Source organism: Podarcis liolepis (genome assembly GCF_965112155.1).
Source record: "Podarcis liolepis genome assembly, chromosome: 14".
Taxonomy (NCBI): Eukaryota; Metazoa; Chordata; class Lepidosauria; order Squamata; family Lacertidae; genus Podarcis; species Podarcis liolepis.
The window spans coordinates 47,338,740-47,460,635 of record NC_139569.1 but is presented as its reverse complement, the minus strand read 5'-3'; the positions used below and the strand labels follow the sequence as shown (position 1 = coordinate 47,460,635).

At 47.0% G+C, this 121,896-nt stretch overlaps 2 protein-coding genes across 2 annotated transcripts; both read left to right on the top strand.

The window, feature by feature from the left end:
- Positions 1 to 7,538: 7,538 nt before the first annotated feature.
- Positions 7,539 to 73,973, top strand: WDR72 (WD repeat domain 72; the record flags this gene model as incomplete). Its single annotated transcript, XM_083475648.1, has 19 exons — positions 7,539 to 7,694; positions 8,867 to 8,973; positions 11,860 to 11,938; positions 13,289 to 13,463; positions 13,865 to 13,941; positions 15,349 to 15,468; positions 16,355 to 16,500; positions 17,089 to 17,185; positions 19,963 to 20,104; positions 20,908 to 21,153; positions 22,431 to 22,651; positions 25,113 to 25,311; positions 30,502 to 30,716; positions 41,054 to 41,865; positions 44,258 to 44,343; positions 47,300 to 47,382; positions 48,479 to 48,635; positions 65,126 to 65,221; positions 73,461 to 73,973. 19 exons carry the CDS (start codon positions 7,539 to 7,541, stop codon positions 73,514 to 73,516), a joined length of 3,270 nt encoding a protein of 1,089 aa, XP_083331774.1. The 3' UTR covers positions 73,517 to 73,973.
- Positions 73,974 to 100,550: 26,577 nt separating this feature from the next.
- Positions 100,551 to 100,934, top strand: LOC310692809 (large ribosomal subunit protein eL39-like). The gene has a single exon (XM_083474094.1). It carries the CDS (start codon positions 100,596 to 100,598, stop codon positions 100,749 to 100,751), a length of 156 nt encoding a protein of 51 aa, XP_083330220.1. The 5' UTR covers positions 100,551 to 100,595; the 3' UTR covers positions 100,752 to 100,934.
- The last annotated feature ends 20,962 nt before the right edge of the window (positions 100,935 to 121,896 follow it).

The following is a 121,896-nucleotide window of genomic DNA, read 5'->3' as shown; positions in this document are numbered from 1 at the left end:
ACATTCTGCAAAAGATGACACAATAAATCCTTTGCCCTTGACACGTCTTCCCTGAAGGAATCTGAGCTGTTTTGTTTTTCAGTGGTGTTGACATCTGTCAACAAGGTTGTTAACCACTAATTAGCCGTCTGCAGCCCAAGAAGCTACCCCCCCCCCGCCCAACTTGTGGGTGAGGCAAAAGTGAGCCAGCAAGGGAACCTTTAGTAGAGACTCTCAAGGTTTGACAAAGAGCGCTGGGCAAAGTCATACCCCCTCAGCCCTCCACAAATTGCCCAGTGTTCAAATATGGAGCTCATCACCAGTGGCGTAGCGTGGGTTGTCAGCACCCGGGGCAAGGCAAGTAATTTGCGCTCCCTAACCCGTGGATTTGCGGCCCCTAACCCTAACCCCCAGATGTTGCGCCCGGTGCGGCCAGCACCCCCTGCACCCCCCACGCTACGCCACTGCTCATCACAAAACTGACCTCCTTTTCAGACACTTGGAAAGTAGAGAAGGCTGCTTCATTTGAAAAAGTTCCAGGATACACAAATGTAGCAGGAACAGCCAAAGCAGATGCAGGGGAACATATCCCTTTGCACAAGAGGCCCAACAGCTGATTTTAAGAGGTTTATGAAAGGTTTAAACAGGCAATAAAGCAAAGGCACATGAAATAAATAAATAGCTCAGTTCTATCTGTCCTGACACAGCTACTTCACAAAGAGACTTCCGATCTCCTCGTGAATTGTATGTTCAGAAAGACATTGAGGGGAGACAGGGAGCTGGCAACATGTCAGCTTTGAAGGGCCCCTGACCCTGTCAAGCTCTGACTGACAGGTGGATTGCTCTAGCCAGTAGAATGAAGGCCAAGGAAGGTGCTGTCAGTCTGTCAGTGGTCCATTAAGGCAAACGTGTGCTGCCCCACCAACCTTAGCCTGCCCTCAGCCAGCCCCCAACTGTGTGCCTTCTTGCTTGTGCCTAGTCCAGGGGATGGTCCTGGTTGCCAGCTTCCTCCTCCTCCTCCCTGTAAAACTCAGAGGATGAGGGCAAAATGAAAGCCACTTGGCTCTGTCCACCATTGGCTCTGCCTCCATCAACTGTTGGTCTCCCTACCTTCTGCCCACCAGTCACTGCTGGGTGCTGTCAGCCCCTGGGGAAGTGGAAACTGAGGCTGTTGAAGTATTCCTGCCTGCTGGATTTCCTCCCCTCCTGAAGGGCAAAGTTCCCACAGACTGACTACTGGAAACTTGGTGGGACTCCATGGCCTGTCTCCTCTGGGAAGCTGAGGGACTTGGAGGTGTTTAACTGCAGGTGTCTCAGGCTGGAAGGTAGCTGAGAACGAGAGGTGGCCCAGGATACAATATACTGTGAGACATTTGAGCAGCCCTTCAAATATTGCTGGTGGCCAGCATGGCCAATGGTCAGGGACGATGGTGGTGGTGGGCCTATGGTGGTAGGCCCCATGGTATCTAGAGGGAACCCAGTTGGGAGGGGAGCATGCGGCAGGGGCAGAAGGCCACCAGCTGGGTGAGAAGAATATGACTTCCCCCTGTGATCTAATAGATGATAGGTCTGGTCATTGGCCGGGGGTTTGCCACCATTCCAACTAAACGTCACCTTTTCCAGAATCTGCTTCTCTTTACCCTAGTTTGGAACTGAACTGGCTGAAAAAAGGAAGGCACCTCCATGCTGCTTCATTTGTCAGAATTAAATGCACCAGTCCTGAAGCCCTGTCTTTCATCTTAGGAAAGAGAGAGTGTGCACAGTCATCTTGTGGTAGTGGGGGCCAAGATGCACCCACCTTCCTGGCAGTGCCAAGTCTCCCCCAAAGCAGGCTCGGCTATTCCACTGCAGCTGCAGGGAGAAGCTCAGGGCTGGGAGAGGCAAGGTGGGGAGGAGAAGGCTGGGTGAGCCAAGCCCAGTTCCGGCCAGCTGGGACTGCTGGCCCAGAAGGTGCCCAACCCTCAGCCAAGGTCAGTCTCTGTCAGAGCAGGCAAGGGGGGGAGGGAGCGTCTTCTGGGCTCAGCCAGCAGCAGCAGGTGGAGACCCAGGGAAAGCTCCTCCTCCTGTGAACTGAGAAGAGCTCTAAGAACAGCAGGCTCCCCACAGGCAGGCTGGACCCATTTCCCAGTACCTGACTGAGGAGAGGGAAGAGACTGGATAGGAGCACACGTCCCCAGCCCCGTGAAGAGCCTTGATGCTGGTGAGTTGGGGTTGCAGAACCCAGTCCTGGGAAAGAGCCAGGATCCCCCCTCTCCCTCTGTGTCCCCCTGCCCCACAAAGCCTCCCTGACTCTGGGTCAGCATCAGCCCAGGGGAGTCAACAGAAAGGGGGTCCCATCTGGGTACTGAGGGACTCACAGCCCACCTGATGCCAACTGCCATGAGCTCTCCTCTCTTTCGCTCCCAGTGGCTGGCAAGGAGGCTGTGCTAGTGTTGGGGCAGGGGGAGCCCAGTGTGGCTTCAGTGGGGGGATTTGTACAGGCCCCTAACTGACCCCTGACCCCTGGGCCCTCCCCTCCCTGGATCTTTGGGGTGGGCAGGCTCTGGATTGAGGGCCAAATTCAAGTTTGCCTTTCCTTGGAAATTTAGTGCCAGAAACCTGACACACCCCCCCATCTCAGTTTCTGGCACTATTCTAATATTCATCTAATGTTTATTGGATGGATTTTCCCCCTAAATAGATTTTTGAATTCTGAATTTATTGTTATTCACGTTTTATACTGTATTTTATGCTGTTTTTTGTTGTATCAATTAAGTGTTTTAAATTTGTTATTAGCCACCCTGAGCCCAGTCTTCTGAACCGGGAAGGGCGGGGTATAAATAAAATTCTTCTTCTTCTTCTTCTTCTTCTTCTTCTTCTTCTTCTTCTTCTTCTTCTTCTTCTTCACCTGATTACAGAGGAGGTTGTGTAGCTGCATCCTTTGTTTCGGGAGGGGTCTGCAGATGCTCTATCTGTCAGTGCCCACCTGGGCATAAATAAAAAGGCTTGGATCTCTGGGTCCTCCTTCTAATTCCATGCTGGTATCATGGAGGGGCTGTGTTGGCAAGAGGTGGCAGGCAGGCATTTTCATTTTGGGATTCCCTTCTAAAAAAAGGAGAGGTTCTGAGGCTTGGACCTGCCTGCAAGCCCCATCCATCCCTCAGTCCCAGACAGAAAAAGCACTCTGCATGTGTAAAGAGGCACTCTGTTCTCTGTTAAATCTCTGGCTTTCAAACTGTTCTTTGGGGGTGGGGAGGCAGGGAGGTTGTGGGCTTGTAGGGTGTGGTTCAAATGACATTCCAGCCCTTTCCCCCTCTTTCCTCCCTGCAGGCAGCAGCCCTGCATCAAGATGCCTTGCAAAGCCCATTAGTCATCCTTGCTGTGTGTTTACCCTAAACAGTGGCTGCCTAACAGGAAGAAGGAAGAGGGGGGGGGGGTAAGAGAGAATGCAGCTCAGTCCCAAATGGAGAAGAATAAGGAGCAGGCAGAAAACCTGGGCCATGAGAATTGCCAGGTCAAAACAGTTGAGTTCTGATGATCTGGGGATTCAATTTCCCCTCCCTGCTGTTGGACAGAGCCACAAGGTTGTGTGTGTGTGTGTGTGTGTGTGTGTGTGTGTGTGTGTGTGTACACACATTTCAGAAGTGTGGCCCAGGCTTTGCTTCCTGCTCTCCCTTCCTGATGGACCATAAATGCTGCTCTTGTGTACTGTTTCAACATGACCGGATGCTTCTGAGGAGCAGGAACCAAAACATGGCCTGTAAGATCTGCTTGGCAGGGTTGAGTTGAAAGACATTTCAAGGTCACAGGAAAGCTCCTGCTGGCACCGCTGCTTGACAACTGGGAGCATTTGGGGTCTTCTCACTTGGTTGACTTGCTTCAGACCCCTTTGCTTTGATTAAAGCCCATTTGTCCATTTGGGGTGCAGATATTGCTGAACTCCAGCTCTCCTCAGCAAGCAGCATGGCCAGTGGTCAGGGAAGGATTCCAACAACCTCTGATCAGTCCCAGGATCCCTAAACTTCTGTACTGTTGAAGCCTGTGGAAATTCGAGGTGCCATCTGATAGCATTTGAGAGACCATTATTTTTCCTTTATGGCCTTTGCAATGGTTCTAGGGGTTGCTTGTGCGTAAGCCGGTGCAAACACCCGGCTGGGTTGCCTGAGTGAACCTTTCCTGTCCGGACAGCCACTCACCCGTGGCAGAATCCATCAGTGGGCGTTTCTTAAACTTCTTCCAGCAAAGAAGCTCTTTGACGCCTAGTCTCCTCCTACTCTCCCTGTGCGGAAGCCTTCTGCGCAAGGAGGGCATAGGCAGCGGAGGACCTCTACTCTCCCCGCTGGTCCCCGGCAAGGAGTCATGGCACCGCCTCGCCGCTTCCCCCATCTGCCCCCCTTCTCCACTGGTGCTACGCTGATTCTCTTCCCCAGAAGATGGGCTGCCTCTCCCACTCCCGGGACGCTCTCCAGAATCCCTCTGGATTTTGCTCTCTCCCTCCGGCAGTGATGGCAGTTCCCTGACAGCCTTTTTCTTTAAAAGTTCAACATTTATGAATCACCATGGGGGAAGCACTGTTAAACAGCTGAACCCCTTTGAATAATTTGCAGGAATTCATCATGTTCAACCTGAGGCATAGCTCAGTTGGTAGAGGATGAGACTCTTAATCTCAGGGTCTGGGGTTTGATCCCCATGTTGGGTGAAAGATTCCTGCATTGCAGGGGGTTGGACTAGATGATCAAACTCTATGATTCTATGATCTTCCACCTTTTTCTAAAGCATTTTGTGTGCAAAGAGGTCTTGTAACAATTGCAAAACTTTGCATGTAGCCACGTGTGGGCTGTATGTATCAGCCACAGTTGAATTATATGGCGAGAGAGAGCCTGATGTGTGGGTGTGTGGGTGTGTGTGGGTGTGTGTGTGTGTGTGAGAGAGAGAGAGGGATTTTGGTAGTGCCTTCCTGCAGGCTTGTAGAAGATGTGTTCAGAGATTCTTCTTCTCTTTTCACTGCCCTGTTCCCCAGTTTAGAAGCAACATAAACTATTTTAATTAATATTGTGTCACCAAAAGGGCTTGAGATGGCCAATTGAATTCTACCAAGATATAGTATTTTGATGAAAACATATCTTTATTGATTGTTGAAGATGAAAATCATTCTTAAAATGCAATCCAGAGAAAAACCATATCCCCCCGAGAAAATTCCTGAGTGGCAGGCCAAGATTAACATCATAAAATTGAATTTGTGCTTCAAACCTTTGATGTAATCAGCAGCTGGAGGATGGTCTTGCCCTCGCGGTGCTCCTTCTGATGGTGGGGAATTATGGAGGGGAATGAAATAAGTGTTTCTGCTGCCACTCATCCTAGAAATACAAACAAGATATTACTGGCGGACCCTGGCTGGTTGAAATAGCCTATATTGATCCCTGGATCCAGCTCACTGTGGGAGAGAGGGGGTGGGGGGAGAGACGGCACCCATGGATGGCTTGGAGGTGGGGGAGGGAGATGGCTGTCACTCAGCAGGGACTCCTCTGGCCAATCAAAAGGCAGCCATTGCAGGGCTCCAAGAGCCCAGCAGGTTGGAGCTTCAGGCAGAATCCGGAGAGGTCAAGAGCCCTTGCACATGAAACAGAGACGGATTTAGGGTAACACAACTGCAGTGGTCGCACCGAGTGCCGTGCTGCAGGGGTGCCAAAACAATGCTATAGAACAGCGTGCACAGGGCGCTTTGTCACACAGGGCACCACTGAAATTCGAGAGCCCCAAGTCCACCACTGCACAAAAAGAAGCGGAAAAGCCAAGCGGATGTGGCAAGGGCTCTTTATGCTCAGCCACTAAGCAAGAGGTGGGGCAAGATCTGGGTCAACTGACTCATCACTGCACCATTGCACCACATGGTTATGCCCCCTTCCATAACCTGAAAAGAGCCCACAAGAATTCTGTCCCATTTCTAGCCCTCTGGTCATCCTGTGGGTTTAGCTTCCTCCTCCCAGGCCATTCTTCTGGCCCACCAGCCCAGAAATCACAGCATTTCCATCACGGCAACAACTAGATGGAGGCGCGTGAAGACGCTGTGTCCCCAAGCACCCAATAATAAGATCATTAAATCTGCAGATGATACAATAGTGGTTGGTGTAATCATGGCCGGAGGGGGGGGAGTCAGCCTATAGGAAGGAAGTCAAGCAGCTGGGGGAGTGGTGCAGGAAAAACAACTTACTCCTTAACTTAAAGAAAACAAAAGAGATTACTGTGGACTTTAGGAAATGTGAATTGAATATTCAGCCACTTATTATTGAGGGGAAGTGTGTGGAACAGGTCTCAGTGTTTTGATTTCTGGGAATGGAGTTGAGAGATGACCTAACCTGGGGAGAAAACAGCAAAGACCTGATGAAGAGAGCACAGCAGAGGTTATATTTCCTGAGAATCCTTTGGAAAAATAATCTCTCAAAGGACCTGTTGATGGCATTTTACCATTGTACTGTTGAGAGTGTATTAACTTATGGTCTGTGTTGTGGTTTGGGAGCTGCACAGTCAGGGAAAAACAAGGCTGTCCAAGGTTGTAAAGACTGCAGAGACAATAATTGGGTGCACTCTTCCCACCTTGGATCAAATCTACGCTTCCAGGTGCCATAAGAAAGCTGCAGAGATAGTTCAGGATAGTGCGCACCCCGGAAATGATCTCTTTCAGCTTCTGCCTTCTGGAAGAAGGTGCAGGGTTATAAAGACTAGGACTAGCCACCTGAGAATAAATATTATTGTATTGTATTGTGTTGTGTTGTGTTGTGTTGTGTCGTGTCGTGTCGTGTCGTATTGTGTGACTTCTGACATCTTCTGCCTCTGTAAATGAAAGCTGGTGTGTTCCATCTTAAAGTCCCCCAACTGCTCACTTCTGAAGACTCACACTTCTTTGATATGCCCCTCCCATCTGCCAGGAGTTGACTGAACAACTTCGCTTTAAGTTAACACCAACCCAGCCTCATCTCCTGGCTCCACAGGTCTTAAGAGCATCTTCCTGGCTAAAAGCAAACCATCCCACTCTGGAGTATGTGAGCATCGTGGGACTCTCCACCATAGTCTGCAGCTAGATAGCTTTTTATATCCCTTTTGTCTCTTAGATCCTATTCTTAATTCTAAAAAAATGTTTCTTTCATCTGGTATTGAAGTGAGTTTCTGATGGGCTCCTTCACCAACTAAGGTAGGGCAAGTCCATGAAAAGTGAGCTGTGCGGTGACCTGCAGAGCAGAAAGTGAGCTGTCCTCCTCCAGAAAGTTAGTTGTACCTTCCAAGTCAAGAGTGAGAGGACTAAGGGAGGCAGCAGCAGCACAAACATTGCCTTGTTTTTGTTGTGCAATTGGTAAGCACCTTGGCAAGAAGATGGACTCTAAATACATTCAGCAAATAAGAGAGGTCTCTGGAATAACCACCTTTTCTTCCTCAGGTGCCAAACCACCCAAAACAATGGGGCCAGGTGGAGGGCAGAGTTCCACAGAGGTGGTGCAATGAGGGAGAAAGCTAAATAATCATAATCTCTCTCTATTCAACTGACTGCTGAATGCCCTTTCCTTTTGTTTTTAGGTTAGCTCACCATGAAGACCTCAGTTCAGCTTGTGACGTTGTGGGGAAACCAAGCCCCAGCTCACAGCATCACAGCCATCTTGATCACAGAAGACCAGACAACCATTGTTACGGGGAGCCAAGAAGGACAAATCTGCCTCTGGGACCTGTCATCATCAGACCTGAAGGTTTGTGGTATTGCAGGGGAGTCAGTCATCTTGCTGCCCCATCCTATCATGTCTTCCTTTCCTCTTTCCTTCCCATGAGGCCTCTTATAGCTACCGTGCCCAAGACATGACACATCCGTGGTCAGAAATCCCTGTGGAAGAAACCCTTCTCAAATCATATTTCCCATGGTATATAAAACTATTAGCATTACTATTTTTGAACAGCCGCTTTAGAACATGGGCTTGTTGTGAGATACCAGAGGTTATATGAATCTCCTTCCCCAGAAGGGCTCATAGTAACCCCAGAAGCACCAGTCCCCCTCTCCTCCTCTCAGCAGCAGGAAATCTGCTCTGTGTGGCCAAAGAAAAGCCACTTCCGCCCTTCGGAGGAGGTGGAGTTGGGGGCTTCACGGCCCCACCACACACGCGGTAGCTGGAACCCAGCCCCCATGCGATTGGGGGGATTCCCGGCCGCGTCGCCTCCTGGCCAGCCAATCGGCTGGCTCTGGGGGTGTGGCCTGCCCGATTTAAACCAGGACACGGCTGGGGATCTCCCTCTTTGCTGCCTGCCACCTGTTCCTGCTTTTCCCACCCTCCTTCCCTATAAGGTTTTCGTTCCTTGACCTTGCTATGGACCTTGGTTGGTCACTGTTGAGGGGCCTGGTAGGAATTTTTCCACTTAGCAAACTGGCACCAGCCACTTGGTTTTCGCCTACCTTGCAGCAAATCGTCACAACTTTCTTGGTATTGGCGGTTAGGCATTGGTATTGCTCTGTAGATGGAAGAGGGGAGGTAGCGCCACCACCTGCCCTGCATATGGAAGGGTAGTCCAATAAAGGATTCCTGTCCGAAGCCTGGGGAGGTGAGGGCCTAAGGCATGCCTCCTATCAGTGACCCCGGGGGAGTTCCTAGTTGATGTGCATCAGCAGGACTCCCCCTACTGGTGGTTAACCCTTCCTGGACTTCAAGTGGATGGGCTGAAGTCGGATATAGTCGGTTAGGACCAATGCCTAAGCCAATACTGCTCATCACCTGTAACCAATAAAGGGTTATTTAGCCTATTAACCTTAACAATTGTGTCATGTGTCATTATTTCCATGGGGGGGGGCGGGAACTCACCACGCAAGAATTTTTACTCGTGTATCCTTAGAAAACAGCCACTCTGACATTGCTGCATGGTTTTGCTGTTCTAGATTTCATCAAAGCAAATGCTCTTTGGTCACACGGCGTCGGTGACATGCTTGGCCAAGGCGAGGGACTTTGAGAAGCATCCATACGTGGTCAGTGCTACTGAGAACGGGTCAGTCGCTTTGCATTTCCCATGACGTGCAACCATCTCTTCATTTCAACGGTGGGAATTCCCAGAGTGGCAAGGAAGGATGCAATCTCTTCTTAAACAGTAGGCTGGTGATTCGTGGCTTTGGGGAAGAGCAATCCTTGCTAGACAGGATCCATCAGGAACATCTCCTGGAGGAGCCCCATGGAAGATGGTTCTGCTACTCCTTCCCCCAGGGGAGCCTTAGCGCATGAAGGTCTGGCAGATGTAGCAAAACAAAATGAGCTCTCCAATATGCCACAGCCAGTAAACATAAGTGTGGCATATATAAAAAGCATGTTTTTGAGCTCTTCAGTCTCTGAATATGTGCACCTGAGAATGATGAATGCCTGTGTGAGATAAAATATTTTAAAACCACCCTTCACCCAAGGATTTCTAGGCAGTATACAATAAGCATGAATAAAAGTATTCTTACACAACATAAACACAATAAAATCAGTGGCCTTCGTAGCAAACAGAAAGGCAAAAACCCTAAGAACTACTGAGCAGGACTAAAGCAACACAATAATTTAAAATTCCTAAGCATATAAGAATGTCTTCTTAACCTAACATCCAAAAGATGTAGAGACAGCCCCATTCTTATCCCTTTGGGGAGGGCATTCTGAAGCCACCACAGAAAAGACCTTGTCCTCCTGTCTTCATGCATCAAGAATGTTTGCTAGAGCGTGGTATTGGCTGAAGATTGTGAGACATTTTAAGTCAAGCTCCTGGCACACCCAGAGGTGCTCCTTCGGGCATTTGGGTTACTGCCAGCTTCTTGACCTGAGCTCAAAAGCCAGCCGGCCAGCCAATGTTGTTTGCTTTCAAAATATGAAAATACCTGGCTGAAGCAGTTTAAGTACTGTAATGTGCTTCCGTGAAGTAGCTTGTGTGGTTATAATTGTATGTGTCCCAGCAAATGTGATGAAAGTTGATGTTTACCAATAATTTGATGAGACAGGAAAGAAATGTTTGGGCTTTGGACATTTTGATTTCATCATAATAGCCATCATGTCTTCCTAACCTCACTTTTCAGAATGAATTTCATAGTGGCATTAATTAATAATAATAATAATAATAATAATAATAATAATAATAATAATAATTTATTTATACCCCACCCATCTGGCTGAGTTTCCCCAGCCACTCTGGGCAGATCCCAATTATTAAAAACAATACAGCATTAAATTATTAATTGAAGGATGATAAAGGGTGGAGATATTTAAACATGATCTTGGGGCCCTTCACAGAGGCTGGTGCATCTGTGGACATTTCTAACAGAAGGTCATTCTGGTGGCCGGTCTGCAAGGTCCAAGATTTATCTTTCTGGATGTTTGTGATGGTGCTGACAATCCGCATAACATCACAATGGGCTGAGAAAGAAATTTGCATGTAAGAATGCACTAGAGTTTTCTTGCTCTTTAAAAGAATAGTGCCAAATTAAATAGATTTAGGCTGCATTCCCATACTGCATTTATTTGCAAGTAAACGTGCATATTGGGACACGGGTGGCGCTGTGGGTTAAACCACAGAGCCTAGGACTTGCCGATCAGAAGGTTGGCGGTTCGAATCCCCGTGACGGGGTGAGCTCCCATTGCTCGGTCCCTGCTCCTGCCAACCTAGTAGTTCGAAAGCACATCAAAGTGCAAGTAGATAAATAGGTACTGCTCCGGTGGGAAGATCAATGGTGTTTCCATGTGCTGCTCTGGTTCGCCAGAAGCGGCTTAGTCATGCTGGCCACATGACCTGGAAGCTGTACGCCGGCTCCCTCAGCCAATAAAGCGAGATGAGCGCCGCAACCCCAGAGTCGGTCATGACTGGACCTAATGGTCAGGGGTCCTTTTACCTTAAACGTGCATAAGATTGGGCTGTGAAAACATTTCGATAGACCTAACAGAAGGCATGTTTACTAAATTTGAAACAATTAGCACAATACAATAAAACAATAAAGCTTCAGCAGTATGAGCTCACGACCCTTGAATTCACACTGATGGTTCTGCAATGAGGTGCACATCTCACGGCTGTCCTCAGGGTGTCACTGTTTGTTCTTTGCCCAGATTGACACGTTTTTCTGAGCAGCCCTGATCCTGGGCAGAGAGAAAGGGGAGGGAGGATGCTTTGCAAAGCAGGCAGTTCAACTTTAGTGAAATGAAAATCACTTTCTGCTCTTCCAGTAAATGATAGCTGCAGTGACAAGTTGACGAGCTGTAATGGGAGCCATAATGGCCGCTTTTGTCACAGGCCTGTCGTGCCCTTGCAGGTAGCTATGGCAGCAGCCAGCTGCAATTTCCAAAGCAAAGTGAGGCTGTGCTGCTGTTGCTGTCTGGCCTCCTCCCTCCACCCCAATAAACAGCAGCAGTTTCCCTCAGGTTTCCCTCTGCAAGTCAGCCACACAAATAGTTGGTCCTCTGTGCCGAGGAAAATCACCCAAGCCACAAGAAATTATTATTCTGACTAGGTAAAGGTACCCCTAACCGTTAAGTCCAGTTGCGGATGACTCTGGGGTTGCGGAGCTCATCTCGCTTTACTGGCCAAGGGAGCCAGCTTCCGGGTCATGTGGCCAGCATGACTAAGCTGCTTCTGGTGAACCAGAGCAGCACATGGAAACGCTGTTTACCTTCCCGCCAGAGCGGTACCTATTTATCTACTTACACTTTGACGTGGTTTCGAACTGCTAGGTTGGCAGGAGCAGGGACCAAGCAACGGGAGCTCACCCCGTCACCGGGATTCGAACCACCGACCTTCTGATCAGCAAGCCCTAGGCTCTGTGGTTTAACCCACTGCGCCACCCGCGTCCCACTATTTTGACTACTTGGCTACAAATCATATCGGATGGAGCGTAACAACAAACTATTATTTTTTTTTTGACAGGGAAATGTGCGTCTGGAATGTTATATGTGGGCGGTGTGTGGAGAGCACAAGGCTCCCCTTTCGGCACACAGCGATTTGTGTAAGTACAGCCAACTTCACGGTGAAGAACCTCTGTCCATCTGCCCATTGGGACTCTCTGTACCCAGCCTGGATGATGCTTCTTCCATATGTTTTTTAAAATAAAAAAATCAGATCCACTGAAATGCCGTCCTTCCTGGAGCAGATTGGGTCACTAGAATCTCAGCAAAACAACCACAATTAGTACTAGCACCCAGAGCTGTCTGAATACAGGCTACCTCTTTATTTGCTGTGCAATGTCTCATTGGTGCAGCTGTTCCTGTGGGCCCTTTCAGCCTGCTGGTCTTTGTCCTCAGTGCCAGCAGTTAGCACTGCAGGGGCAAATCATTGGGCTGGGTAGAGGTGGAAGCTCCACTGGTGGCCCCCTCCCCCCCAACAGGCCAATGAAGGCCAGAGAGGAGGGAGGGAAACAGGTCAAGCTGGGCAACTGCTAGAGAGGTGGCTGATGTGGATGCCACTGCTGAGGAAACATATCAAAGTGCCACACCTGCTGCCCCTGGATATCCTCTCCTTCTCACCCATGGGGCAGAGCAGATGCACACCTACTGGCAAACTCAGCTGAGGACCTCAGGATATGGCAAGGATGAGCACCTGGACAACAGGAACCCTCTTTCCAAAGAGATCAAAGCAATCCACAAGGGAGGTTCCAAAACCTCTTGGGTCCATTCGGCAGGCAGGCGAGAAGTCTTACCTGCTGGCCCCAATCCAGCTGCTTGCAGGAAAGCTGCAGGTGCCTTTTCTGTGTAGCAGAGCACCTTTTAGCATTTTTTTCATAGGCTTTGAAGTGTGCCCAGTGTGGCTTCTGCCCGTGGATTTGGACGGGTTGCAACCATTTCTCGACAATTGTCAAGCGTACACAATGCTCATGCTGTTTGTATGAGTTGTATTCCATTTGCTGCTTTGGGGTTATTTGGGTCCTGATTCTATTATAAGCTGTACAAGTGTATTGTACGGCATTGGAGAGGGCTGGGGTGGGAAGGGAGATGCATGGGCACCAATGGGGTGTAAATCCATGGCATGGGCTTCCCTATGGAGGTGTATTCATTTGCCAGGGAGGTGCCAGGAGTCTCTTTTTTGTCCACCTTTGTCACAGCGCAAGAGGTTTGGGCTTTGGAATAGGAATGGTCACCCTAGGGTAGTGGTGGCAGTCTTCTTGGGGCGTTCTCAGTGCAAAGCAACATTTCGGAAGCCGCAGCCCTCGTTGGAGTCAGCAAATTCCCCACCTAAGAGTAGCCAAAAGGCATTTTAATGTGGGTGACAACATTTTGCTTTCTAGCATGCACACCAGAACCCCATGACCGAAAGCGGTCTTCTCGTGGCTAACCTGTTGTGGCTTTCCCCCTTTGCTCAGTATTACCACAGCTCGTTCCGCATGACGGGAGAGGGCTGGCTCCTCTGCTGTGGGCACTATAACGATATCCTCATCATCGATGCCAAAGCGCTGTCTGTGCTTCACACCTTGACGTCCTCCCAGTCTTCAGATTGGATCAGCTGCATGTGCTTAGTGCATTCCCCTCGCATCCAAGGTAGGTCAAAGCTGTGGGAATGTTCAGAGATGCAGGAGAGGATATATTGTCTGATTAAATCCTTTTCCAACTTGTGTTAACAAGTTCACAATTTAGCAGAGTAACATTCCCCTTTTTAAACTTGCAGTGGATGTGTTTGCTCAGGCTTGCTAAAGCCTCTATAATAACTGTTCTGGTATTTCCCCCTTATTCCCTCATAAAAGATAAGACGCAACACAGTATTCTACAAAAGTATAAAAAGAGTTTACTCACATATCATTCTATTCACAATCGGATCCCAGAAGGCAGACTTAGCTTAGAAAAGTAACATACACTTGGAAACTATTCCATAGGAAGACAGTCCCTTGCTGTGTGGATTGCTCTTCCCATTGAAAATTTGTCTCTTTTGCTTTTTCTCACAGAGGATTCCTTAATAGCCGTCTCTGCAACAGGAACCCTTAAAGTCTGGGATCTGTCCTCATCAGTTAGCAGGATACGGGTAAGGAGCTACAATCTGGGCTGGCAGGCCCCATATGTCAAAATGCTAAATTCTATCCCTTGTGAAATGTTGTACTAGTTTTCTGCAGCTGCTTGATTTTTAGCTTTTATTCAGGATCAGAATTTTTGAATCATCTGCAATGAGCAGTGGCTGGAAGAGGAGGATAATGCAGATTATGGCTAGAGGAACGAGGAAGGGCCTGTCTGGCTCTGGGACTCTTAAATCCAGAGGCTTCTGCAGTCAGCACAGTATCACAATTCTGAATGCAAGATTTATATTTACCTATTTAAGTTATTTTCAGCCAGACTTTTAGGGTCAAACCTAAGGAACTCTGATTAAAACATTAATATGATTAATAGCAAAACAATCCATAAAATAGTAGTCAAACTGTTGGAGTGTTACAGTGTCTGCTGTGGGTGTAGATATCGATAGCGGAGAGACATGTTTTATTGCAGATGAAGGTGTCTGGTTTCGCTGTTACAGATGCACTATGGCATTTCTCCTCTCTGCGCTCCTTCCAGCAGAAATAATAATAATAATAATAATAATAATAATAATAATAATAATAATAAATGCCATACAAAATTAACTGCTATAATAAGAAATCAGTCAAATCAAAAATTTAAAAAGGAGTGGAAATGTTTTGATGAATATATGGCAAAATATTGCTCAAAAAAAGATACACTAATATGCCTAGATTAAAATGTGAAGTACTGGATGGAAGAAAAATTAGTAATGAAAGATAATAAGAATATATAGATGATTTGAGAAAGTTGTAGAATGCAAAGATTATTGTAAATTGTATATTGTGGAGGAAATCGAGTGGGGGCGGAAGGAAGTGGGAGGAAGGAGAAAAGAATAATATGATGGATTCAGGAAATATAAATGTAAATGTATGTGGGGGATGGGGAAGAAATGGTGTTGGCTTTGGCACATCTGTATTGTAATGTAATATGAGAAAACCAATAAATAAATAAACTCTGAGGATGATGATAATAATAATAATAATAATAATAATAATAATAATAATAATAAATGTCCTAGCATTAGAAGAAGAATATTGCAGGGGTGGTGCTGGGAGCCTTAAAGGTGGGGGACCCCCCCCCAGCCTGTGCAGATGCAGCCTGTTGCAAAGGCAACCTTTACACCTTCCTGCAAGGAACTACCTGGGTGGTTGGACATCCCTCCTGCTGCCTCTGGGAGTTCTTTGGCTGCCCTGCTGAGAGACGGTGAGAGTGTCATTTGGCTCATGCAATTCTGTTTGCAGACTCTGGAATGCCTTCAGGTGTTCCCTCATTCTTTTCATAGCAAGGCCAAGGTCTTTATACCAAGAGCACCCTTTTATTAGGATGACGACTGGCTTTTTCTTGTTCAACACACCCATGCCTTGTTTTATTTTGCTTTCAGGAGAGGCAGAATATTCATGAAAGGGAATCCAAATCTCTGGACTGTGCTCCCTGCTGCACCGTCAGATTTTGCACCTTTACAGAAAGGCTTCTTCTCGTTGTGTTTTCCAGCTGCTGGAAGGTACATGCTACAGAATCGTGCCATGGAATATTCTCTTTCTCTCTCTCCTTTCTGTAAAACCTCAAGAGCTTGTGGAATCCCAGATGATTAGTGAACTCTCCATGGGTGAAATTGCAAAATAAAACCCCAAATCCATATATGTTGACAAACTCATGCAATCTACTGTTGCTATGTTGCTTTGATTTTAAAAAGATCAAAATTTGCCCAAGTTGGAAAACGAAATAAAACCAGAATAAGGGCTTACATCTTCAATTGCCATTTCTTTATCCATCACTGAATTGAAGCAGACTTTCTGCTACGTGAACTGTATCAATATTACAAAATCAGGTCTGTGACTTTGCACAGCTTCTGTTAGAGCCAATTAATGAGTTGCACAAGAGGTTTTCGCCTTGACTTGGCAATTTGCTCTGTCCAGTGAGCTCAAATGTTTGCATGATGCTCCAAGGCCTGAAATAAATGCCCCCCCTTCTCCCACCTGCCCCTGCTAAGAGGAGGAAAGCAGAGGAGGCAGCCCAGCAGCTCACACAAAAGCAAGAGCTACAAATTATTATTTATTAGCTTACATACCACTTGTGGAGCTGGGCAAATACATTTTGCCATTGCCGGATTTCACTTCTTTACGGACACTGAATTATCCATGGAATGATTAGAACTGCTCCTCCTGATGTAATGAATGAATGAATGAATGAATGAATGAATGAATGGAGCAGCCATTGATAAAGATCCTCCACGTGGGGCTCTAGGTACCAGACATTCCATTTTACATGGAAATTGCAGTTAAAACCCTTCTTTCCCTTTGGGAGACTATTGAGCCTTTGCTCATCAGAAGCCGCTATTAATGTCAGTGTCTTGATGGGGAAACCAGTATTTCTTTCTTTGACTTTAGATATACGATTACTGTGACTTCTCCTTGCTGTGGACTGAATTCAGCCCGAGTGGACAGTCCTTTGCAGGAGGCGAAGTCCTCGCCGCTCACAGACTCATCATCTGGATGGAGGACGGCCGTGGCTTCATCTACCAGCTGCTGAACAGGTGGGCTCAGATGGGAAGCACACAAAGAAGTTTCAGGCACCAGCTGAACTTGGGGAGGATCATGATGGAAAGCCCCCAGTCATAGCGATGGAAGCACAAGAAGCTATGCTCAGCCGCCAGCCTTTGTTGGGCCAGGCAGGGGGTGAGATTAGCCATGTCAGGAACCACGTCAGCTGGCCGTGTGTGTGTGTGGGCCTCAAAGAAGGAAGTGCCCCATAATTACCGTATTTTTCGCTCTATAAGACGCACCAGACCACAAGACGCACCTAGTTTTTGGAGGAGGAAAACAAGAAAAAAAATATTCTGAATCTCAGAAGCCAGAACAGCAAGAGGGATCGCTACGCAGTGAAAGCAGCAATCCCTCTTGCTGTTCTGGCTTCTGGGATAGCTGCGCAGCCTGCATTCGCTCCATAAGACGCACACACATTTCCCCTTACTTTTTAGGAGGGAAAAAGTGAGTCTTATAGAGCAAAAAATACGGTACTTTCAGCTGAACTTGGGAGTCTCAGACACTCCCTGCTTGTCGTCTTGATGCACTTCCAAAGTTTTGACCTTCACTCCTCCCACCTTTCTCTTTTACTTATCCAGTGGTCTTTCGCGAAGCATCCAGCCATGCAATGGACGACCGCTCAAAGAAACCCTCCACCCTCAGTTACTTTGTTCTACTGATGTGGGAGATGAGAAGGTAATGCAGTTGGGCTCCAGAGCCACCTTGGCAGCAAGTAGCAGCAATTTGTGGCAAACCAAAGGCAATTCGACTGAGGCACTGCCCACCAGCTTAGGGTATCTTCTTCATTAAGGACTTTGAGATTGCTTTTTGAATATCTTGCCTCCGCGCATGGAAAAAAAGAGCAACACTGAACACAGCCCACTTCAGCTTGAAAAGTGGCTCTCTTCTTCCTTTGTGGAAAGAAGAGCTACCCAAATGATTTCTGCATTAAAGACTGAAAGGTGACAAGAAGGCATAGGTGCCAACTCCCTGGGGCCCTGGGTGCGCGAGCACCCACAAAATTCCCCATCAAGGGGATGGGCACCCATAAATTTCAGTGCCAGGGCCATGCATGCTGCTTGGCACCCATGGCCCTGGGCATTCAGGGTCATGGGGCCAAGCTGGCACTCCTGCCTGAAGGTGATTTCACAGCTGGCAGACTCAGACATCAACCCTCCCCAAATAAGCAGCTGATATAGAGCTCTATTTTTCTCCTTGAAGTAACATCTAAACAAAGAAAAACCCCTCATCCTGAATCCTTTTACCTTCCCAGTGAATTCAGAGTGGGAGTGTGATGCTCTTTGACCGCCTGAGCTGTGTAGTTATGGGGCATTCTCTGGTAGGTGGGTCGCTTCAAGAACCCTTGGCCTCCAATGCGTGCGATGTTCTCAGATTCCATGATGACATTAGTGAAGTCAATGTGGGATCAGAGAGCTGACACTGGGCCTTGCTGCAAGATCTAATTCATGGGCTTTCAACTCTGTTAGGCGGTCCATTATGGGTGAAAAGATTCTCCAGACTGGAAGACCATTTGCAAACAAGTACTGGTCTTCCTTCTAGGCTTGTGGGAGGGAAGGGTAATCTTCCAAGAGAGGCTGTAGATCCTTTTTGATGCACTGGAGAGAACTTTAGCAGGGGGGCTCTAGCATACCCTCCAACGTTTGACAGAGGAAAATAGGGAAATGCACAGGATGGCTTCTGCATTTCCAGGAATGCCATGGTTAAATCGTGGCAATTGGAAGCTATACTTCCTCTTTTGAGCCGGTCCTGGCAACTTGCTGGTCTTACTGAGGGCTACTGTAATTTTAAGAATGCTGGAGGTAGGTTCTCCAGGTGACTGCCCCAAACATACTGCCCTCCACCTTAACTGCTCATGAGCAACAATGGGCCATCCCATAGAGATATAGACCTACAACCCGCCCCCCCTTGCAACAAACCCCAGAGCCGTCTCCATCCCTGCCAAGAGCTTGTTCTTTTGCACATCTTTTAGCATGATATATGCCATCATATGTGCAAGCAGGGACCTCCTGCTATTTACATTGGCCATACCATTTACATTAGTATTTACATTGGTCTATTATTCAGTATGCATTATGCAAGAGAATAAATGGAGGCAAACGAGACATTAAAAATGGTGATACTCGGAAACCATTTAAATCTCCCTGGACATTCACTCAGAGACATCGGAGCTGGCTGGGCTGAAGCAGAAAGTTTCAAGAGGAGGCTCGTGAGATGCATTTCAGATGAAGGTTTGAGCTCACGCAAGACTGGCAATGGCTGCCTCACAGTCACTATATCTGGGAGTGGTCCTGCAGCAGGTGTTTCGCAAATGGTGTTCATCTTGCTTTGGCAGCTTATTATCCACTGGGAACAGCCAGTCCTCTTGTACGAACCCCAGTTTACAGTGGTAGACTGCCGACTCTGCTTGTGAGAAGTCCCAGATTCAATTCTTGGCAGCCCCAGGGAGTGTTGGAGAAGACTACTGTCCAGAACCCTGGAGGGCAATGATACATGATGATGATGATGATGATGTTAGGTGGGCCAGTCACTGAGTTAGCTGGGCAGCTTTCCTGTGCCCCTGTGACTGGATCTTCCACCTTTTCCACTAGACTTTATTGGCCTTTGACCAGGCGTTGCAATGGGGCATGCCTCCCTCTTGAGTTGCAAGGTCTCTCAGCTTCACTTTGTAAGGACACACCTCATGCCATCTTCTGTGTGTGCAGATCAAAGCCCTGTTCATTTGATAGGAATAAGGCCCAAATAGAATGGCAAGACAAACTGTTACAGTATATTGAACTGGCTAGATTAACAGAGGCAGTTAGTGATCACACTAGACAAGAGTTTCAAAAGCATGGGGAAAATGCAGAGAATACTTCGCAAAACAGTGCCCTAAAATACATACCTGGAACTTGTTTCAATTAATGTCTGCAGGAGACTTTGTGGATATTTAAGTTATAATTAGAAAAATCTTAATAATTATTCCTAAAGGAAACAGCTTATAAGAAGTAAATAAGGAGGCTAGATACAGGATAAAGGAAGTCTTTTATTTGGTTGTTTGTATTGTTGTTTGTTATGCTTATTGTATTTCTGTATTGGGGGTGGGGGTTTATGTCATGTTGCAAATAAAATTTTCAATAAAATTTTATTTTATTTTAAAAGGAATAAGGCCCTTACTGATGTGATCCTTTAGCCATGCTCCCGGGACATCTTCACAGATGCTGTGGGCATGACCAGTGGAGCATGCTCAGAGAAGGGAGAGGACTAGTGGGCAAAATCCTGCTCCACATCTTAATAGGGCCATGGATAGATATAATCTGGATAATTCTTCATGCATCTGATAAAGTGGCCCACAAAAGCTAAAGCAACATTAAAGCTGATAGTCTTTACAGTGCCATACAACTCTTTGTTGCTTTTGCTGCAACCAACTAATCCAGTTTAAACGTGTGGTTTGTTTGTTTGTTTTTAATGAACAGAGTTTTTCTTACATTATGGGCTTCATCAATGAAAGAAAGGAACCTTTTTATAAGATCCTTTACTGTGGAGCAGCATCAGGCAGAATCACTCTGTGGCATATTCCAGATGTGCCAGTTTCAACTCTGGACGGCTCTCCAAAAAGTAGGCTCAACTTTTGAATCATTCAGGAGGGCGGGGGGGGGGTTTAAAAGGATTGTGAAATGGTAAAGGTTGGGGTCTCCAGAAGGGGGAGGAGGAGGAGGAGGAGAAGGAGAAGGAATGCCACCTGGCCTGATTTGATTGAAGGCAGGATGATGACTCAAACAAAGGAAAACCTTTGCGAATTTTCAGACTCTGGGATCCCACTTCACTCAAACAACAAATGGCCTCTTGTCAACAGATATAATATTTTATGCTTCATTTGCCTGCTTTACTAAGGAGTTCCTCAAATTGGACACAGAAGACTGTTACATAATACAGAGGGTGGCTATTACTGAAAATGAGTTGTTCACATATCACAAACATGTCATTGAAAATAGTGTTGTTTTTTAAGACCTTGCTGGATTTTTCCTAGAAAGGGAAATTTAAATACAGGAAAAATACAGATTGGCATACTGATTCCAGCAATGTCCTATGGGTTCTATGAAAATTATAGAGCTGGAAGGGACACCCCCCCCCGGTCATCTAGTCCAACTTTCTGCAATGCAGGAATCCTGTCCACATGTGCTCCCACCCCACCCACAATCTGGAAGCAGCACTTAGAAAGGAAAACCTGCTGGGTTTTCCCGGAGGCAAAGAGGCATAAAGCTTGCTTTGAAAACAGGATCAGAAAGACCCCCATCCTAATTTCTATAGCCGTGGCCTACAGGTGGCAAGACAAATATCAGCAAAGTCTTTGAATTTTGCCTCCGTCTTCTCAAGCAGTTGGGCTCTGTAGATGACCCCCTATTTCTTTTTCTCCCTAGAGATCCCTATAGCAACATCCTGGACTCTTCAGAAAAGCTTTGACAGCTGCAGTCCTGCGGCCGAAGGCATCATCGACCACCTCTGTGGAGCTGAGAATGGGATGGGGAGTGACGCCATCACTGCCTCCATTTATATCCCCAGCCTTGATAAACTGGTGTGCGGGTTTGCGGATGGCAGGATCTTCATCATGCTGGCTCTGCAGGCTGCCAAGGCCAGGCTGATGGGAAAGGGCTCCTTGCTGAAAGGTGAGTGGGAATCCTGCAGACACTCATGTTGCCTGAGTTTCTGGCTGGTATGGGTTGCTCATTTTATTAACTACAATGCTATACTGCTTACTATATATCTGTCTAAGTGCTTTGCATAGGTTTGTGTCCAATGAAGCTCTACTCAGAGTAGACCCATTGAAATTAATGGGCCTGTCAGTTACGTACATCTGTTATTATTATTACCGTATTTATTAAATTTACATACTGCCCATCGTCAAGAGACCACAGTACGGTTTACAACAGTATGTCAAACGTTGGAGACCACCCATTAAAATGACAACAGCATTCCATAAAAATTCCTAACAACTAGATAAAAATGAAAGAAAACCCAAATGCACCTGTATTTCACAAATAAAGCTGAGCAGTGTACAAAAGAATTAAAAATAGAGTCGCAGTCCAGGAAGGCTTGGGTGAACAGACCACAGCGCCACCTTCGTCCCTTTGGAAAGTTGGCTGGTACTAATAAATGTCTTACTGCCCAGCTGTGGATTTTGTAGGACTTTTAATAACAGCCAGGAAAAAAACGAGCAGAGTTAGACAGTTGTTCCAGCTCTAAAACTGAAGTACAGAGGCAACCGATTGTATGCAGAAATGCAATTGTAATGCTTCAAACCAAGGGGATCTCTTTGTTTTCAGGTGGATTTATGTGCAATCTTGTTTAGGATCACAGATAGAAAAAGATCTACTCTACCAGCATTTGTTGCCTGGTTTAGTCTGCACAAGGGACGCGGGTGGTGCTGTGGTCTAAACCACAGAGCCTAGGGCTTGCAGATCAGAAGGTTGGCAGTTCAAATCCCTGTGACAGGGTGAGCTCCCATTGCTCTGTCCCAGCTCCTGCCAACCTAGCAGTTTGAACGCACGTCAAAGTGCAAGTAGATAAATAGGTACCACTCCGGCAGGAAGGTAAACAACATTTCCATGCGCTGCTCTGGTTCGCCAGAAGCGGCTTAGTCATGCCGGCCACATGACCTGGAAGCTGTACACCGGCTCCCTCGGCCAATAAAGTGAGATGAGCGCCGCAACCCCAGAGTCATCCGCGACTGGACCTAACAGTCAGGGGTCCCTTTACCTTTAGCCCTATGATTCCCTATAATTCTTCTGCTTCTCATGGCACATTATTAACACTTCTCCTGTGCAAAGGTGGCCACAGTTTCTGGCCAGATGACTTTCACTCTTTTCTGTCAGGAGAGAGTTAGGCCCTGCTGGACTCTGCTTTCGTTGTTGACTTCTCTCTCTCTCTCTCCTCATTTTTTCAGACACTCTGCCTCACAGAATACTCAGCCACCACAGCACCAGCGTGACCTCCTTACTTTACCTCCATGGCCGATCAGGCCGGTTTGATCCCAGCTGGCTGATGTCCGGGAGCCAGGACTCCAGTGTGGTCTGGTGGGACATTTTCACCGGGGAATTATTGCATTGCTTTTCGCTGCAAGCTGGTCCCGTCACGAATCTGCTGTTGTCTTCAGAGAACTACAGGGTAAGTAAAGAGCATAAGAGAGATGGGTCTTTCTGGAAGGAGAGAAGAGACAGGGCTTAGTCTACCCTCCTGCCTGAGTTCTTGGGCAAGACTTTGAGGACAACAGCAACAGGCAGGGTCAGATTTTATTTTCTCCTGGGGAGAAGGAAATCCAGCACTCGGCAGCATGACAGGTGATGCAAAGGCCTATTCTTTGCACCCACCAGACAGTAAACAAAATAAATTCAATAATAATAATAATAATAATAATAATAATAATAATAATAATATAACAGCATGCATTGTCCACACATGACACAACTGCTTGCTCAGCTCACTGACCTAGGATTTAATTGCATCTGGCTTTTGACATATGCCATGAAGAATGAGCTTGCAATTAGTTTTTGGTTTTTTGTTGTTCTTAATTTCATTACGTATTTTGTACTTTTTCTATTGTAAAATTAAAAACATTTTTATCTGTCTCTTCTTTGCATGTAGATGACCAGGGATGCAAGCTCTGCCAATTAAAAGTGCCTCTGTTTACTAAAAATCTGTCAATGGCACCCTTCAGTTACCCCAGAGAAGCAGCCCATACTATTTAAAGCAATTTCTCTCTGCTCCTCAGCAAAAAAACCCCCAAGACATTCCCTACCCACTGCAGATAAACCAAAGCACAGGGTATGGGGGTCCTGCCAGGCCGGCCAGCCAGTGCTAGCCCCAAGGGGTTGGAGGTGGTGAAGAGAGTGAGCTTTGGGTACCGTGAAGTGGGAGGGGAAAGAGGGTGGCCACCCAGACCTTCACCTCCCCAGAGCAGCCCCAGTTGGTCTCTACAGCTGCTTCTGCCTCTTTGTTCTGAGCCCTTGGCACAAGGAGGTCTGCAATCAAAATAACGGATGAAAGTCAGGGTTTCATGTGGAATTTATGAGATGAAGCCTTTGTGTCTTCCTGTGATTCATTCAGCCTTGCCACAGTGCCCTCATCTGGCCAGATTCAGACTTCACAAGGCTTTAAATTAGATTTCACAGAACCAACCAACAAAGGAGTTCTTAGGGAAGAGAGAGGTGTCTGTCATCTTCTTGCCATTGATGGTTTCTTTTCCACTGAGAGACGAAATCAAGCAGTTCAGATGTGGAGTCAGTTGCTGCTAAGGGTGTTCCGTGGCACTCACTCTTCCCTCGATATTTCAAGAAGTGGAGGAGCAGGCAGTTGCCCACTGGGGGTGCTTTGTATGGAGCTGATCCTGTCTTAAGGCAAGGAATGAGCTTCATAACCGCAGTGCCTCTAGAAGACTAAAACCCTGTGCTCAGCATCCATTAGGTAAAGCTGTTAAGGGTGTGAAATTGGACTCATTTTGCACAAGTGTGCTTTGTTTACAGGTGTGTAATTGGAATCCCAGTGTAACGGCTTTATTATTTCCCCTCCTGTCCTATTGCAAGGGCAACAGGCTGTATGTATACATTTCCATGTAGCAATTTTGAGGGGGGGGGCAGGATGAGCAGAAATCTGACTGGATCCCGGGAGACAGAAGCAGGCAACTTGGCTGGATGCCAGGAGCTCAGCCCCTCCTCAGACCTGCTCAGGCTGCCTCTGCTACTTGTAAATAATAATAATAATAATAATAATAATAATAATAATAATAATAATAATAATATATTATTTGTACCCCACCCATCTGGCTGGGTTTCCCCAGCCACTCTGGGCAGCTTCCAACAAAGATTAAAAATACATTAAAATGTCACACATTAAAAACTTCCCTGAACAGGGCTGCCTTCAGATGTCTTCTAAATGTCAGGTACAGTGGTAACTTGGGTTAAGTACTTAATTCATTTCGGAGGTCCGTTCTTAACCTGAAACTGTTCTTAACCTGAAGCACCACTTTAGCTAATGGGGCCTCCTGCTGCCACTGTGCCATTGGAGCACGATTTCTGTTCTCATCCTGAAGCAAAGTTCTTACCCCGAGGTACTATTTCTGGGTTAGCGGAGTCTGTAACCTGAAGCGTATGTAACCTGAAGCATATGTAACCCGAGGTACCACTGTAGTTGTTTATGTCTTTGACATCTGGTGGGAGGGCGTTCCACAGGGCGGGTGTCACTGCCGAGAAGGCCCTCTGCCTGGTTCCCTGTAGTTTTGCTTCTCACGGGGAGGGAACCACCAGAAGGCCCTCAGCGCTGGACCTCAGTATCCAGGCAGAATGATGGGAGTGGAGACGCTCCTTCAGGTATACTGGGCCAAGGCCGTTTAGGGCTTTAAAGGTCAGCACCACCACTTTGAATGCATTAAATGCATTTCTGTTCCACCTGGAGTGTCATGCAAAGCACAGTCCATTCAGAAACTCAAGCTTTTGCCTTATTCACAGTGGTTTCCTACAAAGAAGTCCGCTCCCTTTATATGTTTCACATATCCACACACACTCCCCTTAGCACACTTTGGTGTTTGTGCAGGCTTCTGAATGACTCACCTTGGCATTATCCTTCTTTGCAGTTCAGAGGGCACCGGATCGTGTGCTGCTTGTGTAGCGATGACCATGCTGTGGTGCTTCTGCACATACAAGAGCGAGCCTGCCTCATGCACGCCAGGAAACACCTTTCCCCTGTGAAGAGGCTACGGTGGCACCCTGTGGAAAATCTCTTGGTGGTTGGATGCGAAGATGATTCCGTTTACGTCTGGGATATTGAGACCGGTAAGGCCTCTCTCTTTCCCCGCCATCTTTGTAAAACACAAGGGACCCCACCAGCCTGGAGAAGCAGCTAGCAGAGGCAAACTCTGTTTGAAATGCCAGAGTTAGAGAAAAGGCCAATCATAACTGTCAGCAATTTAACTTGGACTCTGGATAGTGAATGATTAGCTAGACTTTGGAGGCCTTGCTGTGCTGGCCAGTTAGTTGCCTGAGGTAGAGTGAGAGGCACAAGCCTTCTCCATTTCTGGTGACACTGAGTTAGTCGACACTGATAAAGGGTGTCTCTAGGCTGCCCCTTTATTGCAGGAGTGATTCAAGCACATACCGGAACTTTCTGCATTTAAATCAGGGGTCGGCAACCAAAGGCCCATGGGCCACAAGCGGCCCATGGGGGTTGTTTAACCGGCCCACGAGATGCCCCCCAACCAAGCTGCCTGCTTGGCGAGTCCCCCCGCACTGTGCTAAACCGGCACAGCACAGGCACTTGATTACGCAGTGCCGGAAATCGCATCTGTGGAGACGCAGGCGCCAGAAATTGTGGGCAGGTGGGCACGATTTGGCCCACGGAAGGATCTTCACTGGAGCAAACTGGCCCAGGCGAGGTAAACCTTGCTGCCCCCTGATTTAAATTAAAGCACTCTTGATACCCTGCCATAACAAATCCACTTTAAAAACACAACAAAACACAGACTTTTGGGTGTTCGGCAAGCAATGGGGAAATGCATTGAAAAGTGTGTCTGAATGAATTAATATTGGGAAGACGTGTAAACACCCCATAAGCAACTCTGCAGGATGAAGACTCATTGCTATATAGGCATCCCTTAGACAAATGCTTGGGAAGGGCTGAGCATTGGGGTCCCTCTAGCGTTTTTCCTCTCCTTTGGGTGAATTCTGCAGCACTGTGACACTGATACAACAATAGTGCCTCAGTGGTAGATTTATACTGGGTCATCCACACGTCATTCTGAGTTGCTCTGCAATGCTTCCCCAATGCCACCATGCTCTTGCCACCTGAAGGGGCATAAAAAACCCCTTTAGGATGAATTTGAACCAGTTCGTTTTGTAAAAAGAGGAATTAGTTCCTTTTTGGAAAGGATGAACTTGAACTTTTTCAAGTTTCAGTTCCTTTTTAAAACATACTTTTCAAGTATTGTGTGCAGACAGTCTGCTCTGCTGCAAGAATCCATGGATCAGGGCCCCTGGCAAGGGAAAGAAGGCTGGTCGAGGAAATCATACCCTACATAAATCAGCATATAAAATTTGAGTCCTTTTATAGTCTGGATTATTGCTACTGAAACAGTTTACTTACTGTTTTGGACATGCTTGTGTATCTACTACATAAAATATAGACTTGTAACAATGCGCTTTTTAAAGTAAATAAATAAATAAATAAATCCATGCACGTTCTGAGATGATTGTGACATTTCCTGCCAATTTGCAAACATCCAGCGACAGACTCATTTGAGCTACAGTTCTCCTGGTTCCAAGTAAATTACAGGTCTTTATGACAAGCCTAGCACTGGGTGAAAGAGTCAGACCTCCGCCACATCACACTCAGGCTGTGTTTCTAAATGAGAAATACTAGGGTGTCCAGGAGGGGAACACATGTTTGGGGCTTATCATGCCCACCCCATCTGCAAGACACTCTGGGACCCTAAGCAGAGGCATGCAGGAGCTGCTTGTTCGTAGCCAGCAGTTCAAACTGCCCACCTTCTGATCAGCAAGCCCAAGCTCCTGCCAACCTAGCAATCTGAAAGCATACCAGTGCGAGTAGATAAATAGGCACCACTGCAACAGGAAGGTAAATGGCATTTCTGTGTGCTCTGGCACTCGTCACAGTGTCCTGTTGCACCAGAAGCGGTTTAGTCATGCTGGCCATGTGACCCAGAAAGCTTGTTGTTGTTGTTTAGTCATTTAGTCATGTCCGACTCTTCATGACCCCATGGACCAGAGCACATCAGGCTATCTGTGGACAAACGCCGACTCCCTTGGCCTGAATGTGGAGATGAGTGCCACATCCCCTAGTCAAGTTTGACTGGACTTAACCATCCAGGGGTCCTTTACCCTTACTTTACCTAGTCAGCAGCGAAGGAAATTAACTCTGTACATGCTCAGATTTCTGCTATTCTTTCTCATGCTCTGGACCCAAGAAAGGGTCAGAGCGTGCCCCCAAAGTAAATTGCAACATGCTTTCTAGGAACCAAGTGGATTGCCTTTAGAAACTGGACACATGCCTCCATCTCTCCCCCTCCCTCTCCCCCAAGTTAACAAACTTTGCCTTGAGGGAAAGCTGACATTCCTTTAAAGAGGCATATAATCCAATTATGGAACCATTAGGTGTTTTCAGGGAGCTCTGTAAGCTTATGGCACCTTCCTGCACTCTGCTTTGGTTGGAACGAGCTTGAAGGAAATATCTGTGATGCGATGCTTGACTATGAGTCTGTCCGCATTCTGGACATTTGGGTTTGCTGGATTTTTAAATGACTTATTTGCACTTTTTGCCATTATTTGATCATTCGTATTATCAGTATGCATGTACACACACACACACACACAAAAACACGAGATACATATATCAAAACAGAGGGCTCAGTGACAATTCTGCTTGTCCCATGCCTAGAAAGCACAGGTCGTTCTGCTTGTCTTGCCACTTTCCCAGGGGGAAAACCCACTCTTTAGTGCTAAATCAGAGCAAACATTCCCTGCACACCCACTGCCCTGTTGGGAATGGAAGCCCGTGTTTATGAAGACCAGAAGCTGGCATCCGTTTGTCTCAGGAGACAATGGAAGAGTACACCATTTGGGGGGGTGAAGTCAAACTGTTGGAAGTTTACAGTGCCTGCTGTGGCTGTAGAGACTCATATGAGAGAGACATGTTTTGTTGCAGCTGAGGCAGATAGAGGCGGCTGGTTGTGCTGCGTTTCTTCTCTCTGTGCTCCTTCCTCTGGTCACTGCTATGGATATATGACCAGCAGGGCCGTCTTAAGCATATCTGGTGCCATGGTGCAAAGCTCCCTCCAGTGCCCCCCCCCCCGGTTTCTCAGAGGTGTTTTTAGGGAGGACGGCACTGCCGGCGGGGCTGGAGGAGGCGGACAGTGGCTGGAGGGCGGCTCCTCCTGTGGGGAAGAGGCGGAGGCTGGACGCGGCACCTTCTGGCTCAGCTGGCGGCTTTGTGCCGTGGTGGCCGTGGCAGACAGAGGCTCCAGCTTGCTTTCAGCGCAGCATGGCGGAGGCAGGTGAGGGTGGCGAGCTGATGCCAGGAGGTGCTGTGTCCAGCCTCTGCCTCTTCCCTGGTGCCCTCCAGAACTTGGTGCCCTGGTGCCCCACACCACTAACCTCTATGGGTAAGATGCCACTGATGACCAGACTGTTAGTCTCCAGATCAGCAGAAAACCGGGCCATTTCCTCTGTGTTTTGGTTGTAACCGAAGGCCTTTGTCTTACTGGTTTATTTTCCTATATCAAAACTTCCTTAAATGAATAGATAAGTGCTTGGTGCCTTCTGAGATAGTTCACTGTTGTGCTATGATTTCCATGCAACAATATTTTTGAAAGAAAAAAAAAAAAAATCCCAGCTCAGAATGGCTGTAAGAAAGTCTAGCGGAATAGAGGGACCTTCCACATTTTCATTTGTTCCATGATTTCAAGTGATAGGTCTGAGTGTTTTGTTTGTTTTGTCCCGCTGCTTTCCCTGGGAAAACCCACTGTTTGTTGCTGAATCGGAACACCCACCAATCGGGTTTTCTGTGGGTTGACATTTGTTCCGATTCAGCAGTGAATTTCAGGTTTTCCCAGGAAAAGCCACAGACAAAAATAAAATAAATAAATAAAACCCTCTCAGATTTGTGACTTGAAATCAGGGACCAATGAAAGTGTGGATGGTCCCAAAGAGGAAGCGAGGAGGAGGAGGAGGAGGAGGAAGAAGAAGAAGACCTCTCTCAATGAAAAGAGCGATAGGATATTACAGAAAGGGAGGGAGGAAAATTGAGGCCTCCAGTGGCTTTGGTCTTCCAGTGAAAACAATTCAAGGAGTCAGCCGGAGAGTCTTGGTTTCCTGAAGTCAGAGGCCTGGTCCCTCCTATCTGTGCAAATGTAAGCAGGATGGAGCATACATGAGCGATGGGAAAGATGCACTTGCGAAGAAAAGAAACAGCAAAAAATGGACCATCTACCTCTTGTCATTTGATACCTGGAACACTAGGGGACAGCATTCAAATGCTGAATGGAGGCTGACTATTGATTGGAGTCTCCAGGCTAACCTGTAAGTTATGAAGTGTTTCTGCTGAGAGACGGAAGGCGATTTGGGCAGGCAGCTTCCAGGGTGAAAAAAATATGGGAGAATGAAACAAGCCTCCCTTACACTCTGGTTGCCCTGAGCACCATTTCAGATGCTGGAGAGCCCCTGGAAGCACATGGAAAACATGGAACGAGGTGCACCAAATGTGAATGGTTGCAACTGCTTTCAATGTTGCATTTCTATAGAGTTGCAACCACCCAGGGACCTTATGAAGGGTGGGTAAGAAGTCCTGTTGTTGTTGCTCGTTACAATATGATTTGATATAAGGTAGAATCCTATGCTGCTTCTACATTAGAATTAAATTAATCAGCTGCTCACCGGAAAGGGAATAAAATGTGATGATTATATCCATTGATTTCTTATCATTTAAGTGTGCGTCTATAACAATCCCCTATTACAGTTATTAATTATGCCATTCACAGCAGCTGTGTATGGGGACCGACCATGTGGGTGACTTAAATGGTGTGATTCCTGGCATAAACTGGAGGCAGGAATGGCAATGGTGAGGGGTGGTTCTTCTTAACTTTGTGACTGTAGTTATGCTATAGGCCTTGTATGTTTATATACCTGGCATGGGTTCAGCTTTTGGCAGAGAATCCCTTTGGGAAGTTCTTTAAGCCCCTTACAGAGCTGACAAAATCCTATACCAACTTCCTTCAGAATATTGCACTCAGTGTGACTTCCCATCTGAGCAGGCAAGTGCAGTATGATTCTGTGGCTGGTACCAATAAACAGCCATCCATGGGGCAGTCTTAATGGTCACCTTGGTGAATGAACTTGTCCAGCTGCAACTTACCTTCTTGGCCCTGATTCTGCACTGGAGCTCCTGCTCTGCTTATGTGAAGTTATGCTCCGCTGCCTGTAAATTTCTCAAACCACTATTTCTCCTCTGCCCAGGAAGTCTCGAGCGCCACGAAACTGGGGAAGTTGCTCAGGCAATCCTTGCTTGCTGTGAGGACTCAGTCATGGCAGCGGCAGATTCTCTGTCGGCCGTCTTTGAAGAAGACACACCTAAGCAGGAAAACCTGGATGGCCAATCTTCCAACTCCTATAAAATCGGCACTCTTTCCTACAGCAGCCTCGCTCATCGAGAAAAGTCTTCCCACCATCAGGTGAGTGCACAGAAAGGGGAGACTTCGGGTCAAAGAATTGCAGAATTGTAGAGTTGGAAAGGACCTAAAAGGTTCCCTGGTCCAAACCCCGGCCATGGATCTTGCACAGCACTCAGGAAACCTACCTTGATGCCACATGACCCAAAGTTGCTTTCCCATCCCCCTCTCTGGAAGGAATGGTGTAAAAAAGGACAATTCAGGAGAACATTAAAACATTAAAGCGGATTTTGCCTGCAAGAGCCGAAGCCTGCGCTGATCTTGTAACTGGCCACTTTAGCCCAGGCTCCACGCTGGCTAGGCGGCTGAATCCTTATGGGTTCAGGATGTTGGCTGGGAGTGAACTTGCTCTGTAAATTGATAACAAGTCCATATACTGTATTTTTCAGTGTATTACACAACCCCATGTATAAGACGACCCCTATTTTTGGGAGCCCTCAACAGTTGTTGAGCTTCTTTTGTAAGTTTGCTGAGCTGTTGAGCAGCTTTTTGACGATCCCCCACTCTGGCTGACGGAACTGGTGCCGTAATACACCGCATACTGGCACTCACCAAATACTCTTCCTAAGCCAGGAAGAGCGGGTAAGCAGCCTCCTCTCTGACATTTCCCTGCTACTGCCGCAGCACCAGCCCTTACTTACTTAGCATATTAACCCGTGTATAAGACGACCCTCAATTTTAAAATTCAGAAGAAAGGTTGTCTTATACATGGAAAAATATGGTGAATGCTACTTAAACTATAGAAGCCCCTCCAATTTGTTATTGATCATGCCTCAGAACCACCAACTACAGATGAAACTAGCACATCTAACAAGACATCTTGACCAGTAAATATACGAAATATAACTATATTGTGCTTGATGAAAAGTAAGTCTATGAGTTTTACATATACAACAGTGGCTCAAAAAGCTTTGGCTTTTTGGTGGGGAAGGAGCATCGATTGTTCCCTATCTTTGCACATGTAGAAGGATCATTTAGTATTTAGGTATTTAATGGTGACTGCCCATCATCTCCTGTTGATTAGAAGCAGCTATTAGACATGATAATCACCCTCTTTGATATAACACTATTTATATAGACTAAACGATGACTGATGAAGAACAGTAGTAGTAGTAGTAAGATGATAACGCTATTTAAATGTATGTGCCTAATGAGATTTCGAACCAGGTTCGGTGCTTAATTCTGCAAATCATAAAATGCTGGGAGACTGAAAAGGTCTGCACTGAAAACAGAGCTCTAAAATAGCAAGGAATGACCTAGCCACACTCCAGCACTTTAAAGTCTCATTGAATTCCAGAAAAGGGAGAGTTAACCACGTGCTTAAATGCCTCCCATGGGAAACAATGTTTAAGTGCTTGAGGCAGGCTGTGTAGCACCTTTCTTGTACCTCATGGCTGGCCAACCTCTGAAGCAGATTCTCCGTATCAACATATTTGTCCTCATGGAAATTGAAGCCACCAGGACCGAGGGCTGCTTGGGTGATTTTTGGTGTGGAACTGGGACGTGTGCCCAGAAGATAAAGTTGGCCCTGTTCCTCCTGGTGGGACAAGTGCCGTCAGTGCAAAACGAAGCATGCGTGTCATCAAATTCCCTTGATATACAGTACTTAAACAGGTTTTAATTATTTCCTCCATCAAAAGGCCCCCTCACGTGCGGCATCATTGTTTGCCAGAGAAAGCGCCACTCTGAACGGGGGTGAAGGGGTCTCTCCCCCAAATCAGACCCTCAGCATTTGCCTCAGTCACTGACAGGGGGAGAGGCGACAATTTGTGTGGTGAAGCCTATTTGAATAGGGTATTGTTAGAATACTTACGGTCCACTTGACAAGGGCTCTTGCTGTAAATAGCACAATTTGACTCCAGCTGTTAAAGGGAGGTTTTGACAGTCGCTGAATGGGATTGGGGGGGGAGGTGCTTTGCTGCAGAGGAGAGAAAATCAATACTGGCCTCTCGTTCAAAGCAACCTGCTCTTTTTCTTGTTCAGTTCTCCTTCCGGGTTTATATAAGGTGATCTGCCGTTTAGAAAGGAAGACCTAGCTACTGTTTAAAAGCAGGGTTGGTTTGTGTGTGTGTGTGTGCATGTGCAGACTAAACCAGGCAACAAATGCTGGCAAAGTAGATATTTTTTTATCGGTAGATCTGTGATCCTAAACGAAATTGCACATAAATCCACATGAAAGCAAAGAGATCCCCTTGGTTTCAGGCATTACAATTGCATTTCTGCATACAATCGGTTGCCTCTGTACTTCAGTTTTAGAGCTGGAACGACTGTCTAACTCTGCTTGTTTTTTCCCCTGGCTGTTATTAAAAGTCCTACAAAATCCACAGCTGGGCAGTAAGACATTTATTAGTACCAAGCAACTTTCCAAAAGCCTGCCACTATTCTGTGACGCTGTCATTGGCCCTAATAAAGACATCACCCAACTGTGGATTTTTGAATTTTTTACTGGGCGATTTTTGCTTCTTAGAACAGATTCCTCTTCTGTGGACCTCTTGAGCCAGTGTGGTGTAGTGGTTAAGAGCGGTAGTCACGTAATCTGGGTAACCGGGTTCGCGTCTCCGCTCCTCCACATGCAGCTGCTGGGTGACCTTGGGCCAGTCACACTTCTATGAAGTCTCTCAGCCCCACTCACCTCACAGAGTGTTTGTTGTGGGGGAGGAAGGGAAAGGAGAATGTTAGCTGCTTTGAGACTCCTGAAGGGGAGTGAAAGGCGGGATATCAAATCCAAACTCTTCTTCTTCTTCTTCTTGGGCTCCCTGACAGTGTGGCTTCCTCTATGGCCTGGTGCTGATCATTGCCATCTAGCTAAGCTGTGACCTGACACTCCTTAGTGACAGAATACCTGGCTAGGGGTAGCAAGAAGGCTTGGGCATGGGGCTTCCATGGCACCACATGAGGGGTGGTCTTTGGTAAATTTTCATAATATGGCACCCTGTGCGAGGCCAAAAATTGACGCACCCAGACTGATCTCTCAATTATGGATGTGCTCAATTATATGGCTCTATGCTCTGTGCGGGGCAACCATCTAAATCATTTTGCAGCACAAGGGGTTGATTGTGCAGGTACCAGCCAACCTTTAAAAATGATCGCTGCTCCCCACCACCCAAAAAACAGAAGAGAGGAGGAGTTCCAGTGCTGCGCATGCAGCAGAGGAAAATATTTACTTTGTTCAATTCTTTGCTCAGTCCAGTTTCCATTTTCTGCTGCTATGTAATGAAAAATGAAAAACACAGAAGCATAACAATAGGGAGAGGACTCTTGGTTTAAGAGATTTTTCTCCTAAACAAAGAGTCCTGATTTTTCTCCTAAACCAAGAGTCCTCCCCCTATTGTTATGGTTCTGTGTTTTTCGTTTTTCATTACATAGAGGCAGAAAATGGAAACTGAATTGAGTATTATTATTATTATTAATGCTTAATTGTGAGTGAATTTAACATGTAATAAACTACAGCTTGTATGTCAGTGCACTGATATAGTTCTCTAACATCCCGGAGTTAAAATGGCTTCAGAAATAAATGTGTTCAGCATCTAGGCCCACAAATGTAGTGGCACCTCCAGATTCAAAGCTCCCAATTATGAGCATCTCTTTCTGTTGTCAGGAGCTGCTAGATTTAAGTGCCTGGCTGGGGAGGAGGTGTGTGAGCCTCACTGAGAGAAGGAAGCAAAGACTATCCCTGACAGCTTCAGACAATGCAAAGGGGGGAGGCAGCGGATCGATGCTCCCTCCCCCAATCTTGGAAGTCTCTGCTGCTCCTCGCCCCTCCACTGTCCCGCCCCCACCCCCGGTCAATGTAATGACAAGAAAATTGGTGTAGAGGCCAGTCTTGCAGCTAGATCATTTTAGACCCTGGACTTAATGGTCCTCCAGCACACGCACACACACTAAACAGTCATGTGTGATACTCTGGTTAGGAAGCAGACTGCTCTTCTCTCCGGCCATGCCAGGGTCTGCAAATGCTCCTACATTCCTGGCACATGAGAGCAAAAAATAAACAGCCCCCCACCAAAACACACACACTAAAGGTTGGACAACCTGATTAAAAAAGAGAGATACCGTATTTTTCGCTCTATAACATGCACCAGACCATAACACGCACATAGTTTTTAGAAGAGGAAAACAAGAAAAAAATATTCTAAACGAAATAGTGGATATATGATTTTTGTGGTTCATGCTGTGGCCACAGACATGTGATTTGACAGTGAGTTTGGAGTAGCCCAATGCAAAAATCCTGAGGATCCATGTGGATCCATGCTTTGTAACCACAGAGGAGGGAAGGAAGAGGAACCATGGAGCCTCTGCTCACGACTGCAGCAGGTCCCCCCCGCCACCCGCAGGCATTCGCTCCATAACACGCACAGACATTTCCCCTTACTTTCTAGGAGGAAAAAAGTGAGTGTTATGGTGCAAAAAATATGGTACTTTGAGCATGTGCTGGTTCATATTTTATACCCGCTTCAATCTCCAAGACTACAGGAATAAAACAAGGTTTGCTTCTGCAGCCCTAAGGCTGAGCACATTTACTTGTAAAAAAAAAAAAAAAGGATAATAAGTATTTTTAAAGTGAAAAGAAAAATATAGAAATGGGCATCTGTAATCACCTGCTTGCCTGCCTGGCTCTCCCTTCTCTGCCAGCCTATAAAATAGTTTTAAAGGTATGAAAAGCTGCTGTGTCAACCTTGGTGGGGCTGAGACCAGGCCTGCTTGCTGCCCCCCCCCCCGCACAATCTGTCACTCCCCAGGTGGTCATTTGGTAGTGGGGGGCAGGGTGGAGGCTGGACTTTGGTCCCCAAGTCCAGCCTGAGCTCCACTACCGGTAGAGCCTTCAACATTTGCATGAATTCTGCTCCTATTTCTAAATGTGTGCTAAATGAAGCAGAGCTGTTTTGCATTGCAGTGTGTGTGGAGAGCAGCAGCAGTCAAGGAGAACATAGAAGCCCCTCTCAGGTACCCTCCTGTCTTAGCTCTGCGCTGATAGGCCTGCCGCTCCCACCTTGGGTGCCCACAGCCAGCAGCTCTGAGGCTTTGGGTGCTGGACAGCTCCCATAGCCATATGCCTCGCTGGGGAGCTGTCCAGCCTCCTGGAGCCTGACAGCAGGACTGGGTAGGTGCCTTCAGAGTTGTCTTCAGGATCAGGTTGCTTGAAGGTTGGCAGGGCGGGCAGGGGGGGCACATGGTGTGCATGCCCTATACTCCTGCCCCTGGTCCCCCACAGCTTCTTGGCCCAAGGTCCCATGTCTGCCCCACTGCTGTGTGAGCCCACTGGGAGACTTTGGCTGTTAGGAGGTTACACAAGGGTCCTCCCCACCTGTCAGGGAACTGCCATCAGAGGCACGGGAGAAGGAGAGGGTCTCTGATTCTGCAGGGGAAGGTCCAAGCGCTAGAGGGAGACTCAGCCGGGAAGAAGGGGAAGAGAATGAGTGTAACACCAGGGATCAGGGAGAGCAACGGGACAGGGAGGTGCAGGGGCTCCAGGACTCTTCGGTGGAAGTTAGTGAGGAGAGCCCAAGCACCCCGCTGCCCACGCCCACCCTGCGCAGGAGACTCCCGCGCAGTGAGAGGCGGAGACGATTAGGCGTCAAACAACTCTTATGTTGGCAACGCTTTAAGAAACGCCCACAGACAGATTCTACGAGTGACTAAGGGCAGCCACGCTGAGATGGGCTGTGCAGTCCGGATGGTTTAACCAGGCAATCTAATGCTCAAACGGAGCAGGATTACGCACGAGTAACTCCCAACCACTACACCACCCTTCGCAAATGAATGGGAACTTGAAAAACAAAACAGAACTCTTCTCTTCAAGGGCACGGGCATCTTTGAAAAGGAGAAAGCTGTACTGACATTCAAAAAACCTGGTTTTATATGGAATTTTACTGTCACTGAAATTAACTCAAGTTTCATTTGAAGATAACGCAGCACAGCTATTTAAAGCCTTCTGAATGCCAAACAAAGGCTCGTTTCCATGCTCAGTTATTACTGGGCCTCTGAACACTCTATGCTGGGTCTGGGATTATTTTTTTCCACTTGAAAATGTTTATATATTAATATAAGCAATTTGTAGATTGCCATTTATATTTCTTTTTTTAAGCATTACTGAGCCGCCATAACTTAAAATATCAGGGTGAAGTCCAACAATAAAATATAAAACATATTTAAAAACTACAGAAACCATAAAAGGGAGCACGCTGAGGACAGAGCAGTCAAAGCAGCCTTGAAATACGCTTCTAACAAGTAGAACTTTCTGTGGCATATGAATCCAGACCCATTTTTGTGATATCAGTTTAAATCAAACAGACAAAACACACCAAGCCACCAAATGCAATTTCTGCCGGCCTCTGTAATCAAGTACAAGCAGCTCACTAAGCGGTAGCCTTTCCAGTCCAAAATGTTTGCTGATTTTGTGAAGCAATATTTTATGCTCATAAACTGGCTGCAAGGTGGGAGTGCAATTCCATTTATCTTGATATTCTTTAGCTTTATAGAGCCTGCCAAAGTGTCCATCTGTTCGGCGGAGATTGCTTCCCCTCGCGAGTGGTCAGGGGGAGTGAGCCGGGAGAGGTCAAAGGAGCTTCTTGACCTCGGGTGTTTCTTGCCGGAGCAATTGGAGTAGAGGGAGCCGGGTGCCATTACGAGGTGCTGCTCAGCAAAGCAGCCCCCACTTTAATTGGTAATGATAGCAGGGAAGACACAGCGAAGCCACAGCCAGGAGAAAACAAAAGGCATCCAATATAGTAATTTATTACCGGTCGCTGGGTTTCAGCCGCTTGGTTGTTTTACCCCTGCCGTGGCCGCGGAGAGCAAAAAGAGGCTCCAGCACTTAATGCAAAATGGAGGCCTTGCTGCTGGCAGGGCAGCGTGGGGCTCGGAAGAAGATTGCCTCAGCTATTAGTTGGATCGTGGATTTGTGCTCGTTGGCTCGGCTCTCCAGGCCCTTCTCTCCAGTGCATCAGCTGCAATTTCCGGCTTGCTTCTTCGCCTACAATTTGCCCTGCCAATCTTCAGGCTGCTGAGCTGGTGTCAGCACTCAAACACGGTGAGATGTTGGGGCCCATGGAGCCAAAAGAGGTGCATCTGTCCACAGTGTTGTCCCAGGATGCCTCTGGCCCCACATTTACAGGTGCCAGGGGCTGCTGCAGCCTCTTTGGGCAGTGGCCTGCACTGTGCTAAGCGCTAAAGCTGCCTCTCCTCTTTAGTGTATGGGTGGGGTGGAGGAGGGCTGCAGGTGGCTGGCACCAGTGGGGGGTAAGTGAGGGTGCTCAGCAGAGAAGGGCCAAGGGAAGCACTGGGAGTAGCTCTTCAGGCTGCTGTCCACCAGCCACATCTTAAGGATCCTGCTTTGCATTTTTGCTCATTGCTTCCCAGAGCCAGCAACACAGCCAGTGGTTGGAGGGACTTGTTCCCTTGCCAACCATTTTGTATGGTTCGTTTAGTCCTACTTTGAATCCTGTCCATGATTCTGCTGCATAGTTATTCCAGCTCTCTGCTTTTTGTTCCTTAAAGGTAAAGGTAAAGGGGCCCCTGACCATTAGGTCCAGTCGTGACCGACTCTGGGGTTGCGGCACTCATCTCGCTTTATTGGCCAAGGGAGCCAGTGTACAGCTTCCGGGTCATGTGGCCAGCATGACTAAGCCGCTTCTGGTGAACCAGAGCAGTGCACGGAAACGCCGTTTACCTTCCCTCCAGAGCAGTACCTATTTATCTACTTGCACTTTGACGTGCTTTCGAACTGCTAGGTTGGCAGGAGCCGGGACTGAGCAATGGGAGCTCACCCCGTCTCGGGGATTCAAACTGCCAACCTTCTGATCGGCAAGTCCTAGGCTCTGTGGTTTAACCCATAGCGCCACCCACATTTTGTTCCTTTTGCTAAACCAAAAGAGGACCTTCCCTCTTATTTCATGTCTTTGAAGGTGTCTTTGGTGAGGAAGTTTTATAAAAAGCTTTTTGAAAGTCAACTGTATCACCCCTCTCTATATGCCTGTTGACACTCTGAAAGAACTTGAAGAGTTTAGTAAGATAGAACTTATCCTTGCAGAAGCCCTGCTGCTTCCATTTCAGGACTTATTCTTCTATATGCTTTGTAGGTCTTTCTTTAACAACACTATCCACCAGTTTTCCTGGAATAAACTTTAAGCTAACCAGTCTGTGATTTCCCCGATCCTCTCAGTATTCCTTTAAAAAAATGTTGCTACAGTGGCTGCTTTCAAGGAAGACTGAAACAGCCCCAAGAATCATTCAGTTTTTCAAATAATGCATCCGATGGCAAAAGTATCCCAATATTACTTGAGATGTAGAAGAGGCATCTCTAACCCTGATGCCCTCCAGATGTTCTGGACTACAACTCCCATCATCATCATCCCTGATCATTGGCTGTGCCAGCTTCTAGGACCAATAGGAGAAATGTTGGTGTGGAATGTGTGATTATTCACAGTGTGTATGAACATCCAATGAATGTTCAGATTTGTTGGGAGAAAATCTCTCAGGCAGATATGAATATTCAAATAGCATCTGGAAGATCTCTCCAAGGCAGGATCTGTGAAATGTGTGCTGGAGAGATGTGTGCTCGATCATAGCTTTGTAGAATGTGCAAGGACTTGGCCTCAGATTTACTCCTGAGTAAAAATGAGTTGGCGGGCCTGTATGTTGCTTACCTTCAGCATTCTGATTCCCCCAAGTTTTTTGGGCGTGACAATCTCTGGAGCCTTTCTGCCCTGTCCTGACTCCAGACAGAGCAGCCTCCTTGCAGCTTCTGACTTTTATTTCCTATCCAAAGTTTCTTATCAAAAGGCAACAGTTTCTCATTTGCAGACTTAGCAGACCTAGGTGTAAAAGCATCCAGATTTCCTTGTTCTTCACGGGTATGAATAACCATTCCAGTGTCCGTGCCACTGGGAACCAGGCCTTTATTTAGAGAGCACTAGGGGTGTGGTGACCTCTCCCTTTAATGGAGGAGGGAGGATGGTTTTCTTTGCAAAACTACCACATGATTCCATTTCTTGGTTCCCTTGTGGAAGGAGAAAGCTTTGGTTGCTCCTGTTGTCTCTCGATTTAGCACTAATCCTGCCGTAGGACGCCTTGGCATCAGGAAGCTGGAGTGCCTGAAGAATTCAAGTGCTCTGCTTCCTAATGGACGTGTGCATTCTAAGTGGGCAAGACATAGTTCCTAGAAGCAGGTGAATCCCAGCGGCAAAGAGCCTGCAGAGATGAAAAGGTCACCTGGTAAAATAGCATTTCCATTGTACTTTCCATAAAATGTTTGTGTGGTGGGTCTGGCTTAGACCAGTTAAGGTTAATAGCCTGTATTGATGTATTTGAGGATGAGGGGGAAGAGAAGAATGACCTTTCCCTGGAAGCAGGGGATTAGCCTCCTCTCTCTGCCGGGTTTTGCCAGAGACTCTTTCCCCCTTTTTAGTCACTGAGTGTGCAGTGAGCACTAGCAGAAGCAGCGGAGTCTTGGCTCTTGCTGAATTGCACGTGGTAGTTCTACATGGAGGAACTGAAGCAGAAGGAGCAAAAATGGTGAAAGAGACCCCCCCCCATTGCAGTCCACACAGGCACCATTTGCACCCTCCTCCCAAACTGACTTCACCTCTCACAATTAAAATGTGAGGATTGCATTTTTATTTCACTCTGCCTGTTTTTAAAAGGAGCTTCCAAAACATTACAACAGAACACCACCATACAAATCCATTTTGCCACCTGCCCACCTCTGAAATGCCATGCCTTTGCTCTCAGTGTCATCTTGGAATATGTGATAATAATAATAATAATAATAATAATAATAATAATAATAATACCCCACCCATCTGGCTGGGTTTTCCCCAGCCACTCTGGGCAGCTCAGCACAGAATATTAAAAACACAATACAGCATTAAACATTAAAAACTTCCCTAAACAGGGCTGCATTCAGATGTCTTTTAAAAGTAAGATAGTTGCTTATTGCCTTGACATCTGATGGGAGGGCATTCCACAGGGCGGGCGCCACTGCTGAGAAGGCCCTCTGCCTGGTTCTCTGTAACCTCACATCTCGCAATGAGGGAACCACCAGAAGGCCCTCAGAGCTGGACCTCAGTGTCCGGGCTGAACGATGGGAGTGAGACAGGGCCTTGCCTGGAGTGCTCTCCCAAGAGAAATCCATCAGACTCCTTCTGTGGGTCACCAGAGATTGAAGATGCTTTTATTTAACAGTCTTGACCTTTGGTTTGCATTCGCTTTTGGTTGTTGGTTGCATTTTGCTTTTAGAAATTGTTTGTTATATTTACCTTTCTGTTGACTATACTATGTGCTGTGGGTAATTTTTAGTGGCTGAGCAAAATGTACATTATTCTTGTTCTTATTATTTTCAGCTACCCACTGCCTGCCATACCCAGTGGCCTTTTACCATCCTGCCTGTGAAGACAGAGCGACAGAACATCCATTTTTACGTCCTTCTCTTTGATTTGGAAAAATTGGCCGAACTGCTGCATTCAGCCCAGCTCAAGGGACTGAAGTCATCCAGCTCATTCCACAGCTATGACGCTCTAAAGAGAGCCAAAAGCACAGCTGACAAAAGGATGCTAATGATGAAACGCAACAGAACTTCTGGGTCACTCTTTCCATTGGATGGGCAAGTCAAAGCTCCAGCTGAAGAGCAAACATTTGGGGAGAGTAATGCAGTTGGCTCTTTGGAACAAAGTGGTGGCATCAAAAGACACAAAAAGCCGAAGAGTTCAAAGAAGGTTCGGAGGCAGCCATCAGGAAAAGTCAATGTGAATGTTGTCATGGATGCAGCGAAGCTCCTTTTGTCGTGCCTCTTGCCTTGGGGTGTGGATGGGGAGTTGGATGATCTCTGTGTTCAGTATTTAGATATCTTGAGACTTCTCTATCCAGTCTCACTTGGACTTATGTCAAGGAACAATCATCTCTCTCTGACATTGCCAGGATGGCGCAATGCCAGTTCCCCAGGGGCGGAACAGCAGCAGGAGGCAAATCACTTGTTCTCCAGAAAAGTGCTGGATTTGTGTCACAGGTACATTAGTGTGGCCCAAGAGCAAACAGGAAGGGTCAATGGACACACAAAAAGCATCCGTACCACAGAGAGATCCCTGACTCTGAGTTACTTACTGAGAAGGATATATTTAGTTCAAAGGATATTTGGCAGGCCCTTAGAAAAGACCAGGTAAGAACTTCCATTTTCCAGTGTTTCTCTAATCCCAAGCAGGCAAAATGTTAGATGGCACAGATGGATGGGCAGACATTCCTTTGTCATTCATAGTGTAGCCTAGTGCCATGCCCTGGAAACCCATTAAGAGTGTTTCCAAATTACTCTTAATTAACCCACATTTATATCCTTTGGTGTACCAGTTAGGATTTAGCTCCTTCTCATTTCATCTCCATGAAATGGGAATAATAATTTGCATCATTTATTTGTTTTGCTTGCTCTGTTTATTCCTTGCTTTCTAGAGGGTCTTACAGATGGTTCTCAGTTGGTTGACTCCCAGCTAGCCACTGCTCAGGGGCAGAAATCCCTTGCTTTAGTCACTGAACTTTAGTCACTTTTGCTTTCAGACCATTTTTCTGGGCCATGATTGTGATGGAACTGTGTTTTACAGTGCTTATTCCACATATTGTCATGTCCCATAGGCTGCCACAAAAAGGGGAGCAAATGTCTCAGAAATTACCAAGGCCAGCCCCATATAGCTTAGGCTTCATTTTATGACATCTAGGCTTGAAGACATGAACAAAGATATATTTTGTGAAACAGATTCCAAGCCACTGTTGAAAACTGGGGTCTCCACATAACCTTACTTTATGTGGGAGGCTGAACCTTGTAAATAACGATTGGGCTTATATCCAAGGAACTAATGACATCTCCCATGCCTAGATTCAGTTTCAGGCACTGTCCCAATTCTCAACTTCACCGAAGCCACCAACCAGATTATTATTATTTTTAATGAGGAAAGAAGAGTGTCACAGACCGTAGAGTTGGGACCTAGTGAGCCTAGGGCTTGCTGATCAGAAGGTTGGCGGTTCGAACCCCCGTGACGGGGGTGAGCTCCCGTTGCTCGGTCCTGGCTCCTGCCAACCTAGCAGTTCAAAAACACAGCAAAGTTCAAGTAGATAAATAGGTACTACTCTGGTAGGAAGGTAAACGGCGTTTCCATGCGCTGCTCTGGTTCGCCAGAAGTGGCTTAGTCATGCGGGCCATATGACCCGGAAGCTGTATGCTGGCTCCCTTGGCTAGGTAAGCGAGATGAGCGCCACAACCCCAGAGTCATCCGCAACTGGTCCCTTTACCTTTAGAGTCAGTCAATAGGACAGAGCTCATCTGTTACCCATCCCCACCCACCTCAGACATCATTCAGCACCTCTCCATTATAAGGCATTATAAGCCTGGAAACTAGTAAAGGTCTTGAAATTGAATAGCATACAATTTTTGTAGTGCACATTTTGAGAAATTTCAGTCTCCCTACCTTGATAGATATAAATATAGACCAGGAAATGCCTGGTTGGGGCACTCCTGGTTTTCTATTTGCATATAAAAAACTGGACCATGGAAACTGGCATTTCCCAGAATTAATTAAACTGAGGAGTTGAAATTGGCAAGTTGCAGGAATCATCGTCCCAAGACGCAGTAAGAAGGCCCCTTGTTTGGTCCACCCTTTTGACACTTCCTCACACACCATGTTTGGTCTACCCTTTTGAAAGTCCACGATTAGTTGCATTTTTATTACTCCTGCCCATTAAACAGGAATATCAAAATGAAGTTGTTTGGTTGGTTTGCTTGTTCATACCCACTCAAGGGCACATTTATTTTGCTGGCTGCTCCTTCAGCATCTGGGCAGGAGAGAAACAATATGTGCCATGTTTTTGGCCGAGCCAAATGGAGCATGCTAATTAGACAACTGGTGTGGATGATCATTGTCCTTCAAGAAACCTACATGGCTCTTGGGTCTGGCCTTCTAAGGACAACTAACTTGAAAGCTGGGGGGAGGGGAGAGATTGTACTGCTAATTCTGCCAACAGTCAAGGCAAGACGAAAGGTGGCTGCGAGGGAGGAGCCTGTGGCAGGCAGGCAGGAAGTCTAGATGGCAACTGTGCAGCTGCCAGTCATTTCAAAGGGGCCTCCCATGACTTGCAGCTTATATTGATGAGGAGCACAGTCCTTTCCCTGCTTCCTTGGATGCTGGGAACTGAGCCTGACAAGTCAACACATGCAAGAGGCTGGGGGTTTGCTTTGCTGTGGACTGTGGGCAAGAGAAGGGCCAGGCAGATGATTTTTCCTTGTTGCTTTAAGCAAATGAGCCTGCTTTCTTTGGCAGCCACTGAGGACAAATGGCTCTTGGGAAGTCTTAGCAGGCTGCCCAGCTTCACACTCTTTGATCATCTGTACACTAAGGGAGGGTCCTCCTCCAGTTATATATGTATATTGGGTTAGAGAGCCAATGTTAGTCCTACTCAGAGTAGACCCATTGAAGATAATGGGCATGACTAACTTAGGTCCATAAAGTTTACTATAGCCCAGGATTGCCTGCACTGATCTCTTTGACTGTTATAACATTTCCCCTCAGTCGCCAGAAACTGGAGTCTGCACGCAACAAATGGAGACCCACACCATCTCTTGGGACCACAAGTTCTTATGAAGAGTCCACTAAACGTGAGTATCAGGAGACAGTGCAGAATTATAGCACAAGACACAACTCATGTTTGTTTTCTAGGCATGACAGCATTGAAAACACATTTCGAGGTGCTGAAACATTAATGTCATCCTGTGAGTTGTGAGAAGGGAGCCTGAGTTTCCATATGTTCCTCTAATACCTTCTGAACTTTGCAAGTAGATAAATAGGTACCGCTCCAGTGGGAAGGTAAACTGCATTTCCATGCGCTGCTCTGGTTCGCTAGAAGCAGCTTAGTCATGCTGGCCACATGACCCGGAAGCTGTACGCCGGCTCCCTTGGCCAGTAAAGCGAGATGAGCACCTCAACCCCAGAGTCGTCCGTGACTGGACTTAACTGTCAGGGGTCCCTTTACTCTTTACTAGGCAAACTAAAGCCCAGGGGCCAGATCCAGCCCAATCGCCTTCTAAATCCAGCCCGCGAACAGTCCAGGAATCAGCATGTTTTTACATGAGTACAATGTGTGCTTTTATTTAAAATGCATCTCTGGGTTATTTGTGGGGCATAGGAATTCGTTCATTTCTTTTTCCAAAATAGTTTGCTGACCCCTGCTTTAATATCATGATCATATAAACCTATGAATAACCTGTTGCAGGCAGAAAAACATACAGCTGATGTAAGAAGAAGCTGGCCAGTTTCACTTCTCCCAGTTCCTGGCAGCTGCATGGGCCACAAGATTTTTTTTAATTTTTAATTTTATTTCATAAGCAACAGCTTTTCTCACCCCAGAAGCAGCATGCCATAAACTCATAAAATCTGATCGTGTCTTTGTCTTCATATCTTTTAACAATGAGTCTTGTAGCACCTAATATATTTATTGTAGCATCAACTTGGTCAGATGGGTTTGATTTTTCAGCATACCCATAGACCTTTGGCTCAGAGCTAAATGAAACAACCTCCCCCTTTTTGAGAGTTTGCCCAACGTGACCTGCAAAAAGTCAATATTCATTTGTTGTTATAAACAGCAGAAGAAATTTCAGGAGTGGACAGGCAGGTGCCAGATTCCTCAAGGAAATGAAAAAGGCCTACATCACGCCCTAAATTATACAGTGGTGCCCCGCAAGACGAATGCCTCGCAAGACGGAAAACCCGCTAGACGAAAGGGTTTTCCGTTTTTCGATGCGCTTCGCAAGACGAATTTCCCTATGGGCTTGCTTTGCAAGATGAAAACGTCTTGCGAGTGTTCCAATTTTTTTCTGCCCCCCCCCTTTTTCTAAGCCGCTAAGCCGCTAATAGCCTTTTAGCCGCTAAGCCGCTAAGCCTTTAATAGCCGCTAAACCGCTAATAGCGCTAATCCGCTAAGCCGCTAATAGGGTTGCTTCACAAGACGAAAAAACCACTAGACGAAGAGACTCGCGGAATGGATTATTTTCGTCTTGCGAGGCACCACTGTAGTCAGATGGGGAATCCTTTAAATAACCAGTCCCCTTCCTCCAAAAGGATGCTGAATATGAAACAGTTAGGTGGGAGCTGGTTGTCTGAAAGGGACCAGGGAACAAAGCTGCTCAGTTTTTACCCAGAGTAAGCTCCATTGAATACAGTGGGACTTCCTTCTGAGCAGACAGTGTAAGGCTTCATTTACAATAAAGGAATCAACATTCCAAGTGTTTCCTAGTAAATGGCTGCCTACAGAAGCATTGCAGTTAAAGAATTTAAAGTGGATTGGTGACCATTTTCTTCAAAACTAAAGGAAGGGCTTCACCATTTCCTTCACTTGGTGCAGGGATTTTATTTTTCCTATAAACAGGACTCCAATTTTGCACCTACACCCCCCCCAACTTTTAATTGTTCTCCGAGAATGTAGATGGAAAATAAGATCTGGACATGCAAGAATGAATAATAAATATAATGGAACCATGGATTGGGTAGAGGGAAGTCAAGGGATTGGAGAAATCTCACACTGTGATATTGTATTGATGTTTATTTTATATTGTTTGTTATGAATAAAACCCAATAAAAAATAAAAAAAATAAAAATTGTTCTCCGAGACATAGAGGGAAGGAAAAAAAGAAAACCAGGACATTCCAGGATCAAATCAGAAACTAGGATGGCTTCTGTAATTCTAGGACTCTCCCTAGGAAATTGGGACACTTGGAGGGTATGTGAGAATTGAACATGGAGCCTTCTGCCTGTGTGGGGCCTCTGCCCCGCCATTAAGTCACAGCCCCGCTTTGCTTCTCCCCACACCAACTTCTCCCATTTTCTATACCAGCTCCATTAGCAGTTCCAGCATCCTCAAGATATTCCTTACTGCTCTTTTTCCGTTTAGCTTTATATAGCTCATATGTGGGTGATTTATGGGTAATTTAGCTATATCCTTAATTCTTTACTGATAAGAAAAATAGCCATTGGTAACCAAGACTAAAAATAAGGTATTGGTTTTTTTAAAGCTGGGAGAAATAGATACTCTCCTACGCTGATGTTATGTAAGTAAACTGGAGACCGTAGGGCATATTGCATTACACCCCAGGATGGATTTTCTTCAGGGGAGGGACCTTGGAAATCAAAACTGAGGAATCCGGAACTTCAGTTACATGTGATTTGATATGTGTGTTGTCAAGTGGATTAAATTTAAGTGGGCTGTATATTGCAAACAGAAAGTTCAGAGGTAGTCAACAATACCAGGATTGCAAACAGAATATTTTAATATATTATAATATATTATAATTATCAATAAAAAGTTTGTGAATGTTTATTCAAAACCAGCCAAGGAGTCCAGTTCACTTTGTTGCGTCTTCAAATACTTTTTAAAGGGTTCCCATTCATCTTTAAAGTCACAGTTATCCTTGTCCCGGGACAAGGATGAAACTTCTTTTCTTATGTTGCCATCATCTTTTACATGGCCTTCAAGACAAGCGGTTCTGTTTTAAAGGCCTGGTGCATTGTTATACTTCAACTGGATGCAGCCTAACAAAGAGTGTCTCCTCTATTTTGCAGACATATTGGGGTTTCCTGTCCATGAACCAGAGAACAGTTCACTTGTCAAACTCATTTCGTCTTGGAGAGACCAATCCATAGAGGTAGGAAGTGGGTGCTCTTTTGCCATTGAGAACCATTGTGTAGGCTTCCTTGAAGCAACAAAGTGCAAAGAGACCTTGGATAGGTGGTGGCAATCCACTGCAGACTGCTGGCATGGGGAACAATATATGGTAGCTGAGACATTTGGTATGACAGAGAAGCCCACAGTCACTTATCTGTTGGTGATGCACTTGGTGCCGAAATCCAGCCAGGGTCACCTTCCTTGTCAGCATAGTGTGTCCTGCAGGGGCACTTTGGCATCTAGCCATGGTCAGCTCATGTGAACAAGGGAATCCAGACCAAAGCAACTTTTGCAGATGGAATTAGGAAGGCCCACAGCCTCCAGATCTCTGCCTTGATTCAGGACCAGTTCACCAACACAGACACAGCCTGCTGAAACCATGAGCAGAAACTCCATGTGACATATTTGTTGCTGACCTGTCGGATTTCCAGTGATTGCCCTACACATGTGTAAGACGATCGTGTCAGGGAATAGGCTGGCCCGGAACCTTTCGCATATTGTGCTAGTTCTGCATGTATAGAAATTATCTGATATGGATGACCATGCAAACATCTGAAATAGCGCTTTGCATATAAAAAGGTGATGCATCTAGGGGAAAGTTTTGGCCTAGCCATCCGTCTGATGTGTCAGTGTGTGGAGAGGTCTTTTTCTCTTTTCTTTTTGACTGTTCAAAGTCAAAGAATATCAGGAACTGGCTGCTGTGTATGTGACAAGTGGTTGAAAAGTTCTCAGCCTCTCCAGTCTGATGGGCAGGAGAGGTTCTGGTCACCTCCTCAGCCCCCCCCCCCTAGATTTAGCACCCCCAGGCCCCTCTTCTTCACCCCCTCCTGTCATGAAGCCAGTTGCCACTGACAGAGCCATGCAGCAGGGCAAAGGGCCAGCCTAGCTTTGCCTTTCCTCTGCACTGAGCATCCTTGCATAGGTGCTCAGAAGCATAGGTAAGTAAGTAGGCCTTCCCTACTCATTGCCCCCTCCCTGAAGCAGTGTTTGGGAGAAGAGGGGCGGGGGGAAGGAGGCCTGGGCTTGGGGCAGGACAGCCTAACATCCTCCTCACTGACAGCCTGTATCTCTGACAGATGACTGAAGCCATTCAGGCTGCTCTGCTGGCTGAAGTTTGGCAGGGCCTGAGAAACCGTCGAAATACCTTGGCCAACGGTCATGGGCAAGCAAGTGCCAAAGTGGAGGAGCAAAGGACCGAGGAGCCAGAGATAATAAAGAGCCACCCCTTGCTGGGTAAGTGTCTCATCTGTTGGTGTGAGGGCAGGTTAAGGTGGATGGAGAAGCATTTCATTTCTGAGATAAGACCAAGGTTCTCCGTCCCAGAGTTCCTGCAATTGCAGATCTCCCTCAGGTAGTTGCTGCTACTATTCCTGTTCATCATCTCCATATTTAAGGCGTGGAGGGGAAAGGGTGTTGCTTTGTGTAAATGTTCAAAATGCTTCTAGTATTTCATTCTTGTGTATATTGGAAATGTGATTGCAAACAATTGATGCATGCCATTTTATAGATAATATTAGTGAACAACAAATTATATGGAAATGAGCAGATGTTTTCAGATTTATTTTTTATCATTGAGATCAGACTTATACTAAAAATGTTGCTGCTCCAATTTTATAACTTCATACTATGAAATGTGGAGTTTTTATGCTTTGGTGGTAGAATAATCCACATTGTGGAAATTACTTTTACAGCTGCATCATTTCATTTTACAGTGGGCCTAGTTGCTGTTACTTTTAATGGTGTTCCTGTTGATGGGCAGGAAAGTCTGATTCAGAATTTATGTTATGAGATGATATCCAATTTTCTTTAGGCCATTAGCTGAGCCTTAAAATTAAGTGACCTGAAGTTTACATCTAATCCTATTAGTGAATCTTCTCTGTCATAGCTAATTCATAATCTCGTGGTGTGCATGTGTCTGTCATGAAGATTTGTGGCTAGCACGTTTGTTCCAGGAATCTAAGAAAAGTTAAAAATTTTCAGCCATAAAGAACACGGTTGATAGTTTCAGTTGTGCTAATATGGACATGCATGTGGGATTATCTTTTGTTTTACAATGGATTCACCTCTCCTGTCCCCATTCTACACCAATATTTTGGTATTAAGATTTTTATTAAAGTCATAATACCGCAAGATATAGAAAACTAATATACGTTTTAAAAGAGACAAAAACAGCTGCCAAAGAGAAAAGAAAAAGAAAATAATATTTGTCATGTCAGGTTCCCCCAGGTGCAGGTTACACCAGTGTGGGACCCCTGAGCATTCATGGAGTCACAGTTCACCATGTGTAACCTGCGTATACTAGAAGGTTGTTTGGTTCAAATATTTAGGAAGTGGTTGTGCATTGTGAACTCTGGTAGGCACCATTCAGGAAGAGCGCCTTGTGTCAACCCACTTGGAAAGAAAGGTGTTGACAGCTGAATCTCAGCAAGAAGTGGGCAGTTTGTTGTTCACAGATATATGCTAATACATTAGAAAAAACTTGTTGAAATATATAAGCAATTTCCTTCTTTCCTGGAATCTCTTCCTTTCCCATCCTTAGCTATTTTTGTACCAAGGCTGGAGAGGGATCCATGTTGTATGTTTTCAGTCATAAGGTGTCCTGCTTGAGGATGAGGGTGGTTGGGCTTGGTGATCCTTTCATCTGCCGTTTGGTCTTTGCACAAAACCCAACTGGGCCAATTGGCATGGCTCTGTCTTCAGTTATCAAGTCAACACTGGTATGTTAAAAGAACCTTGTCTAGGTGCTGTAAGTTCTCATTAGCCAAGCTGATTCAAGCCAGAGCTCAAGGGACCTTAATGAAATCCACAAGCCTCACCCATAAGTACCCTCCCATTTTAGGCAAACGGTGCCCCCTCCCCCTGTGGCTAATGTCCTAACAGAAAAGGTGACTAGGAGGGACCTGGGCCACTGTCATTCCTGGACTGAGCCACGGCCTTCCATTCTTCTTCTGCTGAGGTGAATATCTGTGTTCACTCTCAGGCTCTTCCTTGGCTACAGAAAGGGGATGTGGCAGAATAGAGGCAGAGTATTCTGAGCTGCTGAGGTGTGGGATTTCTCCTGCCACCAGAAGTGGTGAAAGCCACTTTACTTCAGTGGCTCTAAAGACGGGATTTGACAAATTCAGAGAAGGAAACAGTTTGACAACGGTCCTTAGCCATGATTGTTCCATGGAAGTACTGTGCTCTTGAACTACCTCGGTAGAGGTCCCTGCCAGCACATTTCTCCTCCTCCTCCTCTTGTGGAATATGCATCACTGAAAGACATTACACCCTTGTTTCATATTACAGCCCTTTCCTGTAAAGGAACACAACTCAATTTTGTATTTTATCATCCAACCTGTGGTTTAACTTGGCTACTGTATCATCTCATAGACATTCACTTAAAACTGTACCTTGATCCAATATTCTCTAATATTAGTGGTCAAGTATTGAAGGAAGCAAAATGGAAGACTCTGTAGAACTGCAGCTTATTTCATTCTTTGCTTCATATATTTTACCAGACATAACTCCTTAATGCAACAGAAATCAGATTTGTTGTGTATTTTTACACAAAATCCAATTGTGCAGGCGCCATCCCAGGCTCATCCAAAACATTAGAAAGGATACAGTTCTGCTAGGATATTGTTGAAACTCCACACGGAAGCAGCAACACTTTGGATGCCAAGGCACAGGAAGTGCCACTGTAAAAGGTGGTGTTGACTGCTCTCCATCTCTGGTGGGTGGTTTTGGGGAAAGATGAATGATCCCAATAGCTATTATTTCTTTATTAAAATTATCCCACCTGATGTAACAAAACAATAAACACACAACATTCAATGAAACTTGGTAAAAACAAAACACAACTCTCTCATACAACTCTCTCTCTCACTGTTATTGTTGTTGTTTAATCGTTTAGTCGTGTCCGACTCTTCATGACCCCATGGACCAGAGCATGCCAGGCACTCCTGTCTTCCACTGCCTCCCGCAGTTTGGTCAAACTCATGCTGGTAGCTTCGAGAACACTGTCCAACCATCTCGTCCTCTGTCATCCCCTTCTCCTTGTGCCCTCCATCTTTCCCAACATCAGGGTCTTTTCCAGGGAGTCTTCTCTTCTCATGAGGTGGCCAAAGTATTGGAGCCTCAGCTTCAGGATCTGTCCTTCCAGTGAACACTCAGGGCTGATTTCCTTCAGAATGGATAGGTTTGATCTTCTTGCAGTCCATGGGACTCTCAAGAGTCTCCTCCCGCACCATAATTCAAAAGCATCAATTCTTTGGAGATCCCAACCACTCTTATTTTTATGCAATGCCTCCCCAATTGCACCCAAGGCTACTACCGCCCCCCTGGATCGTTCCAGTGCCCCCCAGGGGACAGTATCGCCCACTTTGGGAAACATGGACCTAGATAAACCTAAGCTTTTAAGAGGCATTGAAAGGTTGTTACTGTGACTGTCTCACAAACTACCCGATGGAGGGCATTCCAGAGGCTCACTTACACATCGTCAGCAAGTGGCAGTCCACCAAGGACTATCCTCTTGGGAAGATTTTAGAGACTGGCTTGGTCTGTACTAAGTATCCTGGTCCCAAATGGGGCTTTAAATGTTGAGAACTAAACCTTGAACTTGACTCAGTAGCTAATAGAACTTTTAACACTGATGGGTAAAGCTGGGTGCCCCACTCCCAGAAACTGCTGCACTTTGCACTGGTTGTGCTTTCTGAATCAAGCACAAGGGTAGAGAAGAAATAACTAAAAGCTGGAGCTGAGGTCTTACGGGGGTATTTTGGGCCTCCCTGCTTTCCCTACACTTAGCTTACTATCTTCTCCCAATGGGGGCTGGGCAAGAGAAGAAGAAGCCAAGTTGCCCTGAACTTTTTATGCTTAGGTTTGCTGCAGAACTTGCTGCTTCTAGTTCCTTCATCTTGCAAACATGACTGGACCTGGTGTTGCGTTGTGGCATCTGAAAGCATCGCACAGATTTTGGCCCACCTGACATTTGGTGGGGTCATCAAGATCTGTGCTTCATGCACTCCATGCATTTTTGAAAACCTCAACTAAGCATCTGCCCACGTGGGCCTGATATCTGCTGCACATAATGCACCCATCAATCCATTCCACTAGAAACTCTAAAAATAAATTACAAACAAGCAAACAGAAACTGGAGATGGGAAGCTCCCTCTGCAGTATCTTAGCTCTGCTGCTCTCCTTCCACAGCTAACCTCCGTCTGTCTCCACTGCTGAGCCTCATCCATTTCTCTCTCCCCCTGACATTTTGCCTTTGCTAGATCACAAACTGCCTTTTTAGAATCCACCTGGAAAGGGAATGCCTTTCCTCTGTGCCACAACCAGCATGAGCTGAGCTGACGGTTTAGGATTGCCAGCTTCAGGTCCTACCTGGGGAAGCCCACTTGCCTCTCAGCCATTACTGTAAGGATGAGTCATTTGCAGGAGCATAACAGCAGCAGTTTATGGCGCCAGTTCTCTTAGAAGCTCCCAGTCGTCCTCTCCTTCCCAGGTCAAACTGGGGGTCTTCTTCCTTGGGCCTGATCCAAATGGCTGTGCTCTCCAGCATATGGGTTTTAAGAACGGTTGTGTGCCAGAGGAGCTGAAGCTAGGAACAGAGCTTGAAGAAGGTGACAGCTCAGCTGCTTGGAAGGTGATTTGATGTGACCCTCGTCCACTGCACCAAGGAATGAGAAGAGGCACCAAGAGACTCACCCATGCGCTGATGCACACAGTTAACTTTGCCAACAACCCACTGGAGCAGCAAGCCAGCCAGCCAGCCAGCTAAGGTGCCTTCTCTGCTGTGTCCACCTGTGCTTCCCAAAATCAAGCTGGTAGAGCCCATTAAAATTCTTGTTTGTTGAATTCTCTTAGCTAAAATTGCCAGTCATAAATTGCTGCAGTCACCAGAAAGTATCGTTTCTGATCCTTTCACTTAAACATCAACTTGGCTGTGTTAGGAACCCAACCATAAAACTGTAATTCAGTGGCTAATATTTTTAAAATCTGTGAACTGTAAAGTGGCTGCTCCCGTCATTTGAGCTGGACTGATTCTGGCTCAGGTGCCAGAATGTTCAGTCTTCTCTTGCATCCATCCCTAAGTGGCTGGAGAGGCTGCTTGCTTAAGTTTGCTCTCTCATACACCAAACAGTCAGTGCAAAGGGGACAACAGTGTGTGCTAAGAGATACGCCAGTCAAGGACTTGACTTGCTCACAGAGCCATTACTCTAAAATAGGGGTCTAGTCTGGAGGCCTGATGCAGCCCCCCTGACCCCCACCAAGTGGAGTGGAGTTAGCAAAAAGAGCCCCCCCCCAAGAAGACATGCCCCACAACATCCAAAGTGACTTGGGAGGAGTTCCTGAAATCAATGCCCCTGGAGCTGCAGCACAGAAACTTGAGATTCACCTCTGCCTTGGAAGATCCCTTTATGGTGTCCCTTAGGTATCACTCTCTACAGTGGTACCTCGGGTTACATACGCTTCATGTTACATACGCTTCAGGTTACAGACTCCGCTAACCCATAAATTGTGCTTCAAGTTAAGAACTTTGCTTCAGGATGAGAACAGAAATCGTGGCGGTGTGGCAGCAGCAGGAGGCCCCATTAGCTAAAGTGGTGCTTCAGGTTAAGTACAGTTTCAGGTTAAGTACAGACCTCCGGAACGAATTAAGTACTTAACCTGAGGTACCGCTGTATTGTAAAATGGCTTAAAGACAAATAAAAACCCTGCATTTCATAGAGGCTGACAATGTCAAGCTTTCAGAAGGTGTAAGCACAGCTCCCCGATATTCTTGCCTGGTCCCAGAACAGCATAGTACGGATTGACTATATTATTTCCAGTTACCGGTACTTTCGTTGCATGGGGGGGGGGGGGAATCCCACCTTTGAACTAACGCAATCTGCTGTCCCTTTAAACGCACAGGGGGTTGTTGGTGAAGTTAACTGTGTGCATCGGCGGGTGGGTGAATCTGGAGCAAGGTGCAACCTTTCCCTGCGCTGTAATAAAGTAGCTGTTCATCTGTGGTCAGGGATTGTCAAGAAAGACCTTGAGTTCCTCTGCGTTATTTCACAGAGAGGCCATCAGACAGCTTTGCATCATCTCACTCTATCAATCAAGGGCCTCAGCCACTGCCTTCTGCGAGAACTCTTCCTGTTTTTCACAGACAGCTCAATAACTTGTCTAGGGGTTGTGATAAATGCCCTCCATGCCTCACAAGCTGTCTCCTCCATCGCCACCTGCAGCTCGCCTTTGCAGAGCTGGTGCTTCCATTCCCCCCATCCAGTCCATTTCATTTCTTTGCACTTTTGAATGAAAGAGCCACCGCATTTATATATCTGGCCCAGCGGAAAAGCTGCACTGCAGATTCCCCATTTGTCCCCAACAGAGATGATTAGATTTCCGCTTAGGAACAGTAAGTGGAGAATAGACGCAGGCAAAATGATAGGAACTGTTGTTTTTAATCCCTCCTCCCGCCCTGCTTGCCCTGAAACACACACTCTTTTCCTTTAATTTCACACACCAGTCATATTTTTAAAGATCAACTTTTGCAGCCCCAGCTGATCCAACTGCAGCCTCCTGCTGGCTCTGGAGCTGGAAGCCCCACAGAATCCCATCTGGGCACAATTGCCAGCCGTTGCTCTGGAGGCTATTACAGTAAATGAATAACTTCTCTCAGAGAGAAGGTGGCTCTTTCAGATCAGGTTGAAGGTCAATGGCAGGGGAGGACGAGGAGGCTCTCGTGTTGCAGCTGTCTGCAAATGCGCTTGGCTTCAGATTCAAGAAGGTCAGAAATCTGGAAAAGAACCAGAACTCTTGTGGGGTGGGGGCGCGCGCAAACGACCTAAACCACAAGGGGAAAGCAAACTGCTACAAATCGCTTTAATGAGGCTTAGGGGTTCCATAGTAAGGAGACAAGGAACTTTTAAAATATAGTGGTTGTTCTAATTTGAAAATCTGCATTTAGAAAATCCTCCCCTCTATGGGAAGCTGGAGCATCTGCTGTAGCAGGGAAGGCCAAAGCGTTTGGGGATTTTTGGGTTTAGAAAACAGAGCAACTAAGAGAGGACATGGTAGAAGGCTGTAAAATCAGGCATGGTGCACAAACAGTGGGCAGAGAGGAGTGTCACTTTTGTCAATCTTCACACTCATTCATGCACTGCCACATGGTGCATCTATGGCCACAAGGTCAGGTGGCTTTGAAAAGGGAATTAGACAAGTTCATGCAAGAGGCCCCACATGGATGGGACCTCCTGGTTCATGAGATGTGTGTACCACTGAATGGCATTTTCTGAAGGGGAAACAACAGGAGGGGGCCTGTTGCCCTCATATCCTTGTGGGTCTTCCATTCGGGCCTATGGCTGGCTGCTGTAGGGAGAAGCAGGATGCTGAACTAGATGGACAACTTTGGGCTATTAATCACAGTGATTATACAGATAGAAATTACAGGAGCTGAGACCATTTGATGTTTAATGTTTGGCTGGAGACTAATATGGTATGTGTGGGTGTGGATGCAGCTATTTCCATTCTGCTGCAGTGCTGGGCTTCCCTGAGGTTTCTAGCTGATCCCTGGGTCTGACCCAATGCAAGCAGATCAAAAAGAGCCTGTCAGTCTTTTCCTGATACATGTGAAATGAAGAGGCTGAGCATCAAGGAGCCAACCAGCAAAAAATAAGAGTAAGTGAAGTTTATTAGAAGAAACAAGGCCTGCTCGGGGGTGCCAGGCCTAAGGAGCTCAGCAACTCTTCTTGGTAGGTCTTGCCCCTATGAGGCAATTGTGGAGAGTGAAGTTCCTCATATTCCCACACCTGACTAAATCTCCTCCTCACCAGGGTCCTTCCCAAGCAATCTGAGACTACACAGGCCCCTGTCTTTTCTCTTTCCACTTGATACCTCTCCTGGTCCTGGGATACTGGGGGAAGGGGAGCTTGTTGTAGCAGGAGAGGGAGACACCCTGGCATCTTCACCAGCCTGACTCGTCTCTGCCTCTTGGCCTCTCTCCTCTTCTGCTTCCACTTCTGCTTCTGCACTTCTTTCTGCCACAGCCTCTCCCTGCTCACTAAACCCTGTTACCTCTTCCAACACCACCACCTCCCAGTCTTCTGCCTCTGACCACTAATCATCATCCACTTACCAGTCCACAGGCTCTGAGCCTTCTTCTCTCGGGGTTCCCCCACTGGTGCCTTCCACCATTCCTCTGCATCTAGCCAGTCCATGACACTGAGTGGGAGCTAAGGCAGCACTGCAGATATGTGCTGGTGGTCTTTCTCCAGTGGACCTGGTGATGTGCTACCTCCTCATGAGATCATGCCCACACTGGGATTGGTCTTAGGAGGAACAACTCCATTCTGGGTTTCCTTGACCCCCTTGGCTTCCACTTTCAGGCAAATAGAGCATCACTTTCTCCTTCCTGTGAAGCAGCAGGCCAGTGACCTCCAGATTGGCAATTGCTCTATCCAGGAGCTCATTAGTGGAGCTGTCTGTGTCTCTGCCATCAGCATTTGGTGAAAAGGGCTGCCACTGACCCTGCCAGACTTGGGTCAGGAGGTCAGGAGGTCTCGTTTATTATTCAAAATTGCTTTCTGACCTTTTCTCCACTAGGCCAAATGAGGTGGGGTGTCTTCTGGTTGGTTGGAGGAACTGTAACCAAATGCTGGTTTCTTGTGCGATTGATTCTTTTATCACTGCTCTAAATTTGTGTCTACTTGTATATACCTACTCATAGGCACAGTAACCTGAAGATTCTTGCACAACGATTTATACATCTTGCCAAATATGTATTTTGAAAATAATTGCAGCGCCATGGAGCCTGTGTATTGCTTCACCTGCAAATCTACTGAGTGATTCAGTAGATTGATAGATATGATAGATAGTTTGTAGTTATAGATCAAGTCCAAGTCTTTGCAGATCTCCATGGTCTGAAATTTTACTGTTTGACACTGACGGTTGTGGCAGTTGACCACCACAGTGTCCCTACGATGATGCACTATGATGACATTTTGCAGATGACAGCTGCTTAAGCCTCCTCTGGCTTTTGATAAAACTCAAAGAGAGCTCTCAGTTTGAATCAGATGGAAGTCTCGTGCTCATTGCTCTGATCCTCAACAGAGATCCCTGCTCTGTCCGCTTGTAAGGCTAATCTTATTGCATACAGCTCGTAAGTCTGATGAACAACCAAGAGTCTTGTGGCACCTTAAAGACTAACACATTGATTGTGGTGTAAGCTTTTTGGACTACAGCTCACTTCATGAGATACGTACGTTTGCATGTTTGTAAGGCTCTTCTTATGAACCACTTGCAGTTTGAACAGAGACAGCTGTACTATTAGGCAGAATAAGGTGACTGCCTCAGGCAGCTGATTTGGCATATTATGAAAAGACAGCAAATTATTGATTATTCCATTTATTATTGTAATTTTATTGTCAGGAAGAAAGAGAGGAGCCTGTTGGGTTTTCTGCATCAGGTTCCAAAATAAGTTGAGTCGTGTTCAGCATATTCACCTTGACTTGAGGTAGAGGCCCCATTTGCTAGAGGAAGCAAAATGTCTTAGGCTGGCCTCAAGTTTTACATTAATTTAAAGGCTGTGTTGGGCCACCTATTGTTGGACTACACCTCCCATCCTCCTCCCTGACCATGGCCCTTGCTTACTGCTGGGGGTGATGGAGGTCCAACAACATCTAGAAGACCACAAGCTCCCCACCCTAGTTTTTGGATCATGTGTCCCGTCCCCCATCTCCGTAGGCCTTTCTTGGGTTCTGGCAATTACAACAAAATCAATTCCTGATGTCACAGCCTCCTGTCTCGTGCTGATTTGGGAGAGATCGCTGCCTGGTCTCAACACATCTGCCTCCACACCAGAATTAACAGGAGGCTAGTTGTCAAGTCAGCTGCATTAACAGCCAAATGAATTGGATCAAATCCCTTTGCAACACGGTGGATGAATGGAGACAAAATCAGGGCATTTGGGAGCAGCTTAAGTTGCCCAAGCTGGAGGGGGGGGGGCAATGATCTTCATCTATAAGGCAGTCTCGCAAGTGTTTCTCTTGCTCTCTCCCTCCTTCCCTCCCTCCACCTCCATCCCAGCTCTCTGTGGTTCAGTTCCTCATCAGTCCTGGAGAATACTGGTCCTGGCCTCCCTCCCTGGGTCCTTGTGAGGGTAAACAATTACTAAATGGGTTTGCCCTGAAACTGGTGTCAAAAGTCAGAGAGGAATCAAATGATTTTGAGACACTTAAAATAAACATGGTTTAACAGCAAGTGGAGGTGGTGGATGTTATCTTAAATATTTTGTTCTTTTTTAAAAAAATAACTGGCAGATGGAAAAAGTCCTTTTTATCTTTCTTTATTGTTTCTTTCCCTTTTCTCTTTTTCCTCTTCTTTTTTCCTCTCTCTCTTTCCTTTCTTCTTCCTGTTTCTTTTCTTTTCATTTCCTTTTATCCTTCCTTCCTTCCTTCCTTCCTTCCTTCCTTCCTTCCTTCCTCCCTCCCTCCCTCCCTCCCTTTCTTTCTTTCTTTCCTTCCTTCCTTCCTTCCTTCCTTCCTTCCTTCCTTCCTTCCTTCCTTCCTTGTTGTCATCTCTCTTCTTTGTTTTCTTCTCTTTCTTCTTGGCGTACTCTGCTTGGGGCCTATATTAAGGGCCAGAAATTGTGTGCTCATGGGGGTGGTAGATGGTTGGTGGAGGGGCCCTGGCTGGGAAGGCAGGGAAATGTTGGTCTCTGCTTCCAGCACATGGGCATGGCAGGGGGGTAGCTGCCCCACCTAAACCAAGTAAATAAATAAAATACTTAACTAACTGACCAAATGCGTCACAGATAACTCAGTTCTGCCTCCCCAAAACACATAAAGCCTGCCCCCCTAAAATAAATCATGGTTACTTCCAGCAGCAGCAGCTCCTGCTTGTGGAAACAGTATTGAAAGCTTTGTTTTGGGTGGGGGAAAAGGAAAGAAGTTTCCAGTCCTGTAATTCTGCTTCTTGTTGATGTCCTTTGAATACACCCCCAGGCTGTTTTGGTGTGTTTATATATATATTCCCTACCCCACCCTGTCAGCACAGATGACAGTAGAATTAAAGATCACATTGCCATTTAGGTCCCAGGCCACAGAGAGGTTAGGCTGGCCTCAACTAGAGCCAGGGCTTTTTCGGCTGTGGCTCCGATCTGGTGGAATGCTCTGTCACAAGAGACTAGGGCCCTGTGGGACTTGACATCTTTCCGCAGGGCCTGCAAGACAGAGCTGTTCCACCAGGCCTTTGGCCAAGGCACAGTCTGACCCCCTCCTTCATCAATCTTCGCGGAGCTCTGGCCCAATGGTTGCCAGTGGTTTGCTTTGAATTAATTTTATAATGAATGATTTTTGAGTGTTATGTTGTGTTGTACTGTTTTATTGTTGTTAGCCGCCCTGAGCCCGGCTTCGGCTGGGGAGGGCGGGATATAAATAATAATAATAATAATAATAATAATAATAATAATAATAATAATTATTATTATTATTATTACAGAAAGTAGGGACTTCTTTTAAAAGAGCACTGAAACCAAATAAGTATTCTATTCCCTAAATGCCACCAATTCATTATGAGACTTAGTATGTGAAATGAAAATGATTTTAGTCTGCAGTCAAGGGCTGTGCATAATGTAACACCCCTGCTGTTAAACAAGTCACTCCAGACCATTTAAATGCCTTGTTCATTTTGAGGCGTACCTGGCATTTGAAAGAGTCCCTCCTCCACAATGGGTTTCTCCAAAGCTGGAAGGTGGTTTGGTGAAAATTATTTAAAAACGTAAAGGGACCCCTGACCATTAGGTCCAGTCGCGGACGACTCTGGGGTTGCGGCACTATCTCACTTTATTGGCCAAGGGAGCCGGTGTACAGCTTCCGGGTCATGTGGCCAGCATGACTAAGCTGCTTCTGGCGAACCAGAGCAGTGCACGGAAATGCTGTTTACCTTCCTGCTGGAGTGGTACCTATTTATCTACTTGCACTTTGACGTGCTTTCGAACTGCTAGGTTGGCAGTTAAACCCAGTCATATTCTGACACACACATCCCTCCCAGACTCTGCCATGTCTTGTGGTGGTCAAATAGGATCTCATAAGGTGGAGCCCCTTAGCTGGCAGGGCTAGCTGATCAAACTTTGCTCTGTGGCTCACTCAGAAGCTTCAGACTTGCCACAGAGGCCTGTTCAATCAGCCCGTCTTCTGAGAAGGGAAATCCCTGGATCTTTGCCAAAAATCTAGACCCAGTCACAGGCTTTTAGGATTACAAGTAACTTAATAAAGGATAATGACGACCCCCAAACTGAGCACACCAGTATCACAAGCCAGCTTAACCAAGTGCACTTATAAAGCAGGAGGTTGATATTAGGTTTTAAGTCAGATTAAGTTGTTGTATAACCTACAATTACATGGTTTTTCAGTCTTAAAAAAAATTGGAGATGATTGGGCTCAGTAGACCCTTCTGTATATTTAACTTCTGTTTAATTGGATTGGGAGCTGCTGAAACATCTTGGAGCTAGAGCCTCTAATCTGAGGAGATGATCCCAACAGTTTGCAGAGCTTAGGGCAGCAGACAGATAACGTGAGCATGCGAAGAAGGCTCACACCGAGGCCCCTTCATCATCCCAGTTTTTTAGCAGCTTGTGCTGCCACTGTTGTTGTTTTTTAAACTGCAAATGTATCTATTAATTGTGCTTCACTTTGCCCACATTTACAGGCCAAAAAAGTGAGTTGCTCTGTTTATTTATTTTCATGCATGAATCACTTCCTATAGAACACCTCAAAGTTATATATACAGTAGGTAACATATATTTAAAACAAAACAATTCCAGTTTCAAATTCATTACAAAGCCTAAATTAGGAGAGCTGTTTCTTGCCCCCTTTGCCTTTTGTGGGTGCCAGAGTCCAACCAACCACCCTTAATGAGAGGAGCAGGTGCTACCTCTTAGGAGTACAATGGCTGTCAGAAAATCTGTACTTCCCTAATGAACAAGTCGTCTTCTCTTGAAATCTAGGGGGAAACTGCCACCCCACCCAGCGTAGGGTCATCAGTTGCAACTGGATCAGCTGTGCGGTGTTGTGGCTGGAGGATCAGAATTGAACAGGGGAGAGCTGGGTTCAAATCCCCACTTGTGAAGCTCCCAGTGTGGTCTTGGGTTGGTTGGCCAGTCATCTTACCTTACCTGCAGGGTTGCTCTGGGAAGAGGGATCACTGGACAGTATGCGCTGAGCACGTTGGAGGGGTAAATATATAAGACCCCTCCTTAAGAATTGAATAAAACCTAAGAGGTCCCTCAGCCTCTCCCAATCAAATGGGCTCAAAATTTAACGTGTTGCATAGATCTGGATTGTGCTTCAGGCATAATTGGCATGGATCTTCCTCCATTTTGCAGTAAAGTCTCCATTGCCCAGGCAATGCCATTGGCCTGGGATGATACGGTGCCAGCAAAGCATCAGCTGGAACTTCCTTTGCTTATTGATTTCGGGATCCTGTGAGTCATTCCTTTAGCCATTTACTGCTATCATTTAAATTTCATTTACAGATCACACTTGCACTCCAGTGTCCTGTTTCAGGCAGAAGATCTTGCTAGAGGGGTTGGGGGGGAGGGGCACAGCTGGGCCCTGGTTCCAGAGAAGCCAAATCCATCCAGGGTCTAATGAGCAGAGCCAGAGTCAAAAGTCCAGAAAAGCAAGTCAGTGGACAGGTGTCTTGTACTCCAAAATGTGTAGTCAGATCATAGTGGAATGCCAGGCCTCAGACACACAGAGCAGAGAAGTACTTATCAGCACCATGGAGAGCTCTAGCTAAACTGAGCCCAAAGGAGGGTTTTGGCTTATGGCCCCTGTATGGTCTCTATTACCCTTAAAAGGGACCTGATTGCTTTAGGGCAGCGGTTCTCAACCTGTGAGTCCCCAGATGTTGACTACAACTCCCATCATCCCTGAGCTCTGGCCTTGCTAGCTAGGGGTGATGGGAGTTGTAGTTCAACAATATCTGGGGACCCACAGGTTGAGAAAGGCTGCTTTGGGGGATTTTGACTGCACCAGCATGAGTGAGGATGTGGCATGATATGGCTTTGGAGCTTACGCCCCTGGCATCTGTGGATGGCAGTGCTGAAGGGCGGTCAGGGGTCTGGCTTCATGGAACTGCCTCCTGGTGACATGAGTTCTCAGGCGGTAGGGGTGCTGATGACTTTGTCATACTTGCTTTATATAGAACATACATGTGATGTTTTGGTGTCACATTAATCCCATATTATAGACATAGGTAACCAAGGCTTGAATTCAGCCTTTTTGGAGCCATGTGTCACTTCCTAACTGCAGTGGGTGTCTAATAAGGGGTTAACATGCTCCCCTTCTCCTCTTCTATCTCTCTGACTTCGTTCAGGCCATGTGCAGCTGTCAGATATGGTCTTTGTATCCATAAGGAGGAAGAAAGGTCATCTTGCTCTCTGGAAATTACACAGAGTGCCTATTGGTGTTTCCTGCTCTGCCCTTGCTAACTGTTGACACTAGTCTCCTGGCTGACCCCATCTATGTTGGTGTCTCTAAGAGATATTCCCCACTGCCATATGGTGCTCTACTCACTTCAGAGTCCTAATTTCAGGGCCTCTGGAATTAATTCTTTAATCTGCTCTCCAAAAATTGTAATGAAGACGTTGACATTTAATCAGTATAACAGCAAGAGCTTACTACACATCAGACCCCAACTCTGCATTTCAGTAACCTCCCTACCTTTTAAAAACTACACCACCAGATTACCAAGTGCCCCAGTACCAGGATTGAGCCACTGACCAAAAAAGCCTTACAGGTCACTTCCAGCTGTGATTTCCCAGCCCTCCTTTGATCTGGGCTATTGCATGAGGCTTTCAGCATCTTTCAAATGACGCAATGCAGCTACTGAGTTCCTCTGGAGATGTGGAGCAACTTTGAGCAGGTTTCACCTGGGAATATTTGCATTCTGCTCTCTCACAAAGAAGTCAAAATGAACACAATCACTCTAGACTTCATTAATGGTTTTCTTGCAAGCTTTGGTGGGAAAATGGTTTTGACGAATTAGATTTGAAGCTGCTCAGAAGTCTTGCTGAGCTTGTAACACAACTTAAATTAAGTTATAGCTACAAGTGATAAGCCGTGCTTGCTAATTTACAATTATATTTATTCACTTTGTTCCCAGAAGCTTCTGAATGCTTTCACTAGTCCAAGATAGATTTGCCTGTTTACCAAATGCTCCTGACTTTCAAAAGGTGTGCTTAGCTGTGTTGCAGCCTGAATAGAATTATGATCTGCTAAGAGCAGCAAAACAATCAGATTTACCCTCCCCCTCCTCACCTCCTTCTCCTGAGGTGACCCATTTAGGCTCTGAGGTGGATTCCTGGAAGGACAGTCTTCCAAGACTCAGCTTAGTCGATGTGCCTCTTGCTCCTCTTGGCAGCTCAGACTATTATCACAGTGTGACAACAGGCCAGCAAAAAGTTTATACAGTGGTACCTGGGTTCTCCAGGGACACAGGTGGCACTGTGGGTTAAACCACAGAGCCTAGGACTTGCTGATCCGAAGGTCGGCAGTTCGAATCCCCGCAACGGGGTGAGCTCCCATTGCTTGGTCCCTGCTCCTGCCAACCTAGCAGTTCGAAAGCACGTCAAAGTGCAAGTAGATAAATAGGTACTGCTCCGGCGGGAAGGTAAACGGCGTTTCCGTGCACTGCTCTGGTTTGCCAGAAGCGGCTTAGTCATGCTGGCCACATGACCCGGAAGCTGTATGCCGGCTCCCTCGGCCAATAAAGCGAGATGAGTGTCGCAACCCCAGAGTCGTCCATGACTGGACCTAATGGTCAGGGGTCCCTTTACCTTTTTTACCTTGGTTCTCAAACACCTTGATTCTCAAACAACGTGGAACTCAAACACTGCAAACCCAGAAGTAAGTGTTCCAGTTTGCGAACTTTTTTCAAAAGTCAAACATGCTCCATTTTGAGTGTTACGCTGAGGTCTGTCTGTTTTTGCTATTTATTTTGCATTTTTGTGGCTCTTTGTGTGTGTGTGGAACTGTGTGGAACCCAATTCACCTATTGATTGATTGTGTGACTGCAGTACATTGTTTATTGCTTTCATTTTAGATCTTGTTAGATAGTAAAATTCATGTTAAATTGCTGTTTTTGGGGTTGTTTTTAGAAGTCTGGAACAGATTAATCAATTTTGCAATACTTTCTACGGGAAAGCGTGCCTTGGTTTTGGAAAGCTTTGGTTTGGAACGGACTTCTAGAATGGATTAAGTTTGAGAACCAAGGTAGCACTGTATAGAGATGTAGATGTTAGGATTTCTTTCTCATCTTGTTTGTTTCCTGTACAGTATGTGTTGGTATATATGCACTAGAGGCTATGAATGTTGCAATCTCCCAGGTTCCCCCATGAATTTCCCTGCAAATTGTTGGGCACCTCCTCCACTGTGGTGCTTCTTTCTCCATTGCCCCAGAAGTTCTTATTCCTAAAGGCTGGCTTAGTTCTTAGAGCGTATCAGTGCCTGGGGAAAACAGTTGTGCTGGGTGCAGATACTGGGAAAGAGAAGGAAGAGGAAGGGTTTCATACTTGTTTCATTCCTGGTTTGACATATATTCCCATTTATTTTGTTAAATCTTAAAACATTTGGATTGGGAGAGCTTAGTATCCAAACTAAGAAAATGTGACCTTGGCATAGAAAGAGCAGCTGGAAGAAAGTTAGATATTTGCTAGAGTGTGACTGTTCTTCTCTTTTTTCTTTCAGCTGCCACCAGTTGTGACAACTGCACAACACCTGCAGACCTCCAAGAAGGAAAAGACACGGCTGAGAGGCAGGTCTTGGAAGAGTCAGAAAATCCAGGTGAGAGAATCCCAGGTGCTTGCCTGGTGCAGCTGTGTGAGAAAGCAGGCAAGGCAGAGGGGTCAAGGCAATGTGCTTTCCTTTGGGGCAGTGCCTGCATCTAGCCAATTGTCTCTGGGGAATTTGGAGTCCCTTTCATCCAGGTCCAGGCAGGGCAAAGCTGATATAATATTGTCATAAGAATTTGTTGTCGTTTAGTCGTGTCCAACTCTTCGTGACCCCATGGACCAGAGCATGCCAGGCACTCCTGTCTTCCACTGCCTCCTGCAGTTTGGTCAGACTCATGTTTGTGGCTTCGAGAACACCATCCAACCATCTCGTCCTCTGTCGTCCCCTTCTACTTGTGCCCTCAATCTTTCCCAACAGCAGGGTCTTTTCCAGGGAGTCTTCTCTTCTCGTGAGGTGGCCAAAGTATTGGAGCCTCAGCTTCACAATCTGTCCTTCCAGTGACCACTCAGGGCTGATTTCCTTAAGAATGGATGCGTTTGATCTTCTTGCAGTCCATGGGACTATTAAGAGTCTCCTCCAGCACCATAGTTCAAAAGCATCAAGTCTTTGGCGATCAGCCTTCTTTATGGTCCAGCTCTCACTTCCATACATCACTACTGGGAAAACCATGGCTTTAACTATACGGACCTTTGTTGGCAAGGTGATGTCTCTGCCATAAGAATTAGTGATAGACTCAAGATGAGAAGCTGGATGGATCAGATAGTGATCTCTTCTTTCCCAGAAAAAAAGGACCAGGGCGCTGTTCAACTATCAATCATGCTGCTCTTGAGAAAATTTAATGGGAAGCAGTATTGTTGCATTTCCCTTTTTCTCCAGATCAGCAACTACTGTATTTCTCCTCCTCTCTCTTCTCACATCCATCTTTGGATAGATGCCAAGTTCTCCCCATTGTTTCATCTCTTGTCACATGTCCTGCAGATATCCATTTTAACTTCCCACTACATCTGCAACTTTTGATCTTTGTCATATCCATTTATTATCTTTTCTATCTTTTAATGATCTTTCTTCACTGGCCTGTTCTACGGCATGCTGTGCCGTTCTTAAGCTGTTCACGTTTCTCTGTGTCATGGTCCAGTTCTCCGCTCCATCACAGATAAAATGCGCATATCAAACACTTTAGCTTTCAAATCTAAGGTTATATATTTGTGTTTTTTTATATATAAAGCTAAATTTTCCAACAGCTGCTCGTGATTATTTTAGCTTCCTATTTATTTCTGCTGTTTGCGCTTCTCTTCCCAATGCGATCTTTTTCCTAATAGTATTTTCCTAATATTTTAATAGAGGGGGAAATCTCCTGGAGCATCCCGTGGACCGATATATATTTGTGCACAAAGTACTGAAATTATGACATGTCCCTCCTTTGACCTAGTCAGCCAGGCCTGTATTCCTGAGAATTTGCAGAGTGCTGTCTCTCACTCACGAAAGGGCTAAGCAGCCTTGTCCATCCCTTCCCTCCCCCCCCCCTCCACCCTGCTGCCACCAATATATTTTCTTCTCCTACATCTTTGTGTGCCAATCTGTGAACCATAAGCTGAGTTCTGTCAGCTTAGTTAAAAGCTCCCCAAATCTAGCCACGCATGTGTGCTGCTGAGAGGGCAGCTGCTGAGCGGCCTGATCCTTCCCCAAGGAGCACTGCTGAGATTTAATTTTCAGTGAAAGGGTGCAGCAGCCTGAAATCCATGTCAGGTCCCTGAAGTCATCTCAGACCCCACCTCAGGCTGTGGGCTGCACGATTGGATTTCAGAGCACAGGATTCTCCAGGAGGGAGGTGAAAGGGAGCCTGCCACCATTTACCTGCTCTGAGCTGGGCTTGGTTTCTAGCGCTGCCCAGGAATGCAGGAGGAACAACTCTTCTCGTGCCATAATAATAATAATAATAATAATAATAATAATAATAATAATAATAATAATTTATTATTTATACCCTGCCCATCCGGCTGGGTTTCCCCAGCCACCCTGGGTGGCTTCCAACCAAATATTAAAAACAATAAAGTGGTACCTCGGGTTAAGAACTTAATTCGTTCTGGAGGTCTGTTCTTAACCTGAAACTGTTCTTAACCTGAAGCACCACTTTAGCTAATGGGGCCTCCTGCTGCCGCTGCACGATTTCTATTCTCAACCTGAAGCAAAGTTCTTAACCCGAGGTAATATTTCTGGGTTAGCGGAGTCTGTAACCTGAAGCGTATGTAACCTGAAGCATCTGTAATCCGAGGTGCCACTGTACAGTGTCAGACATTAAAAACTTCCCTAAACAGCTGTCTTTTAAAAGTAAAATAGTTGTTTATTGCCTTGACATCTGCTGGGAGGGCGTTCCACAGGGTGGGCACCACTACCGAGAAGGCCCTCTGCCTGGTTCCCTGTAACCTCACTTCTCGCAGGGAGGGAACTGCCAGAAGGCCCTCAGTGCTGGACCTCAGTGTCTGGGCTGGATGACGGGGGTGGAGACGCTCCTTCAGGTATACAGAACCGAAGCCGTTTAGGGTTTTAAAGGTTAGCACCAACACCTAAGTTAAAGAAGTTCAGGAGCTTCTTCTGAGACTGGCTCAAAAACAATAAAAGTCAGCAATTTGAGTAACAAAAAGAGCATATCCCGTGGCCTCGTTTGGTTGTAACAACAAACAGCCTGCAGTTGCAAAAACTCTCCATGATCTGTTTCCCTTTGAAGGAAATGTATATTCTGGCTTTTGATTCTTTCTGCCATTAGCTCCCATGAAATGGAGCCCATTCCCCCCTCTCTCAGAGATGTGCAGCCTGAAATCCAAGAGGTGTCAGGCCAGCAGCAGAGGAGTTAAGGGAGATTTAGCCCACAGGCAGAGGTGCGCCAGAGAATATGTTTACTGGTGCAGCCTCTCTGCTGCATCTGAGGCTCTGCCTGGCTTGCTCTCTTTGCAATCATTGCCTTTGCAAGGAGTCATGAATTTCCCCAGCCTTGGCCTCTGTCCATTCCTGCATTTTAAAGAACTTTCCTCCTCCTCCTCCCCGGTCAGGAAACCTCCAGAGAGTTTTCTACGGGGCTCGTTGCTTCCCACTGAGAATTTGTAGCTTGGTTGTCATGGCGACGTCGTATTTCTCCAAGAATTGCTCATATTGATCCATGGACAGGCGTAAATGGACAGGCGAGAGTGAAGAATAGAGAGGGCGGCTGGGAGTCCTCTAATGTGACCAGAGGTTATGGGGCTGGAAATCAGCTCATAGCCAGCATCTAGAGGGAGAGAGAAAGGGACAGCTTCATTTCATTTCAGGGTTTTGTTTTCACACTTTGTGCGATTGTCGACTTTCCCCATTGACTGGGCGGGGGGGGGGGGGAGGGATGACGACTTGTTAGTCGCCTTGTCACGCCAGATCTTCAGCGCTTGCCCTGACACAGCTGTCAACCTCCCCTTGCCGGGCAGTTTGGGGACCCGCAACAAAGACCCGGGGACATGAATTATTTATTGCCGCTTGTAGGGATGGAATTATGTGATAAGAAATTGAGACACTTCTGACAGAAGCCCTTGTTTGAAAAGAGAGGTCTGGAGAGAGGAGCCCAGGTCCTTCTTGATGCCTGCCTCTTAATCTTTGGGCAAGCAAAAATCCAGCAGTCCCGGGAAGATGGGAAGGATGCCCAAGAGGGGCTGCCCATCTTGCTTCACCACCGGAGGTGAAACGGGAAGTTGCCAACCCCCCTCTGACCCCTGTGCCAAAGCCGTGCTTTCCAGCGTGGCGGAGTGCCACTCATGCAACACGTTGGTGATTAATACACACAGAGCAATAATTATACATACTTTATCAACCTTCTGAGAAAAATACAAAACATTAAACAAAGCCACAAAGACTTGCGAACTACCCAGCCTAAAATGATGTCTGGTTTCAATAGATTTTTCAAATGCTTCACTCAGCCTTTTAGATAAGTTCATGAAGATACCAACAAAAGGTAAGTTCGGTGATATTCACAACACCGAGAGATGCTAGTAGAATTGTAGAAAGATGTTGATAAAGTTGTAAACAATGAAGTTGTGGACAACAGGGTGCCGGCGTTTTGCACCTGTTTTGCCCTGGCAGTCCAAGTAATCAAAAGGCCGCTGTTCGCCCCCCATGGGGCCCTTTAACTGGGGCCTGCAGGTAGCACCCTCCCAAGATAGTTTTCCAGGCTTCTTCAGTGGTCAAAGTCTTGACATGTATATTTATATTCAATCTTATAGAGAATACTCTTTCTTAGCTTAAGCTTAAGAGACTAATTTGCTTCCAGGGTGGCGTGGCTGCAGCTTCTGGGTGCCCTGTTGTGCCATGGGAGAAGTGAGGAGAAGGGGCAGCCAGGATTAGATCTCTGCTGAAGCCACCACCGCAACTTCTCTTTGCTTCTCTAGATGTGGCAGGGGCGGGCAGGGCAGTGTCCCCGCAGGATTCCACCACTGGAGGTGGCTGCTTCAGTCCATTTCAGGCCAGCCCTGATGCCAAAACCTCTTTGCCCTCAAAAGCAAAGCTTTGGGGCCACCCCAAGGCAGCCACTCCTTCCCCAAGCATCCTTTCAGGCTGAGCACCTAAACAGCTGGCGCCTTCACCTGGCAGGGCAATGACAGGAAGGGGCGCCATAAACTGGGCCACCTCATTTACTTTGAGTTGCTGTCCCCTGACTTGCTGCCAGTAGAGTAAGCATCAAGGTGGCATGTTGCTGGGGCTGCCAGGGTCCTGATTCACACCACACTAGGCAGTGCCTGAAGGTGTTGCCACCCAGGGGCATTTGAGATACTGCCGACCTGTTTGCATTGGGCAGGAAAGGGCATGTCCACCCTTAGCCTCCAACAGGTGTCAGTGCCTTCCCTCCACTGCCAATAATAATACAGTGGTACCTCGGGTTAAGAACTTAATTTGTTCCCGAGGTCCGTTCTTAACCTGAAACTGTTCTTAACCTGAAGCACCACTTTAGCTAATGGGACCTCCCGCTGCTGCCCGATTTCTGTTCTCCTCCTGAAGCAAAGTTCTTAACCTGAGGTAAAATTTCTGGGTTAGCGGAGTCTGTAACCTGAAGTGTATGTAACCCAAGGTACCACTGTAACAACAACAACAATTTATTTCTACCTTGCCCATCTGGGTGGGTTTCCCCAGCTACTCTGGGCGGCTTTCAACAGAACATTAAAAAACAGAATAAAACTTCAAACATTAAAAACTTCCCTAAACAGAGCTGCCTTCAGATGTCTTCTAAAAGTTGGATAGTTGTTTATTTCCTTGACATCTGATGGGAGGGCATTCCACAGGGCAGGCACCACTACCAAGAAAGCCCTCTGCCTGGTTCCCTGTAACCTCACTTCTCACAGTGAGGGAACCACCAGAAGGCCCTTGGAGCTGGACCTCAGTGTCTGGGCTGAACGATGGGTTCCAGTGGCAAGGAATTGCAAGTGAGGAGCAGGCTGTGTTCCATTCAGGCCCTGCTTCTGGGCTTCATCCCTTACGGGCATCTGGTTGGGGCAGACTGAAGCAGCCATCCTGGGTGGTGGAATCCCGGGGGGGGGGGGAAGGTGCCCATCCCTTCCCAGCTGCCGCTGCCAGAATTGCAAGGCATCAACAGCTTCCACCAAAATCTTGTGGAGCTATCTCAAGTCTTCCGCAAGATCTCACAAGAGTTCCATGAGATCTCATTGGAAGCCTCCTCCACCACCGTGTGATGCTGGTGAGGTTTTGGTGGTGCACGTGGCACCTTCCCATTTCACCTCAGGTGGTGGAACGGGATGATCCCCCTCTAGAACTGGGTGTGACGCTCAGATCAGCTGCTTGCAAAGCAGAACAACCCCCCCCCCCAAAGAATAGGTCCTATGCAGGCAGCAGCAAGGTCCCAAGGGATCATAGAGTTGGAATAGACCACAAGGGCCATCGAGTCCAACCCCCTGCCAAGCAGGAAACACCATCAGAGCACTCCTGGCATATGGTTGTCAAGCCTCAAGGGTTGTTTGGTCCTTATGCAAAACTGGAAGAAAACATGCCTCATTTATTTATATAATGCTTTATACGCTACCCTTCTAATGTATATGCGTGATTTATGATGACTTGCAATAACTGAAATCATAATATCAAAGGCAAGACAGCAGTATCAGCAAAACACAACAAAGGCAGAAAAGAACATGATCTTCAGATAAAGCATTATCTGCCTAGGAAGGCAACAGCCTTCTGGAACAAAAAGGTCTCCACTAGCCAGTGGAAGACAACCGTGGTCCAAGGTGTCCAGAACTCCACTATGGGACACAGAAGAGCCCTCCCTCCATGTTATCTTTAATGAGTTGGCAGGCTGGTCAGGGAAGATGGAGACCCTCAAAGGACCTTGCTTTGGAAATGTTGGTCAACAAGCAAGAGGGCATTAATGGGCTGAAAGGGGCATGTCTTGCAAACAAAAAGCAGGCATGACACATTTTAGGAATGGCAGGAGAAGGAGTTCCTGCCATGGAGAATTGGCATGACAGCTTGGACCTTGCAAGGCCAACTGAAGTCTTTGAACCAAATGAACTGGCGCAAGAGCAGAGATGGAGGGGTATTCAGTATAAACTCATGGAAGTTAATTTCATGCAAATAGAATTTCCATTATCAGTATAAACCCAAGTGCCAGGGGCAGGGCGAAAATCAGGGGTTGGTCATCATCACCTTCAGGCCTTGCATGTAAGCTTCAGTGGGAAGCATCTGAGTGGTCACTGTGAACAACAGAATTTTGGGCAAGGCTGACCATTAATCTTATGGCTGTCAGCCACAGTGGGCATGGGTCACCTCCATTTGCAAGAGACGCTATGACCAGGCAGTGGAAAAGAGAGCTCTTGCCTTCACCATCTGCTGCTTAGAATTTTGTGTTGGAAGGGACCATGAAGATCATCTAATCCAGGTCCCTGAAATGTAGGAATCTTTCTCCCAATGTGGGGCTCGAATCCATGGCCATGAGATTAAGAGTCTCTTGCTACACCAGTTTAACTATCCAAGGTCCCCCTAGTGGCATCTGACTGCTATCTGGGCGATGATGGACCTTTGGTCTGATTCAACAGGGGGCACTTCTCTGTTACTTCTCTGAGCCAGCGTGTTGTAGTGCTTAAGAGCGGTAGACTCGTAATCTGGGGAACCGGGTTCGCGTCTCCGCTCCTCCACCTGCAGCTGCTCGGTGACCTTGGGCCAGTCACACTTCTCTGAAGTCTCTCAGCCCCACTCACCTCACAGAGTGTTTGTTGTGGGGGAGGAAGGGAAAGGAGAATGTTAGCCGCTTTGAGACTCCTTAGGGTAGTGATAAAGCAGGATATCAAATCCAAACTCTTCTTCTTCTCTTCTTCTTACTATATAGCAATGCTTTTTTAAAAAATGTTTTCATTTTCCTGTGTGTTAAGCTCTTCAGAAATGGCCAGGCTTACCCATAGCTTGCTTTGAAAATAATAATGGAAACGTCTTCACTACCTTTCCCTTGTTGTAAGCCTATCAGCCAAGCAGACAATTCACATGACATTTGAATAATTTGAGGAATGCATAAGGAATGTATTGAGCCGGCATTTCAGTTTGTCACACCCAGGGATTTTGCACAGCATCCAACCAAGCTTGAACAATGCATTTGAAACAATAGCCAGATTTTGGTAAACAATGTACGCCGACCACATAAAGTCAAATGATAATTTGATCTATTGGTATTATCTAGCTTTTCTGTGGAATTTCTGATAATCCAGATAATGTGTCTGCCATCCATCTGTTGGGCTTTGAAATCAATTTGGTCAAGCAATAAATTAATCCAGGATTTATCTGTGATCCTGACCCATCAGATCCCATAGGCTACAGTAAAGCAATTAAAAAGTTGAGGAGTCTATTAACCATTGTCCCACCCTTTTGCCACGTACCACTCCATTCACTGTTGCGTGGCTTTTTGCCTCTGCAGGTGACCTAATTTCAGGTCTTGACCTCTAGAGTGAGGGGGAAATATTCACACACAAACACTTCTTAAGCTGGACTTTCCTTGCCCCTCCATTTTCTAGGTATATGAGAGGTGAGAAGTTGCGCAGATACCAGTCTGTGGAATGGAGTGTGTGTGTGTGTGTGTGTGTGTGTGTGTGTGTGTGTGTTGTTTTGGGCCACAACACTGTAAAATTTATTCAAGGCTTAATTTCTGCAGATGTTTGTTAAAGGTTATGAAAATGTGTTGTTCTGAAGTCAAGTGGCTCTGCGTGTGCGTAGGAACCTTTTAAAAACATGCAAAATGGATCAGAAGATTTTTTTAAAATGTGGCATTTTTGTTTTGCAGATGAGAAGAAGTTGCATCCTTGGCTGTTCAAGGTGTGTTCTTGCAAACTGTGTTAGAGGTCGGTCACACCCTCCTAAGGAAGGCAGAAGATGGAGAATTGTAGCAAAAGTGGAAATTCACGCTGTGTTTCGGTGTGGCTGCCTATTTCTTGGGCTTTGCATTAACCATATTTCACGGCACCTTCTGATCCTTCCATGCCTCCATTCCCTGTCCCTCTCCCCATTACTACATTTACCCTAAATAACCAGGGCAGAGTTCCTGTTTCTGCTGAGGAAAACATGTACTATTTTTCTCCCCATTTACTTTCAACTTTTCATTATTTAGGCACCCCACTCCCCCCCTTAAAAAAGGCAATGGTGAGACAGTGCTAAGATGTTTGAACCATATGACAATGCAAAAGTGTTTATCTGAGTTTACCACACACAAAAAAGTTTTCAGTGTGAGCTGCTTTGGATCATTATGTTTGCGCCCCAAAGGCACAAAAATAAAAACAGAATTTCAAGGAGAACATCAGTGTCATTGGAAGCCTTGGAGATCTCTTGTGAGAAATGCAGTTTCAGAACCAACACCTGATTTTGCATGTTTTTTTTAATAAAGGTATCTGTATTAGTCTAATATGCAGAAATAAATTTGTTAGGTTTTTAAGGTGCCATAAGACTTTGTTATTTATAAAGGTCATCAATGGTGCGTTCACATTTCCTCTATCTTCATAGCAACCACCCTGTTTCAGAATCTGCTGCTTTTAAAACTTTGAGTAACTGGGCAACCTGTCCTTCTGAATATCAGTTGCAATTGTGGGGCTGTGTGCAACCCCTACTCTCTGCAAGATTCCTGGGGGTACCAGACGCTCACCCAAGGTCTGTGTTCCTTTGGAGAATTGAGACACTGCGGAGACTGTTGCTGCTTTAAGAATTATGGTTTATTCACCTATTTACACATTTAGTCCTCATGGAGGAAGTCCAATTCTTACAGCATTGTCATTTTGAGAGAGGCTTGTGCCCCGCAACAGTGCAGCCCTGGAGTCCAGGGCATCTCTCCCAGCCAGCCTGCAGCCAGCCTGCCCAAGATGGATCCCAGTCCTCCTCCTTCCTTCCTCTTCGCATAACAGCTTTCTAAAAAACTCTCTTTTCCTGTCACCCCAGACCCAGTTAACCTGGCAGCCTTCCAACCCTCTGTCTCTGTTCATACCTCAGGGAAAGGGGAAAAGGACAGTTCTCTTGCATTGCCAATGGCTTTCAGTGGCCCTGTATTGTTTCTTAATGGTCCTAGTTTGGCCAGGTCGCTTTGCATAGGCTAGCTCAGGAATTCCTCTGCAGCTTGTATTTCTCCCTTCACACCCCAAATAATCAAAATCCTACCATTTATTAATTTCTAGGTTTAGGGAGGTTTCCCCTCACCTATAACAGTATATTTTGAGGGCATTCAGTGGAGTGTTAATGAGATTTCTCCAGCACAAACATTTATCCTCCCCTCTCCTCCCCTAACGTACTGTTCTGGGGTTTCTTCTAAGTCCCCCTCAGACCCAATTTAGATGGGGCAGAAGTGGGAAAGGGTGGGAAACCTCATTGTGCTATCAGAAGTCCTTCTATGGGCTTCCACTGGTGAGGTCATTTAGTTGAATTCGGGCCCTGGTCTCTGACCAATGCAATGCATTATATATGAAAAGCACAGTGATCCGTTCCAAAGGCAGTCCTTCCCTGGTGCTCAGAATCCATCAGGCCTGGCAGTGGCCAAGTCACAACTGGCAGTTGTCCACAGTGTTCTTGGGCGTTGTGGAAATAATTACATTGAAGCAACATCATGTTTCACAGCTTGCTTTTAATTTTACATCCCAGCCATTTGGCAACAATGCTTTGGAATGCTTCCTGCAGAGGTGGCCCAGCTCCAGCCACTGCAGGGGGCTGCCATAATTCAGGCCGCGTGTGAGCTTTCTGTGCACCCGAGAAAAGTAGGCAGGTTGGCTGGCTGCAGCAACAGCAACCTCAAGAACCAAGAGAGAGGTGCAGGTCATGGCTGCTGCTCATAAGATGAGGGCAAAAGTGGCGGAGACCAGACCCCATTGGCTAATGAGTGTCTGAATGCTACCTATCAGGAATTCATTGCTACCTTATTACCAGCTCAGTGTGTTTGTTCTTTGTCCTAACTAATAGATGCTGTAAATGTTTGATTCATGTTACCTTTTAATATGAGAATGTTAGGAAATGTTCCTGAACATAATCTCAACCAGATTGATTTCCTATGAAAAATTAATAGCTGACTAGAGGACAGCAATATGGGGTGGGGAGAAGATCAGCCCTCATTATATCCAGACTTCATCTGATTTTCATCAAGGCCAGAGATCATGTTGCATGTTGTTGCCTTGTTTAGGAAAGGCAAGGAGGTCTCTTATCCACTGGCCAAAGCCCAAAGTGTATACAAAACACCACTGTGGATCAATGCAGGATGGAACACCAGATTAAAAGATTGAAGGGATGGGGAAGTGGAGCTGAACATTCATGAGGTTGGCATAGGTAAAGGTAAAAGGACCCCTGACCATTAGGTCCAGTCATGGCCAACTCTGGGGTTGCGGCGCTCATCTCGCTTTATTGGCCAAGGGAACCGGCATACAGCTTCCGGGTCATGTGGCCAGTATGACTAAGCCGCTTCTGGCGAACCAGAGCAGCACATGGAAATGCCGTTTACCTTCCCGCTGGAGTGGTACCTATTTATCTACTTGCACTTTGACATGCTTTCGAACTGCTAGGTGTGCAGGAGCAGGGACCGAGCAACGGGAGCTCACCCCGTCACGGGGATTCGAACTGCCGACCTTCTGATCGGCAAGTCCTAGGCTCTGTGGTTTAACCCACAGCGCCACCTGCATCCCGAGGTTGGCATAGCCAGGAGCAAATACCTTGACTTCAGAACCTGGGGCATTTCATTACAATCCAGACAGCAGCTGGTTTTTTGGGTGTGCCTGAAAATGCTTTGGTTCAAAGAATATCTCAATAATATGAATCAATCACTAGAGGAGGGAGGTCAAAATAGGACGAAATGGGAGCCAAGCAGCAGAGCACCTGTTCTGCATGCAGATGGACAAAGTTCCTTCCCAAGAAGCATTTCCGGTTGAAAGGCACTCAGGGAAGAGCAGCATATCAGTGGTGTAATGGTTCTAGGGGTTGCTCGTGTGTAAGCCGGTGCTTATCTCCCTGGCTGGGTGCAAACACCTGGCTGGGTTGCCTAAGTGAACCTTTCCTGTCCGGACAACCACTTACCCGTGGCTGACTCAATCACTAGCAGAATCCGTCAGTGGGCGTTTCTTAAACTTCTTCCAGCAAAGAAGCTCTTTGACGCCTAGTCTCCTCCTACTCTCTCTGCGCGAAAGCCTTCTGCGCAAGGAGGGCGTGGGCAACGGAGGACCCCTACTCTCCCCGCTGGTCCCAGGCAAGGAGTCATGGCACCGCCTCGCCGCTTCCCCCATCTGCCCCCCTTCTCCACTTGTGCTACGCTGATTCTCTTCCCCAGAAGATGGGCTGCTTCTCCCGATCCCTGGACGCTCTCTGGAATCCCTCTGGCTTTTGTTCTCTCCCTCCGGCACTGATGGCAGTTCCCTAACAGGTGGGTAAGGGATCTCTTCTCTGCCTGAGATCCCAGAAAGGTCACTACAAGACAGAAGACAAAAATACTGAGCTGGGTGGGCAAAGATTTAAGTAGTGGAGTTTGCCAACACCCGAGGCTCACATGCTGGACAGGGGAGAGGCGCGGAGGGTGAACAGAGCCCTCTGTACCAGCCCATCTTCCACTACTGGACAGTGGTGGAGCTAGCTACTCGGGCACCCAGAGTGGTGCACGTGCCATTCACCTAGGGCAGTGTTTCCCAACCTTTTTTGGGCAAAGGCACACTTGTTTCATGAAAAAAATCTCGAGGCACACCACCATTACAGCCCCGTGACGTCAGCGCGCAGCGTCACGCCGGGAGGGACATGAATTGCTAGCAAATTACATAATCACCTCCTTGAGGGCTGGCTCATCTTCTCCGAAGGCAGAACCCCATTAATTAACAGCACAGACTCACACCATAGCCAAGACGAGGGGGGAAAACCTCAGTCATGCACAGTCATGCACATGTGGGGACTAAATGAGGACGAAGACCGGGCAGAGAGCAGGGTTCAAATCACCCCACCTGGCCAGGACAATCCCTGGGTGCTCCCTTGGGCCACTCGCCTGACCCACCTCGCAGGGCTGTTGTTGCGAGGATAACACGGGGAGAACCACGCGCGCCCCCGGGAGCTCCTTGGAGGAGAAAGCGGGCGATGAATGCAATGCACGAAATATATGAGAGGCGACCAGGTTTTGCAGGTGAGGGGGCCCCGCCAGCCTCCGCTTCCAACACCCGGCGCAACAACGCCGAAGTTTCCCCCCGGGCTCGGCTCGGGGAGCAGCGTTGCTCCCCCCCGGCTCCCCTTCGCCCTCCCGGCTCTCTCTGCCGCCCACTGGGGACCCCCCTCACCTGCCAAGTCCGGAGCGCCGGTGGAAGTTGCATGCATGCATGCAGGGCGCCGCGTTGCCATTGCATTGCACTGCACTCCATGCAACGCCTGCACGCATGCATTGCCTTGCACGCCCGCCAAGGGGTCTCCCCGCGGTCCGATGCGTCCCCTCCGGCGCGGATGCAGCATTGCAAAAATAAAAAAAACCCCGACGCAGCCCTACCTGGGGGGCAGCCTCCGCCTCCGCCGCTCCGCCTCCGTGGGGATCCCCGGGCTCCATCCTGCCGCCTGATCTCCGCGGGGGCGCAGGCAGGCGGAGCGGGGTCTGCGTGGAAGAGCCCCTGCCCGCCCAGCCGCCGCTGCGCTCATTCCATGGCCGGGAGAAGAGCGCTTCAAACAAAACGCCCGGCCCGCCAGGCCATGCTGGGAAACGTAGTTCGCGCACCCCGCGCGGGCGCAGAGCCCAAGGGCGAGGGGACTACGGATCCCGGCAGCCCCCGCACCGGGGACGGAGGGGGAGAGGCCAGGTGCAGGGATGGAGGGACGGGTGGGCGAGCGAGTGAGTGAGTGGCAGCCGCCAAGCCTTGGCCGAGAGCCAGGAAGGGCCTCCCCGGAGGAGGAGGAGGGAGGCGCAGAGCGGGAGGGAGGGAGGGAACCCCAGGGGTCATCTAGTGACGGCGCCCCAATCGAAAATTTGACTTAAAAAAAAAATCTTTCGAATTTTTTAATTTTTCCCGCGGCACACCAGGCATCATCTCGCGGCACACTAGTGTGCCGCGGAACAGTGGTTGGGAAACACTGACCTAGGGGGCAGGTTGAGCCGCCTAGGGGGGCAATCGGCATGGCAATCGGCGCCCACTGGTGGCAATCAGTGCCCAAGGGGGCAGCCTGGCGATCCACCCAGGGGGGTGTCACCCCCCCCCTGCGATGACACCTGGGTCAGACTGCCCCCACCGCCCCCCTTCCTACACCCCTGCTACTGGAGCCAAGTGGGGCTGTCCTACACTGCCTGCCTGCACAGGGGGGAGCCTGGCTGACCCCTGTGGCCTTTGATCGGCAAATCCTCCCTGACCCCTGTGGCATGGAGAGGTGTGCCAGGCCAAGCCACACTGCAGGTCAGCCATTGCCCACCCACCTCCATCCATTCACACCCACTCACCCTCCAAGCAAGGAGAGAGAGAGAGTTGGTTGGTCAGCCGTTCAGCAATGGTGCCGGGGACACAGTGGTGAGGCCAGGTGAGGTTCTGGGGCCCAGAGACCGCTGGCAGCAGGCAGGGTGGGACAGGCATCCCTGCATGGGGGAACCTGGTTCACGTCCCCTCAAAATTGTGTGTCTGGGGCCATGGCCCCACTGCCCCCACTATGCTCCTGGATTTGCACCTGGCATAAGGCCACTTCCTATGCTCTGTGAAGGCCTGGAGAAATCAGGAGGTCATCTCTCTTGGGTCTTGAAAGGTGATCAGATGGCGTGCCTTCTAGGTGAGCCTCCCAGGGCCACAACCAGGAAGAAGAAGAAGAGAAGAGTTTGGATTTGATATCCCGCTTTATCACTACCCGAAGCAGCTAACATTCTCCTTTCCCTTCCTCCCCAACAACAAACACTCTGTGAGGTAAGTGGGGCTGAGAGACTTCAGAGAAGAGTGACTGGCCCAAGGTCACCCAGCAGCTGCATGTGGAGGAGCGGGGAAGCGAACCCGGTTCACCAGATTACGAGTCTACCGCTCTTAACCACTACACCACACTTCATTCTGTCCAGCCTCACCTCTAGCAGCAGGTGGATCAGAGGAAGGGGGCTACAACTTCTTCTCTTATATATAAATATGTGTATTGATTTGTTACAAAGAAAAGTACAGTATAAGCTAACAAACCAAAAGAAAACAAGGAATAAAAAATGTAAACCATAAAGCACCACAGCCTAAAAGCGCAAAAGTTCAAAGATACAGCACAGCTCCAGAGGGATAAAAACGTATTAGCTCATGCAAAGGTACCCTATACAAAGAATGAAAGTACCAAGTACCTTCCAGGGTGGACTGGCAGATGAAACTACTGGACTACGCAGAGATGGCAAGATTAACCAGGAAAATCAGAAACCAGGAGGATCAAAACTTCAATAAAGATTGGGACAAATTTATATTATTTGAAAGACCACTGTAAACACTTGAACTCTTTAGCAGGTTTTAAATAACTCTTGCAATGATTTATAGATTTCTGATACAATGGAGGACAGTAAATTGGATGGACTTATAATATGCAGTTAAAAAGTTACTCAAAGAGCCCACGGAGGGGAGGAGGGAAGCCTTGAGATTTGGAAGAATCTTGTGAATTTTTTATTTTTTGTTTTACTACGGATGAATATGAACAAATTTGTAAAACCAAATAAAAATTATTTTAAAAAGAAGAAGAAGAAAGGTATATTAAAATAAGCTTATACTCCATCTGAAAGAGCAGGTTCCAACAAAGGAGGAGTGGCCTTTGAAAGTAATAGACTATGCAGAAATGACAGCAGAATTAAGAGATCAAAATGATGAACTCTCTATAGAAGAATGGAAGCCTGATTTTAAAAAATTACAGTCAAATGACATCGCAGGCAGGATTTGAGATAGAAGCAGTGGAAGAAAAATAATAAAATAACTAATAGGAAAACATTTTGTAATAGATAAAGATATAATACAGTGGTACCTCGGGTTAAGTACTTAATTCGTTCTGGAGATCCGTACTTAACCTGAAACTGTTCTTAACCTGAAGCACCACTTTAGCTAATGGGGCCTCCTGCTGCCGCCGTGCCGCCGGAGCATGATTTCTGTTCTCATCCTGAAGCAAAGTTCTTAACCTGAAGCACTATTTCTGGCTTAGTGGAGTGTGTAACCTGAAGCGTATGTAACCTGAAGTGTATGTAACCTGAGGTACCACTGTACAGTGGAAAATGTTTGAGCAGAAACACTGTGGAGGTGGAGGTGGGAAGTTAATTTATGAACAATGTAATTATTTGATATGAAGATTATTGTGAAAATCTTTTGGGGGGAATAAAATTATACGGCAAAATTCAGCTACCTTTCTGCAGTCCCAGAGGAGACTTGAAAACCATATTTGATACTCAGAACTAAGGGAGGGAGGGGGAGAGAGAAAGAGAGAAAGAGAGAAAGAGAGAAAGAGAGAAAGAGAGAAAGAGAGAAAGAGAGAAAGAAAGAAAGAAAGAAAGAAAGAAAGAAAGAAAGAAAGAAAGAAAGAAAGAAAGAAGGGCTTAGACAGTCAATTTCTCAGCAGTGTTACCAGCATCTCAAACTGATGGTGGCTGGAAATACTTAATCAAAAAGAAAGTTGGATGGAGGATCTACATTTATTTTTATTTTATTTTTGAAGAGCAACTATACCTGGGGGGAGAGGGGGCGTTGCCTCACTCTGTGCTTCTACCCCTCATTTTCGCCATACTTTCCCATTATTATCTGGGTGATGGCAGTGACATATTGAGCATACGTGGCAGTGAGAAAATTGATTTCCCACAACAGAAATGCTTCCAATTTTCCCAGGGCCATAATTTTATGTCCACAACAAAATAAAAGGCTTATTTTCCTTAAGATGAAGGGAACTGAAATCTTTGATAAAAGCCATGGTAAATGTTGTACTTTAAATTGTGAAAACTACAGTTTTCAGGGACGTTGGAGCCTATCTGGCTTGTGGAGAAAAAGCAAACCATACAATTGTGAAAAGATTTGAATCTGTCCTCAGGTATCCCAGCCAATTCACAACTTTTTATATCTGCTGGGTCAACAAATTGAGCAGTGGAAGGAAGGAAGGCCAGTCGTTTAGCCAAGGGACACTCAGTTGCCATCACTCTTGTGTGTTGTAAGCTGTACCAGGATTCGCTTTTCATCAAAAAGCTGCCATGTGGGGTTTTGTGTAATCTTTTAATTTCTAATGGGGAGTGTCAGGGAACTGACATCAGAGTGAGAGGCAAAGGGGAGGCTCCCAGATTCTGCGGGTGAAGGACCCAGCACCAGGGGGAGAAGCAGCTCAGTAGAGGGGGAAGGAAATCAGCGCAACACCAGGGATATGGGGGAAGCGGAGGGAGAGCTCCGGGATTCTTCTCTGGACATCAGTGAGGAGAGCACAGGTCCTCCACTACCCACGCCCTCCCTGCGCAGAAGACTCCCGCGCAGTGAGAGAAGGAGGCGTTTGGGAGTCAGACAGCTTCTATGCTGGAAGAGGTTTAAGAAACGCCCACAGACAGATTCTGCTAGCGACTGAGACAGCCACGCGGAGATGGGCTGTGCAGTCAGAACGGTTTAACCAAGGCAATTAAGCCTAGAGAGGCGGCAGTTTACGCACGAGTAACTCATACCCATTACAGGGAGGTTATCTAGGAGGTCTGCATCCAGGCTCCCCATTTCCTCAGAGGCCTCAGTAGCATGGATGGGAGAGCTGGGTGCTCACCAAAGGTACCAAGCTGAGCTCACTGGCTTTTTCTTTTTCTTTTTAACGTACTGTCTGCAGTGAGCTAGGTTAGCTAATGGCTGTTCTGAGCTGAGGGAGGAGTCCCATTGCACTAGTAGTAACCCTTGTGCTGACAGGATGAGTTAGTAGAACACTGCCCTTGAAGTTTATTTGAAATTGCTGTGTTTGTTATAGTACAGTTTCCTTGTGCATACTTCAGTGGTGTGTTCAGGTCTTCATCCCACAGGTCATGTTTCATGCTCCAAAGATTGCATGAACCTGCTGCCCTGGATAGCAAGTTGCTTCTTCCAAGAACCCTGCACCAAAGGAAGCCAGAGAAGGGCAGATGGAGGCACAAACATTTGGATGCCTTGCTGGAAGTTGTGGAGCAGCTCTGGAGTATCGGAAAGGACATATGGAAGAAAACCGTGTAGCAGCACTGCATCTACCTGAGTCGTCGTCGTCATCATCATCATAAATTATTTTTTATTCTTTTTACCTAGCTCCCAACAGATTAAAAACATGATAAAACACCAAACATTAAAAACTTCCCTAAACAGGGCTGCCTTCAGATGTCTTCTAAAAGTCAAATAGTTGTTTATTTGCTTGACATCTGATGGGAGGGCGTTCCACAGGGCGGGCGCCACCACGGAGAACGCCCCCTGCCTGGTTCCCTGTAACCTCACTTCTTGCAGTGAGGGACCCACCAGAAGGCCCTCGGCACTGGACCTTAGTGTCCAGGCTGAACGATGGGGGTGGAGACGCTCTTTTTCCTGTGATTTCAAGGCATGGGTCCCCAAGGTTTTCCTTTGTTCTGCTGCTTTCCCCGGGAAAACCCTCCATATATTGCTGCATCGGAACAGGTGTCCATCTGCAGAAAACCCAATAACATCTGTCCCAGTTCAGCAGTAGACCATGGGGTACCCCGGGGAAAGTGGCAGGGCAAAAGGAAAACCTTTCGGACCTGTGCCTAAAAATCATGGACAAATGGAAGTGTGGATGAGCCATGTAATGTCATCATGAGCCCACAAACCATTTATTTAAGCACAGAGGTTTACATTTAACTTTCCTTGACTAGCACTGACTTCTTAAGTTCTCCTTCTGGGTGTGGCAAATGATGGCCTCCTTCAGGCTCTGCCCATCATCTCTCGAACCCCGTCCCCCTTGCCCAAAGCCCTCTTGGCCATCCTGCCTGGGTGACATCCAGGATCATGATGAATCGTCCCCAACTCTGGCCTCAGATTGTTTTTTAACATTTAATTTAGTTTCTTCCTGTGCTTGGATGAACAGGGCTGCGTTATGGATTTCTGCTCTAATGTACACCAGCAGGTTGGAAGAACAAACCTCAGCAAGCTGTGGAAATTAGAGAGGGTGGATCAATAGAAGGGAAGGTCGTGACCCCGCCTCTGATGCTGTGCACTGGCCAGGGATTTTCTGCCCCTTACAAACCTCTGGCTGCACACTCTCCATATCCAAGTGAACACCTAGCAGGAAAATCACACCCAATGCCACAGCCCCAGACGTAAAAGGGCAATTGCACCCATATCGCACCCTTGGCTCTCTTGGTCAATGTGGAGGTGCATTCCTTCTCCTACAAAACTCCAGCGGGTGCAGAATGCTGCAGCGAGGCTCCTCACAAGGTCTCTGCCATGGGAGCATATACACCCAGTGCTTTTCCAGCTGCACTGGCTCCCAGTGGAGTACAGGGTCAGATTTAAGGTGCTGGTTTTGACCTTTACAGCCCTTCACGGCCTAGGACCCTCGTACCTACGGGACCGCCTCTCCTGGTATGCCCCACGGAGAGCCTCAAGGTCCATAAATAGCAACACCCTAGTGGTCCCGGGCCCTAAGGAAGTTAGATTAGCTTCAATCAGAGCCAGGGCCTTTTCAACACTGGCCCCGGCCTGGTGGAACGCTCTGCCTCATGAGACCAGGGCCCTGCAGGATCTGATTTCTTTCCGCAGGGAAGACAGAGTTGTTCCGCCTGGCCCTTGGCTTGGAGCCAATTTGATTCCCTCCCCCTCTTTCTTTCTTTCTTCTTTTTCTTTTCTCCTCCTGCGATGAGGCTACATTTTAATGTTTCAATATTTTAATTGTTGTATTTTAAAAACATGTATTTTAATCTTGTTTTTAAGTTGTATTCATTCAACTTGTTTTTATTATTGCTTGTTAGCCGCCCTGAGCCCGGCCTTGGCTGGGGAGGGCGGGGTATAAATAAATAAATAAATATTATTATTATTATTATTATTATTATTATTATTATTATTATTACAAACTGAAAGCAGCTTCGCTAGCTGTCAGGGAACTGACATTGGAGAGAGAGGCGAAGGGGAGGCTCCCAGATGATGCTGGCGAAGGACCCAGCAGCAGGGGGAGAAACAGCTCAGTAGAGGGGGAAGCCAATCAGCGCAACACCAGGGATAAAGGGGGGCAGACGGGGGAAATGGAGAGAGGGCTCCAGGACTCTTCACTGGACATCAGTGAGGAGAGCCCAGGTCCTCCGCTACCCACGCCTTCCCTGCGCAGAAGACTCCCGTGCAGTGAGAGGAGGAGGAGACTGGGTGTCAAACAACTTTTATGTTGGAAGAGGTTCAAGAAACGCCCACTGATGGATTCTGCCAGTGACTGAGGCAGCCGCGATGAGAAGGGGCTGTGCAGTCAGAAAGGTTTAACAAGGCAAATTAACCGAGAAAGGCACCAGCTTACGCACGAGTAACTCATACCTATTACACTAGCCAAGGCAGAGAGAGCCATGGTGACTATGGTCTGCCTCCACAGTTGGAGGCAACAATATCAGTTGCTGGAAACCACAGGAAGGGAGAATGCTCTGGTGCCCAAATCCTGCTTGCAGGTTTCCCACAGGCATCTGGCTGGCCACCCCAGGATGGCGGACTACATGGGCCGTTGGCCTCACCCAGCAGGCTGTTCCTATGTTCTTATGTTAGAGCCTTGCAGCCTCTGGCTGCTGCCACTTGCTATGCTTTTTGAAACCATTCCCTGTGCTGGAACAACAACAGAATCTCATTCACAGATATGCTCCATAAATATATGCATCCGAGGAAAGGCAGGCATGAAAAACCAGTGCAGGAGCTGCTATTGACTTATCTGGTTCCCTCCTTTTATCTCATTAGCAAGACATTACATGCTGCAAGAGTCATGTCAATGCAATTTACCTCAGGGGTATTCTGTTCTAAGTTCCTTTACTAAGGCCAGGGAAGGAAGACAGACAAATCAGAATGCAGATGGGAAGGTGAGGATTTCATGCCACTTGGAGGGCCTAAAGACAGTAGAAAAATAAATACTCAAAGACCGAGGCAAATCATCACATCCTCCAGGCAATTCTGCTTCTGCTGGGAAGCAAGGAGGTTGCTTGTGTGGGGTGTAATCCATTGGAGCAGTCAAATACAACATTCCTTGTTTCCCTAGAGTGGACACAGACAGGGGGTGTTACTCCAGCCAAGGTAGAATTTCCTGTTCCACCTGGTCTGGAGCATCCTCCCCCTGCATGTGACCAGGTAGGTGGGTGTGACCACTGCAGACCTAACATAAGGTCCAGTCATGCAGCCATCTTCCTCTCTTGATGCTCTCTCTTCCATTTCGGCCACTGCTCCCGATGCTGTCTGCTGGCTCTCTGCCAGCAGCACATGGGCCCATCATGTAAGCCACACTGTATCACAAGCTAAAGCCTGCCTTCAGGGATCATACTGTGAACTGAATGTGAGTAAACTTTTCATTACTTACAAGGAAGACTCTTGTGTCTATTCTTTTAGGAGGGAATCAAAGGGGTCTTACCAGGAATATACTCCAATCTGAGCATGCCAGATTGGTTTGCTTAACTAAAGAGATTCAAACGAATCTGCAACTAGTTTCTTGCTATGTAAAGGGGAATGAGCTCTGCTTTATATATGTATTACTCACTAGCATGAGTTAGGAAGGATAATATATATCAATACAGTGGTACCTCTGGTTGCGAATGGGATCCGTTCCGGAGCCCCATTCACAACATGAGCAGAACACAACCCGCATCTGCGCGAGCGCGAGTCACGATTCATCAATTCTGCACATGCGCGTGACGTCATTTTGAGTGTCTGCGCATGCGTGAGCAGCGAAACCTGGAAGTAACCCTTTCTGGTACTTCCTTATAAAAAAAAATTTTTATTGGTTTTACAAGATTTTTTAAGACAAACAAACACATAAAAAACAAAACAAAAAAAACCATACAAACACGTATAATTTCATGACATTTTTTCATAACCCTCTTTTCCGGGACTTCCCCATACCCCCCCCTTTCTGCATCCCAATGTCCATAGTTTTTTAGCAACTTCTGAATATTTCTTTCCAACCTCTGTCATCTTAGTCTTTTCTTTACTCTAATCTTATATCACTGTAACCCTTTCTTTCTGAAAACCTCGACATTTTAACATTCATCAAGTTTATAGTAGTCCTTAAGATAAATTTTAAATTTATTCCAATCTTCTTCCGCCGTCTCTTTTCCCTGATCACGGATTCTGCCAGTCATCTCAGCCAGTGTCATATAGTCCATCACTTTCATCTGCCATTCTTCCAGAGTGGGTAGATCTTGTATCTTCCAATACTTTGCGATAAGTATTCTTGCTGCTGTTGTAGCATACATAAAGAAAATTCTGTCCTTCTTTGACACCAATTGGCCAACAATGCCCAAGAGGAAGGCCTCTGGTTTTTAGTAACCCTTTCTGGTACTTCCGGGCCACTGCGGGACACAACCTGAAAAGATGTAACCTGAACCAAACGTAACAAGAGGTATGACTGTATATCCTCTCCTACTGTCCCCAACATTCCCACAGGTTGCCACAAGTGGTGGAGTGGCTGCCTTGTAAGTGGCAGGTCCCAGGTTCAATCCCTGGTATCTCCAGTAGGGATGGGAGAGACTCCTGCCTGAAGCTCTGGATAGCTGTTGCCCTTCAGTGGACACGATACTGAGCCAGATGGACCAAAGTTCCCAGCCATGGGCTCCTGTTGATGAAGCAGCTTGGGGAGAAGCTCCACCCTCATGGCAGCTAACCTGTGAATGAAGCTGAAAGCTGCACATCACAAAACTTGGCATTTTTTAAAGTGTTCAAAGGACTCCACTCAACACATTCCAGCTCAAAAGTCTGCTTGTGAATGCAGGTATTTCCCTCACCTAAGTGATTCAGAGATTCAAGAAGTGTTTGACTGAGGGAAATGAAGAAGTACCATCTGGTTCAATCAGGTGGTGGGGTGGGGAAACTAAGGCTGGTGCCTATCAGTTTGTTGGCTTCAAGCAGCAGAAACTGAGCTGCGGGTCTCAAGGCAGAAGGAGCCTTGGAACTTGCCTGACAGGCTTATTTCATCCAATCTGCATTATGAAATTGATATGGCAAGAGGATGTGCTAATGCAAGGGACTCAACGTGCCGTAAACTCATCTTTTTGGACTGACTTATCTATTGCTAGTTCTTTTTTGGCTGCTCCCAGTTGGAAGGTCCAATTGCTCCTTTGAGTGAGTCTTGAAGAGAAAAGCAATGGCTGCTGGCAGGAAAACAGCAGCCCAGTCAAGGAGCTCCTGGTAGGCCAAGCAAGCCCTGCCATATCATCATAGACATGGGTAGTTTCCAAGTTCTGACTGCAGCCTGCTGCTGCCTTCCGGCAAGTCCACTTTTAGTTTCTTATAATACCAACCTGATTTCCCACTGGTCTCTCAGGCTTATTCTTTATGAAACCTTTCCTCATTCTGGCTTTGGGGTGGAAAGTTTCTCTATGCCTACTGATTCCTACTAAACCCTTTGGTCCATACATCACCTAGCTCCTGTCCTGCCTAGCCAGAGGCAAAACGCCGGAGGGTGGTGTGGCGATCCCACAGGGTCCCCGGACGTTTCACCATCTATTGATCCCTGTGCCACCACTTTATTTCTTGCTGCCACCACCCAGGCCCTACCTGGTACAATACTGAGTCCAGTCAGGGTTAATTTGGAACATAAACTTCTGTTTATTTATTGCAGTTTAACAAGTGTGTGGTTTCATAAACGATATTGGTCAATTACAATCATAGGTTGCCTATCCAGACCTATAACTTCCGCTACCTGCTCTCAATCACTAAACCACCTCTCAGATATTTGCTTGTCTTCCTAGCCCCTAGCTGTTCCTGACTTAGCTTATTTCTCTACACTAACTCAACCTACCCACAGACTCTATCCCAATTCACTCCCACTCCAACCAACCATCCAACTCCCAACGAACTCCTCCTTCGCCCCTCCCAGAACTGGTTTTATAGTCCCTCTGACTCCAGCCCCCCCCCCGGGTTCTGATTGGGTAACTTGTTTAACTATTTCACCTCCAGCACTCTCATATGTTAACATCACAGGTGGTGGCAGCCACAACTGGTCTGTACTTCAGAAATGGATACAGATCTCCTTAATTCCCTAGTACCATTTGAGGGCTCCCTTGTCAACTTTCTACCTGCTTTCCTATTCCACCTTGAGCCACCTGGTGGCCCAGTCAGTGCCCCCCTCCCCCTTAGAGTCAAAATGGAGGAGGCTAAGGCATATTTTGTGCTAAAAGCGTGTTATGTATTTCGGCATTTTTATATTCCGGCATTTTGGGGGGGTTGGGCTAGATGACCCTCATGGTCCCTTCCAGTTCTGCAATTCTATGATTCTATGAACTGTAGATGCCAGGGATGGTTTCATGGGACTTTCTGTGTGGTCTTTGGATGAAGGGTGGTATAGAAATTTAATAAATAATAAGAAATAATTATAATAATATGTAGGGATTAGGCTGCCAGCTTCTTACACAGGCCTTTTCATGCCATCATTACGGAGTGCTCCATTCTTGGTGACAATTATACATTTGTGCATTTCACAGGGAAGTCCCTTCTGCTGTTCCTGTGTGGCTTCTCTGCTCCTCTCCAGGGCTCTTCCTCCTTCTTCCAACACTGGCAAAGCCTTGGCACCTCAGTGGTGATTTTTGTCAGCAGGGAAAGTGCCCCTTTAACAGCTATGGCAAGGTTAGAATCCTAATTTATAGGATTTTACCATTTGATGATCTTCTTTAAGACATTACAAGTGATTAAAAGGACCATAACAGATAAATGCAGCCTTTAAAGCTACTCATGCATTCTTAATGGGCAGCCTGTTAATCTGAGGTCTGGGTCATGAATTTGAATGCTCTTCACTAAACACCTCTTTGGCAAGGAAAGCCAATTTCCCCTCAGGGTAAACTGTAATTCATTAATTGTAATTAAATTAAACATCTGTGACTAACTGGGAATCCCAATTTGTCTCCTGCACAGGGCAGAGCCTTGGCATCCTCAGGCTCTTTTGGTCTCTCTCTGCAGAGACAGGGAGAGGGGGGAGGGCGTTGGGTGCCTGACCAGGGCACAGACAGGAGGAGCCCTATTGTTTAGAATTTCTATCATTTCCTTGCTGAATCCACAACTTGCCATCCGCTTATTTCCTTTCATAAAACAGTCGCATCTATGCACATGCCAAGACTGGCGTTTCCAATTTACTTCCTTAAGAAAAAATAAAGTAACATAAAACGTAGAAATAAAATGCAACATGGTTTACCTCTGTCTTGCCCCCATCAGAGGAAAAGTACTGGGCTAGATCAACCACAGGTCTGGTCCAACCATGTGCTTTGGAATTTTCCTTGGCCATCCCTGGGGTCTTTTGGAGCTACTGAGGCACTTCCATGTTCTGCTGCCCCACCAGAGTAAAACTTGTTGGCCGTGGCTTCTGCTCACCTCTTTCTTTGCAATTTCCTCTATAGCAGTGGTGAAGTGAAGGGCTTTGAGGGCCGACCAAAGGACCAACCAAACTTGTTAACCTTTGTTGACCTTTTTTTAGGGTTGAAGTTGTTGAGGCTTTTTTTTTAGGATTTTACTGCCACAAGGGCCAGATTAAACCGACCAGTGGGCTGGATTAGACCCCCGAAATGGACTGGAGGAGTGTCTCCACCCCCATCGTTCTACCCGGACACTGAGGTCCAGCACCGAGGGCCTTCTGGCAGTTCCCTCACTACGAGAAGCCAAGTTACAGGGAACCAGGCAGAGGGCCTTCTCAGTAGTGGCACCCTCCCTGTGGAACACCCTCCCACCAGATGTCAAAGAGAACAACAACTACCAAGCTTTTAGAAGACATCTGAAGGCAGCCCTGTTTCAGGAAGCTTTTAATGTTTGATGTATTATAGTATTTTAATATTCTTTTGGAAGCCGCCCAGAGTGGCTGGGGAAGCCCAGCCAGATGGGCGGGGTATAAATAATAAATTATTATTATTATTATTATTATTATTATTATTATTATTATTATTATTATTATTACTTTGGACATGGCTGCTCTACAGGCTTCCTCACAGTGAAGAATTGAGTTCTGCCTGAACTCTTCACGCATTGTTAGACAAGGGGTGTGGTTGGGTGTAGAGATGGAATTGCTCCCACCCCCTATTCTATTCTACATCTGACTTGTTGAGACCAAACCCATACTTTATTTAAGAATCTGGTAAATATTGTAGCCCCAGAAGGCCCCTGCCAATAGCCACCCACCCTCCATGGCAGAACAATGGAAAAACTAGAAAGAAGAAAGCTTTCACATTGAGACCCATTTCTAAGCCCATCGTAACCTTGCCTTTGTCTCAAGGCACAGCGCAGGTGCTCAAGCTCACAAGACAAATGCAAACCATTGACCAAGAAAGCAGGTGCAGCACTGTGCTCAAGTGGAAGAGAAGGTCAAAGGGGGTGGGCAGAGGTGGCTGAGAGAAGAGGAGTGGAAGCCATCCCTCTTGGAGCCACGGCCAGTATGTTTATGATCATTTCAGAACACAGAAAATGTGTATTAACAATGAACTAGAGCAGTGGTCCCCAATTAACTAAGTACTGAGGACCCCCTGTTTTTCAAAAGCCAAGCCGTGCACCATCTACTTTTGAAACTTTTGATATCTCTACAGTAGTTTTTGTTATGTGAACGGAGCTTATAGTTAATGGCTAATGCCGGGCATGTTCCTCCTAGTGGTGCAGCAATAAAACTGCTGGCACATTTGCAAAGCTAATTGGGGTCCAGTATGGTTTCTAATTGGATAGGGGACCATGTGCTGAGATTCCTGCGTTGTGGATGAGCCTCAGGGTCCCTTCCAACTCTACAATTCAATAATTCTATTATCCTTCTTGATAAAAGAGCAGGTAAGGCTCCAGAATAAGCATTACAGATAATGGATTTTCAAAAAAAAAAGTGAAAGAAAACGCTAGAAAGACAATAAGGACTCTGCAGACAAGACTGGGTGTGTTTTGGCCTGATCTCTGCATTTGCAAGACATGAACGAGATTAAATACAAAATGCACATAATTCAGCAAAGATGAGTATGGGCCTGTGTTTGTGTGGATGTGCAAGGTGGGAACTGCAGTCAACAATGGAACAATAGAACTCCAGAGGTGGTGGGCTCTCCCTCCCCAGAGGATTCTCTGGGACAAGGTTTCCAGCAGGGGGTTGGACCAGGCTGGTGGCATGCTGTGAATCCCTAAAAGCTCAGTCACTTCTACTTGAAACCCAAAGGGCACAGGCACATCCATGTGTGGATGTGATCCTGGTCTTTGTGTGGTAGTGACTAGAGCAACAAATATGCAATGGGGCCAGATTCCTCCATGTCTCTGGTTCAATCTTTTGAGTTATGGGATCAAAACAGAAGCAACTGTTTTTCTGCTTGTAAATTTGTGACAAAAGGCAGCATAGGAGCTCTTGATTCCCATTACAGTGATGAGGAAACGGCTTCATAGTCAAGACTAACTTTGCTCTAAAAAGGTAAAGGTCAAGGACCCCTGACAATTAACTCCAGTCGTGAACGACTCTGGGGTTGCGGCACTCATCTTGCTTTACAGGCCAAGAGAGCAGGCATTTGTCCGCTTCCCAGGCAGTTTTTTCAGGTCATGTGGCCAGCATGACTGAGCCACTTCTGGTGAAACCAGAGCAGCGCATGGAAACGCCGTTTACCTTCCCGCCGGAGCGGTACCTATTTATCTACTTGCATTTTAACGTGCTTTTGAACTGCTAGGTTGGCAGGAGCAGGGACCAAGCAATGGGAGCTCACCCCGTTGCGGGGATTCAAACCGCCGACCTTCTGATCTGCAAGCCCAAGAGGCTCAGTTCAAACACCTTAAAATTCAGCAGCAAAGCCCACTCTGAGAGGTGTGCTTTGAACTGCCTGGTCAGCTTCCCAAGGCGCTTCTCCTGGCACTGCCGTTTGGATCTGAACACAGAGCTCAAAATGGGAACCAAACAACATGTAGCCAATGAGTGAGCTTCAGCATCATGGACTGGAAGCAAGCACTAGCTGGGCTTCTGTGTCTCATTCTGTCCCCCACCCCACCACAAAAAAACCTACTAATGTGGGGTGGGAGACAGGAGTTCAATCTATGTCCCCCAACTCTACTCTACTGCAATGGATTTCTAAGGAATTCATTAAGTTGCTTTTAAGGAAATGTACGTTGAGGTCTAAAACATCTTAAAGCAGGGGAAAGTGCTCAATATAATTTTCAGGTAGGTCTGTCGTGTTTTAAATTTGAAATTTGAAATACTTTATTGTCACTTGTACAACTTGTACACAGTGAGATTACACGAGCACCCCCCACTCAGCTCTCTTAGTGTTAATTCCCCTCGTTTACTGACGCACACCCACCAAACCTGAAAGTCAGTTGCCCTGTTGTTATCTTTTCATTCAGCACCCTAACAACCCATGGATAGAAGCTGTTCTTTACCCTGTTGGTGCGACTAATCACGCTTCTATATCTTCTGCCCGAGGGCAGGAGATCAAGAAAGTGCCAGCCAGGGTGTGAATCATCCCTGAGAATTTTCCTCACTCTCCTGAGGCAATGTTCTTCCGCGATGTCATCCAGTGGATTCACGGGACAGCACATAATATCTTGTGCTGTATTCACTACCCTCTGTAGGCACTTCCTATCAGTTGATTCGGAGGAAGGTGACAGAAAACAGAGTGCTGCCCCTTCCATGAAGCAGAGTGACCTGGGCACTTGAAAGGGAAGCAAGATGATGCCCATTTAATTTATTATTCCTGTATTTTTGCTTTCAGGCATGGTGGGGAGAAGCCCTCGGGGAAAATTCTGCCTCCGGTGCAGAAATACCTTGACCAGCCCTGAGTATGATGAAGCAAACCTTGACTTGGAATGGAGGGGGGCATTTTCTGCTCAGCCTCTCATGCCTTGCAACGTCTTTCTCCTCCAGCCCTGAGACCACATCCCTTTTGGTCAGCAGGAAATCAAAGAGGACTGCTGAGAGTCCATCCAGCGGGAAGTTAATAGCCGGTTTAACCTTCATTTGGCTGCGGGGGATTAGCTAGCAGCATGGATAAATAGCAGGGACAGGTTTCTTCCAGTTGGCCAATGTTGTCCCCTGCTCAGGGCAAAGAGGGGGTTACGGCTTCCCTCCAGGTTTAAGCATTTCTGCCTCTCTTTACCTGCTCCACAGTTACCTCACCACCCTATGGAACACTGTGGAGCAGGCCCCATTTACAGGCCAAGGGATTCCTCCCAGCTCAGCCCCATCTGCAGCTTCCCCAGTGATGGTTTTTCCTCAGGCTCAAATCCATTTCTTGCTGCTTCACTTGGCTGATCAATGGGCGCCGTTCAGTGGTAATATTGACTTAGAAAACTAGCTTGGAATGTCAGATGAAGTTCAAACTGCTCCAGTCAACAGGAGGGCAGCAATCATCAGGGCCACTTTAGAGCATCACAAAATTGCTAGGGTGTTGTTGTTTTTTTAATAGAGGCCTCTTGGAGCTGTATGTGAAGCGACTTCACCTCCTTTCTTGTGTACCAAATAACATTCTGTTTGTCTCATTTAAGGCAGTACAACCTCATGCAAGCACGTATTCCTGTAAAAATACTCAGATTTCCACACGTTGAAGTGCTGCTGAGCCAGAAGCACAGAGGGGGGTCCAGCCATTGATTAGTCTACCCATTTCTTGAGACCGGAAGTAGTCTTGAGTTCTGCATCAATCTGTTTTTTTAAAGGTCTCATGAAAATTCATGTGTGTGTGCATTCCTTTTAATACATGTGCTTTTGTATGCAATTTCCCTTAATGTGAGGAATTTATGTAGTCGGCACCACTTTTGCACACAATTTCCACCAATAGATGTCCTTTTGCACACAGCTTTTGGTTGGAGAACTGTATCACAAAGTTTGGAGGAGTTTGCATTTCAAAGGATTGCTCCCCATTGTTTGTGTCTGCAAATCAGCCAGGGCTTCCCACCCCCAGACTCATCTGTTTTATTCTAGACCACCATATTGCAACATGTAAACCAGCGTTTCTCAAACTTGGGTCTCTAGCTGTTGTTGGAATGAACTCCCATTATCCTAGCTAGCAGGACCAGTGAACAGATCCCAGGTGCGCCAACTCTAGGGGGCGGAGGTGTCTTCTGCCCTCTCAAGATTTGTTTGAAGGAGGCCTAGGGCCACCCCCCATATTGAGGGGGCCAGGCATAACATTGTAGAAGGCTGCACCTGCCTGCATGGCGTCAGGATATGCCACAGGAACTGGCGTGCATGGCGTGAGGTCATCCCAGCCTTGGGAGATGCTGTGGGGACCAACACGGCCGAGCGGAAGACATATGTGGCATTGGGAGACATGTGTGACATCACACAATGCACACATGACATCACACATACACACACGTGTGATGTGGGCGGGCCAGCCCCCCAAAATATTGGGGGGGCAACCCGGTGTCACTGGCACATCTTGAAAGGCACTCAATATCTCCTTTCCCAAATAAGGGAATGCTTTAAAAGGTAATGTGAACTTGTAACATAGACTCTGTGGATGGGGTTGAGAGGGCAGGATGTGGAAGGTCTCTGTGCACCAAAGGGATTCCCAACCTCTGCATAACTGCTGGTGCTGGTGGCACTCTCTTTCTGCCACCAGATGTTTGCCTCTTTCACCTGCTGTAGTCAGGATATAGGGTTCAGCAGTGGGTTGTCCACTGTCCTCTGCAAAGGTTGCAGAGGGTGGGCAGATGGCTGTGTGGCTGCTGAACGGACTGTGAGCTGAGGGGGAATAGGGGGGTTTCAATTGCAGAAATACAGTGCTGGTAACTGGATATGTGAATCTGCCTACAGTCAGCCAACTCTTGCAGAGGGGTTGGCTGATGGTCCCTGTTAAAGGTAAAAGTAAAGGTAAAGGACCCCTGACAGTTAAGTCCGGTCGCAAATGACTCTGGGGTTGCAGCGCTCATCTCGCTTTACAGGCTGAGGGAGCCGACGTTTGTCCACAGACAGTTTTTCCGGGTCATATGGCCAGCATGACTAAGCTGCTTCTGGTGAAACCAGAGCAGCGCACAGAAACGCCGTTTACCTTCCCACCACAGCAGTACCTATTTATCTACTTGCACATGACATGCTTTCAAACTGCTAGGTTGGCAGGAGCAGGGACAGAGCAATGGGAGCTCACCCCATCTCAGAGATTCAAACCACCGACCTTCCAATCGGCAAGCCCAAGGCTCAGTGGTTCACAACACCCGCGTCCCTATGGTCTCTGTTACTGGACTCCAAACAATGGAAGTGAATCCTATGCCATCCACAGTTTCAGAAAGTTCTGCTTGCAGTTTGTGTCCAGGTCTTTACATGATTGTAGTTAACTCACTTCCATGAGTGGAGAATGTGGTCGTTGGGCTCTTTCTATCATCACAAATTGCAGGAGCCAGGATGCAGAAAACAGACAAAATTCTTAAAACACATCACACACCTGTCAGTGGTAAAATGTGAGAGAATTGTCATTGTCTGCAAACTTTCAGAGAAAGGACCAGTAAATGAAAGTGTCCTCATGACAGAAGCTGTTTCTGAGATCAGAGTGGAATCAGCAGCTCTAAGGAGTAAACAAACGCCCTCATATCGTTGTCAAGAGGCAGCTCTTCTCTCTCTCTGCTTCCAGGTCTAAAGTTTTGGATGCACATTGTGCTCTCATGTGGAAGCCTGGAATGTGACATTGTGTGGCAGGCCAAGCGAAGGAAGGTGAACACACAGGCGGAGGGCACCACTCAGGCACTCTGCAGGGTCGGCTGGAGTGGAGGAGGAGACTGCCGCAGGGCAAATGGCAGCCAGGCAGCCTTCTGGAGCCAGGCCAAGCAAGCTGGAGGAGAACTCTGCCATGGGAGGACCTTCCCTTCAAAGCACAGGGGGCTCCGGGGGAGAGAGGAGGGGAAGGAAGGAAGGAGGGGTACTGCTAAGACTATAGCCCAGAAAGCCAGGTCTGTGAAAGTCAATAAGGGGTGTGGACCAGGGCTTGCCAGGGAAATGGGATGCACAGGCTCAGACTTGACTCTAAACTAAAGGTAAAGGTACTTCTGACCGTTAGGTCCAGTTGCAGATGACTCTGGGGTTGCAGCGCTCATCTCGCTCTATAGGCCGAGGAGCCAGCGTTTGTCCACAGACAGCTTCCGGGTCATGTGGCCAGCATGACTAAGCCACTTCTGGTGAACCAGAGCAGTGCACAGAAACGCCATTTACCTTCCCACTAGAGGGGTACCTATTTATCTACTTGCACTTGATGTGCTTTTGAACTGCTAGGTCATGGGTAGGCAAACTAAGGCTGGGGGCCAGATCCAGCCCAATCGCCTTCTAAATCCAGCCCGCGGATGGTCCAGGAATCAGCATGTTTTTACATGAGTAGAATGTGTCCTTTTATTTAAAATGCATCTCTGGGTTATTTGTGGGGCCTGCCTAGTGTTTTTACATGAGTAGAATGTGTGCTTTTATTTAAAATGTGTTTCTGGGTTATTTGTGGGACATATTAATTCATTCATATATATTTTTTTCAAAATATAGTCCTGCCCCCCATAAGGTCTGAGGGACAGTGGACCGGCCCCCTGCTGAAAAAGTTTGTTGACCCCTGTGCTAGGTGGGCAGGAGCTGGGACCGAGCAACGGGAGCTCACCCTGTTGCGGGATTTCGAACTGCCGACCTTCCAATCGGCAAGCCCTAGGCTCAGTGGTTTAGACCACAGCGCCACCCACATCCTAACTCTAAACTAGGCGAGAGTAAAAGGACATGAACCAACACCTTTGCACTTCTTGAGTTCTGCCACGGTGGCGCTTGCTCTCAGGTAAATGCACCTGACTGGCTTGTAGCAACTTTACAACCTGATGCTTCCTAATGTTTTCTGGGATTAAGTCTTCCTGGTGAGTGTAGGTAAATGTGCATGCAGGATCATGTGGGTTTAACCATTCAAGTACCCCACCCAAACAGAGGAGGCATATATGAATATAATTCCTTCAGGTAACACCAAGCAGACATTATGGATTCCATTCTGTGTTGCTGCAAATGCATCTGAGGAGACCCTTTTGAAGCTCATTGCAAAAGATGCAACCCAGCACAGACACAAACTCCTCATTTCTCTTCTAAGCAGGACTCCTCCAGAATGCATGGCAATCTCCATGGTTCCTCTCTTCATAACTGTTACACCCAGTCCTGGCCATAAATGCATCACAATGCCCTTGTGGCCTCAGTCCATCCCCTTCTGCTTGCTCCTGCTCCAAGAACAGTGATGGAGAGGTACCAGCACACTGGCAACCTCTCCCTTGGACCTTGTCTTGCCCACCTCGCCAATGTGGTTGCAATGGCTCCTGTTTTGGGCCACAGAAGAAGATGTTCTGGGAGATGGGCTGGAAGTGGGTGGATGGGAGGTGAAGGTACCTGTGATCAAGCAGTTAATTTGTTTCCCGGTTTTATCTGCTCATGACGAGGCATTAAGGAAGGTTTCCTTAATATATCTTAACTCCATTGTTGGCAAGTTAAGCTCCAGAGGCTGTGTGTGAGAGCTGGGAATTCCACTGATGTAGTCAGGATGTAATGTGTCCTGTACTCCCATCTTCTGCTCTATCTTTACAGCAGATATTTAAGCCTAAAAAGGCTGACACATTTCTAAATAATCCCCCAGGAAACAGTTTAGTGTGGGGCCATTATCTTGATAGTTCATAATTAGGTTCAATAAGAAAGCTTGTTTTGCCAACCCAGGTCAGATCCCTGCTGTGTCCGCCTGTGCCTGTGCTCAGTGACCTTGTTCCAAGAGTGTATTGTTAGAAAATCCATTATTATCATCACACACACTTTGGAGAAGTGGCTGTTTTGCGAATTGATGGTGTGATGTTGCCACTTTAGATAAAAGAATCCATGAATTATTGACTTAATGAGTTAATGTTGCTTCAGTCTCCAATGAGACCTTTATAGGCTGGGTGCTATTTAACGGGAGACATCTGAGGAAAATACACAGAGAGAGGGAGAGAGAACGAGTCCTCTGCAGGGCATGGAGGACTTCCTTAGAGCAGGCTTCTATCTTCTTGGACAATTCTGGGATTAAAATTCTTGCAAGGCAACCAGATGCCCAACTACATTTGTTTTGTTTAATGCACAATCACAACTTGCGTCTTACTCATTTATCATGGAGTGCTGGGGCAGGAGGGTTTCTGCCCCGTAGGAATGTCACTGATAACAGATATAATATGAAAATCATTGAGACAATATAGGGCTATCAACTCCTATGGTTTGCGTGGTGAAAATCTGAGCATGTAAAATACAATTTGGGTGAACTACAAACTCCCATCCGTCTAGACCAATCTACCAAGCATAAAGTTCCCACGTAGAGATCCTCTTGCAAAGGAGCAAAGTGAAGGTTCCAGCCAGCAGAGGTTCCTCACAGCAATTCCATAGTTCCAGAAAAATGTGAAATTCTGGCTCCGAATAGGCCATCACACAGAAGGCTCACAAGCCTTCCATGTAAGAACAACTTGCCAGCTGAAGTCTGTCTTATCCAGCATCATATTCTCAAAGCCTCTGAGAAGGCCACAAGCATCTTCTCCAAATGTGCCTCTGAGCACCTGTATGCCCTTTAGCAAACCTTTGCCTCCCCTGTCATCTAAAAGTCCAATCACCTCCCTAGCCAGTCTCTTGTTACTAAGGCCTCTGAAGAGCTTCTTGTTGTTGGTCTTCATGTTTCTAGCAAGGTGCTTTTCCAGTTACCTATTTGCCAAAGTTTGTGTTCCTTTTTGTTTTCTTCATCCACACATTGTTTTAAAGGAAGGCATCCTCTTGGCCCTGGTGGTACTTGGCCCTGGTGGTACTTTTTCAGCGGAGCTTCTAATCATGTGGTTTTGAACAGCTCCCAAGCATTATGGAGTGCTTTGACTCTCTTGACTTTTCCTTTCAACTTTCTTTTCTCACTCTCTCTCCCCCCCCCCCCAACCTTCCTTTCAACTTTCTGGTGCAGTCCGTGTTCCCAGTGAGAACAAGGAAGGAGCTGCTTCAACAACTTCAGTTCCTGTGGGGCTCTTCTTGTTGCATTTGCTTCAATGACTGAGCTGAGCTCTCCTTAGGAAAACTGTACTGGAAGTGTGGCAAATGAAAGGAACCCTTTTTTGCATCTTTGCTTCATCCTTCTCTCTTTTTCCTTCCTAGAAAAACATGAATACTGCTGTTGATACACTCTCTGTTGAGGCATCCAGTGCCCTGTTCTCTGCAATCGGTTGCAGTTAATGATGCCTGAGAACACGAAAAAGACGTCCCTGTTTTTATTAAGCTTTTAATAGGTTTTATTTGATTGTTGTATTTTTATATGACTGTGTATTGATGGTGAGGATTTTATGTCAACCGCTTAGATATTTCTTTTCATATTAAGCCATTTATAATTTTTATACATCAGTAATAAAGCCCATCTTTGAGTCTACTCCTGCCAGTCCCACAATCTTTCACTGTCTTCAGAATTCCTTTAGACACACATTTTAGCGTCCTGCTAATGTCACATTAGCAGATTGCAATCACAGTTGTTAAAATGAATACAAATGAATTAATAATGATTATCTAATTATTTGAAAGTGTCATCCTACTTTAGGAGCCATTTCACAATGTTCCCAGGGGTTAATGACGCCACTCACTTCCTGTTGTAAATCATGCAGCAAAAGTGAGGGGGATGAAGGGGTGTGAGAAAGGGAGGCACTAATATAACGGGCTTCACACCCTCGTTGGAAACCATGCCAGAGCGATGGGCCCTCTGCTCTGTGTCTGCTTGCCGAAAGTCTTCACCACAAGGTCCCTTTGTCCTCCCTTTCCCTCTCTCAGTTTATTGTTTTTACCTTGGCATTTTATTAGAGCAATTTTAAAGTTCAAAGAAAAAACAAAATGTCAATCAAAACTATTTTTAAAAAAGCTCTTTTCGTTTGTTGCCATTGTGGTGAGCGGTTGGTGGAGCTCAAGTATGTCTTCCCACAAGAAGTTCAAGATCAAGCGGTTTCTCGCTAAGAAGCAGAAGCAGAACAGGCGCACCCCGCAATGGATCCTCATGAAAACTGTCAATAAAATCAGCTACAACTCCAAAAGGAGACACTGGAAGAGGACTAAGCTCAGACTGTAAAGAGAAGCAGCTCCAATCTTCCTGGCACAACCCTGTTTCTTGCATCAAACTCTCGAGCGCCAGAATGGTCTCTTCCTACCAATCTGCCAGATTATCAGGGCTGGAATTCTGTCTTGTGCTGTGCAGTCTCCCCCCTTTGTAGAAATATTTGTTATTACAAATATTAATGAATAAAAAACTGAATGATGGGAGGGGGGAAACTATAAAAAACAGCAAAAGGCAGCCAGTCTTCAAGGGGGAGGGAGGCAAAAAACCAGCTAATTAATTAGCTAATTAACTATTAGCTTGGCTAAAATGACTGTTGCCAACTGTTGAAAAGGGTAGCCTAGCAAGTTGTCACTGCCAGGGGGTCATTGTATCCTTTCACTGTCTCCCAAACCGTGGGGTCTGACCAAGGCAGAATACAGCAGGACTATTACTTCTATACTTCTGTTGATGCAGCATAACTCAAGAGATAGTGTCCATCCTTAGAAATAGCTAATTGGTTGATTAATTGCTGTTTTCAGCCCTTTCCACCTGGTAGGGTTGAGGTAGGAAACCAAAACACAAGCAGCATGGGAGAGGTTATGGAACTGGGATTTAAAGTTTACAGCATGCTATACTTTGAAAGAAAATTATATGAAAATGATGTATCGCTGGTATTTAACCCCTAGTAAATTAGCTAAAATGTATAAAGCAAGGTCAAATACAAGCTGGAAATGTTAGGAAAAGGAGGGCACCTTCTGTCACATGTGGTGGAGCTGTAAATAGTAAAAGAATTTTGGGGGGTGATATATAATGAACTGAAAAAAATGTTTAAAATAACCTTTTAAAAAAAAACTGCAGAAGCTTTTCTTCTAGGCTACTGGTGGATACTGGCATGGTGGTGGAACCCCTCCCACACATCCCCAGCAGGTGGGCCTGCCACATTCTGCACCAAGCTCAGTCCAAGGGCACCTGTCACTAAAAACCATAGGGATATTTAAGGTGATTAGCAGGGATTCGTAGAAACTGAATATCCATATAGCTTGAATTTAAAATGGCTGTTTCCTGTGCCCTATTAAACTATGAACTGCATTCAACTGAAAGACACAGGATAAATGAGATGCAAAATGGCCTTCTCAGCACCACTTGAAAAAGCATCCTGGGTCTCTTACTGCTGCAGGCAAGACCACCTATGGGAGGATGGAGCTGTCCATGGAAGCAGCTCGGTTTGCTGATGAAGATGATGGAGATGTCAAAAGGCAACCTGCAGCCAGAATGACAGTATGATTAACTGAAATGAGGCTGAAGTCACAAGCAGCTCAGGCCACTGGGAAATTAAGGCACCAATTCGAACCATCAAGATCAGCAATGATATTGTGGCATATCGTAGCAACAGCAGCAACATTAACTTTGACATCCTAGGCAGCGAACTAATTTCACAGCAACAGCAGCAGCATTTCAGCATCTTTTAATCCCAGAACTTTTTGAATGAATGCTGATATTCTCCAAATGGACCAGCTTCTGTCTTTTTCTTTAGGAGTGAATGGAGCGAATAATAGTGGTTTCCCCACAAACTGTTCCTGCAGGAAAAGAGCGGTTGTACTGGTCAAGGAATCCACATCCAGGAAAGAAGGTTCATGGTGCAGGAGCCACACAATTGCAGGGGTGAGACTTTGGGCATCCTTCCCTCCCTGAATGAGGTATTAATAAATGACAGGAAGCAACTATGTGGATGGCCATAGTTTGCATCCCAGATAATCCATCAGTGCTAATGAGGTGTATCCCCCAGCAAGGGAGTCGCTTCCTGTTGTGCAGCTGGAAGTATTTCTGTGCTCTCCAGTAAGTGATCTGAGGATTTCTCCCTTTTCCAGTGTGGTCCAACCACCACACAAAACAATTCAGCTCCATTAAAGCAAAAGCAGCTTGGTGGAGAGGAGTGGCTACTTGGGGGCAGGGGTGAGAGGTACTATGCCTCTACTCCAATGGGTCGCTAAAATGAAGCCCCCACCCCCATGTCAACCTACTCCTTCACAATTAAGCTTGTACCCTACACTGAACACACCAAATGTTGCAGCTGAACTACTAAAGGCTGTGATCAGCGTGTTGTGGGGGGTGGAGTGGCTGCATCTGATGCTGAACTATATTGCTGCTACAAATTTCTGCTGCTGCCTGCCTGGTTCTGCCTGAAAGGCTCTTCCAAGTCCTGTGGGCATTAGATGGGCACCTGGTTGTCCCCAGAGACTTGGAGGCTGACCCATCACAGCCCATGAGGCAAGGTGGGCATTGCTGTTGCAGCACCATGGACAGCTCCAGGTGAGCCACAAAGGAGCTTGTCTGGGGTGGGGTCTTTGTGTTGTTTTGTTTCATAAATCAGAATCATAGAATTGTCGAGTTGGAAGGGACCACGAGAAGCATATAGTCCAACCCCCTGCAGTGCAGGAATCTTTTGCCCAACGTGGGGCTTGAACCCATGATCCTGAGATTAAGAGTCTCATGCTCCACCAACTGAGTTTGAAGCTGAATCACTAGAAGTTAGGATTATGCACATAGCTGTCAACTTTCAGATTTGAAAATAAGGGATCAGTAGCCTTGAAAATAAGAGATCAGCAGCATTACCTGTCCCGGGGACAGTCTGCAGGATATCTAACAATCCCGGACAGCAGCGGGAAGCAGCGGGAAACGGCGCTGGGATAAGGGAATTTGCCACCAAAAAAGGGAAGGTTGACAGCTATGATTATGCATCCTGGTCCCTGTTTTGACCTGAGAAGCTTCATGGTGCCTTCCTCTGATTTTGGTCAAATCTCTCCTCTCCCCTTAGACTAGTGGAGCTTATAAAAAGAAGAAGTTGTGAAATTAGTGTCAGCTTTTAACAGCAGAATGTGTGCTCATGAAATTATTTATAAACCATATTTTGGGACATAGCCCACTCAGTTGTTGTCCAAGTGATGCAATCAGACGAGGTTTATTAATACCAGAACACAAGAAATGTTTCCAAGTACTTTGGTAATAATGGGGTTGGGGGGGGAGGCCTGAATGTGCCTGCTGTGCAGAAGAGCAAAAGCTGTGATTGATCTCAATGTAAACAGGGTGATTTTTCTTTCTCCAACATGACATGGAGCCCAACCGTGTGTGATGGATTCTGTCGCTGCCCCTTCCCGACCATCATTCTCGCTTTTAATCCACTCAGAGCTCTTGTTGGGCTTTTGCCTGCTGCCGTTTCATTTCACCCCCTCTCCAAACAGGATGCATGTTCAACAGCAGTAGATAGTTTCCTTTAAGAATTCAGGAAAATATGTGGTGCTCCGGGGGGCAGGGGAATAAAAGCTACTGGCAAGAAAGTTTGATTTGACTTCAAATGAAAGTGATGATCTGTTGTAAGCACTTTCAAGCCCTAGAATCTCATATGGTTTCACTCCTCCTCCTAATATGCTAGTCCTTTTTGCAGGAAGCAATCCAGATTTCCTGAACCTTGTCAGAGTAGAGATAAAGTGGCCTTTACTGGCCATCTCTTGCACGGGGTTTCCTGAGCACCTCTCCTTGGGAAATGGGTGCCCAAAGCTTTCTTATATAGAGTACTATATTCTCACCCCTCTATATTCTTATATAGAGTACTATATTCTCACCCCTTGCCTTTTCCTGTAAGACCTATTGCAGTCGTCAAGAGTCGTCAACAGGCTCATCTCAGCTATATGCCAATCTCCCATTCCCACCACCCTTCTGAGTAATACCCCTCCCCACCTTCTCACTATATAGAAGGATCTGGCAACTTCTGTTTCAGTGTATCTGAAGAAGTGTGCATGCACACAAAAGCTCATACCAAGAACTAACTTAGTTGGTCTTTAAGGTGCTACTGGAAGGAATTTTTTTATTTTTATATAGAGTACTGTGAAGGTTAATATCTGATAGATTCCTGACTGCTCTGGGGGAGTTTTCAGTGGATAGAGCAGGTAATCTTGCTGAGGCTCTTGTCTTGCTGCGGAATGGCAAAATTCTTAAGGCCATCAGCATGATCATTCCTGAAGCTCCGCTCCAGTCCTACAGAGGCCTCGTTGCTCCTTAGTATTCTGAGAAGCTGCAGTTGATGAAACAGACTTGGGGGGGAGGGGAGAGACTGGTGGAAAGCACCATTAAAGATAAAATTATCAAACCTAGGAAAGGATCAGAGTTGCTGAAGAAGAATCAATATGGCTTCTGCGAAGGTATACTCTGCCTAACCTTTTAGAGTTCTTTGAGAGTTCCAATAAGCATATGGGTAGGGGTGATCCAGTTGATACTGTGTACTTAGTCTCTTGAAAAGCTTTTGACAAAGTAGCTCACCTACTTGGTAAGCTAAGCAGTCATGGAATAAGAGGGAAGGTCCTCCTATGGAACAGTTACTGGTTAAAGAGCAGAAATAAATAAACAATCAAGGGATGTAGAAAGTGAAGTCCACCAAGGATCAGTATTGGGACCTGTGCTTTTTAAGTTCTTCATAAATAATCTAGAATTAGAAGGGAGCAATGAGGCTGCCAGGGTTGCTGATGATTCCACATGGTTTAAGGTGGTTAAATTACAAAAGGAACTCTACAAAATGGATAAGTGGTGGTATAATCACAAATACAGTTCAGGACTTATCTACACTTAACTTTCCTCTGTTCTTTCCAGGCACGATCCACAATTTGAAGCTCTGTGTCCAAGCACCCGAATTGATGTTTGCTCCGATTGAACACCAAAGATCAGGTTTTTGTGGGGAAAGCTCCAGGGCAAAAAAGAAGAAGAAGAACTGCTCAGACAAGGAGCTTCAAAGTGCAGACCTGTGCCTGGAAAGAGTGGGGCAAAAGCTAAATGTGGATAAGCGCTCAGTGTAAGCAAGTTTAATGTTATGCATGTTGGGGCAAAAATTCTTAATTCCACATATAGTCTCATGAGGGCTGGTTAGGCACTAACTGCCCAGGAATGAAACTGGGATTGCAATAGAAATGTCAACCCAGTGTGCAGCAGCTACAAAAAAAATAGATTCCATGTGAAGGGAGGTTGTGTGTGTGTGTGTGTGTGTGTGTGTGTGTGTGTGTGTGTAGTGACAAAAGAACTGAAGTTCTAGTGAAGCTGACTTTTGAAAGATTCAGGAAAGACAAATGAAAGTACATATTTACACAGTGCCTAGCTTGACTATTGAATTTGCTACAGCAATATGTGGCTTTCACCACCAACCTACAATGAAATCTTAACATGTCTACTTACTTCTAGGTATGTAGGTACAGTGGTACCTCGGTTTAAGAACAGCCCTGTTTATGAACTATTCAGTTTACAAACTCTGCAAAACCGGAAATAGTGTCCTGGTTTGTGAACTTTACCTCGGTCTAAGAATGGAAGCCAAATGGTGGAAGAGCACCAGCGGTGGGAGGCCTCATTAGGGAAAGTACGCCTCGGTTTAAGAACGGTTTCGGTTTAAGAACGGACTTCCGGAATGGATTAAGTTTGTAAACCGAGGTACCATTGTATAGGGTTGCAGCCTTAGATGACTTTAAAGGGGGATTAGATAGAGTTATGGCAAATAAGGCCATCATTGGCTAGGAGTCACTATGATGTTGCTCTACCTCCAGGACCAGGACCAGCAGCAACCCTCTGAAGACCAGATGCTGGGGAGCAACAGCAGGAAAAGGCTGTCACCTGCATGACCTACCTCTGGGCTTCCTATGAGGGGCTTCTGGTAGGCCATGGTGAAGAATGGGGCTGTTGAATTAGATGGGCCCCCTTTGGTGAGATCCAGCTGCTGGAAGAAGAGTTTGGATTTGGATAAGGAGTCTCAAAGTGGCTAACAATCTCCTTTTCCCTTCCTCCCCCACAACAAACACTCTGTGAGGTAAGTGGGGCTTAGAGACTTCAGAGAAGTGTGACTGGCCCAAGGTCACCCAGCAGCTGCATGTGGAGGAGCGGGGAAGCGAACCCGGTTCACCAGATTATGAGTCCGCTGCTCTTAACCGCTACACCACACTGGACTCTTCTTCTAGCCCAATCCAGGAGTACAGCAGAGAACAACATCCAAATTTGGAGCTGGAGGGCTGCTGTTGCAAACACAAGGACAGCCAGGCCACATTTCAGGCTACAAGACCCCTTTGCCCTCCCACATTTCATCACAGAAGGCAAAAAAACAAGGCAAAGCCTTCTCCATTGTGATTATCTGCTTCTCTGTCCCACTGATTTATTTGGTGTCAACCAGCAGAGAGCTTTTTATATAATGAAACACTGCCTGCATGCCATCTGTCATCCATCACCCAAAGTGGCACGCCATTTAAAAGGTTTTTGTTGGGGGGGGTGGATGGACAGACAGACAGAGGAGTGGGTGCACCTCCTACTAATCGCCTGATTTCAGGAACTGGGCTGGGCAGAGACCCTGAAATGCACACATGGAATGTGGTAGCTGCAACCGTGGGCCAGTGTGGTCGTGGTGCTCAGTCTTACTATCCCATGGCAGGATTATTCTGCTCACAGCAGTTGCAGCCTGATAATTATTATTGATTCACTCTCAGGCTGTCAATCTGGGAACAGCTCTAAAGTAGTCCATGATGGACAGAGAGAGAATTGGACAGCCACCATCCAACGAAGAAACTTCATCTTGAAAATGAACTTAGATGAGATGGTGCAGGTGGATAAGGGTAATTGATTATTGTTTTAGAGTGGAAGAAGGAGATATTTTTAAAGAAATATCTCTTTGGTATCCACCCTAAGAAATCTGCACTACTCATAAGACTGTTCGCAAATGCCATACACTTTTAAAATTCTGTGTAAATGGTTTACTAAGGCTTATTTTATCACAGAAATGCAGTTAAGATTCCCTGGTTTGCAGAACGCACAAGGCAGTTTCCTCCTGGGAATGATACAAGCTGTTCCAAGCTGCATGACTTAGTGCCACAAAGAGACTAGCTAGTACCCTGCACTGTTAGGGACAGTGAGGGGTCCAAGTTGCTAATGCAAGAGAACTTCCTTGTTATGCCCATGTGGTACCCAACCCACCCATGACAGTGGTACCCAACCCACCCATGGCACCATTCACATAATGAAAACTACCATAGAGATATCAAAAATTTCAAAAGTAGGGGTCCATGGGTTGACTTCTTTTGGAGGGGAAGAGGGGGTCCGCAGTACGTAGCTAACTGGGAACCACTGTTATAAGGAATTCTTTGCAAAGTGTTTTAAGCCTGATGTTTTGCTGTGTTGCCTAACATTCTCTGCTCCAGCTGCACAAGCCAGATCTCCACTGCAAGGTGTTTGCCATGGGAAAATGCCTTCCAAAAGAGACACAAAGGTAGACACAGGCAAATGCACATTATTTCTAAAAGGCAGGGCACAAATATGTCCATGAATGACTGACTGAATATGAAGCCCAGTGAGTGAACAGGCTGACCTCCTTTGCAGGGTTGTTATTATGAGGATAAAATGGGGCAGCCTCCAGCTCTGCTGTCCTCTGAGTGCCTTTTGCCTTGGTGAACCTCTCCATTTGCTAACATCTACAAGGGGAGTTGGGATGTGGGTGGTGCTGTGGGTTAAACCACAGAGCCTAGGACTTGCTGATCAGAAGGTCTGCGGTTCGAATCCCTGCGACGGGGTGAGCTCCCGTCGCTCTGTCCCTGCTCCTGCCAACCTAGCAGTTCAAAACCCCGTCAAAGTGCAAGTAGATAAATAGGTACTGCTCCGGCGGGAAGATAAATGGCATTTCTGTGTGCTGCTCTGGTTTGCCAGAAGTGGCTTAGTCATGCTGGCCACATGACCCAGAAGCTGTACGCCGGCTCAGCCGGCTCAGCCTCAGCCAATAAAGCAAGATGAGCGCCGCAACCCCAAAGTCGGTCATGACTGGACCTAATGGTCAGGGGTCCCTTTACCTTTACCTTACAAGGGGAGTTTAGTGAGCTGTAAAGGGGGACTTGGCTATGCAATCCCATCTGTGTGGCTCTGCATACAGCATTTAAAAACAAGATGTGATGGCGCTTGTCGTTCATTTCTCTCTAAGTGGAATGCCACATTCAGGTGTCTTTCTCAAGATTGCAAAAAAGCCTTCCCAAGGTTCCATCATCAAGAATGAAAACCCCTTTTCCTTGGGCTCTTGACTCCTTGTAATCATAAAATGCCTCTTGGAATCTTCAATGGGGTGACAATTCACTGAAGATTAATTCTTGTGCAGGAGTCGCTGGGGCTCAAGCCAACTCTTTGATTAGTTGTAAATGACGTGTGTTGGTCGAAATGAGTCTCCTCCTATTATCTCAGAGCCCATTCCCAGGGCCAGCGCTCCTGCCCCTCCAGATGCAGCTGTTGCTGTATTTGCTTCCCAATTACATTGTGGGTGAACTCAAGAGAACACAAACCAGCAGAGGAGAAATCTGCTCAGTCTCACCACAATTAGGGCTTATGCTCTGTTCAGGAAAAGTCAGGCAGACAGGTCACTCGTATTTGATTTTTGAGCATGTTATTTAGAATTTGGCCACAGACACAAATCATTGCACACAAATCTGTTCATTTGTTTTTTAAGGGAAAGATCTTCCAGCAGTGGTAGTATTGATTTCCCACTATTATGTCTTAAAAACTGATGCACACACACAGTGTACACACACACAGCCTGCAGCACAGAGATCATTTTCTGCTTGGTCTTTTGCCAGCCACAGGCATTCCTGCCCCTTGCAATTATATTGGAGCGCAGAGGCTGACGGCTCCCTCAATCCACCACATGCTACTTTCTCCTCCTGAATTGCATCATGAGGACCTCTTCACTTCCTCGCATTCTGCTGCTCCAGAGAAGCGGACACGGAGCAATGGATCCAAACTACAAGAAAGAAGATTCCACCTAAACATTAGGAAGAACTTCCTGATAGTAAGAGCTGTTCGACAGTGGAATTTGCTGCCAAGGAGTGTGGTGGAGTCTCCTACTTTGGAGGTCTTTAAGCAGAGGCTTGACAACCATATGTCAGGAGTGCTCTGGTGGTGTTTCCTGCTTGGCAGGGGGTTGGACTCGATGGCCCTTGTGGTCTCTTCCAACTCTATGATTCTATGATTCTAGGAGGGGGCAAGATGAAGAAGACAGAGCCAGCACAAGCTCCTTCCCCATTTCTTTAATAAAAAAATAAAATTAAAAGGAAAGGGTCCTTCTTGCAATGCTTGATTCGCTTTTGGGATCCTTAACCACAATGTGTGATGATGTGTCCCACAGCTTGCATGGACTTTTCAAAGCACAAGAAAAATTCTTCGAGAACAAACAGAGACATCCTTAGGAGCTTGGAAGCTGGGCCTTCCAGCTTATCACTCGCAGTGCTCAGGCAACCAAAAAGCTTTGGAACTCAAGCCACTTTTCAGAAGTTGCTAACAGATGAAGAATAAGGATTTATTTTAGCATCTAGAGATGTCATGAGAGAGTACTGCAGATATTAATAATGTGCAGCTTGAAGCAACTGGATGCATAAAAACTGACTCCTTTTGGGAAAAAACATTGTCCAGACCCATAAGTATTGTTCAATACTTTATTTGCAGAACTTCCTTGGAAACAGAACAAAAACCATAGTGATACATCAAAAATAGTTGCATACAATATTTTGCGCATGTCCAGCACAGGCTCATCATCTTATAAGAAAAAAACTTTACTTCTTCCAGAAATAAATCTGTGTCTCTTTCCCATTCCAGCCTGTGTCTCTTTCCCATTCTATCCTGCCTAAGGCTATGCAGTTCCTGGAGAGCCATTATCACATCCTTTGTTGTCTCTGTGGCATCAGAGAAAGACTGACAACTCCCTTAAGGTTGGTGATTTGCAACTGAATGCCTTACTCGTGTGATCTAAGGTTAAACACTCATGTGTCAGAGCAGAGAACATTCTCAGTTAATCATGAACTTAGTTAAAGCTCAGAGAGCTGCCATGGAAAATCCTGAATGTTAGCAATACACATTCAGGCATTCTCCATTTCAGTGTCAGTTAAATAATTATACTTGACAGAGAGGAGGCAGCATAATCATTTGAAAATGAAGCTAAAGGGAGGGGGGAAGCAGAGTGGTGGGGAAAGAGGCCATTGTGGGTAAGGCAAGCGAAGTGGGAAGCAGGGAGCCAGTGGTGTAGCGTGGGGGGTGCCAGGGGTGCCAGCCACACCAGGCGCAACATCTGGGGGGCGCGAGTCCAGAGGGAAGGGACAAGTTCCTTCCTCCGCTGGGCTTCCCACCGCCAGCGCCAGCCTTGCACCCTAGCGCGTGCGCTCCCCCCGCCGCCGCTGCGGCTGTGCTCCACTCACTGCTCGCAGGAGGAGCAGCCGCTGCAGCAGCGCCGACGCCGCCACCGACGCCTGGCCGGGCACGAGCAGCCTCTGCACCCCGCCGCCGCCGCCATCCCCTCGGCCCAGCCACAGGCGGCGGCTGCTTCTGCCGACTGGGAGGGAGGAGAGCTCCAAGGGGCCTCGCCGCACCCTGCGCTCCCCAAAACCCTCCGAGAGGAAGCCGGCGGGTGGGCGAGGGTCTCCCGGCAGAAGGGGGCGCCGCTGGCTCCGGCTCTCAGTGCAAGTCTCAGCCGTGGGGGGGGGGGCGAGGATGGAGCACGGCTGGAAGCCCCCGGACCCGGCTGGGAGGAGGAGAGGCGCTAGCCAAGCCCGGATCTGGAGCTCCACCTGCAGCCCAGGAGAGGAGGGGGCGGGGAGGCGCCCGAGGGGAGGGGGCTCCGGCTGCCTCGGCCCGCGGGGGCTCCGCAAATAATAAATTTAATAAATTCCTGCTGAGCCTTTGGGGGGGGTCCTTGGCTCCTTCGCTCGCCCCCCGCCCCAGTGGCATAGCGTGGGGGGGTGCAGGGGGGCTGGGCGCAACATCTGGGGGGGGCGCTCGCACCCGAGTGCTAAAATACACGGGTTAGGGGGCGCAAATTACTTGCCTTGCCCGGGTGCTGACAACCCACGCTACGCCACTGCAGGGAGCCTTTATATTTTATATTTAGAGATGGATTCAGAAATGACAGGAAGAGAGGCAGGACTAGCTGCTCCACCCCAGGCTCACCCCGAGGGCCAAAGCATTCCACACAGACCCAACCAGAGGGGCTGTTGTGACATTCCGCTGCACCACAAAGTGATTGGGCATGCCTGGGCTTGAGGCCTCTGATGCCAAGTACTAAAGAAAGAAAACTGCTGCTTGGCTGTTGCTTTAGGAAGGAGCTTCTGCAGCTGGCACAGCCCATCTCTGTTGGCACAGAGCCCCCTCCCCCATCAAGGGGAGGGGAACACGCAGCCCTTGGCCACTGCACAGGCCAGTGTCAGGCATGATTTCCCTTTCGCCTCGGGTGTGAGAATTGCAAGAGCGCTTTGGATGCCAAGACGATACTCTGGCACCATGCATTAGAGTATAATGATGCTGTAGTCACGGCAGTTTTTGTTAACCTTAATGAGCATGTGTAACATCTTTGGGCGAAGGGCATCGCATTACAATGTGTGATGAATTATGCAATAACAGAGTTCAATACACACCCACTACTTCTCCCAGATGTTAAACAGTGCAGGAAATCAATCCTGAAGTTTAACTGTATTAAAAGGAAGCCAAATATCATTCTCCCCACAGAATGCCTGCAACAGGCTTGCTTGCTAGGGCAATCCCAAAGTGGCTGCTCTTTGGCTGCAGAGAGGGCGATGGTTGGGGGAGATAACCACAAGCTGTGCCGGTTCACACAGTGAGCCCTGGGCTCTGCAGGGTCCCAGAAAAACTGGGCTCAAAAGGCACCTTCCTCCTCCTCAGCCGGCTTTCAGGCAGGACACGTGGGAGGAGCACTTTCTGCCGCCACCCCCTATCATATTGCAGCGAAAGGGGACAGGTAAGAGGAGGTAAGGGACACGGGTGGCACTGTAGGTTAAACCACAGAGCCTAGGACTTGCCGATCAGAAGGTTGGCGGTTCGAATCCCCGCAACGGGGTGAGCTCCTGTTGCTCGGTCCCTGCTCCTGCCAACCTAGCAGTTCGAAAGCACATCAAAGTACAAGTAGCTAAATAGGTACCACTCCTGTGGGAAGGTAAACAGCGTTTCCATGCGCTGCTCTGGTTCACCAGAAGCGGCTTAGTCATGCTGGCCACAGGACCCAAAGCTGTACGCTGGCTCCCTTGGCCAATAAAGCGAGATGAGCACCGCAACCCCAGAGTCGGTCACAACTGGACCTAAAGGATCCCTTTACCCTTTACCTTTAAGAGGAGCTTCATAGGAACCTAATGAGCGCCTGGCTTCTGCAGCTGGATCAGGCCAAAAGGGAGCCCATCTAGTCCAGCATCCTCTTCTCACAACCCCAGAGGCGGTCAAGGTAGGAGGAAAGAGAAACAGGCAACCCCAGTGCCTCCCCTTGCAGGGAATGTAATGTGCCCATCACATGAAGCAGCAAGCCTTGGCAGGACTGAAACTGGTAAGTGGAGCAGTCTGTTCTGTTTTCCACATGCAGCTTCTGCAGAGTTACAAAGAGCCTGGTGCATTATCTCAATGAGCTCCCAGGCAGATCCCTTTGCAAGCTGCACAAAGATATACAAGGAACTGAGCAACAGGCCAGACTGCAGGCTAGGAGAAGGAGGTGGGGACACCACTTGCTAATATACAGCTGCCACGGAGGAGGGACTGCAAACCGTGGGTGGAGTGCAAGAGTCTATTATAACCCAATTCCTACATATCCTGTTAACAGAGGCAGATTTAGGGGAGCACAACTGATTCGGTCACACAGGGTGGGGAGCCTCAGAGGTGCCACAGCAGGTGCCACAACTATTATTTAGAATGGAAGGCAAGGGCCACCAAATTTTGGCATCACACAGGGTGCCACTGAAATTTGAGACCCCAAGATCCATCACTGCTGCTGTTCAACTATTTCTAAGCCCCAGCCCATGGTCATAAGAATCTAGAATCTTACTTTTAAAATCATCACCATCCTCTTACTTTTGGAACATACACACACACAGGCTCTTACGCTGTCAAATTGTACTGTGGTTGCGAGAAGTACACACATTTCTCGGTTAAATTCTTCAACTGTTGCAAGAGCAACATTTCCTCTATTGTATTCATCAGGCTGTTCTCCAATCACTCTGGAGCCTCAGGTGGCTAATTTGTGGATTAAAAGGAATGGCCCTGGTAGGAAAAGGAAATGCAGTGGAGGATGAAAAGCATCTTCTGTGCTGCACTCTGCCATTACACCCGTTGCCAGCACAAAAGGAGGCAGGAGAATAACATCAGATAGAATGTTTTATTTGTATTGTGGAAAGGATGTTGGAAGGGCATATTGCCTACTCTGAGCACACTGGGTACAGCACAGGAGAAGTTGTCACTCTCTAAAGGAAGCCTTCTTGCTTCTAATAGCTTCTTTGACTCTGTTCATTAACCACGCTGGCATCCTTTTGGCTCTCATGGTACCTTTCCTGGTCTCTGGGATACACTCCAGTTGAACGTCTAATAATGTGTTTTTCAAAGCATTTTGTAGAGATTTGACTCTCTTAATTTTGCCTTTCTACTCTCTTTTACCCAACCCCACTCATTTTGGAGAAGTTCCTCCTTTTGAAGTCAAATGTGAGCATGTTGGATTTTCTTAGCAACTGGCTATTAGCAGAGACATTTAATTTAATAGCAGTAAGGTCACTGTTTGGTTTCAGCAGCACTTACATCTTGCTCCAGGTCCTGGGTACCAGTCAAGATTAAGTCCAGGGTCACCTGTCAGTTCGGGGACCAACAGATCTAAGGCACAGCCATTTAGGGTATCCAGATATTTTTCCTCTTCCTTGTAACTGGAACACATATATAGCCAGTCTACATGAAGGGGATTGATGTCACTCACTACCAAAACATTTCCCCTTTCATTTTCTTCCTTGATTTCATTCTCCATCTGAAGATCTTCCTGAGCATTTTGAGCAGGGTGTGTGTTTATGATAGCATTGCCCCAGTGCTGAATTTTTCTTGATGCCTGGTATCACCACCCACAACAACTCTGTGGGAGAGCCGGCCCCTTTGGGGATTTCTTGCTTGTTGGGCCTGTTTGATGTAGCTCCAGTTTGCCCTCCCCTGTTCTATTTTACACCGAATTTAGTGGTCTATGCAGGCAGAGAGATGAGAGGCAATTCTGCAAGGTTTGTGTGGTTTTTTTTTGGTTTTTTGTTTTTTTTTTGTAGATGCAAAACAGTTTAGGATATCAAGTTGTGATTTACTCCACAATCCGCCCTGTGCATGAATGGAAAGCTTTAATATAACAAGTGTGGGATGTGACACACAAGAGCAGTCAAGTACAACATTCCTAGAGTGAACATGTTTACACATTGGGAAGAATGTTTGTCCAGCCAGCAGGTAAACTTCCTGTTTCCTTCTGGGCTGGGGCAGACTTCCTCTGCATGTGACTAGAGGTGGCCATGGCCTCACTTGTGCAGGTAACAAAAGCATAGGACTGGCCGCCATCTCTCTCTCTATGACTACTTTCGTCAAAGAAGCAACATCTGCTTAGCCAAAGATTGTGACGGCCTGGGAATCCGATTCAGAGGCTGAACCGGAGGAATCCCAGCCTGCACAGGAGTCCCCGCCTCCAGGGCCGGCTGAGCTGGGGCAGGGCCTTGATTCTGAAGCGCCTGCACCTGTGCCGGATCCTCAGGAGCAGGTACCAGGTGATTCCACTCTGGCTCCGGAGGCGATTGAGGACACAGTGCCTACAGGTGCGCCTCTCCCAGCCCTGTCAGGGGAAGGTGAGTCTCCCCCTGGGTCTAGTAACCCTCCAGCCTCTCCTGAGCTGCAGAGGCTCAGGGCAGAGAGGTGGAGGGAACTGGTTTCTCCCAGGAGAAGTGCTCGCCTTAAGGCCAGGAGAGGCAGGTTTCCTGGGGGCCGGGACCGCCCCTGGCCTCAGAGAAGATAAAGGCCAGTCAGCCCAGTCCCAGGTTGTGGGAACAACGTCGTTGAATACCTGCTTCTGCCCGGACTCAGACCTGTCCTTCCAGAGTTCCCGTCCCTGCCCGGCTTCCTGCTTCGGACCCCGCCTCGCTCTTTGTGAACTGTTTCCAGACTCGTGACCCAGGACTGGACTTTGACCACGCCAATGGTAACCTTCCCCCCGGGACCAGCACAAAGATGCTCTCTTATCTTCCAGCCAAGAGAGGACAAAGGGACTGTCTCCTTATGAGATAGTTTCCAGGTGTATGTTCCTGTTCTAAGCTAAGTCTGCCTTCTGGGATCCGATCGTGAACAGAATGTGAGTGAGTAAACTCTTTTTATACTTATATAGAAGAGTGTGTCGTGTCTTATCTTTTATGAGGGAATAAGGAGAAAATACCAGAACAGTTATTATAGACGCTTTAGCAAGCTTGAGCAAACACATCTGTTGTGGAAGTTTAAAAAGGGAAATGTTACTCTGCTAAATTGTGGAACTTGTTAACACAAGTTGGAAAGGATATAATCAAACAATATCTCCTCTCCTGCATCCCTTAACATTCCCACAACAAGGATGAAAAACAAAGACCAGGAGAAACAAACAATACACAGCATGTATCATAGCATTCCCAGGACATAAACTCCGAGTTGGCACTGATGGGCCAGACAGGCTGTTCTGACACCCAGCAGAGCAGCCTGCAAATAATCAGGTGGGTCCTACGTTCCTTCCCAGCAGTTTGGAAAACATCAGACTTGCTTGGGGAAAACTGTGAGGATGCAGGAGTACCAATGAGAGCAGGATGGGGGGGCGGTTTAGGATAGGGGGCTTCCTGCTCTTTAGGGGTTGAGGGACACAGGCAGAATTAAGGCAGTGAAATGGCCACATTCAGCACATTATTTTGGGCAGCTGCCTTGTGACAAACCCATTAAAAGCCCAAAGGATTACAAGGCACTATTAATATTTCCTCGGCTTTAAAAACCTCTCTCCTTACACGGGTCAGCCTGAGGAGGCCAGAGCAGATGGGGCAGGGCTGATTTGCCGGTTTGATTGCGACTCTACGGAAAAGGAAGCGGAGGGCCAGCCGTGGGCCGGCCCCATCCAGAAGGCACAAATCCTCGGAGGCAAAGGGGGCAGAGGTCATTTGCTTAAGGTCAGCAGAAGCCTGGAGGGCAAGGGAGGCTGAGGGAGCTGATAGAAGCAGCAGCAGAAGCAGCCACAGGCCAAGGAACCACACAGAGGTCAGGCCATTGTTGTCACCGTGGGCAGAAGGACTCGCCGGGGTGGGGAAGATTGTTCTCAGAAGGGGTTCACGAGAGAAGTGAGAGGGATCGAGACCTGGGTTGTCCGAAATGACTTTTAATGTTGTGTTTTAAATGGTTGTAACCTGCCCCGGGACCTCAGGGTGTAATAATAATTAGAGAGTGAGAGAGAGTAGGGCAATATAATTATATATTATAATCTAAAATTGAATTATAAATAATAAAATTATAACTGGGCAATATAAAAACAGCAGAGCATAAAAACATTATGCTTGATCTTGTAGTGACCTTAATACAGGAGTAGGCAACCTTTTAGGACCAGAGGGCATAGCTGGAATTTTGAGAGTGTGCTGTGAGCACTGCTCACAAAATGGCTGCCATGAACCGGGGGGGGGGGGGAGGTAGCAAAATGGCTGCCATATTTAAAGGGGCCCAAAAGAGAAAGGACTACAAAACCCAGGAAATAGTGGGGGCATGCCCCTCGTCCTCATCAGTTGTCCCATCAAGGGGGGTGGGGAGAGCAGCTACTTCAGCCACCGCCAGACATGAGCTCTTTGTCCCTCTCCTTTGTAGACAACTACCAAGCCTGGCATCCAGTTAAAAACATGTTTGAAGGGGTCCTGTTCAATGTTAGGACAGCATAGCCAGTACAAACAGGAACTGAGCAGGAGGAATAAGCCATCTCTCGTGTACCATGGATTTCTGAGGGGATATTTCTTCATAGATTTTGTAGGCACCTGCAGCCACCACATTGACAACCCCTCCTTTAAGAGCATTTATGCTGGATCAGACCAAATTATGTCCCACAGGATCCAGCCAGATTCTGCTGTGAAGCCCACAACCTCACATAGCCTCTGAAGACCCACATGCTTGTCCCATGGAAGATTCCAGGTTCAATTCCTGGAAACATCTCCGATGGACAGAGAAGACCTTCTTCTGCCTGGGAGCCCCCTGGAAGCACCCTGCAAGTCAGAGTGAGCGATCCAAAGGGCTGAAGAGTTTGGCACAGTCGCCTGCCCTCCTGGCATAAGACGCACCATATGTTAGTAGAAACAGCCCAGCCCCCAGCAGCCATCCAGACTGGGGGCTACCAGTCACCCAACTGGCACCAGCTGCCCACTCACCAACATCCTCCAAATGCCCTTTGCTCAAGTTGCCCTACAGCGGCCTCAGTTGTCACCAGTGAACGTGACCAACAGCAGCACAGGTCACTCCTCCCACCCCGCTAAGGAGGGGGAGGGATTTCCCCTGGACTGGAAAGCAGCTCGCTCCAGAAAAGACCTGGAGATGGTTCTTGCCCCAAAATATGTGCCTGTTTTTTCTCTTTCCCTTTAACCTTATCTGTGCATTCTTGGATCAGGCAGGCATTGTGCTGACTCTGATCAACGCGACATGCTGAAAGGTAGAATTCTGAATGATGTTTTCTGAATTATCCTATGCTCAGGGAGCAAGTATTGATTTTTAAAAATATAACTGGCCTCCCGCAGGGAACAACCTTCCTGGGTCTCAGCAACCGCAAGGCCATTGAGATAGCATTGTTTCAAAAATCGGAAAGTCATCCATCACCTCAGTAGTAACTGGGGTGAGCATGCAGTGTTGAAAGACACATTTGGCCCAGTTATAACATGCTCCAGTTTAGGCAGCTCCAAGGAACTATGCTGGGCTGCGTAACATGTCCATCTTGGGAGCCGAGGGGGGCTGTTGAGGCATGTTTTTCACTGCCTTCTCCAAGCCGATGGTTGAAGTTATCAGTTTAATTTCCATAGAATGCTGCTTTCAAACGCAGTGTGTTTAAATAGTTGCAAAAGAAAGCTTGAGACATGTAACCAGTATTTTTCTGTAAGGTGTGTTAAGTCAACTTGTGACTCATCTCCTGATTTTGTCAGGAGTTAAACCTTAAAACAGTGGGGAAAGGTGCAGTCTGAGTATGTACCTTGCCAGTGTTTGCATATTTAAAGGAGGTTGCTTGCAGCATGCAGGAGAGAGAGAGAGAGAGAGAGAGAGAGAGAGAGAGAGAGAGAGAGAGAGAGAGAGTATGTGATCTTCCGAAGCTACATTTTAGTAAAGATGTTTAGAACTTTGGATATAAAGATGAAGGACATATAAAACCTGTCCTTTTAAAGAAATAAAAAATGCTCAGTTGAAATATAATGGGTTTAAGGCAATTGTGAATTTGCTTGACACAGGGTCCTTTGTGGAAGGAGAGGCAGGCATAGCCAACACCCAAAATAAGCCATTGTTGAATTATGCAAATGCTAAATTATGTAAGTGCTGGTGTGTTTTCAAGAAGGAGTGGTGCAAGATGGGGGTTGGCCCAAATAGCCTGAAAGAAACAGCAGCCCTAAAGGCAATCAAAGCCAGCCACAGGAACCATCACTCCATGATTCTTCTGGAAGGCTGCTCCTTTGTACACATGGACTTAGCTGCTGCTCTGAAGTCTCCCTTTGGCCTGAGCTTCCTCTGGCTCGGACGGTTTTAACTCAAACGGTGCTGTAAATCAAAGCGCTTCCTCCATCCACAATTCCTCCCACATGGTTGATTGTAATCAGGTCCGCTGCTATCTGTACAAGGCTGCATAAGACTGCCTATAAAAACAACTAATTGCTGATCTGCTTAATTGAACTTTTTGTTGTCACATTTACAAAGATAAATGGAATAATCAGCTTTGGACTAATGAGAGATAATCAGATTGTGCAGAATGATAAATAAAGACAGATCACCAGTCTACCATGGGGTGGTTGAGGTCTTAATGGAGATGCGGGCGGCAACATTTTGTGCTTCCCCTCTATCCCCTAGAACCCACCCCTCTTTTTAATAAGGGTAGGTTCCATTTAGGCCACAGGGGGACCCTCTAGCCCAGCTGCCTGGTTCTTACCACAATGACCAACCAGGTGCTGCAGTGGGAAACCCACAAAGTAGGGCTGGAGCACAGTAGCTTTTGGCACTGTGGCAAACTGCCCTGGTCCATGGAGCCAGCATCCTAAGAATGCTGGATCAGACCAGTGGGCCATGTACTCCAGCATCCATTGACAGTGGCCCATCAGATGTCTGTGGGAGACACAAGAGGACCTGAGCACGAGAACACTCTCCCCTCTTGCAGTCTCCAGGAACTGGGATTCAGAAGCCCTACTGCCTCTGACTGTGGAGGCAGAGAACAGCCATCATGGTTAGCAGGCTTTGGGAGCCTTCTCCTCCATGAATTTGTCTAATACTCTTTTAAAGCCATTGGAATTGGTGGCCATCACTGCCTCCTGTAGGAATGAGTTTAACTACAGTCATACCTCAGGTTGAATGTGCTTCAGGTTGAGCGCTTTCTGGTCCGCGGCAACCCGGAAGTAACGGAGTGCATTACCTCTGGGTTTCGCCACTTGCACATGTGCAGATGCTCAAAATGACGTCACACGCATGCGCGGAAGTGGCAAAACACGACCCGCGCACGTGCGGACACGCCATCACGTCTTACGTCCCATTCAGGATGCGAACGGGGCTCCGGAATGGATTCCGTTCGCATCCCGAGGTACCACTGTACTCATTCCTTTCTTTTATCTGTTCAATTCAGGGGTTAGGCATTGGAATATGTTTGTGTATTGAAGGGCAGGGTGTGGCCATCGCCTACCCCTCCACTTTATGGGTATTCTGGTAAAGGAATCTGGCAGTCGTGGATCCTGTCCAACGCCCTTGCTAGTGGCTAGGGCCATGGCACGACCCCCGGTGACATCAGGGGGAGCTTTCAGTTGTATCTGCATCAACAGGCTCCTCCCAGTGGTGGTTAACCCTTGTTAGACTCACCCCTCCCTGAGAGGGTGGAGTCACGCTCTATTGCTTTATCCAATGCCTAAGCCAATACCTCTCACACTCTGTAATCAATAAAGTTGATAATAAATCAAATCAGGGGTCGGCAATCTAAGGCGCATGGGCCACTAACAGCCCACAGAGGTTGTTTTACCTGCCCATGAGCTACCCCCGAATCAAGCCGCCCACTCGGTGAGTCCCCGCACATGATGCTAAACCGGCATAGCATGGCACAGGGACTCTCTGACCGGCGCCAGAAATCACATCTGTGCAGACACAGATGCCAGAAATCGCAGTGTTACGGAAAAATCTGGGTGCGGGGTTACTCTGCCACCCAGCTCATCGGACTAAGTCCGTGGGTCCCTGCGGAAGAAAATGAGCTCAGCCGGACGCAGGAGCAAACTGCAGAAGATCCAAGTTTATTGCGCAACAGGTTCAAGGCGAGATTGAACAGCCAGAAACGGGTGACATGAACTTTTGAAATTTCCCTCCATATCCCAGAATACAGTGCGAAATACATCCCAGTTACATCATGAATACATTAGGAAGAGGTTGGGTTACACCGGATTAACATATGGAGGAGGGAGGGGGGAATATGCAGAGCACTGGAGATATGGAGGAGGGAGGGGGGAATATGCAGAGAGCTGGAGATATGCGCAGATAAGCACATCCTGAGAAGACAATGGTCCATGTATGCATAGTCTGTCACCTGGCATCGCCTGGAGGAAGGGCTTGGCAGATGGAAATAAATGGATATATTGTAGCGAAGAAGAAGGTGAAGAAGACATGCCCCCCCCTTCCGTATCAGCAGGGACGCATGAGCGTGCGCCCACGACCTGGCCCACAGAGGGGGCTCCGTGGCAGTGAACCGGCCCAGGCAAGGTAAGCCTTGCCAATCCCTGGTCCAAATCTTCCAACGTTCAGCTGCATTGGATGACTATGAGTTCTAGTGTTATGGGAGAAGGAGAAAAACTCTATGCACATTCTTCATGCCATGCGTTGTTTTACAAATGATCATGTCATCTCTTACTTGCCTTTTCCCAAAAGAAGTCTTCAAAATCTGCCCCCCCCCCAAATAAATCCTGGCTATGCCCATGAATTCCAGGAGCCTTTGCAATAACCATTGAGGCAGATGGTTGGTGTTTGAGAAAAGAGGTTTGGAGGGAGCGATTGTGGTGGAGTTTGGCAGATATTTGTGGAATTGGGGCAGAATTTGGCTTTTTAGATGGTGTTCCCCACTATAAGTGATTTCGTGTGGTACCTGGCAATGTAACCTCCACAT

What these genes read in the sequence shown, in the direction of transcription:
- LOC310692809 (XM_083474094.1), top strand. Translation starts at nt 100,596, where the DNA reads ATGTCTTCCCACAAGAAGTTCAAGATCAAGCGGTTTCTCGCTAAGAAG.